The sequence below is a fragment of the Gnatocerus cornutus genome, chromosome 1, assembly GCF_029298725.1.
Source record: "Gnatocerus cornutus isolate USDA-ARS CGAHR chromosome 1, icGnaCorn1.1, whole genome shotgun sequence".
Classification (NCBI taxonomy): Eukaryota; Metazoa; Arthropoda; class Insecta; order Coleoptera; family Tenebrionidae; genus Gnatocerus; species Gnatocerus cornutus.
In genome coordinates this window covers 34,242,849-34,376,068 of record NC_142233.1, presented here as the reverse complement: position 1 = coordinate 34,376,068, position 133,220 = coordinate 34,242,849, and the positions used below count along the sequence as shown (strand labels likewise).

Here is a 133,220-nt window from a genome sequence, read left to right as displayed (position 1 = left end):
GTGTTTAATTTAATATCCTGAAAGGAAACCAAATGCACTGGGGAAATTATTGCTCTAACCAATAGTTTGGGAATGATCTTTGCGGCGCTTGTGTCTGAGATATCAAAATTCTGATAAGCAAAATCAATATTCTAATAATAAAAATTATCAAATATTTGAACGGCGGGTTCAGACCCGAATTTCAGTGGCTAAAACTGCAATGACGACATATTATTCTGGGAAAGTTTCGTTTCATTTAATAATAATCAATTGTAAGTTGGCGTTTTGTTGCAAATCATCAGACATCGATTGTCATTCAGTGCTGCCACCATTTCGTACAAAGTCATAGGCGGCTTGATTTTTTTCGCGTTAATTACCGGTGCGTAACGTGTTTAGGCACCTGTTCAGTACTAAATAATGAAATTTATCTCCGTGTCAAATCGTCACGACTCCATATGTTCCGTTTTAAGTATTCATCGAGTCAAGTTGTACAATAAATCGCCTTTTCGTAAAATAAAATATCACCCTTTCTCCGTCAAAAAGCTTACGAAACACGAAACGGAATTATGTAATTAATTATTCAAACCCTGTTGCATTTTATACAAGGGTTAAATGTTGCCAACACAAGTCACGCAATTTTGCGTATGCTAGTTTCAGTTTCAGCCTGCGGAACTCAGATTTGAGTAAAAAAAAATCGTAAATATGCAGTCATGGTCGGAAATGCAGACGATGCGTAGAAGCGATAGGGGGATGAAATCTGGCGAGATTGGAATATTCTAATATCGGAACAGTGTTTGTTGAGAGAGCGCGCTGAAATATTAAAAGTTGAAGTCAGGCTGAGCCTGGGGCTGGAGGACCGACGGTCTTGATGATGGCGGTGGCGGCGGCGGGGCCGCCCCTTTGTACTCGACTTTCTATATTACTTTTCAATTTTGTTACTGTCTGAGAACTGCTGCTCTTTCATAATGTAAAGCTACTTAAAACTCGATATTCGAGGAATTTTCTGTATTATCTAAGAGGAGCAAAGAAAACCGAATTCGGGAAAATTTTCAAGAGAATTTCGTTCATTTTTTAACCTCAACTTTTTAATGCTGATTTTTAAAATTCGTCAGTTCTACAGGGTAAGGCAGCCCTAAAATCGCCTTTAATTTCAAAGATAAAAATTTGAAAATTTGCTTTCGCTTATCGTTAGTTAATCGTGGCGACGCCAAAGAGGACTGTTTAGTGATTTGTGGGTTTTTGTAAAAACTCGCTAATTCAAATTCTTTTCATTTGGATTCTGCGTAAAATTCTGCGTAAAATGAGCACCAATACTTTAATATTGTTTCACAAATAATTGAATCTGAATTAGAAACAGAAAAAAGCTTCCAAACTGAAAAAAACAAAATTTCAAATTCAAAGTAGTTCTGGATTCAACGCAAAATTCTGCGTAAAATTAAGCCCATATAGCTCAAATTTCTTTAAAAAATAAATCGACCGAAATAAATTTTCATAGGGTGTTTTAAGAGTCATTTTCAAGCTTTTTTCAAGCATTTTCAGGTATTTGTTGTCTAAGAAAAGCAAAGAAAATTTTTTTTTAGGATTTATTAGTACATTGAAATCAGTCATTTTGACATTGATCTCGGTCATTATAAAGCAAAAATGAGATAAGATGCAACCTTTATAATTGAAGCTCCTGCTCATGTTTACAAAAAAAAAAGTATATTTTGACGATGCGTAGAAAAATTGTATATGCAACTTATGGTTTGCAACTGTTCCGTGATGATTTTGAAAACAAAATTGATAAAACAACAAATTTTTGAGTCAAATTTTAGACCTTCGTCAACTTTAAAATTAAGCAATTTTTAAAATTTTTGTCTTTGAAATTAAAAATTCCTGTAAATAATTCTACAGAAATTCGCCGATTTTATCATGACAAATATGTCGAGTCGATAAAAAATTCATAAATTTATTTAGTGATAAATGTATTTACAAATGTAAATATGTCCTTCACATTTAAAGTCAGCTTATCATTTTTATCATTTGTGCAAACAGTGGCATCCCAAGAATGTTCAAGTTGAATATGACTGGGATCAGCCCATAAAATTTCGCTTGCAACTCGGCCCTGGAAAAGACAGTCCTGGCTTTGTCGAGCTCGGACGGGAAATTTGTAGGTCATGGGAACTAGATTTCTTTTTTCAATGTAATCTCATCGGCGAATTTCCAAATGAAAAAGACAACTCTAACAAAGTTATCTCAAGCGACTAGATGCAGATATGACTCGGATGGGACTAGGCGAGGCAGGTTCGGAAATCTGCTACACGGTAAACATTTACTTGTCACAATTCTCTATTGACAATCGTTTAGGTATTTGCTCGTTCGACTCTGTTTTTTTCGGTCCGTGTTTCCGTCATGCTTTCTCATATGATTTTCCGAGAATGTTGTTTTATTTTATGACCCGCTCTATTTGCTTTTAGTCGCGTTGTTATGTATAAAAATTGAGAGAAAATCTTTTCGGTTTCGTTGTTGTATTTTGGAAGTCACGTATGCGGATAAATTGCCTTCGTCGGTGGAAATTCCGACGTCAGCAGTTTTGAGAAAAGTGTGCTAGTTCTTTCCAACGCAATGTGAATAATTCCAGTTTTGGTCAGATAACGCGGTCGAAAAAGTGTAGAATTGACACGAAGGCTGTTTGTCATAATGTCACATAAAAAATTCAACGGTCAAGATTGATTTTACATCAGACACGGTTAGCCGTAAGTCACGTGACAAAAGATGGCGTTCTGATTCATGTTGCTTGTCCAGGCTTAATCAAACACATCATTTCCACATATGTTCATGAGCAGTAATCGTTAGTTTGTCGGTTTATGACTGTGCGATTTCATGTTGATTTTTCCTGTTCAAACTGTGTCGCTCCGCGTCTCATAGATGCAGCCACAAAAATCCAATAAAACTCTCCTCCTGCTCTTTCTTTCAACCTCTTGATCATCTGCCAATCATAAAAACAGAGCGGCTTTGACGCGAATAACAAGTGAGGGTGAACTTGAACGTTATTCCTTTGTTCGATGAAAACATGCGAGCCATCGAACGATTTCCTCGATATAATAAACCGCTTATTGAGTTTTTGTTTAAAAGACTACTTAGAGGATTTCAGGACAATACAAAGAATGCTAGATATCAAGGATCCGCTTCGCACAAAAGAGACGACGTTTTTAATGAAAAAATCAAATTGGAACGTTGATAACCATTGAAATTAGCGCCGAGTGAATTAAAAGAAGATCATTGAATTAACGATTGCCAAGTCGGCGTTCGATTATAAGTAATTTAAGAAGTTGTCAAAGTATTTAAAGACTGTTGGATTTGCTAATGAAATGTAAAAAAGACGTTAATTCGCACTCGACTAACGAACCGTTTTTAATTCTTTCTTTCAGGCGGACAAAATTGCAATTGCCGCGAAATATCAATATTAGGTATCAGGAAGAGGCAATTTTCATCAAATTCTTATCATTTTTTATAATTAGATCCGTTTTTAACCCTCAAATTATTATTTTCTTCATTTTCAAATTTTATACTTAAAAGTTGCAACAAAAATTACTCCAAATTCCTACTAATAAAATGCTCATTTTATACGGGGCCGCAGTTGTGACCACCCCCAAAATCATCTTTAATTTTTCAAATATAATTTTGAAAATTTGGATACGGTTACCTATAGTTGACAAATCTCTAGTATCTGAAGCAAAAATTTGATTTTTGGATCGGATTCTTATGTAAAAAAGTGCGAGAAAAACGATGGTACTCGTAAAAACCGCATTTTCGCTCTGTCTTAGTTTCAGAGTTATCGAGGTTTATTCAGATAGGTTTAAACGCTTTTAATTCTGTAAACCTAAGGTAGAATTCGGGATGTATAAGAACGGATTCCAAGGTAAAAAATTGCGGAACAAAATCGTTTCCGAAGCTTCAAAATGTTGGTCCTCTGGCGACAACCCAAAATTTCAAACGCCTCTAAATTCAGTTATTTGTGGACTGACAAGAAAAACAAAGGTAGTTTTGGATTCAGCGTGAATTTCTGCGTAACATGAGCCCATACAGCTAAAAATTTCTTTACAAATAAACGAGGTATCGGCCGAATTAGATTTTCAGAGGGTGTTTTAAGGGTCATTTTCAAAACGCTGCTTCAGGGCGAAAACGCCGTTTAGTATCTTTGAGTTTACATCGATCAAAAGAGCAGCTCGTGATCTGTCAATCTGCCAAATCTAAGATCGATAGAGCAAGTAGTTTACGAGGGGCAATCAAAAAACGAAAAATTGAAAATTTTTTATCGATTAAGTCGCAAAATTTTTTTGAAAATCGACCATTGAATTTTTGACTTTAGAGAACGGATTCTAAAGTAAAATAACCCGAGAAAAACGATGATAAAAACCGTTTCTCAAGACCTTTCCTAGTTTCAGAGATATCAAACTTTGAAAATTTTCTAACTCAAAATTCAATATCCGAAACTTTGATCGCTCATAACTCAGTTATATCTTTTTGAATTTTGCATGAAATTCTGCGTAAAATGAGTATCAATAGTTTAAGTTTGGTTAAAAAATAGGCGAGATATCGAGGTTTATAAATATAGCAACGCTTCTAATTCGGTTATTTATTAACGTACGTCGAAAATTCGCACACTTTTAGATTTTGCGTTAAATTCTGCGTAAAATGAGTGCAAATAGTTTCAGATTGTTTCTAAAATAAGCGAGATATCGTCCAAATTAGATTTAAAACTATAATTTTTTCGAAACTTTTAAAATTTGTGGACTAAGCATATGATTTCGATTCTGCGTGGAATTCTGCGTAAAATGAGTACTGATAATTAAATTTAGAATTAGATTTAAAAATCTCATTTTTTTTTAAATTTGGTATAAACTATACCGTCATGATTGGCTTCGCTCGATGATTAAAAAAAATGAGTCTCAGCGTTAAAATTTTATTTCAGCCACTTGTCCCATAATATACTTTGGAAAAACCAAAAACACATATTTTTCCGATGAATTAGACGCTTCGGCAATAATTTTTCTGGCATGTTTATAAACTGTTTTATATCACAAAATTATAGAGTAAAATAAACAATTAAAAAAATAATTTCAAAAAGAATTCGCTTGATTTTGAACTGTGTCCAATTACAAAATTATAGAAAAAAGAAAGTAATTGAATAAAAATCTCGCATCTAAAACGAGTCGTTTATTCGCTATAACTCAATCGACATTTATTAATCTGTGTACAGAAATCAACAGAATTAAAGCGTAATACACACATAAAAATAAATGACTGTTCAAATATATAAACAAAATGCCGTAATTATTATCTAACAACTTTAATATTGTACAAACAGAAAAAATGTGCATTTATTTACGAAACAGTTTTAAGTGTAAAAATGTTTGATCAGCAATATTTCACAGCCTTACAATCATTAACGATTGGTAGATTAAGTCATTGAAGTTTTATCTTAACCTACCTCAATCGCGTAAACACGACGTAAAAACTAAAACAATAATTTAGCGCTGTCAAAATATTCTAATCGTATTTACAGCGATAGGTAAATTAGTGTACTAATATTTGATGGCACAAACATCAGTGTTTGTTTACATCTAACCCAATCACTCCGTATATGCTACGAGAGAGAGGAGTGATTAGTTGTTTTATAGTTAAATACACTCTCCTTATTTATTGTACTTTGTTTGTCGAGTACTTATTTAATGTTTATGTTTGGGAAAAGTATAAGTATATTTAACTATTTATCTTGTTAATAATTGGGTATTAATTATATTGGCTTAGTAGTTAGATGTTATCATTTACAAATTTGTTTGTTGTGAACACATATTTGCAGTGAATCGCTTAATTAATATATCGTTTTATTAAAGCTATTACTTTTATACGTGGCGGCTCCAATTTTCTCGTAAATCCCATTCCGCAATCACTGCGAAAATATTTCGGTCATGCAATTAAAATTATCAAGAATATGCATGAGCACAATTATCCACTCGAACCAAAGACGTGCAATTGTTAAATAATTCACCTCTCCAATTGCAGTGTCTTAATGAACCGCTTCAAGAGCACATATCCATTAACATGAGTGTGCTTCAACTTGATTATAATTCACGGTAAAAAAGTCAATTTAAAAGCCCGCTGCTTGACCTTACTTACATTATTACAAAATTATTTTTCGCATTAAAGACACCATCAACTCGAGAGAAGAGAAAATACTGCCACGACCGATATACTAATGGAAAGGTAAAATACAACATGTTTTGACTATACTCCACTCCATCCTGAACAAACTCCAGCTCTTTGTATTTGCCGACACGGAGACCATGAGCACTCCAGTTACGATCGTGTTTTTCGAAGAACCCGATTGGTCGCGTCCCGAGGTGCAAATAAATGATAATAATTCGAGGAGAACACATGAATTTTAGGAAACCCATGACGATTTCACACTTGATTGCAAAATTCTTTATGAAATTTCATTTTTTCTTCGCGGTTTGTTGCATCACCTGTGTCCACGGGATTTATCACCGGCGATGAAAAATCGCGCTTTTTTCTAAAATGTCGCCGTGGGTACAATTCATAGATAAGATTAGGTTCGTTGTAAAATTGGATTACAATATTTTTTAATTGGTACAAAGCCGGCAAAGTGATTTAAATCCGGGGTAATAATACAACAATAGTTCCGCTAATAGCTATAGCGACAAAACATAACCGAGGGCGTAAATCCACCCCTTACAAGATAAAGATACAATCAATCTGTCCAAACCCCTGGTGTGTTCTGGTCACGATTGTTGTGTGCGTGGTGAACTTAACATATGGACGCTTAAACGGTCCTTTATGCATTGTACAACTGTGGTAATGTGCACTGTAATTGTTTGATAGATTTGCTGGAGAAGAAACAGTTACTGAACGTCAACTCTTCAATTATGAGGTGTGTTTGCTGTATTCGTTCAGCGAAAAAAAAGTTCCTTCGTACAATATCCTAATAATGCCAATTAATGGAAAAATTACTTCAATGCATTGAAGATTCCAAGATTTTAGACGCTTCTCGTTCAAAACCCTAAATTGGCAGCTTTTGATTGTTCTATAAGCTCCATGGTCTACAATTTTGGAATTTTTTGTTGCTACCAAAAGTGAAAATTTCTACAATTTCTTTCGCTTGCTCTATAATTTTGTAATTTAGCACTGTTAGGAAGCAACTCATGGAAAATATGCTACACAAATGCCATTGTCACAGCTTAAAAACCACCCAAATTCCCAGCTCTAAAATAAAACTAAAAAAAAATGTTTCGCTTGTAAATAAAAATTTCTAAAATTTGTGTCTTTCGCTCTAGAATTTTGTAATTTAGCACAGTTAATAAATAAGTCATAGATAATAAATTGACCAAATGTCATTGCCATAGTCATAAAATCATCCGAGTCCTTAACTTAAAATTAAAAAAAAATCAAAATTTTATTCCTCTTAAAAATAATAATTTCTAAAATTTGTGTCTATCAGTCTAGAATTTTGTAATTTAGCACAAATAGAAAGCAAGTCATAAATAATAAACTCAGCTGCTTTTAATGTCACAGCTTTTAATGTCACACATAATTCTGTTCCTCCCATAAATAAAAATTCATAAAATTTGTGTCTTTCAGTCTAGAATTTTGTAATTTAGCACAAATAGTAAGCAAGTCATAGATAATAAAGTGTCAAAATTTAATTGTCATAGCCATAAAATCATCCGAGTTCCAGAGTCAAAATTAAAAATTTTATTCCTCTTAAAGACAATAATTTCTAAAATTGGTGCCTTTCGCTCTAGAATTTTGTAATTTGGCACAATTAGTAAGCAAGTCATAAATAAATGAACTGACCAAATTTCATTGCCATAGTCATAAAATACCCGAGTTCCAAAGTTGAAACTAAAAATTGGTAAAAATTATGTTCCTCCCATAAATAAAATTTTCTAAAATTTGTGTCTTTCACTCTGAAAATGTCTAATTTAATTCAAATACTAAGCAAGTCATAAATAATAAACTGTCAAAATTTGATTGTCATACCCATAAAATCATCTCAGTCCTAGACTGAAAATTAAAAATTTTGTTCCTCTTAAAGACAATAATTTCTAAAATTGGTGCCTTTTACTCTAAAATTTTGTAATTTAGCACATTTAGTAAGCAAGTCATAAATAATCAACTGACCTAATTTTATTATCAGCGCTTAAACCTCTAGAGTTTCAGGACCTGACAAAATATTTCAAACGTTTTATTCTTCTTAAAAATGAAAATTTCTAAAATTTGTCTCTTTTGCCTTAAAATTTTGTAATTTATGACAGTTAATGAGCAAGACATAAATTATAAACCCTCCAAATTTGGTTGTTATAGCGTTTAAACCACTCGAGTTCCAAAGTTCTAAATTAATTTTTTTAATTTTACTGATCTTCACAACAATAAATCTTTTTAGAATTTGTCTTTTCTGTTATCAAATTTTGTAATTTAGCCCAGCCAATAAGCAATTCATAAATAATCTACTCTCCAATTTTTATTGTCATACCATCTAAACCAACCGAGTTTCAGAATGTGACCAAAAAATAAAAATTTTTGTTTTTTCAAAGTACGAAAATTTCTAAAATCTGTCTCTTTTGCTTTAAAACTTTGGTTGTTACGGCGTTTAAACTAATCGAGTTCCAAAATTTGTCATTTCTGTGGTACAATTTTGAAATTTAGCATACTTAATAAGTGAGTCATAAATAATAAACTCTCCAAGTTGTGTAGTCACAGCGTGTAAACCAACCGAGTTTCCGAGTCTGATTTCAAAAATTTGGAGATTTTTGTGTTTACTAAAAGTAAAAATTTCTAGAATTTGTCTCTTTTGGTTATAAATTTAGTAATTTATGACACTTAATAAACAAAACATAAGTGAAAAACTCTCCAAATTTGGTTTACACTACTCGAGATCCAAAGCTTAAAATTATATTTTTAAATTTTAGTTTCCTTTCTAAAAATAAAAATTTGCAAAAATTGTTTTTCTGCCGTAAATTTTTGTAATTTAGCACAGTTAATAAATAAGTCATAAATAATAAACTTGCCAAATTTTATAGTCATAGCGTTTAAATCAACATAGTTCAAAGTAGTTTTATCTAATAAAAATTCAGTCCTAAAAATTAAAACGTCTAAAATTTCTATTTTTTCCTCCAGAATTTTGTAATTTGGCACACTTACCAAGAAAGTCATAATAATAAGTGCCACAAACTTCATCCTCATAGCGTTGAAACCACCCGAGTTTCAAAATCTGAAGTAAACATTTTAAAATTTTTTGTTCTTCAAAAAAAATAAATTCTAGAGTATTGGTCGATTGCTCTATAATGTTGTAATTTAGTACAAGGTCTTATGAATATAACATACAAAAATTGAAAAAAAAATTGATGCCATGGAATAAAAAAAAAGTCAAAAAACAATCAAAACTGAGACTATAAGATTACGAAAAAAACTAGAAAAAGTTTTAGTATGTATTGACAATATTCCGTATCTAGGATACCTGCAAACTAATCTCTTATTAGATTGACGGGATTAGAAAATAATTCAAGAATTTTGATTGACGATAATTCGTAAAAAACTAGAGTTTTCGAAAAACAATCTTAAAGACCTTCAAAATAATTTTTTGTATATGTAGCAAAATTGTACCCTTAAAATGCAAATCGTCACCACATTTCCGTCGGTGTGTATCAATCAGCAAATTCTTTCCACCGCTGTCACCAGAAAAAATTTCTCCATCTCTTGAAAGTAGGTAAGAATTTTTTTAATGAACGTAGTAAAAGTATCAATCATTTTCGTAACGTCCTGATAAACCCCACAGATCTAGCACAAGTCTAGTGATCAATAATCACCTGAGCAATAAAGTCTTTGTGTTGTAATAAGGCAATAACACTAAATGACCCAATTTTGCTTATCTGTTCTACTGTGATGGCTTCAGCTTGAAAAGGTCAAAGCCCACCAAACACCATAACATAATTTCGACACATAACACGATTCATCATCACGATGTCGCCGTCCATTGTTTCCCTCATGAATCATCGACGAGTGGACATCGGGTCAGTCTAATCCAAGCAACTAGGACCAGGACACGAATATCGTCCTGGACAGCCTATATGTTATCGGTGGGTTGTTATATAACACGACGTTATCGACCGGGATGTGAATATGTTGGGTTCGTTCCACGTCGTCTGATTGGAAACGTGTTGGCGTTGTATTGAATATGCGTTCACTAATTAGTGTCTGTTTCATAATGCTCTACGATGTGTACTTGCTGTTAATATTCCATCGTTAAAATTATCAATTAAGTTTTATCTTATCCATCGTACAGGTGCTGTGGTTTCCTAGGCCAACGCAAATCCCAAAATTTTGACAACAAAGAAGAAGTTAAACGAATCATCTCCTCCTTGAGCGTCCATTTTGTTTAAGTAAATAGATGTCCACCGCCGTATGAAATTCCGTAGATATAGATAGGAAGCGGCTATATCAAGTTAGTCGCGTTTTATCATACCACGGCCAACTCTTCAAGCACGGATTGGTGCTGGTATTGACGGAATGGTCGGCGCAGACGCGCCGCCCCCGCCGCCCCCCAGCACTGTGGCCGCCGAGCTTCCTCCGGTGACAAGCAAAGTAAAAACGCGCTGCACGATGAATTATTCCGCTATAAATGCAAGCGGGAAAAAAAGCTGTGTACCGAGTAATTGACGAAATACGATTATTTTCCATACACTAATTCGAAAGGGTAAAACCACACAAATTAGTGTGTTTGCAGAACGATGAACAAATCATTAAAAATATAAAGAAGCTTCAGACAATGAAGTTTCGGCGGAGGATAAAGAGATAAAAATAATAAACCGTAAAACGTTTACTTGCGCTTTGACTCAAAAGGAATACGCAATGATGAGGCTACGACCGCGGATCCGACGCAAGAGCATATTGGACGCAATAAAATGGTTTTCTACTTGTGTATTATGTAGTGGCTTTGGGTTTAGACAAAACCGGGATCAAGGGATAAAAGCCCCTGATTTTGCGGTCGATGTTTCTCGATAATAATTCGCTTCATCGTTAGATAACAACAATTTGAGATAAAACGCCCACGAGGGCTACGAAATTCGCTTTTCATTCATGGCTACGGAAATGATAACAAATCAAAAAGCGCCGGTTTTAGGTTAATAAAAAGACGGTTTGTTTGGATACGAGGCGTTTGAAAACAAAAATTATGTTAGGTACAATAGTTTTTATTTACAGACATTTTTATTCTAACCAATGTTAGTTTGTGTGTTCGTTGAATTAAGTGAGCAAACACATTTTCTGATATTAGGTGGGAATTCTAGCGCTACTTTTTAACTAATCTTCAGGTTTACCGGCGAAAAAATGGGGCAAAATATTCTGCCATTTTTAATTTTATGAAAAGCTACGAAAATCAAGCCGAGTATTTCTACCCAAAAAAATAGAAAAATGTGGAAATTATCTATTTTCTTTCAAATTCCACATTTTTCTATTTTCTTGACAAACAACAATCAAATTTTGTTCTTTTTGATGTCAATTGACTCGTCAAATTAGAAATCAAAAGTTAGATCTAATCGCAAAACAAAAATTCTTTGTCTGGTCCGAAATTTGATGCCAAAATTTCGTTTCCTTTCCAAAATTTATTATTACTCCTATTTATTATTATCCTATTGCAATTAATTAGCTAATTACTACGTAGCATGGCTAATTTTACGCAAATTTCAATTCTATAACCATAGCGGAATAAAATTTTTGTTTGGGCCAAAATTCGATGGTAAAATTCAGCTGATTGCTCTCCTTCTTTTTTGAAATTAATTATTTATTACTCCAATTTCTAATTACAACGTTTGACTATTATTGCAATGAATTAACTAAGTCGTATAACTAATAATTTTACGCAAATTTCAGTTGTAGAACCATTGCCGAATTTTTTTTTGTTTGGTCCGAAATCCAAAAAAAATTTCGTTTATTAGTCTCCTTTCAGTTTAAAATTATTATCACTTCAATTTCTAATTAAATCGTTTGTCCATTATTGCAATTAATTAGCTAATTATTACGTCACATGGCTGATTTTACGCAAATTTCAAATGTTTGACCATCGCAGGATGACATTTCTTTGTTTGGTCCGAAATTCGATGGCAAAATTTGTTTTATTAGTCGTCTTCCTTTTTGAAATTGATTATTATTTCTATTTGTGACTAAAGTTAGTTAGCTAATTTTACGTCAACTTTAATTCGATAACAATTGCAGGATAAAATTATTTGTTTGGTCCGAAATTCGATGTAAAATTTGGTTTATTGGTCTCTCTCCTTTTTGAAAATAATTATTGCTCCAATTTCTAATTAAAACGTTTGTCCAATAATAATTAATTTGCTAATTTTAAGCAAATTTCAATTGCGTAATCATCGCATAATGAAAATTTTTGTTTCGTCTGAAATTCGATGGCAAAATATGGTTTAACAGTCTCGTTTCTTTTTGAAATTAATTATGACTCCTATTTTTAATTAAAACGCTTGTCTATTTGGATAATTAGTACGTCGATGTCTAATTTTACGTAAATTCCAATTGTAAAACCTCAAGAATTTAAAAATCGCAAAATAGAAAAATTGAAAATCTAAGAAATTTGATGTAGGATGCTCAAATTTTGTAATTGTTTTTTTGTAAATTTCTGAATTTTAGCTAAGTTCAGTTAATTTTACTACACGTCTGCCTTAAAAATTCTTTATTTACCAATAAATTAGAGAATTAACAAACGAATAGTTTATTTCGCCTTGGTCCTTTTCTTAATTTATTCCTTCTAATTAGAACCACAGCAAACCCAAATTTTTCAATTTAAACATTTTCAATTTTATCGAGTTATCGAATACTTGCTAAGAATAACTTTCCCTCCGGCTTTTAGGCGTATTCTTAATTAATTTCCTGTAATTTATATCACATGACTAATTTTAATTGATTAATTTTAAAAATTCCCGATTTATCTACTAATTAGAACATTGAAAATACTAAAAAACTTAAATTCGAAGACAAAATTATTATTTCTGATTCCAATTTCTATCTAATTTCACTCGTTTGGTCTTAGAAAAACCTAATTTTCCAATTTTACCAGTAATAGTAACCGTGGAGCGACGGAAAACTTTGAATTACCCTTCGCCCACCCAAGTCCTATCCGAAGCTAATTTTCTCAACTATGACAAATAAAGAATTAAAAGTCGCAAAAAACCGACAAAATTAAGAAAAGAAAGAGATTGAGAAAAATGCCAATGACAAAACCAATCAAAATCAAAACTAAATCAACAGAAAATCTCATAATTCGATTCCGGACGGCAATGAACGATAAAAATTATCGTTAATAGTCATCTTATCGGCCAGCAAAAACCAATTTTGGCTATTTATCTAGTTTAAATATTAATTTGGAATATTTCCCATTGTAACCGCAGCGGTCACATTTTAACTCCAGGCCTCTATATTCTCTACACTCGAAGAAAATAGATATCTAAATGCAGTTAACACAATTTCGCAGAGTTTGCAGAACGTGTAGATTTTTTCCACAATAATCCCTCCGAATTATCTTCACAGTTTAGAAACGATAAAGCTGCAACAACTTAGACTGTGAGCCTTGATTCTTTTAGCAAACATTACGCAAAGACAAAAAGACCTATGAAATCGATCTATTATCATGCAAGGTCGTTATACAAATAGCGCCATAAATGTAATCATGTAAACAAGGCTAATTACAGCGTTCACTGTTATAAAGTCCTTCATAAAACCACGTGGAATTAAAAGATAAAAGCGAATTGCGTTCAAGAAAATTTAAACAATAATTTTCCTTGTGATAAGGAGAGATAGTGTTCGTTTTTTCCGTTGCGAAAACCAGGAAAATACTTACCGGGGTGGATTGATAAAGTTTGGTAAAGAGATTTGAACATTTATTATGACAAAAAGTCAATATACATTTACATCATATACATTTCTATTTTATATACAAATTTTGGTTCGCAGTTGCACATTCTTATAAAGTTTAAAATCTTTAAAATATTCCTAATAAGTACTCGAAACGGTTGTTAAATCATATTTGAAACATCACAAATCGAAGGAATTTATACATTTATTACAGAGATTTGTACATAACAAAGTTTACAAAATAAGAAATAAAAAAGTAGAAACGCTAAAACAGGAGGAGAAGCGCTCTAATAAATAAAATTTTGCAGATCGAACTTAAGCATGAGATTTATCAAAAAGAGTTCTCAAACCACTCGCGCAACATTAATAACATCTAAGCAAACGATAAAAAGTGAGTGCTTGAAATTTGCAACACTAAAAAAATCTAGTATTTACACAGTCCTGTAGATATTTACAGTATTCGAGATTTAGGCGAGAGGATACTGTCACAAACTCGTCGTCCCCGTCGACGTGTGGTACAAAGGGCTGTTGTAATATTCGTTACTTATCGCGGAATGCGAGTGGACCGTGTTGGGCAGCGGGCTCAGAGTGTTATACCCCGCATAATGCTGCATTTCCGTGTACATCTTAATATCCGGTTTGCTCTCAGTCGGCAGCAGCCTATTAATCGAGAACGGATGATTCGAGGAGGTAAAACCTGAAGGTTCTTGCTTGAGATGATGAGTCATGGAGTTGTGGTGCAACATCGCCTGATGCTCGCTCGACAAGCTCAGAGGATGACACCGATTGACCATCGCTGTCAACTCCTCGTGCGACATGTTCTGCTGGTGGTGTTGCTGATGCATGTTCAGATCGTTGGGATGGAGAAGATTCATTTGCTCCACGTCTAGCTTCGAAGGATGGATGCTCAGCATCGAGCCCAAGGTGGTGTCGGAGGTTTTGTCGAGGTGGTGCGACTTGTGGGTGTCGTCGCCGTGTTGCAGCGTGGATTTCTTTTCGGAGCTGTTGCTGTTGTCGACTGTGTGCGAGGGGCTTTTGTGGGACTGTCGGATGATTTCTTTCTTTTCGTCTTTGAAGCGCTTTTGCCGTCGGAGGTAGCAGCCGTTTTCGAACATGTTTCCGGAGTCCGGGTGGAGGCTCCAGAAGGAGCCTTTCCCGGGTTTGTCCGGGGTCCTGGGGACTTTGACAAAGCAGTCGTTGAACGACAGGGAGTGTCGGATGGAGTTCTGCCAGCGCTGCTGGTTCTGTCGGTAAAACGGGAACAAGTCCATGATAAATTGGTAGATTTCGGACAGAGTGAGCATCTTCTGGGGGCTGTTTTGAATGGCCATCGTGATGAGGGATATGTACGAGTATGGGGGTTTGGCGTGGGTGTAGCTACGTCGATAGGTTTTGTCCGCTCGGGCTCTTTGCAAAGCAGAGTTTGGGGAGGTGTCGCCGCCGCCTAGATCTCCGCGGCCGAGAGTGCCGACGGTGCCGTAGCTGTTCATGGTGGCCATGGGGGCGGCCATGCACGCCGCGTTCATGTTGGAAATGGGCGAACCGATGGTAGTGTAGCCCATCGAAGAAGACGTCATCCCGTTACCGTTCATCGCCATGCTTCCGGGCATACCTGAATTCAGCATACTTGATCCGAAAGAAGCCGCTTGCGGCGAGCAGTTCATCGACGGCATCGAAACGCAGGACATGGAGTTCATGGAGTACGTGGGGGTCATCGGCGACATGGCGTTGGACGAAGTCGCCATCGTCGTGGAGTCGGAATACAGCTTCTGAGTCAGCATTATAGCATTGCACTGTTATTGCACTTGGGGACGCACTGCACGGTGTCAGTACACACTAAACTGGGATCAATCAATATGATCTTAACTCGTCATCGGAGGTTTTGTTTCATTGTTTACATCACGAGCGGATCCACAAACAAGTTAACACTTTAGGTATTCCAAACCAGCACTGATTGGAAAAACAAATACTCCTTGCTGCCTGTTTACTTAGATACTACAAGCCGATGTGAAGTACCCTGAGCTTTAGGTAGTCAAATACAGAATCGTCAGGGGAGGGTGGTCACTATAGTAACTGAGCGACCAATCGCAGAGGAACGCTTTAGTCGCCATGACGACGATTGCCTCGAAACACGCGCGCATTGGCTCGTGGCGATCATGAAGCTTGAGGGGAAACAAACGAAAACACGCCCATTTTATGGCACGCCGCGGGTCGACCGATCAAGGAACTAAACTTCGATTCCAACACCGCCGACTGTTTCAACTCTTAGTACATCTTCAGTTACAGTTTTTACAATTTCTGTCAATAAATGTTGAGTTTCTTCAGTGTTTTATTTTGTGATGGTAACACTGGATAAAAACAGGTAAATTCTCTAAACTTTAAATCACATGAGAGTGTTATCTACAACGTGAGTCCTAATAAATAATTCCCGCTGATAAAACTGTTAGCGTCGTAATTTTTCGGTAAACTTCCACGGCGTTGTAAATAAATTTGGGAACAAATATTTGCTTAATTGGGGAAATTTTACTTTTAGGAAGAGTCAAGATAAAGTTCATCTTCGGTAAATAAATTGTTTTGATATAGGTATCTATCAAATATTGACCGCCGATGAAAAAACTTTAAAGCAATTAAAAATCGCACGCACCCGATAATAGTCCGAACGCTAATTAACAGACTTTTCCCTCCAAATAATTAATATTAATCTTTTCAAAGTATTAGTTGTCTCAATAAATTAACGATACTTGACAAATTAAGTTTAATTATGTTTGTGTATCGTGTGTAACCATTAGTGCAACATAAACAAGAATATATTTTAACAAGATGTTAATAGCAGCATAGCTAGAACAATAGATAATTATTGCTTTTACTCGAACGTGTCATGATAATTATAAACAAAACTAAAGTTAAACAAAAGTGTCTAACACGCTCGATTTTATTGATATATTTAAATGATAAAAGCGTTCTAATTCTCAACCAGTGTGGATGTTCGCATAAAAAAGCAAATATTGTTGTTTGTCAAACACTCTGATTGTATACTGACTTAATAAATAATTTAACTGTCATTATGATATAAACTATGGCTAATGATACATGGAAATCGATTCGGCAAAAGTTTATTAATGTTAAAAGGATACAAACAATTGAGGGTGGTGGAGGTAATGGCTGTATTTATTGTTGGGTTTTATTTAATATTTTATTGTTGAAAGAGACAAATTGGGGGATCGAAATTGCGGCGATATCGATAACAATTGATAAAATATAATAAAATTCAGCAGTTGATGAAAAAAATAACACTTGCAACTAAATATTCCGCAAGAGTTTTAAAACGAAATTAAAATTTCCAGCGTGTCCTATAAATTTCGTAACTTGGATCTGCTGTTTAACTAACCTAACTTTCAAAAAAAAAAATTGAAATTTTGTTTTTTTTGTTTTAAAACTTTGAAATTTTCATTTCAAAACATTGAAATTTTGAAAAGTTATTATCTACCGTTTCTTGAATGCTAATTTAAAAATTTTGGAGCAAAAAAGCAAACTTTCAAAAATTTTCATTTTCGTAGAAACCAAAAATTTTCAATATATCCTTCGAAAATTCGTAACATGAGCAGTTCTACCCCCAAAATAGTGAGATCTACAGATGTTACTACCTGAGACTTGCTTCCTAACTCTTTTTTAAAATTGTAGTTTTCTTTTAAACCAAAATTTTCCGCCGGGTCCTATAAAAACTTTTTTGATGTTTAGAAATTTTCCATTGTGTTCAGTCCTAAACAATAAAATTTGGAGAAGTTACTTATAACAAATTTTTGATCTGCTAAATGTTAAAATTTTGGAGTAAGAAGGAAAATTTTTAGAATTTTTGTTTTCTATTCAAATTAAATATTTCCGACAAACTTGGGCAGTTTTTATTCTTCCAAAACATTGCAATTTGGTAGAATTGCTATCTACTGTTTCTTGGCTGCTAATTTAAAATTGTGGAAACAGAAAAAAAATTTTTAAGAAATTTTTATTTTCATGAAAACCAAAAATTGCCAATGTGTCGTTTAAAAATTGGTAACGAGGGCATTTTTTATTCCAAAACACTGAAATTTGAAGGTGTTCTCTTCAGCTCTGCCTCTTATCTCTACTAAATTTCAGGACATTTTTTTGAAATTTTGCTTTTCATTCAAACCAAATTTTTTCGCCAGGCCCTTTAAAATTCTATAATTTTGACAGTTTTAATTCCAAACTGTCCAAACTAAAGCAGTTTGGAAAAGTTACGACTTAAAATTTGATTATTAATTGTCCCAAGTTTAAAAATTTTGGATAAAAATTTTTGCAATTTTTTTGTTTTTTAGAAATTTTCTATTATGTCCACTTCAAAACTGTGAAATGTAAAAGAGCTAAACAACATATTTTTAGTCTGCTAAATTTCAAAATTTTGAAAAAAGATTTTTTTTGTTTAAACTAGGTAAATGTTTCCACATTGTTCTTAGAAAATTTCGTAACCTAGACCATTTTCATTCCAATTTAGACCTATCTACTGTGTTTTACCTGCTAATTTTAAAATTTAGAACCAAAAAAAATGTTTAAAAAGATTCATTTTCGCAAAAAACACAAAATTTCCAACGTGTCGTTTTAAAATCTGTTCTATCGGCAGCTTTTCTTTCAAAACAGTGAAACTTAGAGGTGTTACTACCTGAGATCTTTTTGAGAAAAAAATTTGCTTTTCAATCAAACTTCTCCGCCAGGTGCTATAAAAAATCCATAACTTTGACAGTTTAAGTTCCAAAGTAATGCAATTTACGTTAAGTTTCGACTTAAAATTTGTTTATTAATTGTGCCAAGATTAAAAATTTGAAACAAGAAAAAGAATGTTAGGAAATTTTTTTAATTTTTTGAAAATTTCTTAGAACTGTTCCTGGAGTGTGTTAAATTTAAAAATTTTAATGTTAGAAAAAGAATTTGTAAAGATTTTCATTTTTGCACAACTTTTCATTCTAAAATTCATGGAAAACTATGAATATAATTAAACTGATACTGATGAAAATCTTCTAAAGTATTTCATTTCTCCAAGTGCGACATTTCAAATTGCTCAAAATTCAATTTTTCCCCAGAAACTCCAATGTAAAATGTGGTGGCAGCCCTGGCTGTCTACCTTGAAATTTCGCATCGACAATATCATCGCTATGAAGTGTAAAAATCAATAGATAACACAGCATAAAAAATATTTCTAGTTTATCGCAATTCCAGTAATGAAAGAAATTTAAGTGTGAAACAATGGAAATTATTTACGACTTCTTGTGAACTCGCCTTGGAAAAAACATGATTCTATTTTTCCACAAAATGACGTGTCAAAAATTTCCGGCGTTGCGAAACCATGAAATCTTGAAGAAGTACGGAATTTATCTCGTCTTATTTAAATTTAGGTGTGTTTGAGCGATAAAAAGAAAAACCACGTTCTGTGTACCTACTTATGGTTGTTAAAAATCAATACGAACGTTAATTTGCAAGCATTATCTAAACCAAATACAACAGTATCATCGAAAATTGCAATTATGTGTAACTAATACCTATAATAAGGGGCCTTACATATTCACAACACGAGACCCTCGTTAAAAGCCAACTTCTAGGATCATATTCCGCTTAATGGATAAAAACACTAAAACCAAACCTTCATACGGCATATGCCACGTAATCCCCCGCAATAATAAAAACCGAAAATCGAATCGATCATTTTGACGACTCTTATCCTTATCACGGTTAGGTGGGACATATTGCTAGGATAAAACAATTTACCATCGACATCAAATTGCCACGATATCTAGATGGAGCCGAGGGATGAGATCTTGGATTAAAAGGGGGTGAAGGGGGTGGATGGAAGCGGCGCGTGATTTTTAGCTGGATCTGCAGATTGTCCGACGGACTGCAACCCGGAGATACCGGCTAACTAGATTTTAATAGCCGAGCCTGGATGCATCCGATGATGTATGGGGTGGCTCATGAATATGCGGGCGAAACGCTTTTTCAGCCGGCTGGCTACACCACCGGAGTTGAAGAATTCGGGGAAAAGTGCGAGGAAGGTAAGATATTCGGTGTGTGGTGGCTTCCGGGGATGAATATTCATAAGCGAAATTAAAATTGGATATTGTGGGTCCGCAAGAAGACAGTAGACTACAAATTTTTGGAATTTCGAAAGTGGTCCGTTTTGCCCCAACAGCTCCGGATTCTAAAATATTTTAGGCCTTGTTGTACAAACATCTTTTCTTCAGTTTTTATTAAAAATTTACGAAGTTTTGAGATTGCTCGACAGTGTTTTGGAAAGCTTATTTCATAGGATTTCTAACGACCTATAAAACTCATCGCTAGTGCAAATCATTTTCATGATATTTTTGAAAAACTGATCTCATGTCCCTAAAAACGTTGTGTTGGTGATTTTCATATGCAATTTTGCATATAACAGAAGAATTACCACATTGATTTTTTATTGTGATGCATCATTAAAAATATTGAGATCTTGCCATTTTGACGCGCTGATAAATGAAGAGGGTTAAGGAAAAAAAGCAATAAAAATAGAAATAAAATTTAAAAAATCTCGACCAACAACTGTTGATGCTAAATTTTTATCTATGATCTTCCATTTTGACCTAAACTATTTAGAAACAAAAATTACAATTTTTACATCATTTTCAAAAAATAACAAAACTTGAATTATTTCAGAAAATCGCTCTATATTCTTTGTCATGTAGCTTCTAAATGGCAAGAGATAATAAAATATTTATCACCGCGTTAGAAAGCAGAAATATCAACTTTTATAATGACGTATTACAATAAAAAATCAAACCATTAATTTAAGGGTTTTTTGTCAAAATGGGTCAAAAAGGTTTTTAAATTCGTTCGTTTTTCGCAATTTTCATAGGTTTTCCTCAATTATCTAACTCTCCTGGCGACTTCTATAGCTCGTTGGAAAGCTCATTTAATTACCTTTCTAATAAAGTACTAGGGACTTTCATGATTTTACAAGTTGCTAAGCAAAACTGAAAAATAACAAAAGTGAACGCAGAGGAATAAAAAAAACTTATTTTACAAATATCTCCTAGTCCTGACCTGATGGAGCAAAACGGCCTTCGGATTTAGAATCAGAAGACAATTCTACTTTAGAAACGACTTTTCACTGCTACAGAACAAATTTCGTTCAACATTTGTTGAGTAGTGTTATCTACATTTCTTAGATTCGGTAGTTTTCCAAAATTTTCTACATTTTTTTCTCCGGAATGCACAAATTCAATTTTTAATCCTTTTCCGAATTTTATTGCCATAGTGCCAAAAATACCAGAAATGCAAGTATCATAAAAAAATTGAAACTTTTAAGTTCGATCTACATATAAAAATTTCTAAAATTTATATTTTGTGTTCGATAAATTTGAGATTTGAATATGGAAAAAACAAAAGTAAACGCGAGGTACTCCCCAGAGTTTAAAGAATCTAAGGACAAATCGAAAAAAACTTTAAAAATAATTCAAAGAGAATTTAGATGATATAAAAAAAAAGAATGTTAAGAGAATTTGAAGAAAATCTAGAACATCTCAGGAGATTTGGACTAAATCTAAAGATAAAATAAAAGAATTTAAAAAATCAAAAATGTATCTAGAAAATCTAAGCAGAATCTAGAAAATGAAAATTTTCAAAAGAATCTCAGGAAAATCTGGAACGAATATAAAAATTTTTTAAGGAAGTTTGAGAACTAATTCAAAGAAAATATAGAAATTGTAAATAAAATATAAGGAAAGTAAAATAAATCAAAAACCACAGAAAATCCAAGAAAATATAAAAAGAATTTTATGAATGTAAGGAAAAGTCTAAAGGATTCTAAGAAAAATTCAAAAAGAATGTTTTCTCTGAAAAAAAATCTAAAACATCTCAGGAGATTTGGCTCAAAAGACAATTAAGTAAAATCTAAAAAAAAGTATAGAAAAATCAAAATAGAATTTGATAAAGAATTACAGAAAATTTAGACAATCCAAAAAACAGTTCAATAATCCTTTTGCAGTCTTGAAAAATCTATAAAATTCAGAAAAAATCTGGAAATTTTAAAGAAATCTAAAGTATTCAATAAATTGATTAAGATTAATTGAGTATGTATTTAAAAAATCTAAGAAAAGTCTACAATAATTTAATGAATACATTCAAGGATTTAAAAAAATAAAATTTGAAGATGTTGCAGAATTCATGAATTTATTACTTTAGAGAATTGATAAATAAAAAAGATTATCACGAATTTATAAAAATTCAACATTCTAAAAGAACAACAAAAATCCTAAGAAATTTAGAGAATTTACGGTGAATTAGGTAGAATTTTCATCACTTTTCCTCAAATATCTTAGCAAAAACTAACTTTCCCGGCAACTTCTATAGTTCGTTGGAAAGCTTATTTAATTACCTTTCGAGTGATATATCGCGACCTGAGAACTATCAGGTTCAAACTAAGATTTGCATTAAATTGATCAGTGTTCATGTTATCAGTAATATCTCTTTAATTTATTAAGTATTTATTTAAAAAATAGCAGGATCTATTAATATCTTTTTGACTTATTGAAGTATTAACTTACTACATTTTTATACTTGATAGAAAATGTTTAAAAAAATCGCAAAACAATCAATTTAAATTCCCACAAAAATCACTTAGAACCTTATAATTCTCATGTCGCGATATTATAAATTTTCATAACATTCCAAGTTGTTAAGCAAAACTAAAAAAACTAAAATGAACGCGAAGTGCTCAAAAATTATTTTACAAATATCTAAGAGTGCTGACCTGATGGAGCAAAATGGGCTTCGAATTTAGAATCAGGAGGCAATTCCACTTTAGAAATTACTTTCCGCTGCTGCAGGATAAATATCGTTCAAAATGTATTGTCTACCAATTTCTACGTTTCTTAGGTTTCTATTTAGGTTTTTATTTTCTTTAATTCTCCAGACTCACAAATTGTAATTTTTGATTCTTTGGGCTTTCGAATTTAGTCTGCACATTCTTAAAATTCTTCAGATTAATTAATTTCACGATTTAAACAAAAATAGGAACTTTTAGGTTCATTCTATAAATAAAAAATTCCAAACGGGCCTCTGATTTAGAATAAGAATACAATTCCACTTTAAAAACGACTGAAAAAACTGAGAAACTAATAAAACTCGTTTCTAAAAATAAACACGAGACAAGAAAATTGAGCAAATTTTGATATCTCTGAAAACCGATAAAACAAGTAAATAAGAAAATTCCAAATTTTCAGTCGCGAAACTGATCCAGCTGTTCAAACATTTCCATAAAAACTGTAAAAATATTGTTAAATCTAGAATAACCCAATTAATATCATAATTTGTGGCTAATCAGAAGGTTAAAAAATATTTGTCCTGCAATTACAAGCGCCTCAGTTTCTTTGTCGTCCCGACCACAAAACAAACAAAGCAATAAACCCGATACAAACAAATAGAACAACAATATTCCGCTTAATTTAAACAAATGTTATAAAACCATGATGATGGAAACAAACAAGAAGCGAGTCGAGAAGCTCCCGTATTTCCAGCATTTGTCAGGTGTGGTATTCTCTTCAGGTTCATTAAAAAACATGTTATTCTTTATCAATTCACACATTCAGCCTGCATCATCTCAGTCAACAAAGAGTGCTACTGTTCGACCATTATAAAAAACCACTCAACGTCGTTCCCAGTATAGGTGTCGATAAAAAATCGTTTTACAGTTCGGGATTAATAGAAACGTGTGGGTTTGAAAGTTTTATAGCAGCTCGGTCATACTCATTTTCTGTAACTCCCGAGAAAATTTTTAGAGAGGTTCACGACACAAGTGGGTAGATTTAAATGTCACGGTAACACAAATCTGATAACTTGTGAAGAATGAATCTGAAAGCGTTCGATTCCTACAGAAATAAAGTAGCACTTGAACATATTCAGTCGAGACAATCGCCGAGCTGAAGACTCTTCAGCACTCCTTTTATGGACCACACACATACAAAAGCTTTCAACATCTCGTGATGGCATGAAACAGAAGATTTTATGTCATCATCGTCGACACTCCATTTTAGCACGTTGCTGGATTTTTTCTGTTTCCATTAGTAACATTTATCGCACGGGAATTATTTATTATTAATTGAAAACGGTCGAGCAAAAGGGGTATTTGCGTACGTGCCGGTTTTCCTGGGGCCGCACCTTACGGTCCTATCACAACACGAGGTAAAGAGCTCACTCAAAAATAATAATCGTAGCCTCGAACTGGAGATGTGTGTCACTCTAGAAGAGGACTTTGGGTGGATGACCTGACTCCTTCGTCCCAAATAACAATTTAATAAATAACTAATACTCTTAGATTTACAATTCTGGACACCCCTGTCTTTGAAGCGTGCCCGTAACAAAACCGTAAACCAGGTGCACGTCAGTGAATAATCAAATAATTGGTCAATGACTTAACAGAATCAAACTGAGTTATCAGTCGATATCAGACGAGCTGTCAACGATCGTCGCGATGAGTCGGTAATTGGGTGATATTTCAGCTAGGTTTTGCTAGGGGATGAGGCCCCCACGTGCTGAACAGTGACTAAGCTTGTACAAACATGGGAACTCTAAAGACAGATTGGCAATACTTACAGCAACAAGGCCGCTTCCATCTAGGGAAAGTGGGAAATGGGAAAGCAATAATACTGGCTGGATTTAAATTATTATTGTTATTAGTCTCTAGTTACGAAAAATTGAGGATTTGTGAACATCGTAAAGTAGGTGGAATGGCAATTAAAGGTGCTAAATGGTCGTGTCAGGGTCTTTCAAGTAAAATTGTTGAATTGTCTTGATGGTAGACGTTGAGACTCGTCTGCAAGGTTCTTGAAGATGCGTCAAAGCCTCTGACTGGATTTTAAAATAAACAGAAAAAATCGATCCTTAAAATAAAGGGAGCTATAAGAGCAGAATCTACAGAAAACAGCCTAAAAATTTTGAATATCTGAAAAACTATTTGGTAAACAACAAATTTCTAAAAAATCTGTTTCTGGTTTCAAAATTTTGAAATTCGACACATTTAATAAGTGTGCTTAAAGTAGTAAGGCTTTCAAATTTCGCTGATGTATGTATGAAATTGTCAAGAATACAAAATTTTATCTAAAATATTGCAAATTCTTGGTCTTTAAAAAGATAAAAAAAAATCTAAAAAATCTGTTTCTGCTTCTAAAATTTTTTAATTCGGCAGAGCTAATAAGTGTGCTAAAAGTGCAATGCCTCCAAATTTCATTGTTGTATTCCTAAAATTATCGAAAATACGAAATTTATTACAAAATAGTCAAAATTTTTAGTTTGTCCGAAAATAAAAAATTGAACGTTTTTGGTTCGTCCAAAAATAAAAAAAATCTGTTTCTGGATCTAAAATTTTAGAATTTGGCAGAATTAATAAGTGTGCCTCAAAATTTCATTGTTGTATTCCGAAAATTATCGAAAGTACGAAATTTAACCTAAAATAGTAAACATTTTTAGTTGGACCAAAAATAAAAAAATTCTAGAAAATTTGTTTCTGGTTCTAAAATTTTGGAAGTCGCCAGAGTTAATAAGTGTACTAAAAGTAGTGATGCCTCCAAATTTCATAGTTGTATTCCTAAAATTAGCGAAAATACGAAATTCAATATAGAAAAATTGAAAAATATTACCTTAGTACGAATTAAAAAAAATCTAATAAATCTGTTTCTACTTCAAAAATATTATGCCTATTTTGATTTTTACTTCCCTGTTTTCTCTTGGTTGTAGCGGGTGTTATTCATTTTACTCAATTTGTGTCCCATTTCGGTTTTCTCCTCTTCCTCCATTCTCCGGCATTCTTTTATCTGCTTTTTACCAGAAAGTTTGTTCCTTCATTTCTGAAATTCATCGAAAATTCCTACATTTTACGTCGTTTTTCGTTCTTCATTTTACCATTTTCTGTTTTCCTCAATTCTATGCCGGTTCACCTTATTTTTAAATTATAATCGCTTCATTTATACCCTTGTTTTACCCAAATTCTGCCTCATTTTATTAAAGTTTCGTTTAATCCTCTAGTTACAAAAAAAACTGTTTGCATTTTCCACATTTTTTCGCACTATCTTTTGCTTTCCTCTCCAGTTCTCAGATTCTGTTTTTTTAGAAAACCAAATTCTCGAAGGGGATGAAAATGGTCGTTCAAAGAGAAGATAACCAAACATTGGTGTAGCAAATCTTCCCAGAAGCAGAAGAAAGAGAATGTAATTTTGTCAATTTTACAGGATTTTTGTCAGTTAAATTTTTGTGCTTATTGAATAAAAAATACAAAATTTTACTTTGCATCTTTTATTTATCACAGAATCTAAAAATCTGATAAAATCAAGACCTACAGAAAATAGAAATTTGAAGTTTAAAACACTCGAAACTAAAGATATAAAATCATAAAAATTCTAAAACTCAAAACTTCAAAACTGATTTAGTAAATAAAAACAAAATATAATTTAATAAAGGTGACACTAAAGAAAAAGAAAAATGTTTGGTAGGTATAAAGGACTGTCTTCGCTCATAAAGAGTCCGTTTGTTCCTAAATTTTTGGCCAAATAGACCGTCGACAAACAAGTTTACCTGTTGGTGATATTGTTTTAAGGGATGATGTATTTAAATATCAAATATTTGTAAGGTCCCCAGTGGGACCACCCATGAAGGTTTCATGGAGGTGTTAACAAGCTTCTCCGGTATTTTTATGCACGGTCCCGACTTTCAATGGAAAAAATATCTGGTTGCATTAACACGTTTTTATACCATCGAAACTTTTATTATGACTAAATTCGAATTGTCTTGTGAATTAAACCTGGCGTTTACGGCGTTAATTGCGACGGAAAGTCGGCGGTGAAATTACAAATGAATCATTGAAAACGGTAGGCAATTAGCGAACAATTTGTGAAAGAATAATTCAATAAAAGTGCACCGAAAAAATATTTACAAACGAAGTATGTACAAAAGCCTTATAATCTCAATTTTATGAAAAATATTAAAGCAAACACTGCCGGAAATGTCTATAGACAGAGAGATTGCCGATCAAAATATAGAGAAGAGGAGATCACTGACTATCGACTTTAAATATTTACACTTGTTTTTATAAGCGAGAAAATGAGTTTAGAAATAAAGAGACAACTCCAGTTTGCAATGAGATTTCAATTAAAAGAGGACGCGTCGCGACGCCGATTTTGAACAATGATGAACGCTCGCTACAGTCAACAACACTTAATGTAATTACTCATTTTGCAGGAAGTTTTTTCGGGCCGGCCCATGTTTGCTCGGCGTTGCCAAATCCACGATTTTTATTGCAGTGCGAAAATCTTACCAAAAATTAATTACCCATTTCGTCACTCGTTTCGTCTTCCGGCAATTTCCGTTATCATCAGGTCAGCGCAATAATAACCCTTTACCACAAAGGGTTATCTGCTGCGGCCACCCCTTAACCTGGGAAACAATAACGCAATTATGTAAATTATTTGACGAGTATAGAATGACGCCGCCACTTCCTGCGTCCACCGGAAGTGGGTAGTTCTGACCGCGTGGCCCACACGTGACAATAACACGCTCCTGCTTAATGCGTGGACCCTTAATTTAATATCGGGATATTTCCACTAATTGGAAGAAAACGATAATCCTGCAATATCAATATCAGGAGTGTTTCCACAAGTGCGCGCTTTCGCATCTACTGTTATTCTTAGGGAAACGCAGGAAAATAAAGACGGAGCTGTTGGAAAAATATAAGTTTATTACTCTTGGATATCAACTACTCCTGCAGTCATTTTGGACGCCCAAACTATCACAACCCAGAAGAGCAAACCGCCGATGCTGCGAATCCAAAATGACTGTTTATAAACAAACATTACTAAGTGTATCGGAATGTTACTAGATTACTAAATTAAAACACTTCTACAGATTACATCCTAAATGAGTAAGTACTGATAATTCGGCAGTGATAATTCGAGACATGAAAACAAACAATTATGGCATGAATGCATGAGCATGAAAAAAAAAACAATAATCGCATGAGCGATGGAATTAAGTAAGTGAAGTTACGATTTTGGACCACTCTGTATCATTAAACTAAGACAGTGCTACAACTATGACATTCGGGGATTTTACTATCTTTGATGTGTTTATTATCTCCACCAAATCGCAAAATTGTAGAATATACAACACACATTTTAGAAATTTTTATTTTCAAACAAAGCAAAATAGTCTGATAACTTTTTGTAAAACTTGTTATTTTGACAATTTTAGTGCTACAACTATGACATTTGGAGATTTTACTATTTTTGATGTGTTTATTATCTCCACCAAATCGCAAAATTATAAAATAGAAAACACAAATTTTAGAAATTTTTATATTTTCAAACAAAGCAAAAATTTCAAACATTTAAAAAAATCGTAATTTTGACAATTAAAGTATTATAATTATGACATCTGGGGTTTTTATTATTTTTAATGTGTTTATTATCTCCACCAAATCTCAAAACTATAGAATAAAAGACACAAATTTTTAACATTTTTATATTCAAACGAAACAAAAATTTCAGAAAACTTTTTATAAAATTTGAAATTTTGACAATTTTAGTGCTACAATTATGACATTCGGAGATTTTACTATTTTTGATGTGTTTAGTATCTCCACCAAATCGCAAAATTATAGAATAGACAACACAAATTTTAGAAATTTTTATTTTCAAATAAAGCAAAAATTTCTGATAACTTTTTGTAAAACTTGTAATTTTGACAATTTTAGTGCTACAACTATGACATTCGGAGATTTTACTATTTTTGATGTGTTTATTATCTCCACCAAATCGCAAAATTATAAAATAAAATAAAAAACACAAATTTTAGAAATTTTTATATTTTCAAACAAAGCAAAAATTTCAAACATTTAAAAAAAATCATAATTTTGACAATTTAAGTATTATAATTATGACATCCGGGGTTTTTATTATCTTTAATGTGTTTATTATCTCCACCAAATCACAAAATTATAGAATAAAAGACACAAATTTTTAACATTTTTATATTCAAACGAAACAAAAATTTCAGAAAACTTTTATAAAATTTGAAATTTTGACAATTTTAGTGCTACAATTATGACATTCGAGGATTTTACTATTTTTGATGTGTTTATTATCTCCACCAAATCCAAAAATTATAGAATAGAAGACACAAATTAAAAAAAAAACATTTTCAAACGAAGCAAGAATTTCAGAAAACTTTTTATAAAAGTTGTAATTTTGACAATTTTAGTGGTACAATTATGACATTCAGAGATTTTACTATTTTTGATGTGTTTATTATCTTTACCAAATCGTAAAATTATAGAATACAAGACATACATTTTAAAATATTTTATTTCCAAACGAAGCAAAAATTTCAAAAAACTTTTTATAAAAATTGTAATTATTACAGTCATCTCCTGTAATTCTTGGGGAAACGCAGAAAAATAAAGACAGAGTTGTTAGGAAAATATAAGTTTATTACTCTTGGAAACCAACTAACTACTCCTGCAGTCATTTTGGACGCCAAACTATCACAACCCAAAAGAGCAAACCGCCGACGCTGGGAATCCAAAATGACTGTTTATAAACAAACATTACTAAGTGTATCGGAATGTTACTAGATTACTAAATCAACACACTTCTACAGATTACATCCTAAATGAGTAAGTACTGATAATTCGGCAGTGATAATTCGAGACATGAAAACAAAGAATTATGGCATGAATGCATGAGCGATGGAATTAAATAAGCGAAGTTACGATTTTGGGCCACCCTGTATCATCAAACTAACTTCTAAGGCACCGAGTTACACTAGTCTAAACTGGATGGAATGTTTTCCACAACCGAATTGAAGAGAGAATGAGCAGAAATCCCTCGGCACGTGTGAAACGACCCTACAAAAATATACAGAGTGTCTCTCTTATTAGGCACTTGAAAGTTAGGGAAGCCTCTACATTAGTCGTTAGGCACGTTACAATTGAAATTATTGCTGTGAAATCACAAGTCGGTGACAGGTCCGGACAAAGTGACCCTCGGAAGAGCCTGCGAAATGGACGAGGAAGTCGTCACCGAGATGGAGTCGGTCGAAACAGTTTTCCCATCCTCGGAAAAGTCGGAGGAGAGATCGTTCCTCCGCAGAATGTTCGATAGTTTCTTATCCAACCTAACTCAAAATCATTAGAACTATTCAGCGACCAACATCTCTGGTAATCTTACCATGAGATTATCTCAACATTTGCCTCGTGGCTTTGAAACAGCGTTAATGCAAAAAGTGGTAAAACCGAAAGATACTCACTGCAAGAGCTTCTGGTCGGCTTCCTCCTTCTTTGCGCGTGTTTCTTGCAGCTCCTTCCGCAGCACCAGAGCCTCCCGTTCCAGCTCCAGGACCTGCCGGGCCGTGTTGGCGCCGTCTTCGATCGGGGGATCCTCCACCTCTTCACTGTAAAAAATCATTTAGATAAGAGTTGACCGTTGTTGGAGTGGCCATGCACGCTTTCACCGACGTCCGTCGGCCACAGATAGCACCGAACATGCCTTATCGCTCGCCATATTTTCTCGCCAGTACAAACATAGCACGAGGCGTCCCCGAGAAAATTACACCGCACTGAATTATGTGCTCAGAACGCTGTTCCGCCCCGGGGTTGTAATTCAACGGCTTCGGACGGGCGACGTTTATTAACGGGGCGCCAACCCTCCACCGGTGAGTTTTTATTGCTGGTCGTTATTAACGCCAATTATAGGCGTGCTAACATCCACGATCGGCATGATAGATGTCGGAAAATTGAAAATGGAAATGGGAAAACCATCACTCACCGAGAGGTGTTTACGCTCATGTTCTTCAACTGCTCTTCTAACTTGGTGATGCGGTCGTTGTTGCGGTTCTTCTCGCTCACCAGGTGCAGGTGGTTCTGCAAGACAAAAACGCACGAATTTAAACAACAAAATAATTTATATGCGAAGAACGAAATTCAAATACCCAATTTTGTCATCTTAAAATTAAGATTGATAAAGAAAAAGGATTTTTGATAATATATGTAAATATACAGGGTGTTTTTGAAATATATGTACAAAAAAGACCTGCGCTTTTTCAGAAGGAGTAAAGTATAAAAAAACAATTTTTAAATCAAAAACTGACAAGGTAAAATTAACACCAACCCACGTACTTTCCAAAGCAACCAGCAATTCGATTTATCAATCAAATTTATTGAAATTTTTGTGTAATTTTATCTCGAAAACAAAATAGATATTTACATAACAAGTACGGAAAGTGACCAATTTCGCACGAGTGTAAAAGTAGATGCACGAGACGCCAGCCGAGTGCAGATATTACACGAGTGCAAGAAAGACACTTTCCGACGAGTTATGTACACTATTTTTCCTACGACCTTTCATCATCAGGAAGAAACCATAAGATTCGACAATAGTTCATTTCTTATCTATTCTAAATGTCAATTTTCTACAACCTCATAAAAAAGTGACGTATTCCACATATTTAGATGGTTCATGTTTTTGTACATCCATTTCCGAAAGTAAAAGTCACTAGTGTGATATGAATATATCCGCACAGACCTGTCAAAACTGATTTGTCAAAAATGACCTAACCAATTCATTTTTATCATTATGCATGTTGTTTTACAGTGAATCGTCTAGATATTTGAGACAAAAATTCAGGAGTTACATTTGTATTTGAAAATAACTGTCAATTTTGACAGGTCTGTGCGGATATATTCATATCACACTAGTGACTTTTACTTTCGGAAATGGATGTACGAAAACATCAACTTTCGGAGTCATTTAACCGTGTGGAAAATGTCACTTTCATATGGGGTCGTAGGAAAATATCTATTTCAAACGAAGCAATAACTTTAGACAGCTTTTAATAAAATTCGTAATTTTGACAATTTTAGTGCTACAACTATTATATTCAAAAATTTTACTATTTTTGAGTTGTTTATTATCTTCACCAAACCGCCAAATTATAAAATAAAAGAGACAAATTTTAGAAAATTTTATTTTCAAAAAAAGCAAAAATTTTAGTGTACATAACTCGTCGGAAAGTGTCTTTCGTGCATGTACATTTACACTCGTGCGAAATTGGTCACTTTCCGTACTTGTTATGTACATATCTATTTCTAAAACTTTTTTTCTCTTAATAGGCTCAATTTGTGACAAGGAATTACAACTCTTTTTGTACATGCCTCTCAAAAACACCCCGTATATAAAACAAATCTACAAATGGAATAACTCTGGAGTAAAAAAAAATTTTTTTTCTCCAAACGTCACAAAAAGTCACTATTTTTTGGTCGTTTTTAAACAGTAAAGTAGGCAATTTTGTTATAAGTAATGAAAAGCGCTCGTTGACATGGAAACACTTTTGCTGCCTAGGCAGAAAAAGTACTTTTTGTGACAGTTGCTATTTGAGACATAACAAAATCTACTATTATCATGTAGGAATAGCTAAAAATGTTCACTTCTTATTGTTAGGCAGTTTTTAATATTATGCAGAAAACATTTCCGGAAGTTTGCAAAAACTGGACAAAAACTAGTTCAGTTGTGTTCATTTGTGTCATGTTAAATGTTTGGAGTCAATAAAAATATTGTTTCTGCCTACTTCGGCAATTCTCTTGACTCTTAACTAGGTACACGGAAAAAAAAATACCTTTCGTAAACAATTTTTAAAAGATAATTGTTGGATCAAATCTTGGTGTTGACAAAAATTGTCAAAAATACAATTTATTCCCAAACACCAAATTTCAGTTTAATCATCGCTCTGATGATGTAGCCCTGCTATCGAAACGCGCGTCAGCATTTTTTGACGAAATTTGATGTTTGGAAATAAATTGTATTTTTGATCATTTTTAAAACTAAGTATAGCGCCTAAAATTTTATTTTTTTTAAGATTTTAGGTTACATATAAAGTCCGTTTTTTTATTAAAAAACCACCAACACCGCACTCTCCCACCACTTTACAACCGGCAACGTCGTCGATGGTGACTTTTGGTGTTAAAATCAAATAGGTTAGCTGCCTAATTGACAATTTGATTACACAAAACGGCCTTTCAAGCTATGGCGAGTCTTTTCACTATTAAATCCTTTGATTTGCAATCCAACAGGCTGTAAAAGAAACGTTTTTAACGGAAACACTGCGTAATTTTCAGAAATGTCAAAAATTTGACAACTATTTTCTTACCAAAAATCTCCCTAGGCAACGTTGCCGGTTGTAATGCAGGGGAAAATTGCGGTGTTGGTGGTTTTTTAAAAAAAAAACGGACTTTAGGTGAGATACAAAATTTTTGTATTTCATCCCAAATTTGACAGCAAAGTTTTCGACGCCGTCACATTTTTTAATGCATTGCATTTGTAATTTTTTTTAATTTTTTTATTGTTTTGTATTGTTTATTAATTGTTATGGCTGTTTGTTATTGTTTTTGTTCTTTGTCATTCCACATTTAAATAAACTATTTTTTAGCTTATTTTAAACAAACTTTTTAAGTTTAGTTTAAAACAAAACGTAGTTTTTTTTAAATGAAGCTGTTTTTGTATTTGTAGAAATTCGTATTATCATGCACAATTGTAAAAATAATGAACAATTTTTTTCGCGATTTTATTGTTTAGATTAACCGTGTACAACATAAAACTCTTATTATTTAGTTGGCCAGTTTCTTCTGGAGGATCGGGACGTAGTCGTCCCACTCAGCCTCAAAGAAGTTCCCCGAAACCGCCTCCCCCAAGTCATACTTCTTCGCGAACTTCGCAATAGAAAACTTCCCTCGTCCGCCGCCCGACTTGTTGGACAGCTTCTTCTCCGAGCAACTCAACTTCCCCTTCTGTTTGTACACAACGAAAACATAGCGATGGAAACCGGTTCCTTGAGGAGGTCCCGCTCCGATGTACTCCGACAGGACTTCACCTTTCTCCAGGTCATTCCCGGGGATGTTAACAACCAGCCAGTGGTGCCACTCCCGGAATTTGGGGTTTTCTCGGCTTGGGGCGTCCGGATCGGTCAAGCACAGGGTGTAAAAAGCGTCGGCGTCTGCCTCCCACTTGACGGAAGGGGGATCCTTGACTTGCGTCGGTTTTAGCTTGTTTCCAAGCTGGACTTTGACGTTCTTGTGGTAGGTAACTTCGGTGAGGTGCTTGGGGGTGGCGGCGAGGACGTCTGGCACGACTTTCGCGTTCTCCATTTTAGTGTTTGACGGTGTTGTCATGGAGAGTTTTTAATGACGCCGCATCGGAAGTTACATAACCGCCAACTTTCCTATTATTTCCGTGGCACAATCATGGCCGTTATTGATTTTATTAAGATTTCCCAGGCCGAGAGTACGTGGACAGCACTCTGTCAATATTTGCTCGGAGAAGTAGATGTTCTCATCAAGTATAGTGGATGGATGGAAGGATGGATGGTCGCTTAGATGGCCGTATCGGATTTCTGAGCACGACTGCTGAATCCAAAAACAAAAAATATACAGGTACGGCCAACCCAGACAAACATAATATTTTCTTTTGTTCGAAGGAAAGTTGATCCAATTTCGTGCCGACCAATCGCACAACTCTGACCGCTTAATTGCCGTAATGGGCTGAATAATAATCCTGGATGGGCGCGAATGGTTAACCCCTCGAATTGCGACTGGAGCCTCCATTAGGGCAATCTTGTTGTTTGCGTAGCCATGCCACCACAGCCCGTATCGAATGTCAGCGGAGGAGTGTCTGTCGCCATCGTTTTGTCTTTGACGTGTCGTCATCAATAACGGCGTTTAAAATGGGGAGATTTTCATTTTGTCATCGGCCAAAGAGAGGATTAATATGTTTGAATAAATTATCAGTTTGCGTATTTGCGTGTTGTATTGACCCACATTTTATAAATAAACGGCATTCTGCAAATCTGCTAAGGACTGAATTCTTTCACAACTTTACAACAGCAATAGCAACATAATTTAGAGAATACAGAGAAAAAGACAAGAATCAAAAGAAACTAAAAAAAAATGTGAAAAGTCTACAATTTCATTATTTGATTTATTATCTCTATGAAATCACAAAATTATAGAATAAAAGACACAAATTTTAGAATAATTTTTTTAAACAAAACAAAAATTTCGGATTTTTTTATAAAATTCGTAATTTTGACATTTTGACAATTTAGGTGCTACAAAACTATGACAATCGGGAATTTTACTATTTTTGAATTGTTTATTATATCCGCCAAATCGCAAAATTATAGAAAAAGAACACAAATTTTATTATTTTAAATTTTTAACCGAAGCAAAAATTTCGGACAACTTTTTATAAAATTTGTAATTTTGACAATTTTAGTGCTACAATTATGACATTCGGAGATTTTACTATTTTAAAGTTGTTAAGTAAGTATCTTTACTAAATCGCAAAATTATAGAATAAAAAATACAAATTTTAGAAATGTTTATTTTCAAACCAAGCAAAAATTTTAAGCAACTTTTAATAATATCCGTTGTTTTAACAATATTAGTGCTATAATTATGACATTCGGGGATTTTACTATTTTTGAGTTGTTGATTATCTTCATAAAATTATAGAATAAAAGAAAAAAATAAAAAAAAAAATTTTGAAACGAAACAAACATTTTCAGACAACTTTTTATAAAATTTGTAATTTTGACAATTAGTGCTACAATTATGATATTCGAGAATTTTACTATTTTTGATGTGTTTATTATCTCCACCAAATCGCAAAATTATATAACAGAAAACAAAAATGTTAGAAGTAAGCTAAAATTTTAAACATTTCAACAAAAATTCGTAAATTTTAGTGCTACAGTTATGACAATAGAAGATTTAACTATTTTTGATGTCCGTGATGTGTGTAAATTTTAGTGCTACAATTATGACAATAGGAGATTTAACTATTTTTGAAGTGCTTATTTATTATCTCCACCAAATCGCAAAATTATAGAATAAAAACACAAATTTAAAAAAAACATATTTTCAAACGAAACAAAAATTTCCGACAACTTTTTATAAAATTTGTAATTTTGGCAATTTTAGTGCTACAATTATGACATTCGGGAATTTTATTATTTTTGAATAGTTTATCATCTCCACTAAATCGCAAAATTATGTAATACTATGGTGGACATAGAATCTTGGACACTACTTTCCTGTCATTTCAAAAAGTCTTGATGTAATCCTAGCTTTATTGTCATTATGATTGACGTTAATACAAAAGTCAAACAAATTTTAAAAACGTATTTCGGCGATATGCCACCAATAACAATTAATGTGCCGCCACAAGAAAGCCAGAATTGGTTTTGCGCTACAACACTTGGTCATGGGCGAAGAGGAGTCGAGTGGTTTTATTATTGCTAAAATGTTAAAATGACAATTGAATCAAAAATTAAAAGTTTGGTTATGAACAAACGTCCTCCGCAAAGCCCGGTTTAGAAACATTGACAATCAAATGACAATTCTGTCCAAGATTCTGTGTCCACCATTGTAGAAGACGCAAATTTAAAAAAATAGTTATTTACAGTCGCGTGTGGTAACTTACATTTTACTTACATTTTATTTCGCGCTGTAAAATGGTTAACGCATAAGAGCTGTATTAAACTTTTTGGCCGAAAAATTTTAATTTAAATAATTGGGTTTTTCAAAATTCATGAGAACTGTCACATCTGACATGTGTAAATTTCATCATCTGTCAATTCTGTCAATTTTGTAGTTGGTGCACAAAAAGTACACAAGATGGCGCTGTATAAAAAACGTTTTAATATTACTTTAAAAATAAAAATATTGTCTTAATTGAGATAATAATTTAGGTAGATTCCACTTTGGTGATCAATCTTCATTATAATAAAGTGATTTTAATTTTTAAACGCATCTGAAGAGCAGACGATTTGGGCAATTTTTACCGCACGGCGTGTGTAAACGTCCAGGGCGCTTGTAAATCTAGTGTTTCCGAAGATGTCGATTGAATGTTAATTTGACGTTTACAATTCATGAGGCCAAAAAATATATTTTCAAACAACGCAAAAATTTCAAGCATTTAAAAAAACGTAAATGTTGTCAATTTTCGTGCTACAATTAGGACATTGAGAATATTTTACTATTTTTGAGTTGTTTATTACCTCCACCTAAATCGCAAAATAGAAAACACAAATTTTAGAAATTTTTATTTTGAAACGAAGTAAAAATTTCAGTAAACTTTTAATAAAATTCGTAATTGTGACAATTTTACTGCTACGATTATGGCATTCGGGGATTTCACTATTTTTGAGTTGGTTATCATATCCACCAAATCGCAACATTGTAGAATAGAAACCACAATTTTATAAATTTTAGATAACTTTAATAAAATCCGTAATTTTGACAATTTCGGTGTTATAATTATGACATTCGGAGATTTTACTATCTTTGAGTTGTTTATTATTTTCACCAAATCGCAATGTTATCGAATAGATAAGAAAAAAATTAAATTTTCACAATTTTTATTAGCGAGTGTTTCCACAAAAACATAAAAACCGGTAAAAATTACACTTCTTAAGCGTCGCGACGCCAAACCAACAATACTAAAAAAAAATTGCTTCAAATTCCGGAGTTTCATCAACCATAATGCAAATTTGCAAACTTTTATCTTTAAAATTAAATGCGATTTTAGATGTGTCCATAAATAATGCCGGACCCGGTATAAAAACAGAATAAAGATACAAAGAATCTAAAAATAGAATCAGAGAGAAAAAAGCCACAGAAAGCAAAAAATATAAGAATCTGTAATTTACCCTAAAGATTCTGAAAAAATGAAAAAAAATTCCAAAGAACCTCAAGTTTCTTCAGCGCATTTGTTCATATTTCGACGATTTTGGTCCGCTTTTAAAAAATGAAAACCAAATAAAAGCGGATTTGAATTGTAGCCGAAACCCAAGAAACAAAGCACATGTAGGTAAATAATTTGATAATAATCATCGAGCAAACAAAGGAAAGCATGTTAATCGTATAAACTAATAAAACACAGACATCCACCGTCACAATAAGTCAAAACTCTCCAAAAACCAAACATTTCATTATTATCATAATTTCCATCAAATCAATAGACCGCAAATAGTTTGTTATTAAATTATCGGTTTCCCCTCAATTTATTACTATAATTTTGTTATTGTTAAAATTATTTACAGTAGCGGCAAGCAATTTCGAGTAACGGGGTAAACTCATTCAGAAAATTACAGGTAAACTCTGTGGGTGGGCGCGTTACTAAAAGCGCGAAACCGCACTAAAGACTGGTTAAATGGTGTTACTTCCGTGGGTTTATTTGACGTGATGTTGAGAGGACCACCACTTAACGTATCAGTCGGGATTTCTACCTGGTGCACAACGACACTTTGTATACCTTTTATTTGCCACAATAAACGAATATGCTAATGTGATCTCGCTTTTACGTGTCCTCGCACATTTGCTGAAGCGAATTTCTACATAAAAATAAAATCCCGCCCGGAATTAATTAGCACAATGTGCGAACCTAAACCTAAACTAATCATCTCGAGTTTTTCTAATTGCCTCTCGCCCGCATCGATTTGCACAGAGCTTAGGAAACCGATAAATCGAGCTCGGGCTCAACCGCCGGTCAAACACCAGAATAAATCAAGCATTTACGGGTTAAAAAAGATCATTACGCCCATTTGATCGCGCCTGCAAATACGTCGAGCTCAAAGTAAACAGTCAGCGAGAAACGCAAGAACTACGTCTGTCTTTTTTTCGGCGCCGCGACGATAAATAATTAAAAGGGCTTCGCACGCCGACACCGCCAAAGTTAATTTTTGCATCTATATACATAGTGGAACAGTAAACGTTCATAAACGTTCCAATCAAAGGTGATCGTGGCGGAAAAAGCGGCAAAATTGAATGCATGCACCGAGTCCACATGCCGATATTGCTCGGTAAATATAAACAGTGTACTTTATATTATGTACAAAGCATACATGAGGGAAATATAAATTTGCACAGTACTTTGGTTAGAGCCGCGAGAGCCATCTAGTGCGAGGATTACGCACTAATGTTGCTGTAATCCGCAACGTCATCACCACCGGAGCCAACCGGTCTCGAGAGCTCGAATCCAAAAGCCTTTTCATTCCAGCATACACACGAGTCTTTGAATTTTTTTTTAAACACCCGGTATTAAGACAGTGGACGCGCTGCTTAACCAGGAAGTTGCACATTCTGTCGTTCATTAAGTAGTTTGAGAAAACAAGTTGTGAAATGTATATGACCCCGTTTTATTACACCTATTTATATGACAACGACATTGCAATCATTAAAAGTAGAAAAAAATCGCATTTGTCACACAAACTCGACTGATTTTATTACAGGTATATCACTAAAACAACTGCAGTGACAGCCAGTTTTTATTGTTTTGGAGTCTGGATGCAATAACAGGGCAAATATTCCATAAACAATTTTCTACAAACATTTAGTTTGGTAATTAACAAGTTGATGATGTGTACTATTTTTTTGTTTTTGTTTTGATTTAAGTTCGTTTTTGTTGGTGTGTCTCGGCTCCGCAGTTGGTAAACAACGATTTCCTTAAAAAGAAAGCTGTAATGCTGTCACGGATTTAAAAAATTGGGTTCCGGAATTTAAATTGGCCTTTTTCGGCAGTTTAAAGAGGCTAAAAGGCCCAAAAAACTGAAAAAAGGGAATTGAGAAAATTATATTTACACAATTTAAAGACAGTTTCAAGAACTCAAGCACAAATAATCCAAAAATCTCAGTTCTCCCGATTTCCAGTTTGATAATAAAAGAAGAATTAAAATTAGTAGAAACTGAAGAAGTTTAAAAGCTGTAGAAATAGAAAAAGAAGCTAAAAATACACAGAAATTGACGAGTTTCAGAGCTTTGAAAGCTTCTAAAATGCAAAATAAAGTCTAAAGAACTTGCAGCATCGAAAAAATGTAAGATAGCAAAAAAAAACTAGAATTTCTAAGATTTGCAAAAAACTAGGGAATCTCAGCGACCTGAAAAATCGAAGAATCCAAAAGATGCGATATTAGTATATTACAATACAAGTCTCATAACGTAATTTGGCACACGAGTTCCAAACTTAGAAAACGAGCCGAAGGCGAGTTTTCTTGGCAATGAGTGCAGCAAACAACTTACAAAAAAGCGTGTTTTATACTATTTTTTCTACTTCCATTTTTTAACAAAAAAATAATGTTCAAAATTCTAGTAATTTTTGTCACAGTTGGTATCATCAGGTTGCAATAACAACCTGTGCCGTTGTTTGTAAGTGACATTTCAAATTTGGCGAATTTCCACAATTTTGTCGCAATTTTAATTATATACTGTGTTTACGAAACAAAGCTTCATTAGAACAATGTCTGAATCAAATGAAGAGACTATAACTCCCCCTGAAATACGGCCAATTGGTTTATTGACATTACTGACATTTCAATTCTCGAGTGACGTGACCAAACAACCAACCTTGTAGCAGAAATTTGACCAATTCTATTATGCAACTCGTTTGGGTGCTTTAATGAGTTGGTTAGCAACCCGAAGTCGAAAAAATTAATTTCCAGAAGTCAAAGAACTATAGAGGTGTCCCAGAACGCTCGCACTTGATGGGAAATTCTCCATTAAAATCTGAAATAATTTTTGAATCGCACAAGCACTTAAAATTCACCAATCACAGCGCATCTCCGTGTAATTAAAAGGAAAATTTTGTTCGTAACTTAGCAACGAAACAAATTAAAGAAAATTGTATTTTTCGCAAGGACAAAAATCAAGAATAAAAATTAAATTTGACAGATGACAGGTTCATCACAGTTACCTTAGAAGCATTGGCGTATCATGTAGCAACATTTCGCCATTAAACAAATTTGGTTTCGATGTGTAAAACCCTTCAATCAGTGTGGGAAATCGCTAAGACCTACGTACTAAAATGCAAAGCCACCTTTAATTAATATTAAAATATATCACTCTGTACAGTACAAATATCATCAGATTTAGATAAAGAAATTCTTGTTTAAAGGAAGTGAAAACGTTCTGGGACACCTGTATAAAGAATATAAAGGCATAAGATGTATAAAAAATTGACAAAATTTCTGAGTTAAAAACTTCTTGTTACTTAAAAATTTTGAAGGATTGAATAATTAGGATCAAAAGGAATAGAAAGAAAGAAACAAAATCAAAAAATACACCAAAAACAGCTATTTTTGTTAGAAGCACCTAAAACACAGTTTTGCAGACTAATCGTTACCGCTATACAAACATTTTTAGTTAAAGTTTCTAAAAACACACTCAAACCTCTTATTAAGTAATTATTCGGATTTTCGGATTTTAGTTACCAAGTCACCAAAGTAACCCTTAGATTGTCCAAAAATTAAAGTTTTTCTGTACATTAAATGCAGACTCCTAAAAAAATCAACAAAAACGCGTAAAATACTGTTAGATTTACTAATTATTAGATAAAAGTTGTTATTAAAAAGTAAATAAAGTTGTTTAATAGTTGTATTTAAAAGTTGTATTCTTTATTAGTTGTCATAGCAACTTTCTGGGATTGAGTCCGAAAAAGATTCACTTTAGGAACTTAAATGAGTCCGTAAAATAACTATTTTTGAAAGTGTGTACAATTTTATTGGAATTTTGTACAAAAACGGTCATATCTTCCACTCATTACCGCAATAACAACACGAAAACAATTATAAAATCGATAAAAAGTCGACCTTCAAAAACTGTTGTCTGTCCCTTCACAACACGACCATATTTAGTAATTCCTTAAACTAAAAAAATGTCGTTGCACCGTTTTGCCACAATTATGGCAATTTTCGAACCCGTTACTTCAGTTGTTCCCTCATTACCGCAAAAATCCTTGCAAGAACAATATTACGGCGACAAATTTGTTCAAATGTTTGCCCGTCATTAGCAAATTTTCTCCTAGGGAAGTGATAATCATCAAAACAAATCTAACAAAAAAACATCTCTGATTTTAATTAAGTGATGTAACACGCAGTAAAAAATTAGCACAATGAGTTGTGTACGTGATAAAAGAGGTGTTTACATCGTCCATGAAAACGATCAGTTTGAATCTCGCAAGTTAGTTGTGTTGACGTTTTTTCAGGTGAGTTGAAAACTCTTTTTTAACTTACCATGCTCAGCTGCTTCTCTTCAATCATGTGCTTCACTTTGGCCAACAAGGCGTCTTCTCGGACTCTGGCAGCATCCCTTACTTCTCTTATAATATCCGCGAGCATTCCAGGCTCATATTCTCGATCAAAGTGTCTTGAATTCTGCTGCTGCTTCAGAATGTTCAATTCGATTCGCATCTCAGTCACTTCTCTGTTGAGTTTTCTGTTGTTTTCTTTCAAAATGTTGATCTGTTGGGTGAGCTTCTCGATTATTTTATTCTCAATTGAGTTCCCACTGTCGTCGCTATCATGCAATCCAGGATCTGAGAATCTCCTCTTACTCAAATCGTCAATCTGGTCAGCATTCGCGACAGGCAAACTCAAATACTCGTTATTGTCACCATTCACTGAAGGCACCATCGGCTTCGTGGCCCCCATGAAACTGAGGTTAGAATTCGAAGGGAAATAATTGGGGTAGTTCACAGGGTAAATAGGCAACGACATGGGCTCTGAAGGGTTCGTATAGTTCAAATACGAATAATACGCCGAAATATCAGGAATACTAATATTATGGTAGTTCCCAGGACTTGTCGGGAAGTAGTTACAGTTCGACATGTTGAACTCCAAAGGATTCACGGGCTGAGGGGGCTTCTTATCCCGGTTTTTCTTCCTTTTAGTGACACTTGGGGGGTTTCCATTGATTTCCGGAGACATTCTCACATTTAGGTTAGAAACGGAAAGGGGGCACCAAATTCCAGGGATTTCGACAGGAACTATTGGGGGCGAGAGGCCCAAAACACAAAATTAGCGATTCCACGACTGTGGAAATGGAAAGAAAAACAGTTGTTTTATACGTCACTAATGAAAGTTTTGTTTTGACGCGAAATTCGATTTGACAGATGATGGGATTTCCGCGGAGGCGGCCTCTATCGCCCGGAGGTAAAACGGTTGACAAAGTAGGAAACTGTAACAGAAACACAACGGTTTTTGCCACAAATCGATAAATTTAATTCTTTAGATTAGGATTCTTCATACCGTCGTGATGCTCGTTAAAACCAGTGGCGTTACTAGTTTTAGATCAGCAGTTTATAAGAATTTCGTCGGTTAGTTCGACTTCTCGCCGCTAGGTGTCGCGACAGTTATTTGTGTAACTAGGAGAAAAAAAACTGGGAATGTTGATATAATTTATTTACCCGAGTACACTTCCCGTTAACACTTTACATTTTACTATACATTTCATATCACTTAAGACTTAGCTAAGATACATTCCTAGGATAATTGCTGCAGTTTTTGAAACCAATAAAATTTTTAAAACCCCGGGCAAAGTAAAATGATTCGAATTGATATTGCAACAGATACAGCCTAATTAAAAGTAAGTATAAAATTCGTGTAACATCAAAGCGTTTTCGAATATTTTCTAAAAAATGTCTTCTTTGTACCCTGTCTCTGCCCATAAATAAGTTTTGATATTACAGAAGATATTGCGTTAATAATATGCACACTCCTATTCTAACTAGTCTAATTTTCAAATGCTTTGTAACAATAACTATCACTAGTGATCAGTATGGCAGTATTGCAAAATGTATCAAAAAATTAGTTTTGAAATTATTTGGCTCTATTTTAGGTACTTGATTGATGTAGATGAGCAAACTATAAATAAAATAAAGGTATTAGTGTACAATAAAATCAACAGTAATTTCATCTGATTTAGTATCACTAATTAGCAGTAAAAGAGAGCTTGAAAGTAATGCTGAGACTCTACACGATGAGAATTATAAATACAATTAATGGAAATAACAATATAATTGAAGAAATGAGGTAATTCACTTTGGAAATGTACAATATAAACACCTATAAAATTACAAAAATACTTATAAAATCAGGAATATCCATTACTTTGGAAACTGTGACCATTCCTACAATTTCGGCAGTAACCAGTGGAAAAATTGTGCATAACACTTAATAAGACCCCTCATTTCAGTCAGAAATTATCTTGTTAGTTACCAATCTGAATATTTTCCACAGTAACAGTGTCCCCTTTAATTACAATTAGCGGTATGGTTTCAAACTCTCGAACTGCTGTTTCACCAGCAAAAAGCTCTAGCTAAATGGGTCCACTGATATCCAGCGCTGTGAGTAAATCAGTACCATGAAGCAACAAACTGCCCACAGGTGCGTTCACTTCGAAATCTTGCTGTGTTAAGTCCAGAAACGAAGGTATCGCTGTGCTATCCGGGTCTAGCAGCGACAAAGAATTCTTCCGGATTTTGCTCTGGCGGGACTCCTCCCCGTCCAGGGGGACTGCAGACAAACGCTCTTCCTTCTTGGGGGAAGAGCCGTCCATGGGGTCGTCCTGCGAAGCGGAAAAAAAAATGAGAAACTGGACTCTGTGCTATTTGAAAAAGAAAGCTTTGACCTGTCAGTAATTAGTGGATTCGGTTATAAATATTTGCAAGACGTCAACGTAATTTTACTCGAGCAATGTTTACGACAAACCTTCATTAGGATTTATTAAAAGTAGACTTAAGTAGAACAAAGGCTTTTTATTGGGACTAAAAATAATGGATCAATCAACCCTGGCAGTAATAGTAACAATAAAAACGATTTTGGGGAAATGAGCAGCTCTAATCTAATGTTATCGCCGGCAGTGTTCCAAAAGGTCATCAAGAGATTTATAAAAATCGTGGATTAATTTACAAACAGAACAACAAAGACTGATATTAAGCCACCCGAATCTTGTCCGTGATCCACAAAACCTGCACTTTACTCTTCTGTAATATTTTAACATGATTTAATAACTGTGTAAACGATTATTAGATTTTTTACACGCGTTTATTACCGTACAAGGGCAACTGCATCGTGGCAATAATACCTGTCTATTTAAAACGTAATTCGTGTGCAATAAACTCAAGATAATCAGTAATTTGATTCCAATTAAGATTATATTAACGGTTTTATTGTTGCATAAAAATTAAACGAGAGTTGTTATATAAGAAAAGTTGGCAAAAAAAAATAGGAAATATCATCGACGTTACATCATGTTGTTGCAATAATCAAAAAACAAAAGTTGCGCGTCACTGCTTTTGATAAGTGAAATTGATCAGATCAGCAATACAATGCAATGATGTTCGATAACGGGAGGTTTGAACAAATATTTTTCGCTATTTATTGGATAATTGTGCTGTTATTTTTGACGTGGAAACCATTAAAATAACACTCTAAATTTCATTTCAAATAAATATAAAAAGCTGTAAATTATACTAAAAATGTTTGCACGGTAGGTTTCCCGGATTTTTATTTATTTAAACAGATTTATGGGATTTTTTCAACTTTATGAAACACGAAGTTTTTTCAGTCTATTTTAGAGTAATTAACTGAATTCATTGTCGAGCTCCATTAATTGAATGAATCTAATTTCTTCTTAGGAAGTAAATTGTAGCTAAATTATTGCCACGAGAGCAAAATTTCTTGTGGCATTTAACTAAAACTCTTTACGAGAAATTCCAGGGCTTAAGATGAGATACTGTAGCGAGCGAAACGGCGTCTAACATCTCCAGGTGTGCCAACAAACTTAAACGTGTTTGCTTCTACGAAGAATTTTCCATAAAAAAATATTTTTAGTGTGACAAACTCTCGCTAAAGTGATAAGAATTGAATTAGAATCGCTTTGTATTGAATCGTGACCGAAAAATTATGTACAAGGCAATAAAATTGAATAATGCTCGAAAAAACGACCTTCGTGGAAATATGGCGATTTTGACTAATTGGTTTCTTGCAAGTTTACAATTAATTTTTAATTATTCGCAGTGGAAAAAACGCTTTCTTAAAGACGTTCTTGTAAACTTTTTAAATCTGTGCTAAAAGGACGACGACCTCACTAAAATGAAGGAAATATAGGGTGTTGAAAAAGTTTGATAACATTTTTGCACTTCTCGAAAAAAAGTTCTAAAAATTCTTATTTTCAGCCTAAATTTTTAACACTGTTAATAAGGCAGTTGAGAATGATAGTTTCTTCAAATTTCGTTAAAATCGCATAAAGAATACAGAAATTACGAGGCCCTAAAAATTTTTGTTCCATTTTTTTTTGGTTCATAAAACAAAAATTTCTAAAAATTCACCTATTTGGTCTAAATTTCTCTAAATTGGCAGTTTCAATAAGACAGCCAAGAATGACAATTTCCTCAAATTTCGTTAAAATCGCATAAAAAATGAAGAAATTAGGTCTAAAAAATTTTGTTGCGTTTATTTTGGGGTTCAAAAATTGAAAATTTCTAAAAATTTGTCTATTTGGCCTAAGTTTTTGTAAATTAGTGACCTCACTCTAACAGTCAAGAGAAATTAAATGAATAAATTTCGTTCTTGTGACATCAAAAATGAAGGGTGTCAAAAAATTTTGACAAATTTTTCGCAGTTCTCCAAAACAAATTTTCTAATTGTCAGTCTAAATTTCTCTAAATTAGCACTTTTAATAAGACAGCCGAGACTCATAATTTCCTCAAATTTCGTTAAAATCTCTTAAAGCATAAAGAAATTACGAGATCTTAACATTTTTTGACATTTTTTTTCTTCAAAAAACAAAAATTTGTAAAAATTCGTCTATTTGGCCAAATTTTCTGCAAATTGGTGACCTCACTAAAACAGACAAGAGAAACAACAAGTTTTTGTGACATCAAAAATAAATGAATTACAGGATGTTGAAAAAATTTGATAACATTTCCGCAGTTCTCCAAAAAAATTCTAAAATTTCTTGTTTTCGGTCCAAATTTCTCTAAATTAGCACTGCCGAGAGTAATATTTTCCTCAAATTTCCTTAAAATTGCATAAAGAATGAAGAACGCCTTAAAAAAATTTGTACCATTTTTTTGGGTCATAAACCGAAAATTTCTGAAAATTCGTCGATTCGGTCTAAATTTCTGCAAAATGGTATTAAAAGAAATTATCAATGACGTCAAACCGCCAGGGGATAAAGAAATCCCAGAAATAGCGCACCTTCAGCTTCGATAATGAACCTAATAGTCCATGTCTAGAAACTCCTCGAAATTTCACATTTTTAACGGCACATTAACATGTTGTTACCAACCGCCACCAACAATTTGCCATTTCCAATTTGCCACGTGAAGGAAATTCAAAGTATTTACTACTGCCTAAAAAAGGTCACTTATTTTAAACCCATTCAACGACTGAGTATCTTGAGCGATAAAAATAAAATTTGAATTGCACATAATTTTGAAGTACGTTGCCAGAACAAAGGTACTGCCAATTAGTCGGGTCCGCGATTATAACAATTACTAACACACGCATGAATTTTTTTGTCTACGGGGCAACCAGTTGTGCTGTTTTAATTTGCCGTTCCCGACAAGTAAAGGCGGTTGATTTATTTGCATGGTAGTTTACCGGGAGCGAAATCAATAAACACAGCAGTACTTGTATTAGTTCAAACCTCGGGACGTCGTTTCCTAAAAAATCGATCCTGCCAGGTTGATTGATTAAGAGGTGGTTGTACTTAGAAATAGTGTTTATTGACAACATGAGCATATTAACAAATATGCTTAAAAAATAAATACACTGAATTAATATAATCTAGAAATAATCTTTATAAAAGATTATACATATCACTGCGTGATTATTGCCTTAACAATAACAACAGAGTTATTTACATAAAAATTTCGTCACTTTTGATCAGAAATCGATAACAACACGATCAAAAGTGTTTACAACTCTACACTAAATAATTAGATGGTGTTTCGTTGTTTGTACATGCCTACAATACTTTTTTTAAAAACTCTTATATCAAACATTTTTCCTAAGCGTCCTGCACGATGATATGCGACAACACAAAATAATGTCGAGGTGTACAATTTTCCAATAAATGTGAACATCAAGTTGACAGTCAAAGCTTTCTAGTGAACATGAAGTGGAATGTAAAGATAAATAGAGAGCTTTTCGGATAGTAATTCCTATCACAGTCAAAACCAGTACGCTGGCTCTTATTATCTCAATAATGGCAGTTTGAGGTGACACGGTAATCCCTGATTTCTTGTACTCTCGATTTGGCAACTGAATCAAGGCATTTTGATAAAGGTAAGGAAGGATTGGGAACTCTGTTTCTTAAAAAATAAATCTCTTTTACGTCCCTTTTTCGTTTAATGTCATCAGACGAGCTCAGCGCACTCCTGAAGAGATCTCTTGAACATTTCACTTCATCTTTTAGTTTTGGTGGGCGCTAGACAGATATACCCAGCTCTGATATCGAAACCGCTTACCAAAAGGTTCATGAGAACACTGTCGCTGGGCTGGCTGATACAGGCGGCCTTTTGCCCGCCCGAGTCCAGCAGCCAATTACTCTTCCCTTTCGGCCGCCCTCGGTGGTGATTATTGGACATCAACTGCTGCAAAAGCTCCGAAGACATTTTCTCCTTCGGCTCATGTCTTGATCGTTTCGTGTTTGTCTCGTACGCCGAAGTGTTCAATCTTTTCTTTTCTAATCTCGCCGACGTCTTCCCGTTTAGTCCCGAATCTAAAACAACAAAATCAGGAAAACTCCCCCAGAAATCCCACTCGGTTACTTTTCTTGTTGTAAAAATCGTCGATATCGAGTAACTGATCTGAAATCAACCCTCCCCCGTGGTCGTTCGAGCGCGAATGTTTGTTTATCGAAGAACACAGCAACTGCGCCAAACTCGAGCTGCGATCAGGAGAACTCCTCGACTTTTCGTTGCTGTTCCACATGAGATCGTCCGACATCAACAGGGGCAAATCCTCCCCCATGTTCATGTTGATGTACGGCCCTTTGGACACCAAGTCCTCGTCTTCCGTGTGCAAATTCATGAAAGTCGACAGGCGATCTTCGTCGCTCAGCGAGTCGCTCGGACTGTTCAGCGACGGCAAACTGCACTCGGAGTTCTGCAAAAATCCGGTGAAACTCGGCCCCACACTCCACCACTTTTACCTTTGAGAGATTGGGCGACAGCAATTGCGGGGAGTTGTCGTACGAGTCCCGGTACGAAATAAACGGGTCTGTGGGCTCGTCGGCCAACAGCGGCTCGAAAGTGTCTTTCAACAGGAAGTCGTCCAACATCTTGTCGGTGAGGAAGGGGTGGTCGTCCAAGGGCACGCAGACGTCGCCCGCCACCGGAGCCAAATGGGTCAAGTCGTCGGGCTCGTCCTTCAGCACTGCAATAAAAAAAATCACATCAAATCAGGGCACTAGTAAAAACATTACGCGTAGATATTAAATTATTCCATCATGACGGTAGTAATGTCAAGGCTTCGCTGCTATTTATCGACTTAATTACGGATTAGTTCTAATTTTAGACCACGACGAAACAAAGCCAGGAACTTGCCAGGATCATACACGCACATTGATGTTTACACGTCGGAAAAACTGCGAATTTTGCATCCGATCTCATTATGTAACATTCATGTGATTATCTGTAGCAGCGACCTTGCCAGCTTATGCAACTGGGGCCGGAAAAGGGCAAAAACAATACTCCGGCGCAGTGGACAGGTCAAGAACCGAAAATTTTGCGACATCTGCGCTGCATTTTCCGGGCGGTATTATCTATTATTTTCCAAACAAACAACGCGTTCAAACGATGGTATTAATAGACTGTGTAATGACACCTGATAAACTGCGGTTCCGTCGTTTTCGAACCAACTTACATAAGTTTCCAAAGTTATCGCCACGCCACGATAACCTTTAACGAAATAACAAGTAAATACTATCGACTGATAAGGCCGTAATTTGATGGCCCGATCCGAAGACAATATTTTGCCTTGGCGAAACTTTGAAACAATTTAAATATTTGCGCGAGTTTTTATCTCCTAAGCAAACTCCGCTGTCAAGGCCGGCGGAAAACTGCAGCGAATTTCGCGAAAAAACGGCTAATCTAATCACTTACTTGTAATTCCCGGCTCATCCTCGGAGAAGGTCAAGAATCCCTTGTTCATTTCTTCGGTTCTCGGAGCGAAGATCTTGGAAGTGGCGGTGAGAGGCGGTTTCTTGGTCTCCTTTTCGGGCACTTTTTCGCACAGGTTCTCGGTCTTTACCGAAGCCAGTTGCGACAATGAATAAATCTCATCTTTGCATTCGACGCCACTAAAACAAAACTGACTTCGAAGACGGTCTCCACGCACTCGGAAGGTTTCGAAGTTTGATAAACGCACTATCAATCGCGTGATGTAATTCAAGCTTTTTATCTCGCCGATTTGTTCTGAAGTCTCGATACCGACTGATTCAGAGGAGTGCTACCCGGTGGAGCAGTCGCGTGGTTGATCCCCACCAAGACCGAGCCGGTGGGCTATATCTAGAACTCGATGGGTTGACAAGTGAATGTGGATGGCTCATCATTGTTGCTGTACATGACAGGGCTCACGTGACGAGCGTTTATTTAAAAAGGAAACGTTGATGGAGACACGTGATAGGAATTGAGCATTTTCACCGCGTGATTGGGTTTATCTAGATTAGAACACATTTCTAGACTTATCTAAATCATGGTGGACCACTCGGGGATCACAGACGATTCTACTGCAAACGGTTACCAAGCCAAAGGAGAAATATTCCGCGCAATTTTAACAAATTAAACGCAATGCAAAATACGTTAGGACAGACTAATTGCCCAAACAATTAGACAGATGGTGTTAATTGTCTGGCTACATTAGTACTGAAATTAACTGGCAAAATGCAAGGAAAATATTTGCATTACAAGTCGAGGCTTGAATCAAAGCTAAAGAACGGAAACTTTTTCTTCGGCTGTTCAGGTAACTGCAGGAATTTTGTAACATTATGTAATCTTTTGTCAGATGAGATAATCGAATGAAATGTGGCCACTCAAGGGTTTCAACGCAATATTATTGTCTGTCGGTAAAATTTTCCGTTTTAGATAACACGAGAAAATGAATGTCTAGATTAAATAAAAATATTAATTACGCACACGTTATAAAGTAGTGATAAGAAACTCAACCGCAAGTGTTTGATCGTGCTAATCAGTCAATGAATTAAAATCGGATTTTGGATTTTGGATCATCATATTGATAGTGAGAAGCACGATAATCAGTCAATAAATTAAAATAGCGTTTTGGCTTTTTGCGTGACAACAGGCAAAATCACAAAAAAGTAGTAAAAAAATTGAAATTTTAACAAGAAAAGAATAGAAGAAACGGAGGAAGAAATGAGGAAAAAAATCGTAATAAAAAGAAAGATCGTACTAATCTGAAGAATTTATTAAACTTTTTAAAAATCCAGAAAATATACCTGTGGAATTCCGAAAATATAAAAATGAAAATATTCCAAACCAGTCAAACATTCCAGAAGAAGCAGAAGCATATACAGAACTAAACTAAAAAATCGGTAGATTGCAAGAAATACAAGGATTGGAAAATAATACGAAGTATAAATAAATTCTAGGAATAAAGAAAATGCAATAAAATTCTAGGGAAATGTAAAAAAAAACTTAATAAATTAACATGATAAATTTTATAAAACCGTTTTAAGCTTTTTGAAAAACTATTTATCTACAACTAGGGTCCGGCAACATGGTAACCCCCAAAACCTTCTTTAATTTTAAAGACAAAATTTTGAAAATTATCCAAACTATTCTAGTTGACAAAACTTCTTCAAAAAATTTTTATGTTCTATACCAACAATTTATAGGTTCTTTATAATTCGCGACCTGAGAACTATAAGGGTTATAATTACATTTGCATTAAAAGTAAGCTCAAAATCCAGAAAACTGCCAGTTTTTATCAAGATTCAACGGCCAACTCGCAAGAAAACAGCAGAAATCTGCACGAAATCTGCAAAATTGTTAGAGAAATCTGCTTATTTTGATGCTAAATGTCAATTTTTCTTCCATTCTGGCCGTTTTCTGGGTTGGTTCGCAGAGTAGAACTTGTAATCTAAAAAACTACCAGTTTTTATCAAAATTCAACGGCTAAATCGCGAGAAAAGAGCAGAAATCTGCAAAATTCGTAGAGAAATCCGCTTATTTTGATGCTAAATGACGATTTTTCGTACATTTCTGGCCGTTTTCTGGGTTGGATTCGCAGAGTAGAGCTCTTAAATTAAAAATTAAAATGTGTTCACATTATCAGTGATATCTCTTTAATTTATTAGGTATTTATTTAAAAAAATAATGGGATCTATTAATATCATTTTGTTTTTTTAAAGTATTAATTTACTTCTTTTTATTACTTGATAGAAAATGTTTAAGAAAAATCGCAAAACAATTTAAATTCTCACAAAAATCACTTATTAGAACCTTACAATTTTCAGGTTCCGAATTATTACAATTATCTTTTTATTTTAAGATAAAAATCATTTAAAAGCTAATTCTTTAGATTCCAGAGGGTGTTAAATAGAGCGTATGTAGAAACAACTCAATAAAATCTGTGCCTGAAAATCCAGAAGAAGAATTTAAACAATCTAATGACTAAGATTTTAAATTCATAAATCGATCTAAAGACTGACAAAGGATTCAAGGCATTCACTAAATCAACAGAACCGGGAAAATCTGAGAAATTCCAAAAGTGAGAGTAATCTGAAGACAATCTCAACGTCTGTATAATGAGAAGTAATCGACAGGAATCGATCAAACTGAAAAATTCGAAAAAAAAGAATCCAAAGAATTTAATAATCCAAGGAATCGAAAAAGAGCAAGGAATTCAAAGATGGATGTGTAAAGGATCTAAGGAAACAAATAATACCAAAAAACACATCCAAAAAACCGAAAAAGAAACCTGAAGAATCAATATTTTTGTCTCTTCACTTCAAGAAAAAAATATTTAAATTTGTTTGTCTTTAATTGTCATTCTAACACATTAATTTTCAGCAAAACGAGTCCGAATAATTGAAACAACGTGCAGAATCACAAAAGCAAAAAAATAAAATGACCAAGTAAAAGAAATTCTTCAGAAGTAAACTTAAGAAATGCGAAGGATCTAAGACATACGCATAACTACAATTCTGGGAAAACTAAACGAGAGTAAAAACCAAAAGAGAGAATGGGGGACAGATTCCAAGCCCGCAAGTAAAAGAACAACAGGTGAAAAGAAATCTCCGCATAAACTCGTAAAGAAAAACAGGTTTTTTACCATAAATAAAACCAGAAGTCAAAAAACACATTCCCGAGATTCTCACACCTAAGAAGATTATCCCACAAATCATTCTAATATTTTTTCCCACCGCTTTCACTGCATCTCTGCCCACCGGAAATGCCGAACTCAACAAGAATTAATAACCCAAGTCCCTCCAGAAGCAACTGCATCCAGACGAAATCGTCCACTTCAAATTGCCAGTATTAGACCCACCGTGAGGGTAGTCAATTGAAGTTGATTATGCCTTGTAATATGACGACACCATTTCTATTTGGCCATTAAAACGTCACATGAATTTATTAACCCACGACGCATCTGTCTTAATTAAACCACTTGAAGAGAGCGGCGTTAAATCTGGATGCGAGTGGTTTTTGCACTTTTCTCGTGTTTATTAGAGATATAATTTCATGCAGGAGAGATCGTTAAAGGAGTTATCACGACACCATCATCATTAAATACACGCGATAAAACGATAATTAATTCGATAAAAAGAAAAGTGGTGTTATTGGTACTGATAGAGAACATAATAACGTGTCGGTACCCACTGGTGACGAGTGTGTACACAATTCGTGTTATTATGGAGACAGCGAACAAGAGCGAGTTATCTAAAATCAATATTTATGGAATGACCCACATGGATTGTAATTGTGTCAATTTCGCAAGTGCATTTTTCCTCGTGATAATCACAGATGCACCACCATCACAGAGATGATTGATGACCTTGTTGTGCTAATTACTGAATACTATGTTACTCCAGTTCTGCTCAAGTTGAATCGTAAATAATAAAGTCTCGACGTTGCGTAATTCCCCAATAAAGGAAATGCCATGCGAATTATCACGTGTCGTACGTAACGGTCATGTTCAAAGATAAAAGCAATGAATCTCACATAAATTTGTCGTAAAATGGCAACTATTAACAGTCTTTATGAGAATTAATTGCTTATTAGACGCCGCGCAAATGCAGTTTTCGCTGCAAGACCTAAAAACAACAACAACAGCTGACTCCACTATATTATTCCGTTCGGTACTCGAATCAAACATCCCTTCCAATTTTCTCTGTCTGTTTCGTATCGATTTCGCCGGGGGCTGCGCGAATCATAACCTTGAACTTCCTCTCTAAATTTAACCCTCTCGTACCCCCAAATCAGCTGTTTGGAGGAAACAAAACACACCGAAAAGAATGGTGGAGGCGCCGGACAAAATTAAGACAAACTATTTAGTTTACGAGTTGGTTTGGCTCGAAATAACCACTCATCACCATCGAGTGCCAAATGACGCATTTGTAGAAATTCCGACACAAAGAGATGGTACCGCTTGATTTTATTATGTAATTTTACTTATCTCTGCAACGTCACAACACGACAAGGTCAGGGACCAACGAAATGGAGTTTGTTTATCAGCGAAATTGTGAGTTTTTTCGTACCAATTAACGCCGCTAACAAGCTCTAAAATAACTAGTGAACGCGGAAAAAAATAAATAAAAACGTTAAACAACGTGACGCGGATCCGCGAAAATTGTCAGTACCGCCTCGTCTATGATTGCAATCAGCGTCTTTCCTTGAATACTAATGCGAAAACGTATCAATTTGTACTAAGTAACAATAACAAACCAATAAATTTCCTGACAACATGAAAAATATATGTTCCACATAGCCAAGGTAAATTACTGTTTAGTCATGAAACTTAAATGATAGTCATCAGACACTTAACATAAACGTAGTATTCTCATAGCAATAAATTTTTAATGCGCGAAAACAATACTTGTGTTACATAACTCGAACCTTCCGGAGAGTGGAAACCTCCAACCGAAAGGAAAACACAGTTTTCCTCGAAAGTTGGACTTAAATTGGTCTTACTGGCGTGTCAAGTCATGGCGAAAAAATCCAAACAGACACCTCGTTCTTTGAATCGATCCTGCCGCTATCACAAATCATGGAAAACTTTTACGGTACTAGAAATATGAATGGGCACGATTAGGAAGCTCGACGTCGACGTCAATGGCTGAAACACAACAACTAGAATGAGGGTAGAAAGTGAAACCCCTTACAAGGGATGGAGAGACCGGCGCGCGTCGAGTTTCAGTGGGGGGTGCTTTCGTCCCGACAATGCTCCAAAGTGCAACGTTGTGCAACCAGGATGTGATACAGCAAAAACGGGTATGGAAACCGCAGGTTATGCAAATCGGATTGCTCACACGCGAAGGAAAAGTCCCGAATTTCATCCTGGCGCGACAGATGCTGCGTTTATCTCGGCACATATTTTAACAATCATGAGTCAATTGCTATGACTTTTATAACCTTTATTTATGAGTATTTTTCTCTTGTTTTAACGAGGTCGCAAACGCGGGCTCAAAATTGTGAGACATAAAGTCGGAGAAATATTGGGAGTTTTTTGAGGGGCTATTAGCCCAAATTGGCGGACCGACCGACTGCGATTAAGATTCAAAACATTTTCATGGCATTTTTGACACTCATTTGCGACAGGAAAATCATCTTTTGAAGTCTATGCAGTAAAACGTAACTTTTAGAATATGTAGTTGATTTTATTTTGCTAGTTAGCATCATTGCATTGTTAGTTTAGGTTGCAAAATGTCCACCCAAAATCACGAATTTTCCATCGTGTAATCCGTACTGTTGCAAATGTTGCAATGATGGTTTTGTGTGAGTTGGGTTTTGGGGTACAAAAGACGATCGTGTAAGTTCTGCCGATGAAATGTGCAAATGTATCAAAATTTGCACTTCGCACTAATTAATTAATCGATAATCGCTCTAAATTTTATTTTTTGATTCCTAAAATTGGAAAAAATACGAAACTAAATCTAGAATAATAGAAATTTTTAGTTTGTCCGGAAATAAAAAATTAAAAAAAATTGTTTTTGGTTCTAAATTTGTTTTATTAATAAAGTTAGTAAACTTATCAAAAGTGTTAATGACTCCAAATTACATTCTAAAATTCCTAAAATTAAAGAAATACGAAACTAAATCTAGAGTAATATTTTTTTTTAAATCGTCCAAAAAAAAATAATTTAAAATTACTTTTTAGTTTTAATTTTTTTTATTTAGCAAATTTAGTAAAATTTTCAAAAGTGTTAAAGACTCCAAATTTCATTCTAAAATTCCCAAAATTGGAGCAAATACGAAACTAAATCTAGAATAATAGAAATCTTTAGTTCGTCAAAAAAAATTCTAAAAAAAATTGTTTCTAGTTCTAAAACTTTGAGATTTGTCGGAGTTAATCAGCGTGTCAAAAATTGTTCTTAATTTCATTCTTGAATTCCTAAAATTAAGAAAATACGAAACAAAATCTAGAATAATATCAATTTTTAATTCGTCCAAAAAGAAAAATTGCTAAAAAATTTATATCTGGTTCTTATTTTTTTTTTATTTAGCCAAGTTAGTAAACTTATCCAAAGTGTTAAAGACTCCAAATTTCATTCTAAGATTCCTAAAATTGAAGAAAATACGAAACTAAATCTAGATATGTAATAGAAATCTTTAGTTCGTCAAAAATAAATCTAAAAAAATTGTTTCTTGTTGTAAAACTTTAAGATTTGTCAGAGTTAATAAGTTTGTCAAAAATAGTAATTGCTTTAAATTTCATTCTTGAATTCCTAAAATTGAAGAAAATACGAAATTAAATCTAGAATCATAAAAAATTTTAGTTTTTCTGGAAATAAAAAAATGTATCTCTGGTTCTAAACTTACTATTTTTAGCTAAATAAGTAAACTTATCAAATTAAAGTAATCTTAATACACAACAAATCTCATGTAAAAATGGACAAATGTCAAACCGTAGGGAATAATGATGCCAACCTTGACATCCTAAAATTTCCAAAGCTAATTCATCAAAATTGCAACTTTAAATAAAAAATAACAAAATGACATTTGCCACCTAAATCAATGTGAATTCGTGTGCCGTTGTAGAAGCCAATGACCTTCGAAAATAATAAAAGTAAACTAATTAAGTAAAGTTATAACAAAAATTTAAAGGAAAACATTTCAGTTTAAATTAATCTCCAATTGTTCAGTTTTAATGCTGTACTACCAACCTATGTCCCTACTGATAAAACTTCCATAAATAATTCCAAATAATCCAATGAAAAAAATAAATAAATATTTTTGTAGAACCATCAGAAATGAAAATTTGGCATGAAAAAGTCGTCCGTCAAGTCCCAATAAAATTTTAAATTTATAATTCTTCGCAGTTGTTTTAGAACCTGCATCCAATTTCTTATAAATTAGCAAAAAGAAAGTAGGAATGTAAAATATAAGCAATATATGACTATGAAATCGGCAAAGAAGCAGTCACGAATGGAAGTTCCTGCCCGTAATTTTCCGCAGAAATTCCAATCAATTTTCCGAAGCACATCAAAAGGCGGAAAACTCCACCCAACTCCAACCACAGCTGTTGATAACAGAAAAAAAAACAATTTCACAACAACGTCATAAATAAATCTCGGCCATAAATCAGCGTTTAAAACAAATCTGTTTATCCAAAATCCGATTTGAGCGTGCCAAAAAATAAAAATACCTTCCCTTATGATAAGTGCGTATTTTTAAAGATTCCATTCATTAAACTGAGGCGATAAAATGCACTAAATTGCCCCATAATCCCGAGATTTGGCAAATTTCCATCTACATAACTTATTCTTCGCTTCGTTTGCGATTTCACTATCTTTCTCAATTACTTCCCAGAAAAGGAGTGTGGGAGCAAAAGTAACGACTCTCCCGTTTTGTACAATTAATTGGAAGCTGTTGACGGGCAATAATTTCCTCGCTTTGAAACAATTTCAAAACGGAGAAAAATGTAGGACACACCTCTCGCCCCAAGTTTAACGACCTCCGAGTAGTCTACTATCAGTCTGCACAACTTTCAATTCGATAAGTCATGGCATAGCCCAGAAACGTGACGCAAGTCAGGTGCGTGCTGCGGAAGGTGTGTCCTCAAACCATGACCACAGACGCAACAAGAGGCGCTCGTTGTGCAATGTTGAAAAAATTTTGAAAGTTGCGCTATAACAGTTCCACACGAACTAAAATTGATACATTAAAAACTAAAACATCTGGCAGAAACAAAATTTTGTTAAAAATCGAATATACAGGGTGTCCGGAAAGTCGCGCACCACCGTGAAACTGTAACATCGAACAATGCCATAGATCACCGGAAAAATGTTTAAAAAAATCTGTCTTTAATTTCTCGAGATATGATGAGTTGAAGAGACAAAGTTTGATGCAAAAATTAACGATTTTTGTGCAATAATTTTACGTTCAAATGAATTTGCTACTTAAAGAACATTTTCTTGTAAGAATTCTTGTAAAAATCTTGTAAGAAATGCCGGAAAAGTGTTAACAAAATTTTTAAATCAACAATCTCGATCAGTGTGGCATCGTTCACGTGAAACCATAGTTACATTTCTCGTTCATGAGCCGACCTGACTAACGCCAACAATACAACAGCAACGTTACTATGGCTTTGAATACTGGAAATTTAAATTATAGGGGGGTACAGTTCTGCAATGTTGCCATTTTCCGAATTTTCTTTTGCTCTTCCTGCGAAAACAGAGAGTCTGGAATTTTTTTTTTAACATTTTTTTGGTACTCTGGGGACCACCCAATTACCCTCTTTCAAGGTGTTGCGTCACTTCCGGACACCTGTATAAATCTTAAAATAACCAAAACCATGAACGTTTGAATTGTTTGCTACTAAATACTTTAAATAACCACCTTCTTTTAACTACTCCTCCGTTTATCTACTTTAATTAAATTTTTCACTTCACTTATTATATTAAAATCCTCGAATGTCATAGTTATAGTACTAATATTGTCAAAATTACAAATTTTATAAAAAGTTTTCTAAAATTTTTGCTTCGTTTAATTTTTTTTTTAATTTTTTTTATTAGTATAATTTTGCGATTTAGTGGAGATAATAAACACATTAAAAATACTAAAATCCCCGAATGTCATAATTGTAGCTGTAAAATTGTCAAAATTACAAATTTTACAAAAAGTTGTCTGAAATTTTTGCTTCGTTTGAACATGAAAATTTTTAAAATTTGTTATTTATTCTACAATTTTGCGATTTGGTGGAGATAACTCTTTTTGCTATTTTATTTTCATTTTTTAGCAGTTTAATAAGCGTGTCAAAAATAGTTAACGCCCTAAATTTCATTCTTGAATTCCTAAAATTGAAAAAAATACGAAACTAAATCTAGAAATAATAGAAATAATAGAAATATTTTTAGTTCGTCCAAAAAAAATTCTAAAAAGTTTATATCTGGTTCTAATTTTTTTTATTTAGCCAAATTAGTAAACTTATCAAGTGTTAAAGACTTCATTTCATTCTAAAATTTCTAAAGTTGGAAAAAAATACGACAGTAAAAAACTGGTATTTTGTTTTCGAACAAGGGATTTTGAATTATTCATTGCCCGAAATTGTGATAATTTATAAATAAAAATATTCAAAACAATATACAGGGTGTTCAAAAAATGGCGGACCAACTATTCACTACGTGAATCTTCAGATAATAACTAGTAGCTAAATTAAGTTTTTTCAATTATTGAGTGCTTCGTTGGAAATCTACAGCCACTTAAAGGGGCGCTAATTATGGCACAAATTTTTCCTTATAATGAACTCAAGGTTTACAAAATTCTACTAGAGTTCATGTTTTGGGTGATATTTACATACCTAAATGCCTTGAATGCCTTAAATGTTGATGCAAAACGTTATTTTGCACTTTTAAAATTCAACTCAAAAACGCAAAATTAATCTGGCAACATTTCACTTCAAGAATTCAGTAATTAATTGTTGCCTAGTGCCTGACAATGACCATTTTTTTAAGAAAAGTCAAAGGTGTCACAAACTAGAGTTTATTTCTCTAATGATGTATAATTTTGCTGAATATACCGACACGTGAAGGAAACAGTCGAGAAGCAGTAAGGGGCAGTAAGGCTTGTGAATTTTCTAACTGGCAAATTCCCTCCAAGAATACTTTTCAACGAGTTTATCAACAGGTACGTGGGACGGGCCGATTGGAACCAAATTTATCAGGATCTTGGAGGACCCAGGACTATTCGCACACCAAGAAGAGAACAAATGGTTCTTGATCTGCTTTGTGACTTTTACTGGTCAAGTGTTATCAAAATTAATTGCAAACCATAGTAACCAATTACATGATTTATTAATAATTGTAGCTACCAAAGTGTTGCTCTGGTCTCAAAATTATACTCCTAATAATTACCGAAAGAATTGAACACTGTTGCCGTTTTTCGCAATATTTAAAGTTATTTTGCTCCCTTACATAGCTTCAAATAAAAATTTTAAACAGCATTTCCAATTCACAGCGTCTTAGAGTTTGACGTTCTTATCAGTTGGTCCGCTATTTTTTGAACATCCTGTATGTATGTAGATAGAAGTTACTCCTATTGTTTTTTGTACTGTTATCTTGAGAGGTAAATTTTATACTTTTCTATTGAAATAGAATAATAAAAAATTAACACATTAAATTATAAACATTATTTTTTTATACTCGAATTTTTAAAGGTTTGGAAAATTTGCTTTTCCTTACTTTGCGACTTTGGTGTGTTTTTCGTAGTTTAGACTACAGTTGTTATAAATAACTAAAACAAAAACCGTCAATAACTCCAGAAGCTAGACAAAATTAAAAAATAAAGCAACTCAACAAATTTATTCACTTTCAGGATTACTATTTTTTGCTACAGAGAAGGCTATAAACAAATTTTGGTAAAATGGTTCATATTCAGATTTTATTAATCTTTGGATGAAACCATCATGCTTTTGCTTGGGCCTCTTAAATAAAACTCTGAGTTGTGATACTCTTCCATAAAACAACCGTGGCATTTTAGTTTATGCAATAAAAACAAAAGTGGGTTTAATGTTATAATAAAGAAAAATATTGCATTTAATTAGTATTATTATAAAACACAGCCTCTGTTCCTTGTCATTCCAGAACTCTTTGAAATTTGTAATTTTTTTGAGTTGTGATAGTCTTGTACTCATAGTGCGATATAGAATTGCTGTATAATACGTCAATGGACGAAACATAAAAAGTTCGATAAAACACTTTGGCGCGGTGCCACCGTTTCGTAACTTGAACGGGGACCACTGACCCAATACGTGCGGATAATTTCGCGAACGACACCACCAAGGACGCATTCTCGAGAGACTCGAGTTACCGGTGGTGTAGAGCCGCCCCCGGGAGCGGCGGTAATCGAGTGATTACGTAAACACGCAGGTAAACATCTGTGACTTTCTTGGCGCTTTATTTTTAAATTTGATATTTTCGGATCGACTTGGTGACATTGAACACTATTTCGGAAACGCGCAACTTGTTTACAATAATATTCACTTCAGTTACATAAGCGAAGAATGGCCATCAAATCGGACAACGTTTGCTGCATTTCGGAAGAAGTCATTACTTGCGGTATTTCTGTCTTGTTGCTATTTATACTCCTCTGATGCAGTTGTCAGACACAGATAGAACAGAACCATTTGCCAAAGTTACAAAACAGCTGCGTGGTAAATAAATTCCGTGCCCGCAAGTGAAAACTCTTTTTTCCGCCCCTGTACCAATTACTGTAATTACAACCCAATCAGTGCGGCCTACTTCGCCGATTAAAGAATTTCTTTCGCAAGGTTTCGCTCCGTGGCGTCATGTGTAAAGTGAGCACCCATCAATCTAGAATTCCATCCATCAAACGCAAGAGAATTCGAAACCTTCCGGAAAAAGTGGAGACCGCGGTAGACAACCAACTCTACACTAAATCGTTAAAGCATCGCACTTACCTGCTCGAACTAAACTCATCAACACGTCACAACGTCGCGGATAATAAAAATCTGGACTTACCTTATGACGTAGTTGACGCAGACGACGCTCTGGGGCTTCATGGTCTTGGCGTCGTTGATCAAAGTGGCTTGGGTGAGCACCCAGACGTAGCCGCCGGTTTTGGCCAGGAAGCGGTAGCGATTGGTTTCGCATTGTCCTTTGGAAAACACTGAAACGAAGGAAAAGTTGAGGAAAACTCCGTCGATAAATTCATTGTTTTATATGAACCGCAGTAAAAGTGAAATGAAAACAGAGTTCACAGCCAAAGTACTTCATTAACAATTTTAGGTGACACGGCGTCAGAACACTGCCCCGGGTCAACTCCCTACTGCCAACGGCTGTTTTACGATCATTTTATGTCTTGGAATAAAACTGAAAAATCAGCGTCAAGTCAGCAGTTTTCCGAGGGTCAGTGTTCGAAAATGGCGCCGTTTCCTCGAATCGTCTCCTCATAATAAACCATGTTTGAAATTACAGTTGGGGACAAAGGACGATTTTCAGGAAATTCACCCCGAGACAATTTTCCAGTGGGATTACAAGCCGACAACATCTTGATTGGACGAAGCGATTTCGGCTGGGCGTTCGGCCTTAAATGATTTAAATCTGAAAGTGAATTTGAAAAATCGCCCGATTTTCTACTTAAATCACGCGGCAGTCTTTTATTACCGGCGTTTCTATGAATACAAAGTGGCGGCTTTTATTCCCTTCTTCAAATATAACAATTCGCCCGGAAGAGACCGACGATTCTCGTCAAAATAATTTCCAAACACGCAGACTAAGTAATGTTCCCGGCTGCTTTATCCTTAATTAAAATCTTCCAACTTTATCCCCGGATTGGGAGTAATTCAGTCAATAGCGACACCGTTCGACATGCGAAACTCTCGGGAAAATGACATTTTCCGCCTAACAAACCACTTAGAAGACACGAAAAGGTCGTAAAATACAAGCACCAAAATCTCGAATTTTATTATTTAGCACACCTTTGCATGAAATCATTGCTATTTGTTAGCACAATGTGCTTCATTATGAGTAACTTAATCAAATACGAATGTGTACATTTCTTGATAAAGATAATCAAATGAAACATTTTCGCGCATTTCTTTTGTCGTACGAAACAACTGACAATAAATAGTGACGAAAACGGCCAATTTTTGTTGCAAATTCTTCGGGGAGTAATAATAGAGTTCGAGTTAAACACGATAGCGTTTTACGGGCGTACTTTAGATAACTTCACAGCAAAAATTCTGTACGACGGCGCCGATAAACTCGCGGGAAATGGCGTTGTCTTAGGATGGGAAAGAAATCCTTCGAAAACTCATCTGTCGTCTTGCAGTAAAAAGATATTCTTAACTCGTTTCATTTTAATGCCTTTATTCTTCCTAAATTTTTTCGTTTTTTAGAGTTTTCCGTTTAAAAAATATTTCTTTTAAATTTTCTTTGTTTTCTTTTTCTTGGAGATGTCTTCGTCTGACAAGTGTTTTCTTATTCGCTTTCCTTTTGCCATTCTGTTCAAGTATTTAAGGAATCTTTTTAATCAGTTTTTGCTTCATCTTTAATTTTCTAGTTTTTGGATTATTTCCTTTTAAAATTTTCAGCCATTTCGCTCCTTTTACTTTTTAAGGTTTGAAGATTCTTCCGACACCACTTTAAAGCTTCTGATATCTCAAATTACTGGGCCGAGACTTCTTTTACTCAAAAGATTCCACAGTGAAGAGAATTTTAGAGAATTCCAATAAATAATCCAACAAAATCTCGAAAGGTTGAAGGCAATCTCAAAATATCTCAAGAAAGCTCTCGAGCTAAAGAAACCTATAGAAAGAACTCCGAAAATCTAAAAAAATTGAAAATTCTGAAGGCTGGAAGAATGCTATGAACTGGAGGATCCAATTATCCTAAGGAATTCCAATAGGCTCTAGTTGTTTTAGGACGGTTATAAACTTTACCAAATTTCAAAATTTTAGAACAAATAACAAAAATTTTAGAACTTTCTATTCATGGGGCAAACGGAAAATTGTTAAAATTTCAAAATAAATTTATAACTCTGATAATCGTGATACTATAAAAATAAAATTTGAAAGCTTTCGTTGTTTCGAATGGCTTATAAAGTCTACCAAGTTTCAAAATTTTAGAACAAGAAACAAGAATTTTAGAAATTTTTATTGCTGAGCAAAGGCAAAATTGTTAAAATTTGGAAATAAATTCCATAACACTGCCACACGTGATGCGATAATAATAAAATTTGAAGGCTTTGGTTGTTTTGACACGCTTATAAAGTCTACCAAGTTTCAAAATTTTAGAACAAAAAACAAAAATTTTTGAAATTTTTATTGTTGAGGGAACGCAAAATCGTCAGAATTTGAAAATAAATTCCATAACTCTGATAATCGTGATGCTATTCCAATAAAATTTGAAAGCATTAGTTATTCAACACGCTATAAACTCTGACAAATTTTAAAAATTTAGAGCAAGAAACACAATTTTAAAAAAAATATATTGATGGGGCAAACTTGGAAATAAATTTTATAACTCTGATAATCGTGGTGCTATAACAGTAAAATTCTGCCAAATTTGGATTTTGTAGAACAAAAAACAACAATTTTAGATTTTTTTTTATGGGGCGATAATCGAGAAGTTGAATGAAATGTTACTTGCTTTGACATGCTTATAAATTATGAAAATATGCGTAGAAACCTTCAAGAATCTCCAAAATTCTTTTTTAACAGTTTATTTTTGTTTCTCCTTCTTTTTCGAAGCTTAATTAATCACTTTTTCGTCTAAAGCTCCCATCTCAACATTTTCTTTTTAAACCGAACATGAATATAAAACAGAATAAGCTCCAGATAATCACCATCCCCTTCTTCAAACGACATTTACGCATTTCCCGCCCCCCAAAACTCATGATTAAGGCGAACATTCCGCTCTACATGCAAATAAAACAGCACTTGTCCCAAATTACGCAACATCCACCAAAAAACCTCAATTTACATTTTTACAACCCTCCAACCGCGCAACATAATAAAAACCAGTAAATCCCACAAAAAACAATCTCATAGTTCAACAACATCGTCTGCAATTTAAATCGAGTCCGTCAGATAATTTGATAAACCTGAATTTCGAAATCCTATTGTGTTCTTTTATCGTAATTTAAACAGTGCGTAATAATGCAAGCAATAATTCTGATACAAGCGGAAGCAGTTTATGACATAAATACAATCTCCGTGAAAATTTCGGGAAAGAAGACGCTCGATTTATCACAATTTCGACCGAAATGCGCCGTTTGGAGCCGAGGCGAGTGTGGGATAAAGAAAATATGTTCACATATTGTGGGAATAAAGAATTCTGCACCTTTTCAAAGAGCATTTAATACTGTCGGGAACGCGAACATTTGTTCTATTCACTGTCAAAACTCGAAATAAAAAAGTTATCTGACTGAAAAGAATGTCAGCGAATTTAAAACTCAAAAAAAAGTTGTTTTTCACGCCGGTTTTGGTATTTACAACTATGAAAACTTTGCACACGCCTAATACTTGCATACATAGTTACTATTCTTCCGAACATAAAAATTGTAATATTGACTAAACTTAATTGTGTCACAAAGAGACTGTACTTAATACCTCCACGTATTAACAAACAAGATAACCCCTGTATATAAACCAAGTGAGCCCCAGGTCGTTGCAACAAACAAAATGAATTTCCTCACAGTCGGATCATTCATGTTATGTGCGCTGACTTTAGTTTCCGCCGGAGAACTAAACTTTACAACAACTTGCGAGTCTTACAATGTATCGACAGCTAGTACTAACATATCGAGCGCCGATGTAAGTACCGTTTATGTGTGATTTTTTATGAATTTTCCGTTTCAGATCACGGGGAAATGGTACGTGAGGAGCACTTATGGAGAGAAGCAAAACTGCAGTACTTATGAGATCAGTCTATCGAGCAACGGCAGTAATCCTGCTAACTATACAGTGAAGTACCACCATAAAGAGCAGGTAGACCTGTTTTCACTGATTGTCCCCGCGAATTCCAGCAATGTAACGAAGCACGAAGGAGGTGAACCCAAAGACACGAGAATTTTCACGACAAGCGACACTTTAGTGATTTGGTCTTGTGTTCCACAGGATGTGACTTCCTCAAGACGTAAGTTACAACAGTCATCATTCTTTTATTCAACTTATTCTTGTAGAATCTCTGGTGGTTTTGTCAAGGAACGGCAGCACGTTGGTGAACGCAACTATGGAGAGTCTTGGGTTTAATAAAACGGAGTTGAATCCCGTCGATCAGACAGGTTGTGATAATAAATCTGGTAATGATAATAAATCTGGTACTACAATGATCCAACAATCAGTTTTGGTTTTGGTCGTGGCTCTCGCGCTGCTTCAATTCCAGTTGTAACATTAATTTGTATATATTTTTTCAATAAAACATGTCTCGTTAGCGTTCTGTTATTTCCAAAATAAAAAGCGTGCCAAGAATTTCAACGTAGAAACATTCGATTCTCGCGTGATTGACAGGGCAGCAAAACGTGTTACAAACTTATATAATGCTAAAAAATAGAAAAGTTTTTACGTTGTACTTCTGGAGAGCGATTAACTGTGTCTACATTCTTATCGGGGATTAATAATTGTTTTCTTTGCGCTGTTTGCGGGGTCGTGATTCACAAAGAGCCTTTTATTGTGGCAATAAAGGTACGAAAGGTGCGAATTTAAACAAATCACATGATCAGACACGAAATTGAAAGAATTCCACGTGTGGAAGGTTTTTATTGAGTCTAGAAAAAAGAGGTTTCTATGTCACGTATTATGATTAGGTGCTTGAAGTTCGGATATGTGAGGCAAAACTCATATAAAAACGAATTGTAATAGTTATTTGCTATATGAGTGTCTTATAAGACATATTAAGGAGCACAACCAGTGTAAAATGTTGAAAAATTCGATTTTTTGCATATTTCGATAGTCTCTACCTTTAAAATAACATACAAAAATTTCAAATAAATATTTCAAATAGTTTTTGAGCGTTAGTACAATAAACTATTACAGCTATTAACTATAATAAAGTTATTTTTAAACGCGTTTTTCTCAAAACTACATTTTTCTAATTTGCTGCAGTTGTAATTCAGAGACAAATCACCTTGATTTTTTTTTTGTTTTATTTTGTATATATTTTTGTGTACAATGACCCTCCAGTTTTTCATATAAAAATTTTGGTGGGCTAAAAATCATCAAATTTTCGAGCGAAAAATTCGACATTTTCAAATTCATATTCAAATTTCAAAATTTCTCCGCTATCCAAGGTCATCGCACAGAAAATATCTTCTAGTTTAACAATCAATTTATTTCATTTTAGTTCAACCACGGTCAAGGCCGCAATCACTGCTACAGTGGAGGGCTTTCTTGTTTTAGTGACTTGGAAGATACTTCATAACTCTGCCAGAATTAAATATTTTCATCTGAAAATTTCAATTTTTCTTCATTAAGTATGTAAAAATATATCCACCAAATTTGAAAACATTTAATGAAGTAGTTTTCTTTTAAAAAAGTATCAAAAATCACCTTTTTTTAACGGTCACACGCGGGGAATGTTTAATTACCGATACAACACAAATGCAATACAACGTTTTATCACGTTTGATTAATAGTTTCCTGCAGAGTATTTACCGATTTACAAAAAAAAGTTTTGGATATTAGCAGAATTTGAAAAGGATACCTGTAATGCATAAATGTCAATTTTGGTTAATAGATGGCTCCACAACTCAATGTCACGTTTATTAATAATCGCAAATTATAATGATAAAAAACAACAAATACCTGCTAATCTGCACTGAAAATAACAAAAACAAAAGAATTGCTGATGCTCGTTCAATTTGGTGACAATCTGCCAAATGTGACAGTTGTGGTTTGACATTTCGCAAGAATTGCAGAAGTTTAAAAAAATCAGGATTCTGTAAACTGCTGAACGACCAATCACAGAACAGTATTTTAAATTTGGCGCATAGAAAAATTCTCTGCAGCCACTAATGTGTCATGCATTGTTGCTATGGTGCACTGTTTCATAATGTTTGCCATTGTTTCTTAAAAACGTGAATTTAGTGAAAACGTTGAAAAGTGGAGGAAATACAAAAAGAAGCTCCAGAAGCTAGTTTAAACTTGCTACCGGGAAAACCTAGGAAGAACTAGCCGAATTAGACCACTGGAGAGGCAAAAGAGGTATCGCGACTAAAAAATGAAGACGTGTTGTTGGCATACTTCCCATACACAGGTTCTTCGACTAGGACAAAGCGTTGTATGTTAAAATCAACATTGCGAGTCAACATTAGTGTTCTATGACATAAATTATAATAACACACTAGTGTTTTATGATGTCTCATATGACATCTCATTTCAGCAGTATTATAGCTTCATAATGAAGTGAGTGGAGTTTTACAGCACGTTTTACGTAAACTGCAAAAAATCTTCAGTATACCTTGTCAATATAACTTTTAACAACTTTAAAACATAAAAATTTCCTTGAAATCTAAATAATGTATAAAAATTCAATTGCAATTTCTCTGCAATGGCCAAACGTGCACCCATTGAAATGACCGTATTTTTGAAAATGTCTCAAAAGTCAAAATTTTTATAAATTTATTATTTCTTAGAAAAAACTAAACCTTTTAGAGTTTTTTTAGCTTAATCTTATGCAAAGCTTAACATATTTTGACCTTAAAACAGCACCCAAAAATATTTCCAACTGTCTGATCAAGTCGGTCACCGACAACAAACCCAAAATTAACAATTTTCTATTAAAATTTTAACAAAAATTTGTGTCTAAGGTTCAAGGGAAGCATGAAATCTGCATACCATAAAATCACCATAAAACTAGTCGTTAATTTAAAGTTATTTTATGTGAATCTCATGAATACCTCAAATACAAAACGTTTTGATTGTATTTTATGCAAACTCATACATCCGTGGCCCATTATACATTTCAGTTTTCGACTCGGATACTTACAACACTTAAAAGCGGAGCAAATGGAGTCGCTGTCCATAGCGTGGTGGTAGTCATACACCGATTTGCCAACCAAATCGTCTGCATCGTACCCTAACACATCCATCATTCTGTAAAAAAATCATAAAAAAGATTGTTCGCAACAGTTGGAATACAAACATTTTGTCATCGGCGTGTGTGAACTTCATGTCTAAGCTGTGCTTTGTCAGGAAAGTCTGTCTAGGTAAGGGAGCCTCGATGTTGGAAGGGTGAGGAATCGGTTGTCCCACTGCAATCAAGCACCGGCGGAGCGACCCTTTGGAATCGTCTTCATTGTCATTTTCGCTCTGTACTATATGCCCAGTACAGTGAATAACCTGAAGATAGCCCAGTCAAAAAAAAATTGATACAATCTCTGATAGTACCTTGTAAGTCGCCGATTTTAGATTAACGGATCTGCCCTTGCTAGTAAGGGTGCATTTGAGCCTGATAAAGAAGGACTTTGGGGCGTCTGACTCCTCTCGAGTTTTCACCGACAAGATCTCTTTGATTTCGTCGTGATCACACGGATGACTATACTCGTAAATATTCTGACCCATCAAATCGATCTACGGGACAAAGTTAGTACCAACCAAACAACCTCAAACCCCCACCTGTGTGATTCCCAGGTAATCACTGACGTTCTCAGACATGTAGACAATGTCGCCATCCGAAGACATGACGAGGAGAAAACCCTCCAAAGATTTCAAGAAAATTGAGTCATCTGTTAGGATTTTGTGGTCGTCGGGTTCCGATGGTTCCGGTACTGTAAAACCAACATTTTAGTGGGAATTTCGCAGGGAAAAACTTTACCCAAAGTGATCATGTCTCGGACTCGGAGATAGGCGATGGCGAGTCTCATGATGGAGGCCTTATCCAGTTGGGAGACTTGTTCTTGGCAGACGGGTAAGGCTGCGGCCAAGTCGGTGAAGACCTCCGTTTCTTTGGATCTTCTGGAGCGGGCGGCATCGCGAGACTTCTCCTTTCGCTTCTCGTTATTCCTGGAAGAAAGAAAAATGGTAATTAGGGAGCGATTGGGAGTACCTACATTTCAGTTGGGCGCACGGTGGGTTTGTGGTTCTTCGAGAGAAAACACATGACAGACCTCGTGTCTGGAGCGTTTCCAAGAAAAGTGTAATTTGGAATAATCACGTTATATCATGTGGTTGAGACATAAATATCAAACGATTCGCGCCACTTACATAAAATCCTCAATATCACAAAACTCCACGAACTGACAAGTGTTATAACACCCATCAGCGTAGTAACTATAGCACTCCTGGTAGTCCCAACTCGGGGAGGCTTGACATGGTAGCGCCATGCGAGCTAGAACGCTATTCGGTCTTATTCGTCCATTTTGGTTGCAGACCTCTTTTTGGGGGCACTGATTGTACCCCACAGGGAAGCCACAGCCACTGGTTTGTGGAAGATTACTGCTCTTCATGGTACCACCACGTGTCAGTAATATACATAAAATTGTACATAACGAAGCACCTCGCCGAAACTAACGAAGTATTTTGCTTGCTACTCCCGTCTTGCTCTTATCTAATCTATTGCACTTGAAAAAAGATCGCGTTGTCTCGTTTTGTGCAAAGACGGCAGCACTGAAAGGACGCCTTTAAACCGAAAAAAATTCCTCCTATTTAGGAGTGTTATCTAAGATTTCTCTCAATCAGACATAAAGTTGGCCTTACATTGTTAACTTTTAAGTAATTGCTCACTTATGATTCGCTTCACTTTTATATCGCTTCAAGTATCTTGGAATCGTACTCGTTTACGAGTATTACCTAACGAAATCAAGGGTCGCTTGGTTACAATGTAAGTCGAGAAATTTCAACATTCGAAGAGTTCTAAATTAGAGCTTGCAGTTTTAATCTCGTGACCGTTCTAGAAATAAAAACTCGTGTCCAGCAACGCGAATCCGCGAGGCTTTCCACGAAAATTATAATTAAAAAACATGGTCCCATTAAACGGATAGGATACGTGCATTAAATAACGTGTCAACACCGAAAAGGAAACTCTCCCGGGCATGCAAATTATCTTAATAACATAGTATTACATGTGATTATGCGAAATGAGATTGATAAGCAATTCTTAGAACTAAAAGAGTTTAATTGTGTTGTCATGGTTTTATTCCTTTTGTTTCCATCAAATTCATCGTTTTTGGCCGTCAATCGTTTAAATTATTGGTAAATTCCAGGCGTCATTCGTAAAACCAAAATGGGAATTTGTGGTTCGTGACAAATAAAAACATTCCTGTCGATCATCGGGCGATGCGAGATAACTTTTACTCCGTAAACGTCTTTCAAGATCACATTTGTGTTAACAGTCCCTGTGATTTGCGTCAGAATCCTTTTTTTCCGCGGGGATTTTCCGGTCTTCAATTAAACCAGTTTTTTTCAATTGGAATTTCTGTGATCAGTGGTGGTTTTCTTTTTCCAAAAACTGGACAAAAACAGCTGATAAAACCTTCCAGGTGACTCCATCGTTTTGGTAAATAAACCGATAAAGCAGTAGTCACAATACCCGATTATCACCCATCTGATAAACGTTTGTCAATACGTTATTTCTGTGCAAATAAATTCTTTGTAATTAAATGTTCAAGGTTACCCTCTCTGTAAAACGTGGACGATGAAATTTTGTTTACAATTTTGTATCGCCCCAAAAATATCAAAGTTTGGTAATTCGTTTTTAACGACTTGGAAGTATTCGAAGATTTGGAACACATTAGTTAAGACACAACACATCAGGACCCCATTAACCTATCGATCATCAATAAAGGCCGATTCTTAGTAACACAAGTGCGAGAAAAACGATGGCGCAAACCGCGTTTTCCTATCTGTTTTGCTTCTGAAGATATTGGGCACTAAAAATTTCGGAACTAAGAATTCACTATCCGAAATTTTATTCATTACAATTCCTTTATCTGTGGACGTACGTTGAAAATGCGCAGTTTTAGATTCTTCTCCAAATTCTGCGAAAATGAACACCAATTATTTAATATTGCTTCATAAATAAGCGAAATATCGACCGTGTCTGAATTAGTGACCGAAAAGCAACTTCCATATTTAAAAAAAATAAAATTTTGAATTCGGACTATCGAAGTTCAATTTCTAAGCTAAAAAATCGCGAGAATAACGATTTCGAAAACGATTTTTTTATATTCGCTTTAACTCCGGAGATATCGAACAAAATCGTTTTCGAACCTCCAAAATTTTGGCCGAAAATTCAAACGCCTCTAATTCAGTTATTTGTTGACGGACGAGAAAAACAAGGGTAGTTTTGGATTCAGCACGAAATTCTATATGGCTCAAATTTCCTTAACTTAATAAACTTAATAACTTAACTTAATAAACGAGATAGCGACCGAATCATATTTTCAGAGGGTGTTTTTAGGGTCATTTTCAAGAAGCCATTTCGAGACAAAAATTACGTTTAGTAGGGGTGAGGGGGGGCATAGTGGGGAACTTAACAATCAATTAGCCACGCATCTTAAAATAATAGAAATTAACATTTTTTTTTACTAAATATCATAGACTAGTGTATTGCGGATGATTTTTGTTGTACTTTTTTTGAAAACAATAAAAAACTTACGACATGTGAGCATTATTTTGAAAATTTTGAAAAATGGGGGGTAAAGTGGGGTACCCTATGCGGAAATCAAATTTTTAAATAACTGTGTACCTACTTAGAAAAACTAACATTCTAAAATTACTTAGGCATCAATGCATATTGCACATAAATGAGCAGGTTCATCATATTTTGCCACTACATTTGTATGACTAGATTTGAAAAAAACTTGCTCCCTAACTTCGTGAATTTTTTAACGAAAACACTGAATTTCACATTTTGTTTTATAAAACATATAGGTTTTCACACTTTGTTTTATAAAACACACATAGTAAACTGTCAACTGACAACCAATCAAAACACGCTATTCGACTTTTTTCACGGCGTTTGCTTTGAGCAGCAGGAGTGTTACCCCGCTATGCCCCGGTACCCCACTATGCCCCCCTCACCCCTACTATCGATCGAGAAAGAAACTTGAGATCTATCAACTGGCCAAGTCTCGATAGGGCAAGTAGTTTACGAGGGACAATCAAAAAACGAAAAATTGAAAAATTTTCATCGATTGAGTCCCAATTTTTTTTGCCCAAAAAGATCGATTTCTAAGCTAAAAAACTACAAGAAAAAGATTTCGAAAAGATTTTTTTTTATATTCGCGTTAATTCCGGAGATATCGAACAGAATCGTTTTCAAACTTCCAAAATTTTGGCCCTCTGGCGACAACCCGAGATATCGACCAAACTAAATTCAAAATTTTTCATCGTCCCCAAAAAAATCGACCATCGAATTTTGGATATCTGAAAGCGAATTCGAAGCAAATAAGCGCAAACCGCATTTTTCTATCTGTTGCAGTTCCCGGGATATAAAGCTCCGAAAACTCTGGGAAAATGCCCACCAAAAGAGATCTGCATTCCACATTAAAAAAACTGACAACGGCTGCAATCCCATTAAAACGTGCAGCTGCCACGCGTTCCACATTTTCGCGACTTGCATGACGTCCAATACCACAAGGCTGCGATTCTGTTATGGGCTAGAAATTCTCGAGACCACAATTGACGTGATGCTCACGTCGGCAAAAGACCGGATATGGAAAATGCAAATCTGTGCTTCGTGGAAATTACTTGTGCAGAAAATTCAAATCTCAATTCAAACGAAAAGCAACGAAGATGTTAATCAAAGAGCAAAAGAAAGTAAAAAAATAATTAAAATTGCAGACGCAATTGATATTAGTATGCTGGAAAAAAATCGCAACTATGGTGAGCAGGAAGAGTGCGGTTTCATTCATTCGACGAAGCACCTGATATGATCAATCACACCAAGGCTTCGCACGCGGAATAAGTGAACAGTTGCCTTGGTTGGGTTGTTTCATCATCGAGGAAGTATGGCGATGTGGAGCGGTCTAAATCCGACAGAAATTTGATTAAAATAATTATGTAGAAGTTGAAGAGGTGTGTCGGTAATCTAGGATCTCTAGAAAATCTAGAATAAAAAATACTATCTGCAATTCATCTGATGATAAGTCAGCAGTTTCCCTTCCAACATATTACTAAATTAGATAAACCTTGAAACGCGAAAAAAGTGCGTAAGTGTGGAAATGTTGCGAAAAGTGCTCCTAAATCAATCACTGTCGATCTGCACTTGGAAAACAACTGTCTAGGTGTCTAGGTGTCTAGGTATAGATACCTTCTTTCTAGGAACACTAGAAAAGTGCAATGGCACTTTAGACGACAGGATCAAAATCCCGAAGGTTGTTTCTACCCAAAAATTTTGCGACTCGCCACCATGCAAAATCGCTTCCATTTATAAAAGGTGAACCATTTGAATACAATCGATTGTATCATCTCTAAAAACAAATCGCGGAGTACGATAGTGAAAAACAGCCTGAAATTAGTACAATTCAAAGATCGTTAACCGATTACCTACAATTAGGTAGATCACAGATCATCAGCCACTCGCGTGATCCTCCAAAATATCAGTAAAGATAAGAAATGTACTTTAAAATGGCACCTTAAACACACCTCTTATTTGATAATCAAAATCCAGTCGTTAAACACGCGTCATGATTTAATGAAGCCACTGGAAAAGCATTGTTTTCGATGTTTTCTAGAAGGAAACCGAAAGTTTGTTATCTGAAAAACGCACTTTACGACAAAAACAATTAAAACGACCTTGGCACACATGTCATAAATAAATGCATTACATAATTTAAGTTCAACGACTCCGGTGCCAGAACTAACATCCACGCAGTAAAGATGCACAATCCAAAGTTATCCAACGAGCAAAGCCGTCAAAATTAATTACAAATGTTCAGATTGACGTTATTAGAGCATCGGTGTTTATCCCAGAAAAATGATTTTGTTTGTTTGAATGAAAAGAAGCAGCTTCAGAAATGTATTATGTCTAAATCTATTAATAGACAAGAATTAAAAATGATTGCCCGAAATTAATGTGTTGTTACCGTTATTAGTGGAAAAATATAGGTCAACATTGTCACTTATTAAGCAAATATTGTATTACGTCTAATGACGTCAAGTCAGTCCATTATCAAGGTAACCGAAAGGATATCAAATGGAATGAATACAAAACGGATCGGAATTACCGGGCATCAGTTACCAGATTAATTAACATTTGTTTCACGGTGAAACAATTGTGGATTACGGAACACAATTGGATAATGATTACACTAATTCTCCGTTGTTGGTTAAATAATTCTATTTGTCGATGTTATTTACTGTCAACAGACATAATTAAAAACAAATTTGTCTTCAGAAACTGTTATCTTGTTCTATTTGAGCGATTAAGCAAAAGGCACTGAGCTGACGATTCTAAAATAAACTTCTTATCAATTACTGATTTATGTTAGTTGGTGAACCAGAAATTGGGGTCGGAAGTGATGTTTCGCTCCAAAAACAAGGCAAATTTTTGAAAATCTGGGATTATAACAACATGTAAAATTTTCCAATATCTGACACTCTAGGGGTTGATTTTAGATATTTCATTTTGAAAACAAAGCAAAAATCTCCGACATCCTCCAATTTAATTTGTAATTTTGGTAATTTTGATGTTACAGAAGAAACGGTTATTTTTGCGTTGTGTATTAACTCCACCAAATTGCAAAATTGTAGACCGAAAGACACAAATTTTAAATATTTTCATTTCATTCAAAACCAAGCAAAAATTGCCGATAACTTCCAGTACCATTCGTAATTTTGGTAATTTTAGTGCTACAGCTAAGAAATTTTGGAAAGTTACTGTTTTTAAGTCTTACATTAACTCCACTAAAATGCAAAATCGTAGAACAAAAAACACAGATTTTAGAAATTTTTACTTTTAAGACCTAGGGAAAATTGCCGACATCCTCCACCAAAATTCGTAATTTTGGTAATTTTAGTGCTACAGCTACGAAATAATTGGGAAGTTACTATTTTTGAGTCGTGTATTAACTCCACCAAATTGAAGAATCGTAGAACGAAAGACACCGATTTTAGAAATTTTCGTTTTTAAAACCAAGCAAAAATTGTAGACATCCTCCAAAAAAAATCGTAATTTTGGTAATTTTAGTGCTACAGCTACGAAATTTTGGGAAATTACTGTTTTTAAGTCATGTATTACCTCCACCAAGTTGCAAAATCGCAGAACAAAAAACACAGATTTTAGAAATTTTCACTTTTAAGACCTAGGAAAAATTGTCGACATTCGTTATTTTGGTAATTTTAGTGTTGTAGTTACGCAATTTTTAGAAGTTACTATTTTTAAGTCGTGTAATAACTCCACCAAATTGCAAAATTGTAGAGCGGAAGACACAAATTTTAGAAATTTTTCAATTTTTAAATTATAGATTTTTTTTAACAACGAAAGAACCATTAAGCGAGTTAAATGGGCAAATTTACGACATCAAACATCAGAAACGACATCAAACTTAATGAAGCCATTGCTCTCGCAATGTGAATGATTTATGGAAAACTGCATAAAAAATTCAACGTCTGCGGTGAATTTTCCGAGACTGCAATTGCAAAACTGTTCGCGTGATATTATGCAATTTCGTCTGTTTGAAGTCGATTACGAAAACAATTGCTTATTAATAGAGAAGCTCAATTTTCCTCCACAAAACGTAATTTTCCTTCAATTTTCCTTTGACACGCCGAATTTTTAGGTGAAGACACTCCATTTCAGTTTTCAGGTGTCAAATATGCACCTGATAACCGCCGCTTTTAATCTCTTCAATGAAAACAATGTGCCCATTATAATGAACGGTTTAACAACCATAACGAGACAATTAGTCAATTCAAACCAACACGTTTCCGTGTCTCGGCCTTCGTTTATCGCCACCAAATGAACCATTTTCACTCTATCAGTCGTTGTATTCTATTTTTAGTTTCTACTTTATTGTAAATCATGTTTGATTTCGAGGGCCAAATAAAGAATTTGAAAGCTTTTTTTCCTTTGAATTCCGATGGTCGTACGCAGGTAGCACGATACAGGTACCTGTTGAAATAATGAAAAATGCCCGCTTTCACCAATTGAGTTCAATGGCTGTCGACGCCAGTGGTACACCTTGGAAATGAAGCTGCAAATTTCTGTTCTAATTTTATGGGGTTTCAGCGGCAAGACGGTGTAATTAAATTTACCTCAGAAGTATTTTAGTATCTAAACTACTCCGTTATGTTAATAGCCTGGAGAGTCTACTGTGGTAAAAGTTGTACTTTGTTAGTCATTTTATTGACAGAAAGCGGTAGAACCTGAGTGCACTGTAATTATTGACAAGGTTTTCTGGGAACTGCATAAAATTACAGATTGGAAGTCGAAACGATAAATCAGTTTTGAACAATTTCCAATTTATTTCAGCTTAAAATTTTAGCAAATTCTGTCAATTCCTGTTAACTTTTTCAAGGTAATTTTTGTTGTCATCTAGTTTTTATTGTCATGTTTCTGGTACTGTTTTGTTCAACTTTCTCAGTGATTTAATTTAAAGTCTGGGGGTCATTTTTATCACTTACCTTGAATTTTGATTGACTATTTCGAGATGTCTCTTATCTTTCAATGTCAAAGTTTGTACAAACAATTTTATATTCAAAAGTATTAAAAACTACAACCGACAAAAATTAGGATGTGTCTAAACGAATTTAGAAAATTAATTTTGGTGGCTTTTAGGTTTCAAATTTTAGAAGCTTTTACAAAAAAAACTACAGAATTTTTTGTTTCCGTTGTACAGCCAAAGACACAAATTTTAAAAATTTTCATTTTGAAGTTGCCTCCAGTAAAATTTGTAATTTTAGTGCTAAAGCTACGAAATTTGGAGAAGTTACTATTTTTAGGTCGTGTATTAACTCTACCAAATTGCAAAATTGTAAAGCCAATGAGTCAAATTTTAGAATTTTTCGTTTTGAATTCTAAACAAAAATTGTCGACATTCTCTAGTAAAATTAGCAATTTTAGTAATTTTAAAGCTACAGCTACGAAATTTCGGAAATTTACTACTTTTAATCGTGTATTAACTCCACTAAATTAAAATTATTGAGCGGTAAACTCAAATTTTAGAAACTTTCATTTTAAGACTAAAGAGTTCCTCCACTAAAACTAATAATGTAATTTTGGTGGATGATCAATTTTTGTGGCATTTAGGTTTCAAATTTTGCAGATTTTTACAAAGAAACTACAAAATTTCCTGTTTTTAAACAACAAAATTTTGAACTTTAGTGTGACAAATAAAATGATTTAAAAATTTCAACCCCGAAAGCTAGTTCAATAGCCAATAAAAAACTTACAAACAAATCCAGAGCTAGATTTCTTTTGATTTGTGCATTTGTCATCAACATCCAATAAGTTGACCCTTTTTTGTGCATGAATTCACTCAGAAATTGTTCCAATAAACAACAGTTTCGGATGTTCGGCCAATAAATGATAAGAAGTTACGTTCGAATTGGTTGCTCGGGTGCGTTTTTTGTTATAAAAACTTCTTTGATAAAGAGAATCCCAGCCAATCGCACAAATTCTTTTTTTGTTTTAATCCGATTTCAATCACATTCTCCATTTTGTTATGAGGAAAGGGCGGATCCTTAAATAACAATTTCTAAAAAGCGTCTCTTTTGCTCTAGAAATTTAAAATTCGGCACGATTAATAAGCATGTTAGAAGTAGTAACCCAGCCAAATTTCGTTACTGTAGCATTAAAAATAACAGTATTACATTTTTTTTAAATCTTCAAAGCTTTATAGATCAATTTGATTTAAATTTTGCTACAATAATAAAATTTTGTCATTTAAAAAGTGTCGAGGAGAGTCTATAAAACACCAAAATAGAAGAATTTCTAAAATGTCAACAAAACTTTGGTCAAGGAGGCCTTACACATCTCTTCATGTTGGCACCTCTGTTACCTCTCAAGTTTGACATTTAAAAAACGTTTCAGACCTACCAACTCTAAACAAATTCCGAGGCCTACTTCGACGCCAGCACCTGCGTTATGCAAGACCGTCTGCAATATCATGTTTTCTTATTCAAGATTTATTCTTGTTTTCTGAATTCCAACCAATTAAACAACAGTTACAGCACCAAAGATTTGCATAGCTCTCCAATCAATCAATAAGACTTTACACTTGACCAATCAAAGACAATTGGAACATGAACCAATTTGTAAAATTTAAACAATTACAAACCCAAAGAGACAATAAAACTAGTTGAGTCAGTCCTGTAATTGTTGTAATAACTGTACACTGCTTATCAAGGCCCATTCACCAAAAACAACACAAGAAGGAATGAAAATTCAAACAGCTCCAGGCTATGGAAATGTACAAGACGAATTTTGATTGTGTTATCATATGATGACGGCGAAATTGCAGGTCTAGAACATACCATGGCCAAGAAGTGTTGTTCTAAAGATAATGAAATTTGAAAGAATCTCAGGAGTTGGACTGTGAGGGAATTGCTCAATTGAGAGCATTCTTACCCAATCGTGTTTCCATGTGATCAAAGCTTGAAAAACACCGAAAGCGTGTCTGTGCCAAAGAAGCACAGGCTAATTTTAAATTAAAAATTGATAATAATAAGGAAAGTAGGTTGCATTGTCTTTCAATCAAAACAGAAATTATCATAAACTTTTACCCTTGACAATGTCATCAGTGTCCTGCAGTCGAGCTTAACGAGCTTAAACGCTGATTAATAACAATTTGATTGAACCACGGAGGAATTACCCCCAAAATTACCAGTAAGGATGACAATACTAACCTGCGTTTATCTTTTGGGGCTGATTTCTGCTTTGTTTCCATGATACAGGGGTGTACTTCTTAGACACTGCTAAGGAAGGACACTAGACTTAAACCCTTTCTTTTAACAAAACGCACTCATGAAACACCACTAATAAGAACAATTTCTGAAGAGAACATTAACTTTCTGTTTGTGACGTTCGTTCCACAACATGAACTGCATTTCCTGACAGCTATTGGTGTAGACTGTAACTATGACGTCGCGGGAAATTTGAAAGTTGAAAGTCGGAGCGACACACAACCTAGGAGAGAAAAGATTGTTTAAAGCTTAATTTATGCATTTCGGGTATTTATAGCTTCGGTTGGGGTGGGGTGGAAGATTTGGAGGCGAAGTGTACAAAGAATGTTATCATTATCGGGACTAATTAAGAAGAAATCGAAGAAAAGGAGATTAGCAGCAAACGGGGCACAAGTGATGTGAAGTTAGCGCGGGGGATAAAGGGCCTTGTTTTGTAATCTTTTTTTTATTGAATAAAGATCTCTTGTTGCTAACTTAACAACACTTTAATTACCAATAATTAAAATTCTTTGGGAAAATTGGACTATCACCGATTTTATTCTTGGGTGCCATTAAGCGAATGCCACCTGTAATGTGTTGGGATTTCCGAAGATACTAGAAAGACCAAGAAAAGTCCGAGACTGAACTTAATTGGGATTCACCAGAAAAAAATTAACTTCTTAAAATCTTTGAATGAACTTTGATATCAAAAAGGTTAAAAGTAGGCAAAAACCAAACGAATTTAAAAGATTCCAAGCATGTCAATGATCTAATAAACCGAAAGAATTGTTTCCAAAAGCTTTTTAACTGTCCGAAACTTCCAAAAAACCAAAATTTAAAGAAGAAGATCTGACAAAATCTAATAATCTAATAAAATTCGTAATTTTGGTAATTTTAGTGCTACAGCTACGAAATTTTGGGAAGTTAATACTTTTAAGTCATGTATTGACTCCACCAAATTACAAAATTGTATAGCAAAACAGTCAAATTTTAGAAGACTATTTTATAGAATGAGGTTAATTGGAATTCACCAGAGTAAATTAACTTCTTAAAATCTTTGAAAGTACTTTGATATGAAGAAGAATAAAACGAGACAAAAACCAAACGAATTTAAAAGATTCCAAGCATTTCATCGATCTAATAAACGAAAAGAAATGTTTCCAAAAGCTTCCAAAAAACCAAAATCAAATAAAGATAACCTGACAGAATCTAATAATCCAAAAAAACGACTTGGATTTGAAAAATTTAGAGCAGCTGAACAACTTAGAAGGTAAAGAAATTCCGAAAATGCTTTAAACGAAAGCCCCAAATTTAATGTCAATTTGAAATAACCCGCTCACTTCCAGTGATTTTATTTTTTTACTAAACTAGTTGGTAATGCGCAAACGCCGCGCCGATCTGAAAATAACCGCATCCAGTGATTCCCGCACAGAGTATCTCAAAATTTCGGAAAATTGTAAAAAGCTAGTGAAATGTGATAGTGCTAGTGATAGTGAACATTGGTGACTTGTTTTGTGGACATAAAACACAAGTGTGTGTGCTGGAAAAGCGGAGGCTACGGATGCAGGTCAGAGACTAGGGGATATTTTATTTTCTTAGAGTTAAACTTTGGCATGCTAATAATATTAGCTCAAATAATCGAAAAGTCGTACTTTAGACATGTAATTAGGATGTAAGTAGGAAATTACTGTTACACAATTTTAACACAAGTTTAGTGTTACCAGGGGTATACGCAGGTTATCACTACCAGTAGAGTGATAGAAATTGACGCAATTTGTATCGTTTTACGACATTCATTAACACTTCAAGAAAGACGATTCTTTTGAAGTCATGGAGGTGCGTGTGCTGTTGGTTGCCTACACCCCAAAATCTCTTACGAAAGAAATAAGACACTTTTTTGTTGGAATTACGTTTTTATTGATAACAACACAGTTTAATCACATTAATTACTCAAAATGACACTAATTTGTTTGTTACATCTGTAGCAACACTCATGTAACAGTACAAAAAAATAGAGAAGATAATCAACTGTCTCCCTAAACTAAACTAATCTACGTCTTCTTGTCTATCTTCTCCGCAGCTGCAGCCCCCTTATCAGGCGCCTCTGTCTTCTCCGCATCCATAGCACCAAAATCATCATCATCAGCTAAATCCTTATTATACAAAGTGGGGTATTGTTGCATACAGTTCTGCATGGTCTTAAACAGATCATAACAGTCGCTCCCTGTAAAAAACAGTCAATTCGGTTCTTTTTCCCACCTCCTCTCACCTTTGGGCTCCGTTTCCGAGTAGTGAAAACAACTAAAAGCGTTCCTAAATTCAACCCCACAAGGCCCCGTCGCCATCCCTCCTAAACAAGGACAATTCCAGTTGATATCCCCGTTTGGCAGGATTAATCCAGGCTGCGGGTCAGGTTCCGGGAGCGTGACCGTACTGGGAATTTTATGGTCCTCCGGTGTGGCGAAAATAACAATGTCTTTGCCCTCAGGCCCAAGTTTCTTGCAGAATGACATTTTAAAACTTGTGGTCTCTACTGTCGCCTTGCAGGTTCAGCAAAAGCGGGCTGGCTTTGTGGATCTCGTAAGAGCAAACGCTGTCTTGGTACGACCCGCAGAGTGTCAAACTGCTTCGTATCTTCACGTAGTACTCAGCTGGGACACGCAAAATCGCACGTTTCGTCTGTGGCGAGTATTTCAAAACGTCGATATCCACGGAAGATGCAACTTCTCCAAAAAGTTGGTTCACTGCGGTGACAATATTTTGCTTGAAATATTCGGGGCTTACTTCATAGTTGTCGGTTTGAAGTTTCCTGGAAAGAGGAAATGGGGTTAGGTTCGATTTTTAATTACCAGAAGGCTGTGTAAAAAATAGTAAAACGTACTAACAGGGAAATATCTAAATAATAATATTTTGACATTCTAAGTACTTGCCGAGGTGAGAAATCATACTTTTTGTGGAAATTCAGTCGGCTAAACCTAACCACAAAGTTGCAAAAATCGAGAAGAGCAGGTTAGCCAACTGAAGAAAATCAAAATCCCCAAAGATTTTTATGAGCGACAACCAGAGGGTTGGCATCCCGAGTCTTGACTTTGCAGTTTTGCTACTGCCCACGAGTTGGCGCCACGTTAGGCGTTTTCAGCGCTTGCTTGATTTTAATCACATCTCAAAAAAGAAACAGAAAGTGAAAGTAAAACTGAAGAAAATAAACTAATAGTAATGAAAATTGCAAATTTGTAATATTTGCGTTATTTCCGGTCATGATTTTTTAAATTATCGGTAATAAAAGATTACTTTGTTGTTATGGCCTGATTGAATTTATAATTGGAGCGTGACTAATAATAAGTAAAATCATTAGTACCACTTGTTACACCACCAGACATCTTAAATCAATTGAAAGCAATATAGATAACAATATCGGTCTTGTTGAAAAAACCAAACTACTTTATCTCGATACGATTGAAATTCTGGAAACAATGCCAATTTGTTGGTAGTTAATAACAAAAACATAATTCAGACTGAAAAACTAATCTAAAGTGCCCACTTGCTTTATAGTTGGTTCTTTTATGCTAAAGAAAACAATCTATTTATGAAATCCATTTATTTTTTGTGAGTTATTATATTATTACCACACAAGAAAACATACTGTCCAAACAAAATATTCTCCTGTTATGACGCAGAAAACCATAATTGAAATCCATATTCTATCACAGTTTGTTCATAATAAAACGTAGATAAAGCTGTAAAGTTAATTATTTTACAATGGTCTTGGTTCATCAAAAAGTTGTAAACATTTTATATGCCCATGGTGGGTATTTAATAGAAAAAAGACCACCCATTCTGTTAGCTTCAGATGATCGGTTAAGTAGGTACTAATTCTGTTTGAAATATTGATTTTGTGGCAGAGAAAATTGAAATGATCGATGGAGTTTTTACGTCGTGGTAGCACTGTTTTTAAGCTCTCGCAGGCCTCTGGGATTTTAAAGAGTTTTGTGGGGTGGGCAGGGCTTTTTAAGGCTTTTTTTAATAGTCAAGATTCTGTTTAACTTTTCAGGATTTTCTAGATTTTCTTTGAATTCCATGGAATTGTCGAAGAAATCTCTAGGACAAATTTCCAGCCGATTGTGAGATTTTCTTATTTTTTTAGATACGTTTTAAGCTTCTCTATTTTTTAAATTTTATTTAAATTTTATGAAATTGTCTATAACTAGGACCCATTTCCTGCCGAGTGTGAGATTTCCTGTTTTTTTTTTAATTTGTTTTATTTTTTTCCAGGATTTATTAAGGATCTTTTGGAATTTTTTTCTCGGGATTTTCTGCAATCGTCTGGAATTTTTTCAAACATTCTGTGAGAGTTCTGTGGGATCCATTTTTGAGTTATTCCAAGATTTTATTGGATATTATTTAGTTCCTTGAATATTCAGAGGTTCTTTAGTATTCTCTTTAATTTCCATAAAATTTCCAATCTCTAGGGCTTATTTATTTCCTGCAGAGAGTGAGACTTCCTGATTTTGTTTATGTAAAGTTTGTCCTGGATTTATTAAGAATTTTTAGGACTTTTTGAGGATTTCTGAAAATTTTTTCGATGTTATTTGTTCTCTCAGGTTGCCTGTCCAGAATTCTCTTATTTTTTACGATTTTTGATATTTATTTCAGGATTTTGTGGAAATTCATGGGATTATCAACATTTTTCAAGAATTTTTATCTAGCTGGGAGTGCCGCAGGATTAGTAGGTGCGTTCTTTACGCCCCCTAGGATTGTCCTAGACTCTGAAAGATTTATATTATGATTGCTTTGATTTTTCCCGGATTCTACAGATTTCCTTAAGAGTTTCTTGTTTTCTTTTTGTATTTTGATTGCGGGGATTTTACGGGATTCTCAAAGAGTACCAACATGAAATACATATTTATTTCGAAACTCCCCAGAAATTAGTTGAAGGACGATGAAATTAATTCAGCCAAATTTTGTGTCAAATATTTAAGGAAAAGCTTAAAATTGTTACTTATTGACAAAAAAAAGAGTTGTAACCTATTTAGAATCTTTAAACAATACCCACATTACATTTGGTGTTGTAAGTGTAACACACTAAAAATAAATGATTGCAAAAACACGCATTATTGTTCATTGTGTCAGGGCTTAGAGCACTTAAACATGATGAATCTTTATACATAAATGAATTTAATTGTAGATGGTGAAAACTCATTAATTACGGTAGAAGTTTTAACAAAGGCCAGATCTACTTTGGAAGTCTTTGTTATCTACCTGGCTATTGTCTTCGTTTATTACGGGCATCAGGTAAATTGCGTCTAGTTTATATTTTAAGAAGTTATACAGCAAAATAACCCAATTATAACAAATATAAATTACAAAGACGACGTCAAACGATATTATCATTTCATAAGAATCTCGAAAGAGGAGTAAAAATGAGTTCCCTGCTTTCAATTGAATCGGATTGAAATGCAAAAAAATTTGCGATCCGTCGTGTAATTAAAATCTACAACTCGCCGGCCGAAGGAAATATTAAAAGAATTTTAAACTCTATTATGAGATGCGAGATAAAAGAAAGATAATTAAGGAGTTCGGAACAAGGCAGGTCGTTATTACTTGTCTGTTTCTTTTTATCAGATTGAGGAGAGATGGCTGTCTTCGTCTAAACATGGCCTGTCGTAGATTTAAATCACGCTTTGATTTTTTCCTGACTTATCGTTAAAATTATCTTTTATCGACGTTTACTATTTAGTGCTCTATTCACAACATTGTAAAGAATACACGAGCTTTGCAACTGCGTAATTTATCGCTCAGAATTCTTAATCATCCGAATTAGAATAAAATTCCAATCACCACAAATGCGACTACCTGCTGCCGGTTTAGTGTGTGCGGCATTACAAAGTTATTTAACTTTATAGTCGATTTAAGTGTATATAAACTAAGTCCGATTGCCTTTAAACATTTACCTTCCTTTTTGGAACGTTTTACAACTAGTGCTCGAATTCGGGCGGTGTCGATTGTCAGGAGTCATAAAAGCTCTTATAAAAACATAAAATTAAAAGTCGGCACGACCATGGAATTAAATCCAACTGAAGATTGTTTGCCGGGAATTTCCATTCTTGTACTACAATTACTTTAATGGTCAAATGAGCACAAAAAGAACTTTCGAGGGATGCTATATACCCCCGACGCTTTCTACGGAAACCTGACATCCCTTCATTTTGTTGATTCTGAAGGTTTTACGATTTCTCGAACCTCCCCTAATGCAAAAGGACCATAATCTGACAGGCGCTGTGAAACTAGCTATACTTTAGTAAATTAATCTGTCGGGCATTTCACGCACATCTGTGCTTGATATTTTAAGTTTCTTTTAGTTATCACCGGGTAAATAAATTTCGAAGTTGGGATGGGGATTATAAGATACACAAAGATGATTACAAAAAACAAGGTAGCGGAGATAAAAATATCGTTGAAAGTAATATGCCATTGTTTGATTTATTGATTTGAGCATCTCTAACGAGTTTGATTTATGATTCAAACAATTTGACGATGAACAAAGAGTGGAATCGGAGCTTGGGACTTATCTGAACAGCTGGCGATTATTTCGTTCTTTAATCTGGAAGTTTCCGAATTGAAAGTGGAATTAATATCTCAAATTTTTTGACACGGCCTGATCATGTCCAATCCACGGGATTTATTTTCTTATATCTCTCACTCTGAAATTAATAAATTGTTTTATGACCGTATACTTTTATAAAAATACTACATTTTTTCATTTTAGTTCGATTCGGTTCAGTTTTCAATAAAATTGGACTATTTTTTTGGAAATTTCTGCTTGTCAATCACAGAAGTGTGAAATTGTCAAAATCTCCACAAAACTAAGAAAAATTCGAGTTATACTGATAGCTCGAATTTTATACAATTTAACTATTTTTTTGGAAATTCAAGCTTATTGTACACAGAAACGAGAAATTGTCCAAAACTCCACAGAATAAAGAAAAAAAAATTTTTATTGCTGCAACTGGCTGCAACAATGATCGTTTTGAAAATTAAAATTTCTAAAATCCGTCTCTGTTTAAAAAATTTGAGATTTAGTGCAGACAGTTGACAAATTAGAAGTAGTAATCTCTCCAAATTTCATTACCGTAGCACCAAATTTACTAAAATTAGAGGTCCGAATGAAAAATAAGGGAAATTTTTGGCTCGTTTTAAATGTGAAAATTTCTAAAATCCGTCCCTATTGTTCAACAAAATTGATATTTAGTATAGATAATCAACAAGTCAGAACTAATTATCTTTACAAATTTTATTGCGCTAGTGTCAAAACTGCAAAAGTTACAGGTTCGAAATGAAAATATTGAAAATTTTTGGCCCGTTTTGAAAATAAATATTTCTAAAATTCGTTTCTATTGTTCAAAATAATTAAGATTTGATACAGACAATTAACATGTTAAAACTAGTATTCTCTCTAAATTTCATTGCGCTATTGTCAAAACTACTAAAGTTACAGAATAGAATTGAAAATATTGTACATTATTGGCTCGTCTTGTAAACAAAAATTTCTAAAATCCGTCTCTGTTGTGTAAAAAATTTGAGATTTAGTACAGACAGTTGTCAAATTAGAAGTAGTATTCTCTCCAAATTTCATTACCGTAGCACCGAATTTACTAAAATTAGAGGTCCGAATGAAAAATAAGGGAAATTTTTGGTTCGTTTTGAAAGTGAAAATTTCTAAAATCCGTTCCTGTTGTACAACAAAATTGATATTTGGTATAGACAATCAACAAATCAAAACTAATTATCTCTACAAATTTTATTGGGCTAGTGTTAAAACTACTAAAGTTAGAGTCGCATTTGCGGAGAAACTTTAAATTATTTTTTTTCTAGTTTTGCTGACAGCTCGAATTTGATCAAATTTGACCGTTTTCTTGGAAATTGAAGATTATTAAACACGGAAATAAGAAATTGTCCAAATCTCCACAGAATTAAGAAAAATACGATTTTTTTTATTGTTAGAACAATGATAAGTTACCCGAGCGAAGAAACTTCTAATTAAAAATCTCCGAGTTCTGCTGAAAGCACAAATTTTATACAATTTGACCATTTTCTTGTAAATTTAAACTTGTTAGCCGTAAATATTTGAAGAAGAAACAATAAGAGAAAACAAACCAAGAAAAGAAAAAAAAACTGAAAAACAGCGTTCCATATCTGTTGCAATTTTGAGTCACGCTGTTATAAATACGCCAGGAAATTACAGGCCAGTTACTTAGTGGCCGCCTGTAATTACTCCAGTTCGGAATAAGTTTAAATAAACAGTATATCAACATAAAACTTTTGCCGCCTGAAATTATGGCTGGCAACTGACATTTTCAGCTTAACTAGCAACGTAATTAGTGGCCGGAAGTCGCTCAACTCGTTCAAACAAAAATAGTGAGACTTGCCAAAGCAATTAAACATTAAACAAGATAATAGTCGGACATTACCGAAGTTATAAGGACACGCCGCATAGATAACACGGTATGGGGCGAGTTGGCGGCGTGGCGGCGTGGCGGCGGCGGAAACTATAACGGAGACGATGGTACTTACATACCTTCCACGATATCTTTGTCATAATTATGTGACACTCCCTGTACTCCAACTTTGTGGAAATTTGATATACGAGCAAACACGAGTGAATATCAAATAGAATTTTTCCAAAATATAGTGTGAACGAACGAGTCGTGTTTTGGCACGCTCCAATAATTTTATGATACTTTTATCGGGGAATTAATCTAATGTATGATAGCTGCAGCGTCGTTTGGCTTCGAATCGATATTACAAACAATAATAAATTGATATTAAATGGTGTCAATATTGAGGCGACCAGGGAAAACTTGGTTGGAGAGTTGGAATTTACAAAAAATTACATTAAAATATCGTAAAAACTTCCATTAGCGCTACAATGTTATATCACGTTAGTTGGAGCTAATTAAGCCATTTATTTCTGTGTAATTATAGTTTAATACGGGCGCTAGCTGAGACTGAAAGGTGCATCCAGGTAACAGAAGTAAAAACTCGCTCATTACTACGACTTTCTTAACAAAATTAAAAATTCGAAATGTAGGCGGCGTCACAACAGTCCTGCCAATAATGACCAGCATCGACAACAAACTATTATAATTAAGAGTTCATTAGTTCATAAATAGTACCCAGCATAATAGTTAATAAGCTGAAAGTAAATATGTCTTACAAGAAATTATCTATCTAATGACGTTTTTCTTTAATGCGAGTTTCATTATGTTGGATAAGTGGCTTAAAATAAGGATATTTTTCCAGCGATAGACATTACAATGACTGACAATTAAAATTACTTTTCGATGTGTACAGAGGAGAGTTCATTATGCAGGCAATTAAGGGGACGTTGAAAATTGACTGTAGAAAGTCGATGTAATTATTTTATTATTTAATACATGGATAGACTGCTATTAGTGGGGAATGTCGCAACAATGTAAAGTTTTAATTTCACGTCGTTTGCCATGATGAATTTGAAATTGTCTACCCATTGAAAGTTCCGGAACTTTTTTTTGCGTGTGTAATTTTCCCGTATCGCCATAGCGACCCCCTGTGGAAATTTCTTCCAATTCGGTAGGTCAATAAAAATATTTATAAGCAATTAATTTTGATGATGATCCGGAGCTTTCATATCTACAAGCTATAAAGGCAGTGTTCCCAGTCGACTCTCTTCCGCCGCGATCTCATCAACTCTCATCGACATGAGGCGTAATTATCGATAGCGTTCCTCTCTGAAAGTAATAATTAAGTCACCCCGGGCAGGGGCAGCTGCGGACTCCTGGTGCAATAATCCATAACCGCAAGCATGCAAGGCACGGGAAACTCGCCGTCTAGTTTAGGGAGTGCCACTATACCTTCGTCATCCGTCTAATGACTAGCATTCTGGGCAGTTCTCTGTGCTATGGCACGACATAGAAGCCATCAGGAGCCGCCCCTGTAATTACAGCGTTGTTAGACTCTCAATTATTACAGATTTTTACACTGAGAGGACTATACTCAGCGCACCTACACTGCTTTTTACATAATTACACGTAGGTTTGTTCCTACAATGCAGACATAACACTGAATAGTCCAGGCAAAATAAACATGAATCTAGGAATAATTCGCATAAGGCTGATTTTTTGTGTGCACCTTCGTTTTATTGTTCCAAACAAATTGTCAAAAGTCACCATTGATAGGTGTGCTGCTAAAAAAGTTACACTGTGGTAAATGTCAAATAAATCAATTCTTTGCAAATATCTCGTCACGGCTGTTTCCAAGAACAAAAACACTTATTATAAAAATTGCACCTTATCAAAATTGCAACAAAACAACTGTATAATATTTTGTAGGACTAATCGTTTTCAAGATATGGTGTTTTTTTTTTAAATTTACTAGAAAGTGTCTCTTTTTTACAGCATCTTCAAAATAGAATACTTTGAGCGCTTTTTTATAACGGAAAACATAGAAAAAGTCAAATCCACCAGATTTTCTAACATTGTATGAAATTAATCTTCTTCAGATTGAATTTCTTTGTGTATATTTTCTCCAAGAACTTGATAATATAGTTTCTGAAGATCCTGAAAGATATAAAATAAAATAGATACTATTTGTTGACATCTCACACTTAGCTTTATTAACTCCGCCAAATTCCAACATTGTAGATCAAAGGACACAAATTTTAGAAAATTTTATTTTCAAGAGGAAGGCGAAATATGAGAAATAATCTTCCCCTAAAATTCGAAATTTTGGTAATTTTAGTGCTACAGTTAAGAATTTTGGGAAAATTACTAGTTTTTGATGGTTTATTAACTGTGCCAAATTGCAACAATGTAGATCAAAAGACACAAATTTTAGCAATTTTCATTAACAAGACGAAGCCGAAATATGAGAAGTCTATCCCTAAAATTCGTAACTTTGGAAATTTTAGTGCTACAGCTAGGAAATTTGGGGAAATTACAAATTTTCAATTGTTTAAAGCGTTATTTTCATCGGATTTGTGCTAAATGAATTTCAGCAATAACCATATAGTGTTCAAAAAATTAAACTTAACTATTCATGTGTTTAAACTATGTATTTAAATAAAAATATAGTTCTAACTACCATTTTAAAATACAAAATTGAGTAGTTTATTTGAAATAGGTGAAGGCACAGTTATGATTATCTCCAAAATACAAATTTGATCAGGTACAATTTTTATAATAAGTATTTTTGTCATTGTAATCACCAGTAACAAGATATTTGCAAATATTTCCTTTCTTTGACATTTACCAGTGCGTAAGTTTTTTAGCAGCACACCCATAGATGGGGACTTTAGACATTTTGTTTAAAACAATAAATTGAACGTCCACACAAAAATCTGCTTTATAGGAATTATTCCGAGCTTTTGAAAATTTTGGGTCTATTTTGCCTAGAATTTTGAGGATCAGAAAATTTTGCGAGAATATAGACAGAAAGAAAATCTATAAACAATTTAGGAAGAATTTAAAAGAAAGTTTAAGAAGAATCTGCTTTATAGGAATTATTCCGAGCTTTTGAAAATTTTGGGTCTATTTTGCCTAGACTACAAAACTCTTCAACCCCAACTTAACGACAATTTAATAGTCTCGACTCGCATTTATGAATTAATTAAGATATAGATCGCGTGTAGAAACTTTTTTTTGTCGCAATCGATTCATTTTTCATCACTTTATTGTCCAGAAAGACAATGTTCTCCCACGCAACTTTTATGATTTTGGAATGAAATTGCTTTCAACATCCTGTAGATATTTATGTAAAAACCGCTTACCACGCAGTTTTAAAATTGTCTTTGTCGCAGTGGCGTGTGTTTCCTGTTTTTTACAGCCGACATCAAAGGTTATTAAAATTGGATTACAGAATGAACATGTGATTTTTCAAGTTAATGTAATTGAAAGCGCGGTTTTATTCCTCGACAGGAATTTTGATAAGCGGTGTGGCAATTATTTCTTTTTGGAGACATTCAATTTGGGGGTTTAATGAAGTTTTTTAATTCAGAAAAACCGTCTAAACATCGACCTTAATTTGATTCAGCTATTGGGCGCGTTAATAACAATGTTTTTGTCGTAAAATACAACAAATAAAAGTTAATGACATAATCCCCGTGTTGAAACAATTTATTAAACAATGTACACGAATTAATGCAGGAATTATCTCTAAATATGCAGGAGAATAACGTGATAATAATCTCTAGATTTAGAGCACTGATAAATTTACCCATTTTTGTATACTACTTAAATAAAATTTAAGCTAAACCTTTATCGGGGAAGCAATAAAATGTACAAATAACCATAAATCAGTTGCGCAAAGCTGCATTTTCCGATTGCGCCGCCTATTTTCCGAAAAACTCCACCAGGATGTTGGTAATAAGATTCCGCAATTAAACGAGTAAATATTTATTTGGAGAATAATTCAAAAAAAAAAGTGACGCAAGTGTTGTATAATTTAGTGGAAATTCTATGAAATTTTGTGCTGACGCGTTATTGCAATGTTAAAAATCGCTTCCAAACGGGTCATCAAACAATGCGTGGCTTGCAAAACCCGATTTAATTCGAAGCATGAATTCAAAAACAAATCTGAAATTTAAATGTCGCAACAAATAAACATTAAGACAGATATACACGATTTCTATGTATATTTACTTGGTGGCCCTCGGAAATCGGTGGATCTAGCTTTTTTTTGTGGACCTCGCTTTTCTGTGGCGTTGGATATTCCTAATTTGGGTTTGCTTATTTATTATACTATAAAATAAAGAAGGCGTCGGAAAAGCTAGGTCCACGAAAAAAGCGAGATCTACGGAATTCCGAGGGCCACTTAGTTAATTGTATTTTGTCATTTAACATTTAGCAAAGAAAGTTTTAAGGTGCCTTCATATTTTGTGTTTTTCGATTTTTAAAACTCTAATAGAAATAATTACGCAAAATGTAAATTTTCCGGAAAATTTTAGAATGAAAAAAGATTAATTTAGTGGAAATTCTATGAAATTTTGTGCTGACGCATTATTGCAATGTTAAAAATCGCTTCCAAACGGGTCATCAAACAATGCGTGCTTGCAAAAACCGATTTAATTCGAAGCTTGTATTCAAAAACAAATCTGAAAATAAAATGTTGCAACAAATAAACAATAAGACAGATGTACACGTTTTCTATATTATTTATTCTTACGTAAGTTGCTTTATAAACTTTTTTTGTTGCAATCGACCTGATTTTCTCGGAAATTTAAAAATTTAATTGTAGTTATTGTTTGAAGTAATAACCGTTGTCGAGTTTTATTCCCAGTACAGCCTTGTACAAAAAATTCGATTATCTATAATTGCTCTGTTGATGTGATGCTTATGATTAATTACTCGAAGATTTCATCTCAATGTAAAAAGATTTATTTCTTGGGTTAACATGAAGTTAATTAATTTGAAGTTATTGTGGGTTTTTCTCAATACATCAGGCTGGGAATTTTAGATAATCTCATGTGAAATTACGCGTTTTTAGGACAATGTATTTTTTGGATGAAATAAATGAAACAAGAAATAATGGGGCAACTGTTCTGAAATCGCGCCATCAATCATCTGGACAACTTTTAGTGTTAAACCCAAAACTGATAACTTGTTCAAGCGTTCTCCCTTTTCGAAGAAATTTCAATAAATCCTACTTTTCAACTATAAATCTTATTTCATTCTATTCTTTATGGAATCGCAGGAGATAAATGTGTTTCCCTTTCTTACCTTCAACGTTTTCACATTGATGAATTATTAATTTTAAATTGCAGTTCTCGCTCTCAAAGAGTTTAGATACGCTCCAACGCCAAAAAAACTGCAGAGATCGTGGAAACTTGTTTATTGTCGGATCGAAATGAAATCTGCATCTGTTACTAAAATAACTGTCTGAATTTTTATAGAACGAGATTGTGTTGGTGAAAAACGTGTTTATCTGCAATAATAACCTAAAAATAGCGGTTTATAGGGGCATAACTCCACGCTGGCATTAATAATTAAAAGCATGAATCCATCAATATTAAAAAAATATGTTTCTAATAAAACTTTACGACTCCAAGGATATTAAGACAAATTATTGTCGGTGAATAATGTACCTGGCACAAAATCGAAGAAAAAGATCCCAGATTACAACAACCGCAGCGAAAGCCCCTAATGATGTTAAATATCATTATTAATGATCATCTCGAATGAAATAAATTATTAGTTCCGTGAAAACACACAAAAACTAACTTAAAATTACACACACTGTACACATTTTATGGCGGTTATAACGTAATATATTTTTCGTTGAGGTCGTGAGAATGTACGCGCTGTAAGAAGTTGACTTTGCGTTAAAATCCACAGTTTGTGTCGTCACAAACAACAAACTTTAACACAACCATAAATAATAAATCATCCGGTGTATTACACTGTGCTACTTTTGCAATTAAAATTTACAGCGGAGGCCCGAGATGGAAAAGGGAAATGTTTTCAATTACATTAACGTGATACTTGAAAAATCGCGCTCTTTGATGTGCTGGAAAAACGGGAAGCTCGCGGCAGGGAAAGGGAAAGACGGCGAAAATTCTCCCGTTTTAAATGTTTTTTATTTTTGGTTTACCTTTAACTTTTGCGTTTTGCGTTATTAAAGCCTGTTCAAGGTATTTTCTAAAATCTTAGAGAATCCTAGGAAAAGGTGAGGAGAATCTAAAAACCATCTAAAGAATTTAAAGAGAAACTATAGGCAAGTCTGGAATATTCAATTAGAATCGAAAGAATTTTGAGGATCAGAAAATTTAGCGAGATTATAGACAGAAAGAAAATCTATAAACAATTTAGGAAGAATTTAAAAGAAAGTTTAAGAAGAATCTAAGGAAAATCTAAAATAATTTGGAGATTAGAAGACAAATCTAAAGAAAATTCGGACAATCTATCAAATTTATAGAAATTTTGAAAACTCAAATCCAATTTAAACTCAAAGGAAAATGTAGAAATTTTGTAGAAAATCGAGAGATTATTATCTAGAGAATCTGAGAAAAATACAAAGAGCACGTATATAAATCTCAAATATCCAATGAGAATCGAAAGAAATTTGGGGAAAATTCAAAGAAAATCCAACAATTTGACGAGAATAAGTATAGATTCTCTAAAGAAAACAGTGAAAATGTAGACACAATTTAGCAAAAATCCAAAGAAAGAAGAATTTATAGAAAATCTGAAAGAATTTGAAGATTATAAGACAAATATAAAGAAAATTGGAACAATCTATCAAGTTTACAGGAACTCTAAAAACTCAAATACAATTTAAACTAAATGGAAGATCTAGAAAATTTGTAGAAAATTGAGAGATTATTATTTAGAGAATTTGAGAAAAATACAAAGAGCACGTATGAAAATCGAAAGAAATTTGAAAAAATCTAAAAAAAATCTAAAGATTTGGTGAAAATATAGATATTCTAAAGAAAACAAAGAAAATCTAGAGACAATTTAGCAAAAATCCTAAGAACGAAGAAGAAGAAGACTGGAAAATCTAAGGAAAATCTACAAACTCAAATTCATTTTTGACTAAAAAAGTAAGTCCAGAAAATCCAAAATTAATCTAGAAAATTTATAGAGAATCGAAAAATTATCTAGAGAATGTGAGAAAAATGTAAAGAGCGTAAGCCGTAACGTAAGAAAATTATTGTAATTGGAGATATTAAGGCAAAATTTAGACAAAATCTGGAAAATCTAATAAGAATACAAATGGAGTCTACAGTTTTAAACAAAGAAAAATCTCAATAACACTTAAAGATGTTTTGAAAAATTTGGAGAAAGTAAGAAGAATATAATTATGATTAAAGTCTAAAGTGCTCTTAAAACTGGAAGCGCGTGGCAGGAAATGAGAAAAACGGCGAAAAATCCGGCGTTTTTAAACGTTTTTTTTCTCGTTTTTGGCTTAGCCCAAACTTTTGTCAGCTTTGCCTAATTAAAGCCTATTCACGGCTTTTCTCGAATTCTGCGAAAAATTCCTCTTTGAAGAACCTCCCGTCAAAAATGAGTAATGACGAGCTTAAGTTCCTCTCATCTTCCTCGGAATCTTTTTGTGTCAAAATCCCCACTGATGTGCGTGTAAATCAGTGTAAAACTAAGATTACCACTAGGTCGTAATTAGACGTATCAGTACCAGCAATCAATTTCCTCGTCTGTAGCAGAAATTTATTGGTATAATGAAACTTGAATCTTTAGAATCATTAGTTGGGAAAGTTCGAGCTGAAGTGATTTGAATAATGCTGAATAACAGACGTCATTTCGGAAGACAAATCATTGGAAACCGGTCGATCGCCGCCCTTAGGGATGGCAATTTGAACAATACTGTGTTATAGTTCCTCGCAAGTTCTCAATGCATGCATCGGGGTCGTCGTTCTGTAATTGTGAAATCTATTGGAAATGCACACACAATTGATACCACCAGACATTATATTTCAAAAGGTCGTTAGGTTTGGAAAAGTACCCCAGCCCTATTCATATCTCCGTTATAATTTACTATTGTAATTTTCTATGGTTATGGCGCAATCCATTCACTTTTAAGACCATTAAGAAAACGTTCATAAAAGCGCCTTTTCGCAGAACTGTCTGAATTGTTTAAAAACGAACGGCTAATTTATTCAGGTAAAAATCCTTGTTGATAAAAAAATAATTTGCACGTACAGCGCCATCTGAGGAGTCTTTGTTTGCAACGAAGGAAAGGTCTTAGAAATCCCTTTGAATATTTATTGTACACAGGCGTCGCATTCGACTTGACAAGAATAGAATACCTTGACATGAAGAGAGGTTCTATGGTCCTCTCGTTTCCACGCAGATGCTGCCTCTTCTGTTCTCTTTTAACTCACTGGGTCTCTATCAAAGGGTGCCAAACGGAGTGGTAAAGCTCTTTTTCAATGACGCTATTAGCTTAGCGAGATGTCAGACGAAAAAACTTTGCACGAGGGGTGGAATTCTCCAAAAACAATTTGTTTGGATAATCCTTCATTGCTCCCGATATCAAGACGGCAACTTATCGGTCAATTTCTTAAGTTAATAGTGTTATCGACAGTGTTTGTGGCATTTTTCTTGTATTTACTCTTCACGAAAGTAAAGTTCAAATACCTTTAATTACCTAACAGTTAAACCCGATGAAAATAAATCGTAGAATTTTTGGCAAAACTTGTCCCAGCGATAAGATAATGTGAAATTTATTCGGTCCGCATCTATTGATTTCCTGTTTCTGTCCATCTATTTCTGTTAATTCCCGCACGTCGAGCGCGGCGTCGGAAAGCTCAAAAGTCCATATGGAGGAGTGTTAAAAATAGTCTAATGATATTCAAATTGAATAAAAATGTGTTCTGTGAGCCCCGGAGGCCCGTTGTCGCCATAAGGCAGCATGCAGAACACGTATAGCTGACATCATAGCCTGGCTTAGTAATTACTGTTTTTAACTTCCAATTCGGAATGGTAATCAACTAGACGGAGGAGAGGACCGTTCTCACGCACCAGCAGTCTCACTCAGGTCTTTTCCTTCCTATAGAAACCCTTATCGACATCCGGCGGAGTTTCTAAATGTCGCTTATCTTCTCTCCACTCCAACCCACTCTCTGCCTTTATGGGGAGCTGCAAACGCAACATATTCCTCGTCGAAAGATACCAATTCACATGTAACCAAATGGGTGGTTTGATAGCGAAGCTTGGTCGAGAATGAAATAAGAAGATAGCGACCAGCGACCGCTTCGGGTGATGGTAAAGCGATTCTGATTCAAGAAACAAGAGTCTAATTTCTGCTTGGTGTTCTTTTAATAAGACAATAGGGGCTTGGGCTAGATGTAATCTAATAGCCAGGACTAACAATGTAGATTTTTATCGGCGCATCTACTGGGTGTATGGTTTCTGGTCGTTATTATCCCTGATTATAACGTCCGAATATTCGCAAAGAAAGTCGCAAAGCTTTTCACTTCCAATCATCTGGTTCGATTAGTGCCTACCTAACGAGAGTTTGTTACGTCAGAGGCGCCTCATCGATTAAGAACCGCTGGAAACATTCAAGAGCCAAGTCTGTCCTCAACTCTCATCAACGACTATTTTACTGGAGTCGTAAACACCGACGTTATCTTATCAACGGTTCTGTGTTCATTAGAATACGATTTTGGATTTTATTCAGCGGCTTTGCCTGTAAATATTTACATCCTGTACTTGGCCAAAATTAATAAACATCGATCATAAGAACGCCCCTTTTGTACCGGAAACTCTATCGATTTTTATAATAACGATGCAGCTACGATGCACAGTGGTCCCGAACGCAAATGTAACAAAAATCATTACTCAACAAAATTTTGACAATTTTCGGAAATAAGTTTTGAAATTTACGACATTCATAAAACTTTTTAAGGCGAATCTACAAAGTGATTCTTATTTATAGTAATCAAAGGGTGAGTTGATGACAGATCAGTGACAGCGAAGTTGGAGCCCAATGGCGTGTCATGTGGTAACATTTCGCGGCAAAACAAATTTATTTTAAATGTTTAAAATGTGCTTTGACTACACTAGATTTGCATTATTTCAGTTCGCATAATGGTGCAAAACAAGTAGCAGTAGTTCAATGTTCAAAATTGCCGAAAAATAATGAATTAATACATGCACCCTAACCGCCGTCAATTCTACGCTTATGTGTAATACGTTTAACTAGTAGCGAATTGCACTACGCCCTACGTCAAAATTTGCAAAGCCGGCTGTGATTAATATTAATAAGAATCACTCTGTATGAATAACACTTGCAAAATTGTAAATTATAAGTACAGCCTACTGCAATTTTTTTAATGGGACCGTTTTCCATTATTTTGCTTTACGTTGAAAATATCGATAGAAATTATTAAGAAAAATTGCTTAGAATAATATTTTAGATTTTTAGATCAAATTTTAATCTAAAATTCACATTTACCTGTTTTTTTTAATTTTAAATTGGATCGATTTCATAATTAATTTGTCTACTTTTGTTGTTAATGATTATTTTATTTTTATGTGGTTCAATACCTTCATAACTGTACATATTTTCATCATTTACGTTGATTTTCATTGGAAATTTTGAAAAAAAATTGACGATGATATGAGCTTAATTGCAACCGCCAGTAAATGGTTATATATGGTTGAGATTTTTCGAATGCGTAATCTTTAATGGTTCTTTAATAAACCAGAACTAGTTCCAGACTGAACTATATGGAAACAAATTTTTTTATTTAAATTTATTATTTTTTAATTTAAAACTCTAGTTGAACTCTATGTTTACTTCAAACTTAGAAAGGAAACTTCTGAAAGCAATATTAATTTTTTCTAAAGCATATTCCGGGAAAAAATGTGTTTTTGGGTAAGTATGTACTCAGTTGAAAATACAATGTAACAAATTTGCAAAATTCAAAAACAGTTTGAAAAAATTGGCTTGCATGTAGAGTCCCGATAATTAGGCTGAAATTGCAATGCAAGGGAGTGAAGTGGTTTTGCTGGTTATAGATGCAATTCTGATAAAAAACAAAACTATATACGCACAGTAATCGACGGTTTGAAGATTTTAGAACAATATAAGTTATTCAGAAATTTAAATAAACAAACTTGATTTTTGATTTTTGTCCAGCTAGATTTGCCTGTGCAGTAGTTTGATAAATACAACGAAACTTTTCTGGGGCTGCAAGAGGAACAGTTAGTCGCCGATTTGGTAATAACCGTCGTTTTTTAATTAGCCGCATTTATTTATAACCTCCGTTAAAATTAGATATGCTGGAACTGGTTTACTTTTTGCCAAACCTTGGTAATTTATGTCCTCCAGTCCGTTTTCCAGAAGACTTGTCACAGTGAAAGAGAATATAAAAGTAACAACAATCGGTGCAGGGTCCATTTACGTTCGAAGAATCCGTTAGGGCTGCATTGATTTTTTGTTGGAAATGTCTAAAACGTTCTTCGAGGAAGATTTATACCTTTGATAACAATTTCAATAGTGAATGTTCCGCTTAATCCCTCATCGCCCTTGCGATCAAATATCAGAATTCCAAAACAATACGGGAGATTTTCCCTCGGACCCTTTGTCGCACCACCCTAACCTACATTTGTGAAAAGTAAAGTGGCATGTCGTGATTAGCCCCGGGGGTGCAGACAGCAGGGTGCGCTCTGTTTACTCTCTCTCTGAGCGAAAAAAGTAGCACTAGTTGCTAGGAAGATAATGATGGCCGGAGGTAAATGTGTATCCGACGAATACGTTTCTAAGTGGTATGGAAAAGAACCAGTTGTTATCCAAAAGTCATTAACAAAATCGCGTGCGAGTACTGTATAATATAACAAACAACTCGTTATTTTCCTCAGTCTAAATAACTGTTATTTGAAACGTTCCGCGGCTTTGTTTTCGTGTTTATCACTCAAAGGCAACGTTCTCGACCCTAAAAACCCATGCAATGCAATACACGTACAGATACCACATGGTTCGTTTGCATTTTCTGCGTTTTTTTAAATTTAGGGACAAAACATTTATTGCGTTGTCGCTGCAATTTACTACATGCAATTCGGATTTTAAATAGGCACAGAAAAAAAAAACTCGGACCGCCATAAATTGGCCGATAAAATCAGATACAGGCTAATGGTCACCCATTCATCATGAGAGAATTAAGCAAAATTAGTATCCGCCATATGTGGACATCACGAAAAGTGTCGAATAAGATCATAGCTAGGAACTTTTCGAAGTAATTACCGAAATAATTTACGAGTTGCCTGGCCGGATATTATCCATCAAAAGTAGAAACATTTAAAACCCATTACCTACATGCAACTTCCATATAATTTCCTCAACGAAATTCATCACAAGTGTTGCCTGAAATCACTTATTTCACATGAGGTTTTAATGATCAGGCATTTCGACGTTTCGGTTAAATTACCAGGCGTCTCTATCGGGCTCCCCGAGGCCCGCATGGGTCCCCTGGTGCGATTTTTGTCACACATGCTGCATGTGGAGAGTGCATGCCATTAACCTTTTATCTGTAGCACGAATCTCACATAAGTTGTTACCATCAGTCTCTATTCACTGCACGTTCATTTACTTGCTGGTTGGAGCGGGCTAAAATGCACTCCAACAAGATAACGGGACAGGGACGGACTCGAAACAATGCGGGGAAAAACGAAATTCCTGTTTAGAAATGAACGGAAAATCAAAGAGTTTTTGTCTTGAATTGGAATTGCTCCTAATAGTTCAGGCAAAATAAATTTGATAATATTTTTCGTAGGACTAATCGTTTTCAAGAAATGGTGATTTTTTTTTAAATTTACAAGAAATTAAGGATTTTACAGTGACAAAATGGTTAAAAATGTTGTGCATTACCATTTTTAAATATTAGAACAAGAAAGAGCAAATTTAGAAATTTTTACTCTTTTAGGAAGATAAAAAAAAATCATTTTCTAAAAAATTACGTAATTTTGCCAATTTAAACTCTAAAACAATAAAATTTGTCGACACTACAACTTACAACACACTTATTAACTTTACTAAATTAAAATTTTAGAACAAGAAGGAGCATTTTTAGCAATGTTTATTGAGAGAATAAAATTTCTTTCCATTTATTATAAAATTTCGTGGTAATTTGAACGCCCAGACAATCAAAATTAGAGCAGTTATTGCTTTCGACGCGTTTATTAACTGTCCTAAATGAGAAAATATTAGAGTAAGAACGAACAATTTTAGAAATTTTTGTTCTTCAGAAGAATGAAAAATGCCACTTTCTCTAAAATTACGTAACTTTGACAATTTGAACATTAAATCCATGACATTTGTCAACGTAATAATTTACGGTACGCTTATCAATTCCACCAAATTTCAAAATTTTAGATCAAAAAAAAACTATTTTAGAAATTTATTTTGGGACCGAACCAAATTTCCTCCAGTTTCTATAAAATTCCGTAACTTTGCTAGTTTACTCGTCAATGGTCAAATACCATTTTTGCTTTTAAGAACTCTAAAGAATTTTACAGTGACAAAATGGTTAAAAATGTTGTGCATTACCAATTTTAAATATTGGTAATGACCAACTTTATTATTGCTGATTGTTGCTGAAAACTAAAATGAAGTTTAGAAGGCAATTAAAACTGTGTCTTCATTTATTTCAAATAAACTAGTAAAAGTAATTGTTTTAATGATGGTAACAGTTATAGTTTTAATTTTGAGTGAAAAAGTTAAGTTTTATTTTTCAACAAATATGTGGTAATTGCCGCCGTTTCGTCTTACCTGACTCTTAGGTAAATGAGTCTAAATTGTACTATTTTAACAAAGATATACATAAAATCCATCCTATTCTTTTGAGAACTCTCAAAACGAAGTTCTTGAAGAAAATAAGTACCATGAAAAAGAATTTGCAGAAGATTAATTTCGTAAGTTGCTGGAAAATTTCGTGGGTTTTAAGTTCACTCAATGCTTCTTCAATGCACTAAGTTCTGTTTCGACTGTGGTGCACAAAAGAATAAATTTTTTTTAATTTTGAAAAAATCTTTCATATCTCAAAAATGGTAACTCCTACGAAAAATCTTACGAGATCTTTTTTGTGGCAAATTTGATAAGGTACAATTTTTATAATAAGTAGAATCACCAGTGACAAGATGTTTGCAAAATATTTCCTTTCTTTGACATTTACTACAGCGTAACTTTTTTAGCAGGACACCTGCTTTTGACAATAAAATGAACGTCCTCACAAAAAATCAGCCTTATGAGAATAAAACCGGGCTTTTGAAATTTTTGTATCTATTTTGTCTGGACTACAAGGAGATACCGCAGATTGAACGCTGGTTTTTGTTTCAAGGTCCGAAACCGCAAAAACGTGATTTACCGATTTGGGATTAATAACATTCCAATGTTCTTGTGTTACATAACAACTGTAATTGTTTCCACTGCCGAAAAAACAAACTAACTGAAAAAACACTCCATCATTAAACTTCATTGTTTATAAATATTGTAATCAGCTGAGTAGCGTGCAGAAGCTACCATTGCGAAACTGTAAACCCGAAAAGTCTGTAATAATTTATGGATTTTAATAAGCTCTTGTTTCCGGCTGGAACTAACAGATGGGCTCTACTTCGATCCACGTGTCTTTCCACTTATTTACGTATTTATTCTTCGAGCGTTTCCAGATTGCGACATTATACATCAATCGGGAGCTTTCCGGTGAACACCTACAATTTCGAGTACACGAACAGGATGAAGCCTTATTTTATTAACCAGGCAAACAAGGGGAGGTCATGCACGGATGAAAAGACCATTATTCTACAATTTACATATTTTGCGCTATAAATAAGTCATAAATGACGTAAGAATTCTCCAATATTAGTGTTTACCGCCGGTTGTGTAATAAAATGTGTTTTGTTCCATTATTGACTAAACAACGATTGTTGTTCCGCAGAATTCCATGAAATGTTTTCGCCCAACTGTGCCGCTTTCTGCAAATTCGAAAATTCCACTAATTCTACCACGGCTACTGAATGGTAAAACGTTATCTATAGATAGCCACCTGCGTGATCATATTCTGGCAGCTGCTCAACAAGTATTTGAATTAGCAAGACTCCGCTATGACTATCGTTTTAATTAATCTGTTTTTAATTACGTTGTTTACCTAGGACGCGAACTTGTAATATACAGTCTGATTAGAAGATTGTTAATAACTTCCCAAATCAATAAATTCGAACTTAATTAAAACGAATTTTTTTGACTGATCGGCATTTTAATTACCAGTCCACGCCTTTGTTTGACCAACGATAAGGTATTTTTATTTAATTTGCACTTTTAGTAAGAAAGAGCAAATAGGGAGATAAGCCGGTAAAATTAGATCGGGTAAACATTGCTTCTCGTGCCCAACAAACTAATTATGTTATTAAGCGCGTAATTTTGATACAATTTTGTCATAATTAATAATTGAGTTCCAGAAAAAAATCTGGCCAAGGCGCTCATTAGCGAAGGGGTAGAGGCCCTCGGCGTGATCCCCAATTTTCTCTTTAATTAATTAATGCCATATTACTGTTAAATTTTAATGAAGATCATTTCGCGGTTAATTGTTGCCAATTTATAATTCCGACACGCAACTCCACTTTGGTTTTTGGAACTAGGAATCTAAATATTTATCGCTAATTACTGTTGATTATTAAAATAAGAGTCCACTTATGTCGGTCGCAATCAGAATTTAACAATGTTTTTATAAGAACAGCTCCAGTAATTTCCTTGCGTTAATTCGAGCAAGTGGAAATTACCTATTGGCGCAATTCTTTTGTTTTCTTTTAACGAGTTTTAACATTAGCGTTAATTTGACGTGGAAATTGGAAAAAACTGTTTTTTCGATTATTTTCGTCGCAGTAACTTGTTTGCACGTGCCGTATCTTCAGGTACAGGTTCTTTGAACTTTGGTTTATGACAATTTTATGACCTGTTAATAAATACCAATGGGCTATGAGTCAGTTACGTGAATTTGCCAGTTTGACCAAGCCACTTTACCGAAAACCGATTTGCATGTTTGCACGTGCAGAAAAACTCGCTTCTAATTATGCCGTTGTAAAATTTATCTGACTTAATTAAATTAATTAAGAAACTAAAAAGATGAAGTGGAACGAGCTTCTTGGATGGAGTTATTTTAATTAGGACAAAACTTCTGAATTTTCCATATTTGTTCTGTTTTATCAAAGTGCATACGCGACTAATTTGCCTGTTTGTTGCAAAGTTTTTTAAGTTTCATTAAAAAGCAAACACGATATGGTTGTAATTCGTGCGAAATTTATTGGCTTGGGATCGAAAACAAGAAAATTTCTAAAGAATGTGGAAGATTCGTTTTTGTGTATAAATACTCATGAATTAATGATGAAGCTTGGATTAGAATGTGTTGTGTCTAGAAATTTCTGCATTTGATATACGCGAGCCGAAATTAGTTTGAATGTTGGATAAGTGGGTTGTAAACATAGATTGGGAAATTCTTTGTGGGATTTCGAACATAAGGTGCAATAATTCAGGCTTTGATGGAGAATTTAAATTGAGTGGGCATAAATATTGGCGAATTAATGGTATGAATGAAGACAAGTCGGAAAAGTAAGTCCGGCAATTACGCAAGTGACGTAACAAAGTTAATCACTATCTCCGGTTGTGTGTCGTAAAGTGCGCTCGGTAAATAATTAGAACACGTCGGTGATTGAGGCGGTCGGCCTCACGCATGTTGGCGGCCCTGGCGACCGACAGACCAGCCCATGACGTAGTCTCGACACAGACGTACTCGTAGACAGTCAGAATGTCGGGAGCATCGATTTCCTACCCCCACCAGCACGGGTTCTCCTCGGCAAGTACGGAGCTCCACGCCGAAGCTCAGTCGAGGACCGAAGCGCGGTCAGTAAAGTTCGCGATGGCGACGTGTTATCCAGCGTATGAGTTATCTCCTCCTCAGAGGACGGTGCAAGTGCCTGTGCAGAAGGACTATTCCAGACCGCTGCACGTCGACTGCAGCGTCGAGTACGAGCTGCCCAACACGGCGAAGCCTCCACAAGGCGTCCGCAACGAGCCCCTTCTCATGATCCACCCGTGTTACTTCCGCAAGATCGAGAGTCAGAAGAGGAGTCCTTTCGTGAATAACCTCCCCACGCGGCAGCCCCAGCCCGCGACCGCGGCCAAACGCCGCGCGCGAGGTCATCAGCAGCCGCAGCCCCAGCAAGCCGCCCCTTACCCGGTGCAGTACCCCGACCGGCAGCAGTTATGGGAACAGATGCCCAACCTAGTGCCCATCTCCCAGGCGTACTGCAAGCGCGACCAGTTGGTGTCAGCTTGCGGCACCTATAGCAGTTCCGGGAGCGACTCCGGACACTGGACGGACCCGGACCGCAGCCCGGATCGGCCCGAGGACAAGCACATCCTCTCCGGGAAGTACCGGCAGTACTTGAGGGCCCACAGACTGCATCCCTATGTGACTTCTGCTATACCGCTGGCCTCCACTTTTCCGCAGATCCAGCAGGTGTGCTACAACGTGTGATCGCTGTGATATGATTATGCCGATTTCGACGACTTTTCTACGGATCCTTTCGTAGCATCTGTGGTGTCCGTAACCCTTCTTGTGATAATAGTGTGTAATTCTGTAACGGAGATGAAAGAGCGCAAGCGTCGTGCTCCGGGCGTGGTAGTGATTCCTCCACATCAGCTGTGTTTGTGCAACTGCGACCTAACCGCCGTCTATTTGGATTTCGAGTTCTCTTTTGGATTATCCTGTCTCGCCGCCAATTGCGTTACTGTTGCCAAGGATGACCAAGCGTCTGCGACAAGCTCCGTGTGGGCACCGACGACCCCTTTTTACAATCAACCTAAAAGCTGCCACCAGTTTCGCTCCTCAAACATGACGGCACTCTTCCGAACCAGTGACAAATTTTAGAAAGTTCCACAAGAGTCATGTTTGGGGTCAAAATTCAAACCTTCCAAATTTTGTACGATTTTTCGAATTCAGTGGACCTCGAATCTTTGCAAAAGCGAGCAGATAACTGGAAACCGTCGAGCGGATTTATTTATTAATATCGCTGTTATCACATGAAATATTTGCGTTGATTATTTAGATAGGAAGTTAAATATTATTTCCTGTGCATACAGCTGTTACATGTAAAATTAGACAAGTCTAGCGTAACCTCCTGTCTTTCACTAGATTTTAGGCTTAGTGTTTGTAACATACACCAAGAAATTCTCCACGGCAGAATATTTACGGGTTTAATCGGTGTTAGATCATAGACAATACTTTTTCTAATCATTTTGTATAATGACTGCAGATTTTGGGCCGATGTCGCAAACGCTTGGATTCGACCTTTCGTAGCAATTTTCGATGACCTTAACGTTGTTTGTTGTTGAATCATCAGAATTGAAATAAATTATTCAAAAACTTCCGTCGGATGGAAGCACGTCATGGAAGATTGTTTAGTGATTTAGGGTAATAGCCCATGAGCTTTTTTTATGAATCGACTGATTTTTTTTGTAATTAGTTCAAAGGAGTGTAGATAATTTGTTACCGAATTGTACATTTGTATTTAAGTTGAGTAGCATTCCGTTGATTTCTATGAACAAAAACGTTCGAAAAATGCCAATTGTGGGGCCGCAAATTGATGCCATATTGAAAAAGTGCCGAGAGCATTTCATGTAATTTCGCCTCGCTCGTCTCCAAGGACTCGACGTGTCCTTGGAGTCGCGCGATGCTCTTCGTATTTATCACAGTATACCAAATAACCTAACTAACTTATTATATGTACAAAATTCTGGTGGCAGGACTTACCGGCTTAAAAATTTCAGGGTATAATCCTCGGAAAAGAACTGAAAAACTATTTTAAAATATTTTTGACTCGTAGATTTTATTTTTGTAGATCGAACTCGTATCAAATCGTTCGACTAGACTTATTTCGGGGGACATTTTGAGCCGGCATGACCTCCCTCGATCAATAGTATCAAGATCTGATTAAAATTATTCGTTCTATGGCTAATACTAGACCAAAGAAATATCTATCAATTGTATATATAAAATTGGAAAAAAAATATCGGACACAGACTTGTATCGCTGTGCCGGTTCGAAAAAAATTGTGAATATGTATAAAATATTGCTATATATATTGTACAGCTAGTCATAGTGAAAATACGCTTATAAAATATGAATAAAACGTGTTACTGTTTTTATAGAATGAACTCTGGTTTTATTTTCCTATCCGTCGCGACGCGAGTGTTGTGAATTGTGTCCACTATTATTACCGGGTAAGTACCTCATCTTTTGCACGCCTAATCAATTAATGTTATGTTTATTCAAAGAAGTAAAAATGCCCCAAAAAGTCACTATTTTTTAGTCGTTTTCGACAGTAAAGTAGGAATTTTGTTATAAGAAATAAAAAGCGCTCGTTGACATGGAAACACTTTTGCTGCCTAGGCAGAAAAAGTACTTTTTGTGACGGTTACTATTTGAGACTTACATTTTGTATGGAATTTGAAATTCTTTGAAACCAATATTTTTGACAGCTACATGCATAGCCATCTATGATTATAGTTCAATTTGCGTTCACTCATTGTCGGTCGAGGAACTGAATCTAACGTTTGGATAAAAAGTAGTGTTTGTTGTTTGGCCGAAAAGTAACTTTGCAAATAATTGCTCGACGAAAAGTACCACTTTTCTGCCGTATAACAAAATCTACTATTATTATTAAAATAATGCGTCTCTGGAGGAGCCGTTTCCAATACCTGTAAAACAAATTTAGGTCACAGGATGATTAGCCTCACATGAGATTAGTTAATCTTCGAATGAGTGTTTTAATGACTTTTTGATTGATTCGTCGGATAATGCGGCAAACGGTAATCAAATTTCGTAAAGTGATATCGTATCAATATTTATGTGATAAAATTGCCACTTGCTTTAATTATTTGCATGTTATAACATAAATAAACAAACATCCTTTATTATCTTAATCTCCGACCTTGTTTAGCATTTCATTGAACAAAGTGTTGTTTCAGATGCGGTGCGCCGATGAATTTATAGCCAATTTATTTTTATTCCAGCATTGCGATTTTTGTTGTTCGGCGGACAATTAATTTACGAGCGAGACTCGACTTTAAATAACCGTTTATTGATGATTTTGTTCGAATAACTCGTGTGTGTATTTTTGCAAAATGATTTTGCGGGATTTCAAAGAGGGAAATTTATGGACAGCTGCTGGCCGAATAAACAATAAACTTTTAAAATACAACTTTAATTAAATTTGAATTTTAAACATGATAACGCCGTGTTGTTTTTCCCGTGTTTACAGTTGTAGAAAAATAGGTTTCATCAAACGAAATAAATTATTTTGTTGCTGATAAACTTTGCCCGTGCATAAATTGCGGAAACGATGTAAATAACAGCGAAAACAAATCCGTCGAATACAGTTAAGCGGAAGCGGAGAAAGTCTGAAGAAATTCAATGTAAATTAGGTAAAGTTCGGAATTTAAATGCCATCGAAATATTGTTTATACCTCCTTATCGGCTCGGGTGATAAATAAAGGTGCAACATATTGTAGCTGAAAGCATGTCATTAACTCAATGTTATCGTGTTGAGGAAAGTGATGGTTAATAACAGATTAGTGCTATTAAAACTAACACGCATAAATAACTCAAAGTTAAATATTATGCTACTTTCCAAAAAGGCACGACGCGTTTAGCGAATTAGCGACAATAACCGTGAAAAATCCGATCCCTTTCAAGTTGTTTTAACCAAATTGGCTGGCATTTAATTAACTCACAAGTAAAGGCTTCGATTTTACGACTTCGTTTAACAACCAATAAAACGGAGCATTTTCCGTTACAGCCCTATATAACCATTTAGATTTTTTTCGGTCAATAAATTGTCTGCTGTGTGGATAAATTGGTGCGATGCCGCCGACGCAGACGCAGGCGATTTTTGATAACGCCGATACTTTCTAATATTGCGTGAAACGCCGTTAATTAACGGATTAACATTTTTGCGGACGAAATTAGACTCGTTATGAAAATGATTGGTAGCGGAAACTACAATCACGGATTTTATGACTGTGTTCATGCATTGTGGCCATGTCATTTCGCTGCGAAATTTAATCTGAAAATATAATATTGTTTGCGCAAAACCTGCCCAATAATTTAAGCGAAATTGATGTTTCAAAATTAATTAGACTTTGATTTACTGGGGGTCATTGCTCATTTTTATGAAATTCGGGTTTATGAATATGATTTTGGCTTGGAATAATATTTGGGATTTTTGTGATTTACGGCCGAAAATTTTCCTCTTATCGCAGGCGCCTCATTTATAAAAATAAAGATAATACTATTTATTTTTCACTTTGCTGTCATAGCAGATCGTACTAACCAAACTGATAGAGTACTATAAATTAAGGTAGGAATATTTCCTCATAAACCGATTCGTCATTTATCCAAAACTTATCTGAAATTGTTGATTTTATCTCGAAAAAACAACTCAAATATTTGTCGATTTAATGTGTACTGAACTTTCTACTAATTATATTTGCTCTGACAAAAATCGAGATAACTCCCAATTTATTGTCTCAATCTGAGGTTAAGAGTCACTGGTACAGAAACTAATCTTTGATTACTTAATTCGTATCGATAATTTATTTTTTAATGTGACGGACGTGTGTTTTGATTGATAGATTTCTTGGTACGTCTAGATCTTTATTTATTATTTGCGCAACTTTATCTGTCCATAAATTTGAAAGAATGTCAATAGGTGTTTCGTACTTGACTTACACGTGCTGGGCTGTTAAAATAGAAAAATTTTACTCGATTGAATTGGGTGCAATGATGTTTGGACAATGTATCATGCGCTGGGTTAAATTAATTTGAAATTCAAACAACGGTACTAATTTATTATCGGATTATTGGAGGTAATTTCATTGCTGCCTTTATGTTGTGGGCGAATTTTTGTTTGCCGGATTGATTAAACGGATAAAATGTAATTTTTTCTCCTGAGCATTAGGTCATAACTCTCAGAATTACAGGTTGTCATAAAAAATTCTCTATAATTTGGCATTTAGTATGGAAAATCATTTTCGAATGCTTAAGTCGTACGATAAGAACAAAATATCACAAACATTATTAACGGCATCAAAATCTGTCCGAAAAAGACCTGTTTTTAAGCCTCTTAGTTGACCCTAACTCAATCCGAATAAAACCTTTATCTATACTTTCACTTCTGTGGTTTCTTAAATATTTAACAATAGACTTAGCATAATTTATGGCTTTTTGCATTTGGTAAGTAACGAGAAAAGATAAAATATTATTTCAGAGAGCCAAAATATTGGTGTCAATCCACTTTGAAGAGCATTTTTAGCTTCAATTCAAGCGTCCCAGATCAATTAGAGATAGTTTATCACTTCAAGTATTGATTTATACTGTCAGTTTTTCCTTATTTGTGCAAACAAAATGTGGCTCTATTATTATTCCGTGATATTAATTACTGATAGCAGCATTGAAACTGATAAACCAGGAAACGTAAATATATAAATATACCGAATATAAATAGAACGGCGAGCTTGATTTAACATTACAATAAATCCAGGGACTGATAACGGGCGGTTTTTACCCGGAATTGGTAAAATTAGTCACACTATTACCATATTTTCGCCTCATTTCTTTGACTTTACCGGTAGTTCAAAGAAGAGTTTCTTTGTGCTGAAAAGATTAGGCTGGTTTATTGACCACCCCTTGAAGTTCTTAAGTTATTCTCTTTACAATTTACAGGGCAGTTGGGAGTTAATATAAAGCTTCATGGGATTTAGTGTTGATTGTCTAGGATTGGCAGGTACAGGAGCAACGGTAAAATTGAAAACAGCGCAAACTGGAGTACAATTGAATTATCGAATTGGACATTCTGCGTAAAATGAGGACCAATACTTTAATATTACTTTATAAATAAGATATCGACCGTGTTTAAATTTGAGATTGAAAAGGAACTTCCATACTTCCATACTGAAAAAAATAAAATTTTGAATTCGAATTATCGAAGATCAATTTCTAAGCTAAAAAATCGCGAGAAAAAGGGTATTTTTACATTCGCCTTAATTCCGGAGATATCAAGAAAAATTGTTTTCGAACCTCCAAGATGTTTGCCCGGCGACAGCCCAAAATTTCAACCGCCTCTAATTTAGTTATTTGTTGACGGATGAGAAAAATAATGGTAGTTTTGGATTCAGCGCGAAATTTTACATAAAATGAGCCCATATAGCTCAAATTTCTTTAACAAATAAGCGAAATAGATTTTTATGGGCATTTTCAAGAAGTTGTTTCGGGGCGAAAACTGTATTTAGTACCATTGAAGTATATATCGATCGAAAAAGCAGCCCGAGATTTGTCAACTGGCCAAATCTCAGATCGATAGGGGAAGTAGTTTACGAGAGGAGATCGAAAAATGAAAAATTAAAAAAAATATATCGATTGAAAAAATTGACCATCGAATTTTCGACTTTTGAGGGCGGATTCTAAAGTAGAATGACGGTGAAAACAGTTTTTCAAAATCTTTCGGAATTTCGGAGAAATTGGGCTTTGAAAATGTTTGAACTCAAAATTCAATATCTAAAACTTTGATCGCCCATAACTCAGTTATTTGTGGACCGATCTTAACGAGTCTTACTTTTTTGGATTCTACGTGAAATTCTGCCTAAAACGAGCATCAATACTTTAATATTGTATCATTAAATAAGCGAGATATCGAATATTGTCAAAAAATTTTGAATTTGAGTCATAAACACCGGAATGCAACCGGAAAAATGGCGAGAAAATGGCCGACTTGAAAAGTAGGGCCCCTATAGATCATATCAAAAAGTCCACTTGGTTCTCTACTTTGCCATACAATTCCCATAAGCGAAAAACGACTGGAATAACCTTAAGTTGACGAGTCCGTAGAAAAGGCAATAAAATTTAATTGTGCTTTCGGGGTCGTTATATTAATTTGTAATTATTCACGTTTTTGGTTCATGTATATTTACGTTTGCAGATGGGGCTTCCATCATAATTATTCATCGTAGCATTATCAAACAATTTATCCTTGCGCTCAATGCGTAATTAATTCAAATTTGGCCGTTTACCTATGGCTCTAAAAATAGAAATTTCGAATTATACAACCGCATTCGTTTACATAGTTTCGCATAAAAAGCGTTCAGTTCCTTCAAACTTTCAAATGATCATAATTAAAATAAACGCGGATAATTTACATGTCACAAGTTATAACCCATTTCCGTTAATAGAGGTCGTTAATATTAATGAGGTGTAATGAAGAAGAAATTAAAAGCGTTAGAAACTGAGAAAAATGTCGCGGCATAATTAATTAACACGCGAAAGACAATTTTGATGTCCAATTAATCGCAGCTTATCGTCTACTACTTTGTCAAAAATTTTATTGCGACCATACGACATTTATGGTTGAAACTTTCAAGGGAATTGCGTTCTTTCTAGAGTAATATGGAAGGAATCCATCATAAAAGCATTCCATGCGGTACGGGCATTAATGTAAACGTCATATTTCCTTTTTATCCCTTGAGTCATCTAAACTGTTATTGATTGCTAGCGAAACCGACGTTCGCCTACGAATGAACCTGCTTCCTTTTATTAAACTTTCAAATGCACAAGTATTTTAATACTGCCCTGCGCAACCATGCAGCTGCATCAAAACATGCTCTTATTAAATTCTCGTTTAACACGGAAAAATAGAGCCGAGCAGAAATAATCGATAAAGCCCTCAAAGTCCGAATAGGAAATTATGCGCATCTGAAATTGATTTCATGTCCTTGCCCTGGCAAAGGCTTTGTTCAGCAGCCGTCGTATTTCCTTAACAGTTCAGCAATTGCGTCTTAAATTTTTTACACAACAATTTCAATTTGCTTCCATTATCCAGTTAAAAGCGTCTTGGTCGGACAATTCCACGCAATTTCCATTACAATGGGCATTGGAAAAGGGAAAAATGTGCAAGTGGTGTTTACGAAACTCAAAGAATTACGTCGGACCTTAGCACACTTTAATTATAGTTTCCAAAGGCGTGGAATTAAGCGAACGCGTTGCAAATTATAGTGGCTGGCATCGAATCCAAGAGATTCCATCTCGAACACGTTCTCTTCCACCACAATAAAGCATTCAATTCGTTCTTAATTAGCTGCAGTCGCCAGTTGGGACGAAGCATGAAGTTTTCCCCGCATTTTGGGGTACGTCGGCTCCTGCTGATGATTGAATTTCCTTCGGGAGTGTTTATTTTCAAGATCCCTGCGATATCAACCGCGATAAGATCCGACAGCGAATGCATTCTGTCCCGTGCTCATTACGAAAATGTACAGAGGAAATATTATACGTTTTTTATTTGACACGTGGTCTTAGTTAATTCACTCGTCCATTCTTTTTCAACACGAACGTGAATTTTCAATTAATAACACGGGGTTCTTGCTCGAGCGCAGCAAAGAGATGTTTTCACAACAAAAGTGCAAGAAAGACGCTCTCCGACGAGTTGTGTACACTATTTTTTCTACGATTTCCTTTCATCTAGAATGTATGTTGCTTTCCGAAACTTTAAACGGTCATAACGTTTTCGAAAAAATTAAGTTTTTGACTTCCGGAATATGTAAGAACGAATTCTTAACTAAAAAATCACGAGAAAAGCAATAGCGCAAACCGTTTCTTTCGATCTGTCATGGTTTCCGAGATTTTGAGCACAGATGTTTTTAAACCTTTAAAAATTTGGCCCTTTGGCGACAACCCAAAAATTTAAACGGCGATTACTCAGTTATTTGTTGACGTACTTTTAAAATTCTTCCGGTTTTGGATTCAGCGAGACATTCTGCGTAAAATAATTCCAAATAAGTTGAGTTTGCTCACAAATAAGCGAGACATCGACCAAAAACTGTTTTGGACAGGTCAATTATTTTTTTCGAGGTGAAAACGATATTCTAGTACCTTTAAGTTATATGTACATCAATCGAAAGAGCAGCTCGAAGTCTATCAATTGGCCAAATTTAAGATTGAGCGCACAAACAACTTACGTAAAGTAAATTGTAAAATTTTTATCGTTTAGTCGTATTTTTTTTTCGCGAAAAATCGACTGTCGAATTTTCGGCTTTTGAGAACTTTTTCTAACAGAAAATGAGCCGAGGATAACGCAAACCGCATCTCAAGATCTCTAATAGTTTCCGAGGTATTTAACTTTAAAAATTAGGAAAAATTGGGAAAAATGAAAATCAACTATCCGAAAGTTTGATCGGCTATAACTCTGTTATTTGCTGTCGGATCTAAATTTCAATCCCAGATTTGGAATCTGCGGAAAATTCTGTGTACACATGTATAATAACTCCAAAAATAAGCGAGATGTCGATATCAGAAGTTTGGCATATTTTTAGTCATGAATTTTTGCGAAAAACTGCAACTTTCGACTTTTGAAAAATCTAAGACTATTTCGTATGTTACAAATTGCGAGAAAACCGATAGCGCAAACCGCATTTCAATATCTGTAATAGTTTTCGAGATATTTAGTTTTAAAAATTAGGAAAAATGAAAATCAACTATCCGAAACTTTGATGTGTCATAACTCAATTTTTAGTTGTCGGATCTAAATTTCAATGCTAGATTTGGAATATGCGGAAAATTTTGCGTTACACTAATGTATAATAACTCAAGTTTATTCCAAAAATAGGCGAGATATCGATATCAGAGGTTTGGCATAGTTTTAATCATGAATTTTCACGAAAAACTGCAACTTTTGATGTTTGAAAAATCTAAGAACTATTTCTTATGTAAAAATACTCAAGAAAAACGATGGCGCAAACTGCATTTCAATATCTGTAATAGTTTCCGAGATACATATTTAGCTTTAAAAATTATGAAAAATGAAAATCAACTACGCGAAACTTTGATGGGCCATAACTCAATTTTTAGTTGTCGCATCTGAATTTCAATCCCAGATTTGGAATCTGAGCAAAATTCTGCGTAAAATGAGGCCTAGCAACGCATGTTTGCTCCAAAAATAAGTGAAATATCTTAGTTTAGTTTTTCGGAGAAATTAAATTTTCGGCTTTCGGTAAACTCAGTGACGTACGTTAAAAATTACTATGTAAATATCTATTTCGTAACGACGTCCGTCTTTTCAGTAAGCGTTTGTAATGAATGAAGAAAATGGAAAATTAAGTTTTGGCTCGAATATTTGGTGGCACAAGCTTGTGCATTGTGTGTAGACAATGGCTAGTTAGATAAGGCAGAAATTTAGTTTTTCAGCAATACGGTAATAAATTTTTCCACGTAGCAACTCCACTATTGTCCTGTTAGACTGGTAGATAAAAATAATCTTCGCAGAACAATTTACGGCAGTTCCCTTTGACCGTCGGATAATTATCATTTAAATGAGAGTTTTTCTTCTGGGTATTAAAAGAAGAGAGAATGTATGGCAAGGTACCCAAAGCAAACAGTTTTTACGTGTCCTTTTTCAGAAAAGCACAAAGAAGTCGTCCCTTATTCTCGTCACGGTGACATTCATGCTTTATGAGTAGGATTTTAATCTTCATTGCCGTCAGTCAGAATTCCCAAAGTTTCCCCTTCAAGATTTCACGGATGCTTCCATTGAATGATTCAATATTTCATACAAAGACAGATTTTATTATGAAATTGCGTGCGCGTAAAAATAAATAACAGAATGTATATTTCATACACGAAATCGAGACAAAGCCGGAGCCGGTTTTGCGCTCTTTGGGAGTTTGCCATGGAAGTCTGTAACTAGGCAAGAATTTCCTCGAGATAAGCTGAAGACTGTTTAGATTCGAGACATAAATTAGCAATAAAGAAAAATGGAGCCACATTTTTCCGTCGAGCAAACTTATATAATAATTTTTATCAACAAAATACTTTGCGTAAGCGCTCTAAATTATGTAAAATTATGTGCACGTCAGTGACAACAATAAAAAACGAGCCTTCCAGAATAATTCAAACATAGTTACTGTACGAATTTAAAATGGAAAGCGACGCAACTTCAGGGTATAACTCAAAACAATTGTCTATTCATTCTTGAAGACGGGCATGCATTATTTAGTATTGTTTGCTTCGAAAGCAGCATGATAATAGCATGTTTTGTCAATGCGAGCATACATGGCCAAGTTTTTACAGTTTCCTGCATGAAGAGTATTATAGGCTGTGGAAACAAAGACGGATCGCGATTGACCTTTGTTGAAAATACAGGCGACCCTGTTAATAAACCGCGCTTTAAATATTTAAGCGGTAATGACGATAGTCGTGATTATATTCTAACATTGTTTATTGTTGAAAACATTTAAATATGTAAACCCACCGAAATTAACAGTCATCTTTGAATAATGCCGAGATTGCTATCTTTGGCGTTATATCCACCTACTTCTCTGTCCATCTGGTTCTTTATATTACAAATAAACGTACGAGCGAAACAAATAATCTTCAGCTATTCAACGTTAAGTTAATTAGTAGAGCCAAACGCAGCACGACCCTCCGAGCGTGAAGATTGATTTATTCTTGCACATTGTCTACGAACAGTAGGAGGTCCCAGCACGGAAAACATTTAAAAAGGTTCTTGCACAAAAAAGAGAAATTTTCCTCGTTATTGTTGTTTTCGGTGAAGTGCGATTTGGAGCAAGGCTGCTTCGCATTATTAGATTTTTTTTCCATTTGCGTTGTTTATTTCAAGGAATTTTAAATTAATTGACATTCAGAGGCGCTTTCCATATTCGATTACTTCATAACGTTTTATTATTATGCATTTATTTGCCGTGTAATGATAAATGACACTTTTGTTTTTCTCCTCTGCATACATTATTTTTCCTTAGTTGCTAAGGAGGTAAGAATAATAAATAATACCTACTCCTATAGAAACACAATTATTAATACGTGAAATAAAGACTGCCTGTCATGTCGGGACGCCAGGTGCGCATAAACTTGATGTTTTATGGATTTTGAAAGTTTAACCGAGGGATATTCAGGTTTAGATAATTGCGTTGATTCAATTAAATTGTAATAATGAGCTGAACTCGTTTCCCTTTTTGAATAAAATTAATGTTTAATAAGGAAACGTGATGGCGTACGTTTTTTAGTTGCGCAGAATGTGATAACCTGATAAGTAAAATATACACTGGAACGATTTCCGTAAACAGACACATATCTTTACGCGCTAATTAGGCATTTTTGATTGCATTTCTAAATTGTGGAAATGTAAGAATTTATTAAATACCACAAAAATCTTGGTACCATTGCTAAATACTTCAAATGTCAGACGAGTTTGCTTACACGGATTTTACGAGGTTATTAAATTTTTAATTGGGTTCTTCACATTTGGCTGGTTTAAAGGTTCGCGCAAATATTGGAGATCTTTAAAGATAATTGTTTTTTGGTACTTTTGTCGATTGCTTGTCAAAACTATGACAAATGGCGATTGAATGATCAAATTTTCGACTTTCGGAAAATTTAAGAACGAATTCTTAACTAAAAAATGTTTTAAAAATAAAAAATCAAGTATTCGAAACTGTGATCGGTTATTATAACTCAGGTATTTGTTGTCGGATCTGAATTTCAATCCCAGATTTGAACTCTGCGGAAAATTTTGCGTACACTGATGTATGATAGCACAAGTTTACTCCAAAAATAAGCAAAATACCAATATCAGAAGTATGGCATAGTTTTAGTTATGAATTTTTGCAAAAAACTGAAACTTTCCACTTTTGGAAAATCTAAGAACTGTTTTTTATCTAAAAAATGCGAGAAAAACGATGGCGTAAACGGTTTCCAAATATGTCTAATAGTTTTGAAGACGGACTTTTAACTTTCAAAAATTTGGCCCTCTGGCGACATCCCAAAAATTCAAACGGCCATAACTAAGTTATTTGTTCACGAAATTAAAAAATTCTTATGTTTTTGGATTCAGCGTGACATTCTGGGTAAAATGGGTTGAAATTTGTTGAGTTTGCTTAATAAATAAACGAGACATTGCTAAAAACTGTTTTGGAAAGGTTTTTTGGGGTGATTTCCAATCATTTTTTTTTTAGGGGAAAACGACATTTAATAACTTTGTGAAAGATCTATCTACTGACCAAATTTGAGATCGACCGGACGAATAGTTTACATGTTATGGCCAAAAATAAAAAATTGAAAAATTTTCATGAATTGGATCGGAAGTTTTCGCGATAAAATGACTACCAAATTTTGGGCTTTTGAAAACTTTTTCTAACGTAAAATAAGCCGAGGAAAACAATAGCGCAAACCGCATCCCAATATCTCTAATAGTTGTCGAGATATTTAACTTTAAAAATTAGGAAAAATGGAAACTATCCGTAACTTTGATCGGCCATAACTCAGTTATTTATTGTCGGATGTGAATTTCAGTTTTAGATTTGGAATCTGCGTAAAATTCTACGTAAAATGAGCTATAAAAATTTAAGTTTGCTCCAAAATTAAGCGAGTAATCGACCGAAGAAGATTTACGTAGTTTAGTCGTTTTCGTAAAAACGAATTCGAATTTGCGAGATAAACGTAGTCCAAGCAACTCTCTCAAATTTCACTCTTTTGTAGTTAAAACTGTCCAAGGTGGAATTTACAATTTGATTTTTCCAAAATCTTCTAAAATAATTTGCTCTCAGATTCTAGAAAGCAAAATTTAATAGAAGCTTTGGCTGAAAGTTTAAGATATTTTACTTGCAATTTCTTGAAAAAAAAACTATTTTTCTTTATCTTTGATTGAACCTGTGTACACCACGTGCCTGAACAAACACATTACGTTTAGTAAAAGCGGGTTTCTGTAGAAATCACGCAACATTCTTCCCATAAACTGAATACGTGTAATTGTAAAGAACAGTCCTAATCTAAACGGTTTTTTCAGTCAAATACATATTCAACAGGAACTTTAAAAATTACATGCAACATTGTGGTCAAGTTTCTATGTTTTCGTGACTGGTACATGAATGGAGACATTATCAGTTTTTTCTTGAAATATATAGACCTTGTTGCATCAAGTTAGAAAGTGGATCAAAATTAGTTTAAATTTCAGCTGAAATAGAATGATTTGTGTGCACCCAAGCAACTGTAAAAATTCGAGGCCGTCAAATTAGATTTTATGAGATTGTTAAAATAATTATTTAGATTAAGCTTCCAAGGAATTTCGCAGGTTACGTGGTCGCTGACAATAGTTAAATGATGTTAATTAAAAATGAAATTAAGGAGAAATCTCCACCGGAATGTGGAAAACCTGGAATTTTATTCATCACGGAATGCTGACCACAAAAATTTAGAAACGTGTAAAAACGTAATATGTAAACGGAAAACATAATAAATCAAGTTAAATAGAAATACTGTAATAATTACCAGCGGAAGCACCGCAGCATTCCTGGTGAAACGTGTGTGAACTTTGCTGGAAAAGACTGAAGATTTCGGTTTCTGTGTCTGAAGTTTCTTGGGCAAATTTGTTTTCCGTTATAAAGGTTTTTTACCAGACGCTCGGTTTTTCTGGTCCTCAGCGATTTCATCTAAAGGATAACATGTCTTTGAGTGGTGCCGACGTGTTGGGCTCTCGGCAAACATTAAAGAAGTTGCAGATGCACCGTTTGATTACCGTATTAGTAGCGACAATTAACATTAACACACATTTTCTTGTAGGCTAGGAAAGTTACCGAGCCGGACCTGCACTGCGAAATTTGGTTATCAACTCGTTAATTTCCAATGAATATTCAAGCGGTTTTATCGAAAGAATTTCTAGAAAAATATTTGAGTTGGTTCTTCAATACAAACATCTAAACGTCCATGTCAAAGCAGGGCATTGTCCTCGAGATAACATAAAAGTGTAATTTCAAGAATATACAGCGAGCGTTACGTGATGGGAAAGTACGAGTACAGGTTCCAAAAAACTTCCCAGAAACTGGATCATGTGTGCTTCATATTTATAAAAAAGGTTTTTGTTGCGGTGCGGAGGCAATTTGAAAGTCGATTGATTGCCCGGAATTCTGCGGCGGGCAACCGCTTTTGGGTTTCAAATTTGGAGATTTTTTGCTCGGGATTGTTTCCAGAGAGAGAACAGCAAAAACATTTTATATTTAAAGTTTAAAGTTTGGAATCTATAAGATTCTGGAAATCTAAGAACGAATTCTTAAACAAAATATGGAGCATCGATAGTTTCGAAGCATAAAAAATGGCTTTTTGGCAATTTCAAATGGCCATAACTTATTTGTTGGCGTACGTTAAAAATTCACACAGTTTTGGATTCTGCGTGAAATTCGGCGTAAAATGAGCACCAATACTTTAATATTGTTTCATTGTGTTTCAAGGGGTCATTTTCAAGAGGCTGTTTGCGTTTACTATTATTGAATTATATATCGATCGAAAGAGGTGCTCGAGATTTATCAACCGGTTAAGCCTTAGATTGATAGGGCAAGTAGTTTACGAGAGACGATCAAAAAACAAAAAATTGAAAATTTTTCGATTGAGTCGCAAAATTTTTTTGCCCAAAATATTTGCCATCGAATTTTCGACTTTTGAGGGTAGAATCTTAAGTAAAATGACCCGAGAAAAACGATGGTGAAATCTTTCGTAGTTTTGGAGATATCGAGCTTTGACAATTTTCCAACTCAAAATTCAATATTCGAAACTTTGATCGCTCATAACTCAGTTATTTGTGGACTGATCTTAACGATTTTTTCCAATTCTACGTAAAATTTTGCGTAAAATGAGCTATAATAACGCTGGTTAATCCAGCTGGTTAAAAATAATAATAAAATAAGAACTTTGACATAGTTTTATTTGTGTATTTTTTCCAAATAACTAAACTTTTTGATTTTAGGAAAATCTAAGAACGATTTCTTAGCTAAATAGTCGCGAGAAAACAATAGAGAAAATTGTTTTTTTTATCAGTTGTATTTTCGAACAAACGGTTTCAAACCTTTAAAAATTTGGCTCTGTGACGACCGCTTTTGCATTCTGCTTGAAGTTTTGCCTTAAATGGGCACAAATAACTTGAGTTAGCTCCAATAATTGAGACTTTGACCAAAATTTATTTTCAAGCAGTTTTCAGAAAGCAACAGTTTCAGAAGTAAAAAAACATCAAAAATTAAGATTAGGACCAAAAATCTCTCCAAATTTTCAAATTTAACCATCTCAATTCGATTGCAGAAATTTGGCTATCCGCCGCCGCATCACATTTACAAAACGGTTTTTATTGCGGTACGGCATGAATTTGAAAGTCGATTGATCGCGCGGAATTCTTCGTCGGCCTTCATCACCTCGCACAATAACTCGCTTAATTCGATGTCGAAGTGAATTGAATAATTTTCGTGGCTCGGCATTTGAAATTTTGTTTACGAATTCCAAATTTGTTCATGTCAGTCAACGTCGGTTTTAATTAAAGACATAATAGAAACCAATTAGTTACGTGCACACCATCAGGTGGGATAATTGTAAAAATGGTCGTGGCTTAGTCGTGGGCTAATTGTGAAAGAAATGTAAATTCGGCGCGATAAAGGAAACATCGGTGTTAGTCGTGGTTGTAAAGTTGATGTTTCTTATCTGGCAACATTTTGATTTCAGGAAGTCGTAAAATACGACAATTTTAATGATATAGCCACGATAATATTTTATTTCAACTGGAACAGACAATTTTCTATGCTCTCTGCCGTAAAATTTTATTGTAGAGAATAAAGAGAGCCATAACAATAGCGGTAGCGGCCCCGAATTAGGCAAGTCGAAAAAATTGACAAGAAACGGTGTCAAAACGGCGGAGTTCTTTGAAGCCGTTGCCGAAAAGTGCTCGCTCTCTTTCCATGTTTTATACATAGACTTGTAGTTTCCGGGAAATCGCGCTTAACTTTAAATTTATGTCGAGTATTTTTCATGGTTTGAGCGGCTGCTTGATATTACAAGACGCGATGGGGTCTCCTAATGGGTTTAGCCTGTACTTGAAAAGGTTTTCTGACGTGCGTGTTTGCTAAGCGAGGGCGAGAACGAACGGATGAAAGCACGACAGCAAGTGTGCCCCACCACGGACTAATTTATGAAGGTCCCATGTTGATGGTCGAAAATAAAAGACAATTGGACCGTAATTAATGTCCAGGAAATTCGCCACTGACGCAATTTGCTACATTCACACAACAGTTAGCGCGCGTTTACTTTACTACAAACTGCTTCCATACAAAATACACAAACTCAAATGCTAAATACAAGCTTCATGCATATTTCGCATTCGGACGCACTGGTGATTATAAATTATGAATGTGGGGCCTAGGGGTCCGTTTGTGCAACTTCCCTCAAAAACGTGCGATTGTTGTTTTGTACGCCGATGAATTTTAATCTTGGGGGCGATGGTCACGGATGCATCATTTCTCATGCATAACAATTAACTATTTATTACACCAAAAACACGTGTTTGAGACCACAAACGTTTTCTCTTACAGGCAGAATAGACACAAAAATTTCAAAAGCTTGTAATCATTTCCAAAGCTGATTTTTTGTGTGGATTTTATTGTTTCAAGAAAAAATGTCAAAGGTATGCTGCTAAAAAAGTTACGCGGTGGAAGATGTTAATTATCTAGTCATTGGTGATTCCAATGGCAAAAATACATATTATGAAAATTGTACTAGAAAATTTGCCATAAAACAGATTTTGTAATGTTTTTCGTAGGAGTTACCATTTTTGAGATATAAAGATATTTTTCAAAATTTCAAGAATTTTATTCTTTTGTGCACAACAGTCGAAGCATAGAACTTAGTCCCTTTTCCCACAAAATTTTCCAGCAACTTACGAAGTTAATTTTCTGCAAATTCTTTTTTATAGTACTTATTTTCTTCAAGAACTTCTTCTAGTTTTTGAGAGTTCTTAAAAGAACAGGATGGATTTTATGTAAATCTTTGTTGAAATTTAGACTCATTTACCTAAGAGTCAGGTAAGATGAAACAGCGGCAATTACCACATATCTGTTGAAAAATAAAACTTAACTTTTTCACTCAAAATTAAAACTATAAGTGTTACCACCATTAAAACAATTACTTTTACTAGTTTATTTGAAATAAATGAAGACACAGTTTTAATTGCCTTTTAAACTTCATTTTAGTTTTCAGCAACAATCAGCAATAATAAAGTTGGTCAGTACCAATATTTAAAATTGGTAATGCACAACATTTTTAACCATTTTGTCACTGTAAAATTCTTTAGAGTTCTTAAAAGCAAAAATGGTATTTGACTATTGACGATTAAACTAGCAAAGTTACGGAATTTTATAGAAACTGGTGGAAATTTGGTTCGGTCCCAAAATAAAAAATTCTAAAATTGCTTTTTTGCTCGAAAATTTAGAAATTTGGTGGAATTGATAAGCGTACCATAAATTATAACGTCGACAAATTTCCTTGATTTAATATTTAAATTGTCAAAGTTACGTTATTTTAGAGAAAGTAGTGGCATTTTTCATTCTTCTGAAGAACAAAAATTTATAAAATTGTCCTTTCTTGCTCTAATATTTTGGCATTTAGCACAGTTAATAAACGAGTAGAAAGTATATAATAATAAGTGCTATTTTGATTGCCTTGGGGTTCAAATTACAAAATTTACGAAATTTCATATTAAATGGAAAGAAATTTTATCCTCTCAATAAAAATTTCTAAAATTGCTCTTTCTTGTTCTAAAATTTCTAGATTTAGAAAAATTAATAAGTGTGTTGTAAATTATAGTGTCGACAAATTTTATTGTTTTAGCGTTTAAACTGGCAAAATTACGTAATTTTTTAGAAAATGCTGACTTTTTAATCCTCCTAAGAGTAAAAATTTCTAAATTTGCTCTTTCTTGTTCTAATATTTAAAAATGGTAATGCATAACATTTTTAACTATTTTGCCACTGTAAAATCCTTTAAAGTTCTTAAAAGCAAAAATGGTTTCACTTTATGGAAGTCTGCTGAGAGATTGACTCCTAGAAGTACTCACACCTTTCAAATCACTCTTTTGCTTTTGCTACAACAATGTTACAGTACGACGCGGACAGTAAACGTAAATTGGAATAAAGTGTTAAATTCTCATGGGTCTGTAAACTCTAAAAGTAGTTCTGAGGTCTTTAAAATACTTTGTTATACATTAAGAATTTTATCATCAGTCAACGTTTTCGTACACGTGAAACACATTTCTGTCATTTGTGTACAAAGAATTGCTCAAATATTTTAAACTATCGTTATAGATAACTAAATCACTATGTTATTACACTATACACGGCAGATCTTAATATGTGTGTCAAACTTGGCTCTAAAGACAGTTATGGAGACTAAAATGTAACATTATGAAGACAATCATAACTGTGCCTTCATCTATTGCAAATAAACTACTCAATTGTATATTTTAAAATGGTAGTTAGAACTATATTTTTATTTAAACATTGGAATGAAAACATTGGATAGTTAAGTTTAATTTTTTGAACACCATGTGGTAATTGCTGTGATTCATCTAGCTCCCCCAATCTGAAGAAAATAACGCTTAAGTGTGAGATGTCAACGAAGACATACAATTCATTATCCATTTTATTGCTTTCAAAATCTTCAGAAACTATATCAAGTTCTTGGAGAAAATATACACAAAGAATTTCAATCAGAAGAAGATTAATTTCATACGATGTTAGAAAATCTGGTGGAATACTTTTTCAATGTATTCTGTTATAAAGAAATCGTTCAAAGTACTTTATTTTCAATAAAAATCGTTATATCTTGAAAACGATTAGTTTTACGAAAAATATTTTTTTGTGGCAAATTTATCGATGGGGACTTTTGACAATGTGTTTAGAACAATAAAAAGAAGGTCCACACAAAAAATCAGCCTTATGCGAATTATTCCAAGGTTCATATTTATTTTGCCTGGACTATACATTGTAGACACTTTGTGCTAATTATCTAAAGATGACGGCAATGATTCATGCCGCTCAAAGACCGCAATTACAAGTAATTCCTTATCTGATTATTTACAAATATGACTTTTACGCGTAGCTTAATGACCCCCCACATAATAATTACTTTTCGAACGGCAATTTTGAATTATGACGCTCTTTAATTTAACCTTGGCATTAAAGAATCTTTGAAGGTTTTTTATTACTAATTTATGCTCCCCAAGTTTATACTTTACGTAAACTGTAAATTATAATTAGTTAAAGTTTGAAAAATGTTGAAAGCGGTTTGAATCTCATTTGACTTTCAATCAGCATCGCCAAACTTTATTTAATTTGGTTTAATTGGAAATCGCCGGACGGAAAGTTCATTTATGAAATCAATATTTTCTTCACGAGAAGGTCACGCATATTTAGATCGTTTCATTAAGACGATTTTATCTAAGTGTGTCTGCAAAACCGGAACGATGCCGAGTTTATTGTTTTCATTAATTTGTTTTTTATCAAATTCAAATACCCTCGTAATTGTTCGCCTGCGCTTAATGTCATCACGAGAATAATCATTAAATTTTCCTATCACGTCATGGCTCTGAAATGCATGAAAGTTCAATTTTCTGAATCATTATAATAACCACTTATCGAGAGTATTCAGTTTTAATGTCCGGAATGGGATCTGACATTAGGAAAGTTATTGTTATTACAAGTGAATCATGCGTGTATTTGAACAGACTTGAATAATTAGCTGCCAGTGATTTACTGGTTCTAAATTCAACACTAGGCAACGAATATTGAAGTCCGTTTTGCTCTATCATATTCTTAAAATAGTATTTTGGAACACAACTGCCTAAAATAGTGCCTTTTTTCACGCGTGGGCCGAAGGCGAGAATGGATCAGGGGACAATTCTACTTTAGAAATGACTTTCCTCTCTCCCAGAAAAAAAATGGTCCAAAATTTGTTGACTAGTGTAATTAGAAAAGTTTGGAGATATTCTGAATCTGTTCTGAAGAACCGGAAATGTTTCAAAAATCGGCAATATAAAGACTTAAAACTGTCAAAAAGTCTTTTCAAAATTAAAATAAATAGGAAATGGAAATAAAAGGATTCCGTGTGGTTTCTTTCGCCGCTGCAGTTCAATTTTCTGCGACGCCACCTGCTCGCTACAAGCTATAATCTAAGGCGGAGCCGGAACAGGAAGGACCTATGGCCGTTATCCTGTCGCTTTAAACACGATTCCTTCGGGATCTTCTTGACATTCTCGCAGTTTCTAATCTACTGTTTCGCTCTGGCACGTTTTTTTGCCATGTCAGTTTTGCTTGGCAGTTGAACAAAGAAAGGTAAGACATCAATCGGATTTGCGCAATTAAGTTTGATTTGTTTGGTAATTAAGGCAGTATTATATGCATGCAAAAGTGGGATCGTCGACACGTACAAATGGTTACAGAAACTAACGCAGATATTTATGGTGGTATTATGTGTATGTAGAGAGAGCAATTATTATCATAATCCATTTATAACGCACCACGGACACCATGTGTTTACCTCGGGTACATCGAATAATTAGCTCGATTACGGCGCAAAACGAAGAATATTATCCCGGTTTTTACGGGCGTGGATTCGAAATAGGAAAATTTAGATGTTTCTTCGTAAACAGCAGTTGCAATCAGTCTCACTAATGAGTGCCTTCGTCGGTCCGGTCGTAATTCGTTTAAAATTGTCTGGAAAAGTGAAAAAACTTGTAGCAGACGCTGATTTATTTTCTAATGAGTTGGTAAAATATGACTTGAGCGGTTTACACGGAAAAGATAAGAGCCTGAATTCCTTCGTGGTTGCATAGATATATCTTAAATCAAGTTACGTCCAGATTGTTCCGCTCCTCTTTCCCCCAAAGAAACTCAATATCTGCACAAGTAGAAAAGCAACGTATCAAATAAAATGATCGACGTATTCGACATATCTGACCGCCATACCTCCATCAAGCATCTGTATTCAACGTGATCTCCTCACAAAAAGCAACTAGTTGAATGTCGACACACAGAATGTCGTTTTTCTATAAAAGACAACCCGTTTCCACTGCAGCGCAACTCGACATGACCTTTTTTCTATAATTTCATCCGAGTTCGTGTGGGGTATGGAGCCTTAACAATTTGCAACGATTGTATCCTGAAATATTTACAAAGGGGGGCGGCAAAATGTGCCACCGGGGTTTTAAATATCACAGGATGTTACCGGGGAAGGGTAAGTTTCCAATTAGGATACTCAGTAAACTGTCACAGGATTACACGAGATCGATAGAAGCCTTATGACCCTTTGGAGGGCCAAATTTTACAGCAGAAGTTGTAATTAATTTTTTTCGCTCGAAACACTGAATGAGGGCAACGGTGTAAAAATCCAATTTCGATATGATCGATAAACAAATTATAAGAAACAAAAACGTGCCACTTGAACTTAATTAAAACCCACTTTTTCTGGGCTCCTAAAGCAACGCGACAAAATTAACAGTCGAGTGAGTTCGATTGAAATTTTTATTGCGTTTTGATCAAATGCACGTTCATTAATCATCAATAAGACACTAGAAAGTAGCGACCTTAACTTACGCAATTTTTGTAATTACGACTAGTTAACCATAACTAACACCATACACTTTTTAAATTACCACAATTATTAAAATTGTTTTTCGACGATTGTATTTTTCTTAATTACCAAAGTTTGTCTTCAAATACAATTATACTTCCGGTTAATCCTCCGTTTGCGTGCATTATCTGGGGAATGATCGTCATTTACGGTCAGGATTTTGAATTATAGATCGAAAACAACTTGGTAAAACGTGTCGCTTGAACGGTTTCACTTCCAACTTGGGTAATTGATAAAAAACTATTAATTTATTCCGTACGTCTGGAAAATGTACGTTATTAACACTGGCGTGACTTTGGATTTCGTCTCTGCCCTAATTCACCGTAAATTTACGGCGCATATTAAATTGCTGAGCACATTAAAGTCGCTGTTACGGCAGATTTGCCAGTTGGCGCAGAATTTTACTTTTGCTTTTTATTATTTAAATGAGTTGCGGAGCGAAGCTGCGTGCCGAAAAATCGAGAATGACAATTATTATGATGTTACTTGATTATATTTATAAATAACTAAATTCATTTTTAGGCGAAAATGGAATTTTTAGACGACTTAAACTGAAAATGGAATTTTTAATCCTTAAAAGCGGTCTAACAGTAAGTCTTTTCTGACCGCAAACATTTTTGGCCGATCTATGGTGGCGCCATCTATCCATAGTTTTGCGTATTACATCAAGATACCGACATTACCTCTAAATTTATAATTATTTGGGTAAAATCACATTGACAAACTGCTGTAAACTGCAACAAAGACGTGTTAAATTATTGAAAATGAACATGTCTAGTAGTGCTGCTGCAACAACATCAAAAATCACATCAAACCTAATTCATACAAATTTTTTTGAAGGATTCATAAATATTTACAATTATTTAGTTGTTATAAATTTATTAACTTGTAAATTTAATGATGTCGCTTAAAAATTTTTGTGTATCACGGCCAAAAAGTGCCATTTTGCCCTCGCCTTGTTTCTGGTCTTGGCTATTAAAAAAAAGGCTCGGCCAAAAGAAAAACACTTTTTGGCTTTGGTACACAAATAACTATTTTAGATCGTCGTCTTTTTTTTAACGTTTTTAACGTTTTTGGAGACATGGAAATGGAATAAAGAAAACTAGTTAGTTTTATTGTTTAATAGTTAGTATCGCACTCTCATTATCGCATAGGAGTCTGCTGAATAGGAATAGATTGTTTTTTTACTAACATAATCACTAGACGAGCAACCTTGCCGAGTAAAAGTCACAAGAACAGATTTTTTTTTGGTTTTTTAAATTTTATTAGCCTAAAAATTGTGTGGATCACACGTCCAAAAATGCTTTTGGAAGTCTAAGTGAAATTGCAATTTTACTCAGACTTCCAAAATTACTATTTCTTGGTTCTATTTTCATTGTAGAGGTTATTAAATAAGCTTTGCAACGAACTACAGCAGCTGCCGAAAGAGTTAGTTTTCGCCAAGATATTTGAGAAAAACTGATGAAAATTTCGAAAAACAAACAAATTGCGACCTGAGAACTATAAGGTTCTAACTTACATTTGCATTAAATTGCTCAGTGTTCACGTTATCACTGATATCTCTTTAATTTATTAAGTATTCATTTAAAAAAATGATAGGATCTATTAATATCATTTTGGCTTGTTAAAATATTAAATTACTTCATTTTTTTATACTTGATAGAAAATGTTTAAAAAAATCGTAAAACAAACATTTTAAATTTTCACAAAAATTACTTTGAACCTTGTAATTTTCACGTCGCGAAATATCTCTGAACCTGGACTTTAAATGACTTTTTACTTCATCAGTACAAATTTTAAGTTTCGATTTTGAACCTGAGAGCCGGTTTTTCCAACCCCTGGGCTTGGGTTCATTTTGGAGTTTATTTCAAAGAACTTCCTGAAATTTCACCACATGAGTTTTTAAGTTCTCATATCTCTACTTTTTTCGAGTTTACTAACATCTATTTTATTCTTCTAGTGTTTAATGAATGCATTTTAAGACCACCATTCCCAAAACTTTCCTTTTCCAAACTCGAATATCGCAAAATCGAACACACAATAACTCAAATCTCCACAACCACCACCATTCAAGCGCCGTATTCAACCGACACGACTATATAAATCTCGTTTTTTGTGCATTATAGCTGCAAGCGTTGCATGGAGTTCATAACATTGTATAGAACTTGGTTCAGAAGCTCAACCTAATTGAAATGCACGTTGCATTTCAGTTCGTTCGTCTCGAATTTACAGTAAATTTGGTACACTTTGGTTAAATATTCCAACAATAATAGTTACCATAAATAATTTTGTATGCACGTATCTATCGCCGATAAATAGGTGCTTGGTTTATTACATATTCATAAGCGTAGGTATGTAAATATCCGCTTTTAGTATTAATTGTATAATTTAAATAATGGAAAAGTTGCCTGCAAAAAACACCACACGTTGACATTTCGTTGATTTAGAAAGAAAAAATCGCGTCCGCCGAAACCAGTTCATCAGACAATCTAAACACAAATCACGTATTTTAGAATTAGAGTGATTTATGTGGTCTAAAATTATCCAACATTTGCAGACCTCGTTCGTTGGGCGACTTCATTAAAATCAAATATTTATAATGGATGTAAAACTTTGTCCATATAAAACTTCCGCTGAGTGCTAGATCCATAAATGAATACCTACTTTGGGATGCTCCCGGTTTGTACCCAAGGTTATAATCAAAGCCACCGATTACAGTTAACAGTATAATGCGCATTTATCTCCTCGATCATGATTTACATGAAGGTGAGTTTAGAAAATGGTCCCAATTTAGGCGCATAATTTTGTTTGGGGTTTGAGATTTGCATAACGTAATGACTGAAATCCATCTCATATTTTATGTATTGCCTATCAGGGGCCGACCCTCCCATCACGTTATTTATGTGAGCGAGAGTGCAATAAAAACCCCCATTGCATGCACAGAAAAAACAATGTTATCTATAAACCTAATCACAGTTTTAATCCTTGTCTAAAAATCATAAAAGCGTGAAGGTATAATCAAGCCGAAATTTAATACATCGTAAAAGCCGAGCTGTTCCCTCCCATTAGATATCTTCTCGTGGTCAAAGAAGAATCTCCAAGGACCTGAAAACCAGTAAACGCCCCTAACTAGAACTAATCAATGCTATTTCAAAAAATTACACAGATCCGTTCTGGGATAATTATGATTTATTACCATGTACCACATTTTACTCAAATTTCAAACATTGTAAAATCATGCGGCGTCATTGGAAAGAGGACAAACAATTACTTTAAATGTCACTCGAGTTAATCACTTCACAAATTTGGTTTTAGACTAGCAATAATTATTGCAAACCTTTCTCTTTTCCGCTCATTAATATTAGGACCTGCAGACGTGGGACACCAATTGAATACATTACAACGACAATAAAACTTTATCAATGAATGTTTTATTTACTTGACCGTCTTTTTGTCGCGATGACCGTTATTATGTGGACTTCAATTTTATAACGAGCCATAAAGAACTTTGCCTACAATAACGGGCGTTTTGGTGACAATAAAATGACGCTGAGGGGATTCATTACGATAAACTATTTATTTACGGACGTGGGCGCGGCCGTCATTTCGTCATTTTCTCAAATCTTCAATTGAATAAATAAACTTGAAATTGAAAAGTGGCAGAAAATGAAAACAAAGAGAAACTAGAATTTTATGGGGACCTGGGGGAATGTAAGAGTGAGCGTCCGAAAAAGTAGAAATTACAGGACTTCCACTTTACAATTATTTTTGTAAATGATGTATCTGCGTCGTCATCGAATGAAACAGCAATTATTCGCTCGTAAATCTTTGATCTCTGTTAAGTGACTCTTGATTAAATTAGAATTCTTCGTAGAATAATTTCGAGACTGTAAAATGCGAAGGAATGTTTAATTAATTAAAGAATGTGTACCTATATGATAGCGCAAAACCTTAAAATTTTTTCTTATCGGCATCTGGAAGTTAATCGAGTATCCAGTATTCTAACTGGCGGTTCTAAACAAAAGCCTCATTTATCTTTTGTACGAGGATGTGGCATCCTGTCAAGCGGTTATGTCACCGCAGTGGTGAGAGTCCTCTGTGAGCGACGCGATAAGAGTTACTTCCTGGAAACTTCTTTTGTGGCGTTCGTTGAGTGGTTTTCGTCATGGCAAGTATCCTCGAGAGATTAGATCCATTTTAAGGAGCCGTGTCTAAAAATCGTGGAGGTGCCCCAATTACGGCGCTAATTAGTTTAAAAAGCGAGTCGTTGGGAGGTTTCCGAACCGGCTTAAATTTTATACAGTACGAACAAAAAAGTAAATATTTCCGAGGATCATTGGATTAGGTCTTTATAAGGTCTCCGACATAATCGGGTTCGTTCAGTACGCTAGAACTCACTTCTATAGAAGAAATAAAAGAAAGGAATCGAACAAATATTCCCGGCAGACTATTCGAGGAGTTCGGAAAGAAAATGACAGGAAAACTGGCGTGGAGAACGAGAAGTGTCTACATTTTCAATGGCACATTTACGACACGCACAATGCGGCTTTTCTGTGAAAGACACAAAGGAAAAATTTGGATTTGTTTAGAGAGACGCCCAGTATATCAGCAGTACACGCTCGTAAAACCCTAAATAATTTCGCAAATTGCAGAATGCGAGATAAAACTGTTACGTGATAACCATATCGCAGGAAAAATAACCGAAGAAACTGAATATCTTGTAACGGAATATTTGCTCGGCGGACCATAAAACTCTGTAATTTCAGAAAATGCAGAAACAAGACTGATCGCGTTACTGTCATATTCATTCTGATCGCAATCTTATCCTTCCGCGCTTATTAACCGCAATCATATTTCCTATTTTAACTCGCCACAATGCATAATTATTGTTTGACATCTTTGTAAACAACACTGCAAAAAATTGTGATTGATTTAAGCACCCACGAGGGTTGCGCAGCTATTTCATCAATAACACCCAAGGAAATATTAATCGGTTGGCAGAGCCGGACGGTAATAACTCGAAGTGATTGATTTACCTGTTAAATATTTATTGACGCTTAATCGTGGAATGTACACAGTTTCGTAACGAATACAAAGTTATTCATTAGATGAATATTAATTAATCGTGTGCAGTCATATTTATATGCGCTCAGAATTTCCGAAAACCTCATTTGAGGGAATAATCCCGTTGTCACCGCTGAGTTATTGCCCATTGAATGTCGTGCCGGCATGACATAATGCGTGAATTGTTCTTCAGTGGTAGCAGCTTTCCTCCGGTGCCAGCAAGCAAAACTAAGTCACTTCGTGTGTGGTAGCCACCACGGCCGCATCTCCGCAAAGAGTGGAGTTCGGTGCCGGTGAGACACGACAGCTGGTGTACTTGGAGCGTGGACCTCCT

The 133,220-nt window shown here is 34.5% G+C and overlaps 7 protein-coding genes and 1 pseudogene across 9 annotated transcripts; 2 read left to right on the top strand and 6 right to left on the bottom strand.

Annotated features, from left to right (window-relative positions):
* Window positions 1-13,978: 13,978 nt before the first annotated feature.
* On the bottom strand, window positions 13,979-15,940 carry fkh (fork head box protein). The gene has a single exon (XM_088036337.1). The coding sequence runs from the start codon at window positions 15,681-15,683 to the stop codon at window positions 14,388-14,390; it is 1,296 nt and encodes a 431-aa protein (XP_087892463.1). The 5' UTR covers window positions 15,684-15,940; the 3' UTR covers window positions 13,979-14,387.
* A 13,452-nt stretch (window positions 15,941-29,392) lies between these two features.
* Window positions 29,393-42,946, bottom strand: LOC148182005 (uncharacterized). The gene is made up of 4 exons (XM_088036351.1): window positions 42,040-42,946; window positions 30,750-30,844; window positions 30,232-30,375; window positions 29,393-30,099 (listed from the first exon to the last, which is right to left on the bottom strand). The coding sequence occupies exons 1-4, from the start codon at window positions 42,730-42,732 to the stop codon at window positions 29,934-29,936; spliced, it is 1,098 nt and encodes a 365-aa protein (XP_087892477.1). The 5' UTR covers window positions 42,733-42,946; the 3' UTR covers window positions 29,393-29,933.
* Window positions 33,584-34,378, bottom strand: LOC148182006 (protein D2 pseudogene; annotated as a pseudogene).
* On the top strand, window positions 41,754-66,385 carry LOC148182004 (uncharacterized). Of its 2 annotated transcripts, none has more exons than XM_088036371.1 (3): window positions 41,754-42,011; window positions 65,818-66,094; window positions 66,141-66,385. In XM_088036371.1, exons 1-3 carry the CDS (start codon window positions 41,919-41,921, stop codon window positions 66,347-66,349), a joined length of 579 nt encoding a protein of 192 aa, XP_087892497.1. In that variant the 5' UTR covers window positions 41,754-41,918; the 3' UTR covers window positions 66,350-66,385. The 2 variants fall into 2 exon arrangements, with proteins under 2 accessions (XP_087892497.1, XP_087892489.1); XM_088036363.1 differs by lacking the exon at window positions 41,754-42,011 and adding an exon at window positions 64,614-65,772.
* On the bottom strand, window positions 43,190-80,037 carry sima (HIF-1 transcription factor component sima). Of its 2 annotated transcripts, none has more exons than XM_088036325.1 (12): window positions 79,747-80,037; window positions 69,773-69,960; window positions 69,574-69,725; window positions 69,346-69,528; window positions 69,101-69,297; window positions 68,945-69,051; window positions 61,976-62,123; window positions 49,920-50,116; window positions 48,968-49,191; window positions 48,585-48,921; window positions 48,282-48,535; window positions 43,190-44,371 (listed from the first exon to the last, which is right to left on the bottom strand). In XM_088036325.1, the coding sequence occupies exons 1-12, from the start codon at window positions 79,785-79,787 to the stop codon at window positions 44,123-44,125; spliced, it is 2,277 nt and encodes a 758-aa protein (XP_087892451.1). In that variant the 5' UTR covers window positions 79,788-80,037; the 3' UTR covers window positions 43,190-44,122. The 2 variants fall into 2 exon arrangements, with proteins under 2 accessions (XP_087892451.1, XP_087892444.1); XM_088036318.1 differs by lacking the exon at window positions 79,747-80,037 and adding an exon at window positions 70,162-70,474.
* A 1,638-nt stretch (window positions 80,038-81,675) lies between these two features.
* LOC148182002 (mitochondrial intermembrane space import and assembly protein 40-B) lies at window positions 81,676-82,295 on the bottom strand. The gene is made up of 2 exons (XM_088036925.1): window positions 82,052-82,295; window positions 81,676-82,006 (listed from the first exon to the last, which is right to left on the bottom strand). Exons 1-2 carry the CDS (start codon window positions 82,293-82,295, stop codon window positions 81,834-81,836), a joined length of 417 nt encoding a protein of 138 aa, XP_087893051.1. The 3' UTR covers window positions 81,676-81,833.
* A 1-nt stretch (window position 82,296) lies between these two features.
* LOC148182001 (ribonuclease P protein subunit p14-like) lies at window positions 82,297-82,813 on the bottom strand. The gene is made up of 2 exons (XM_088036934.1): window positions 82,668-82,813; window positions 82,297-82,591 (listed from the first exon to the last, which is right to left on the bottom strand). The coding sequence occupies exons 1-2, from the start codon at window positions 82,697-82,699 to the stop codon at window positions 82,297-82,299; spliced, it is 327 nt and encodes a 108-aa protein (XP_087893060.1). The 5' UTR covers window positions 82,700-82,813.
* A 22,201-nt stretch (window positions 82,814-105,014) lies between these two features.
* corto (centrosomal and chromosomal factor corto) lies at window positions 105,015-107,487 on the top strand. The gene has a single exon (XM_088047880.1). The coding sequence runs from the start codon at window positions 105,077-105,079 to the stop codon at window positions 105,806-105,808; it is 732 nt and encodes a 243-aa protein (XP_087904006.1). The 5' UTR covers window positions 105,015-105,076; the 3' UTR covers window positions 105,809-107,487.
* Window positions 107,488-133,220: the final 25,733 nt, after the last annotated feature.

Coding starts and splice junctions, on each gene's coding strand:
- fkh (XM_088036337.1), bottom strand. CDS start 15,683: ATGCTGACTCAGAAGCTGTATTCCGACTCCACGACGATGGCGACTTCG.
- LOC148182005 (XM_088036351.1), bottom strand. CDS start 42,732: ATGTCTCCGGAAATCAATGGAAACCCCCCAAGTGTCACTAAAAGGAAG. Junction 30,376..30,749: donor ATGAGCGTAAACACCTCTCG/GTGAGTGATGGT, acceptor GATTTTTTACAG/TGAAGAGGTGGAGGATCCCC. Junction 30,100..30,231: donor GCCGACCAGAAGCTCTTGCA/GTGAGTATCTTT, acceptor ATTTTGAGTTAG/GTTGGATAAGAAACTATCGA.
- LOC148182004 (XM_088036363.1), top strand. CDS start 65,641: ATGAATTTCCTCACAGTCGGATCATTCATGTTATGTGCGCTGACTTTA. Junction 65,773..65,817: donor CTAACATATCGAGCGCCGAT/GTAAGTACCGTT, acceptor TTTCCGTTTCAG/ATCACGGGGAAATGGTACGT. Junction 66,095..66,140: donor GGATGTGACTTCCTCAAGAC/GTAAGTTACAAC, acceptor TTATTCTTGTAG/AATCTCTGGTGGTTTTGTCA.
- sima (XM_088036318.1), bottom strand. CDS start 70,403: ATGAAGAGCAGTAATCTTCCACAAACCAGTGGCTGTGGCTTCCCTGTG. Junction 69,726..69,772: donor CCGAGACATGATCACTTTGG/GTAAAGTTTTTC, acceptor TTGGTTTTACAG/TACCGGAACCATCGGAACCC. Junction 49,192..49,919: donor GGATGAGCCGGGAATTACAA/GTAAGTGATTAG, acceptor TTTTTATTGCAG/TGCTGAAGGACGAGCCCGAC.
- LOC148182002 (XM_088036925.1), bottom strand. CDS start 82,295: ATGTCATTCTGCAAGAAACTTGGGCCTGAGGGCAAAGACATTGTTATT. Junction 82,007..82,051: donor CTCGGAAACGGAGCCCAAAG/GTGAGAGGAGGT, acceptor TGTTTTTTACAG/GGAGCGACTGTTATGATCTG.
- LOC148182001 (XM_088036934.1), bottom strand. CDS start 82,699: ATGTCAAAATATTATTATTTAGATATTTCCCT. Junction 82,592..82,667: donor TATTATTTAGATATTTCCCT/GTTAGTACGTTT, acceptor TCCTCTTTCCAG/GAAACTTCAAACCGACAACT.
- corto (XM_088047880.1), top strand. CDS start 105,077: ATGTCGGGAGCATCGATTTCCTACCCCCACCAGCACGGGTTCTCCTCG.